Source organism: Meriones unguiculatus, chromosome 1 (genome assembly GCF_030254825.1).
Source record: "Meriones unguiculatus strain TT.TT164.6M chromosome 1, Bangor_MerUng_6.1, whole genome shotgun sequence".
In the NCBI taxonomy this organism is placed as follows: domain Eukaryota; kingdom Metazoa; phylum Chordata; class Mammalia; order Rodentia; family Muridae; genus Meriones; species Meriones unguiculatus.
Window position 1 is genome coordinate 2,081,754 of NC_083349.1, and position 119,385 is coordinate 2,201,138.

General features: G+C 44.6%; 2 protein-coding genes across 2 annotated transcripts; both read left to right on the forward strand.

The window, feature by feature from the left end:
* Positions 1 to 12,046: 12,046 nt before the first annotated feature.
* On the forward strand, positions 12,047 to 13,250 carry LOC110540158 (olfactory receptor 13C7). The gene has a single exon (XM_021626976.2). It carries the CDS (start codon positions 12,084 to 12,086, stop codon positions 13,041 to 13,043), a length of 960 nt encoding a protein of 319 aa, XP_021482651.2. The 5' UTR covers positions 12,047 to 12,083; the 3' UTR covers positions 13,044 to 13,250.
* A 17,014-nt stretch (positions 13,251 to 30,264) lies between these two features.
* On the forward strand, positions 30,265 to 100,552 carry Reck (reversion inducing cysteine rich protein with kazal motifs). The gene is made up of 21 exons (XM_060378667.1): positions 30,265 to 30,412; positions 48,019 to 48,077; positions 50,906 to 50,980; positions 52,095 to 52,131; positions 54,595 to 54,680; positions 56,583 to 56,630; positions 68,851 to 68,884; positions 71,306 to 71,503; positions 73,377 to 73,644; positions 77,959 to 78,138; positions 80,622 to 80,834; positions 82,947 to 83,083; positions 85,000 to 85,140; positions 86,305 to 86,493; positions 87,932 to 88,054; positions 89,675 to 89,846; positions 93,639 to 93,831; positions 94,983 to 95,193; positions 96,629 to 96,702; positions 98,132 to 98,287; positions 99,052 to 100,552. The coding sequence occupies exons 1-21, from the start codon at positions 30,313 to 30,315 to the stop codon at positions 99,271 to 99,273; spliced, it is 2,916 nt and encodes a 971-aa protein (XP_060234650.1). The 5' UTR covers positions 30,265 to 30,312; the 3' UTR covers positions 99,274 to 100,552.
* The last annotated feature ends 18,833 nt before the right edge of the window (positions 100,553 to 119,385 follow it).

The following is a 119,385-nucleotide window of genomic DNA, read 5'->3' on the forward strand; positions in this document are numbered from 1 at the left end:
TTCAGCCCTTCTGGAAGCAGTTCAGAGGTCAGCAGAGGTTTGAGGTTTGCATGTGTTCCTGAGGACAATGTGTTTTAGGAACTTTTTTTTTTTATTTTATTTTCCACAGTTGTCACGATAGTGTCCAGAATGGGTTACCTCAGGATATCAGCGGTTTGGAGATAGATCAGCTCTTTTTAGTATCAGAAGGCAGAACTTTAGACTGTCAGTCCAGGCACCGGAGCCTCTTTGCCAGGGATCTTCTCTTCCCCAGTGGACTCGCAACTTTGCTCAAATATTTAGAGAAGGGTAGTGGGAGGAGCAGGCAGTAATGTGGTCTGGAAGTCCAGACTGGTGGATTTCTTCGACAGTAAGTCTGCCCTGTTCTGACTTCTCGGCTTTTGCCTTGGTCCTAAGTCAGCCTCCCGGACTCACTCATACGAGCATACCTAGCTCTTCCTGGGTGAGCTGCCACCTTCAGGGCTCAGCAGGTCGCTGTCTTGTCCTCGGACTCCTATCCTAAACCATTTGGTGCACCTTTGCTGACGACCTCCCTTCCACCAGAGGTAACCCGCACTTACCCATGGCTTCGTCCAACCTGAGCTGTGCCCACTGCTCCTAGGAGCAGACGAGTGGAATGGCAAGGGGGCCAGTTTACCAAGGTCATCTGCTCGTCTGGGTGACACCGACCAGGCAAGGCACGTGTCTTAGCAGCAGCCCAGCCACGGCTGCATATGTAGGCTTGGCACGGCTGCTGTTGTCTCCCTTCCTGGTTCTCTAAATGAGCCTAAGAGGCAATCCTAGCTTCTAGCTTCATACACTCATGGCTGAGCTTAGGGCTCAGCGACATGGAGAGGGGCCCTGGTTCTCAAGCCTGAAGGTCCCTGGGAATCCCCAGCCAGAGGAGGCTTCACCTGGGCCAGCCCTGAGCCACTCTCAGCCATGAGGCCCAGCGGCTCTCTGTGTGCCACACTGCTCTCTGGGGCTCCAGGCTCTCCAGAGCTTAGGATGAGGTTGCTGTGGGCCTAAGTCCTCTCCCAGAAGCAATTTAAAATTTGGTGAGAGGCTCAGAGATGAGACTTTACCCTATAGGCCCAATTAAATAACATGTGGAAATCTACCCAGAGCCTCTTCTCACCACACAAAGTTCACCTCAAAATGTTCTCTGGTGCCAGGTTTGCAGAATTCTCCCTGGGATTTGACACCGAGAATTGATTCAAGGTGGCTCTGACACCTCAGAGAACTTACATGGAAGAAAAGCAGGCTCAGGAACCTTGATCCAGATTCCCCAGCCACCTAAATGTCTCACTTCATCCACCGACCCACTGACCCACTCTACCATCAACAACCTCCTGTATCCCCACCAGCCTTCTCATTGCCACAGTCTCTAGGCTACAGACACATTAGGGTGGATGGGAGACACAGGGACCAGAAATGGGACGATCTCTTCAGGGAAGGACTGGCAGGGCGGAGCTGTAGGTAGAATGAGATAAGACTGAGCAGGCCGTAGATAAGACTGAGCAGGCCATAGATAAGACTGAGCAGGCCATAGGTAAGACTGAGCAGGCCATAGATAAGACTGAGCAGGCCATAGATAAGACTGAACAGGCCATAGATAAGACTGAGGAGGCCATTGATAAGCTGGATACTGCAGGACGTGTGGACCTAGTCCAGAATGAAACCACAACAGCCTTGGGAAATGCTTAGATGTGAGAAAATGTAATATTCTGAGAGCTGCCTGGGGAGCAAGCACAGGGAAGAAATGAGTCAGTGAAGGCCAAAATCCTCTGCTTAGGCTCAGGACATGTTCCCTAAATATGGCATCTTGGCCTACTGAGCATTTTAAACTGAGAATAGCATTTGTAGTTTTGGATCTGAAATGTCTCCCAGAAGACACTGCTGTTAGCTTAGCCCCAGCTGGGTGCTATTGAGGGATGGTAGAAACCTGAAGAGGCAGAAATCTAGTGGGAGGTGTGCTGGCCACTGGCGCTTGAGGAGGAGATGGCAGAGCCCTTCCTCCTCCTCTCCTCCGTCCTGACCGCGGGGTGGATGGCTGTCCACCGCCACATCTTCCCATCATGGCATGCTGGCTCACCACAGGCCCAGAAGTCAAGTAACCATAGACTGAAGCCTAAGCTTGTGAGCTAAAAACACAAAACAACAAGCCCAACATGCTGGAATCCCTGGCTTCACACTCCAGTGCCCCCTAAACTGGTGTGATGATTCTCGTCTGTAATCTCAGCACTGGGAAGTGGGGGCAGCAGGATCAGAAGTTTAAAGTCACGCTTGGCCCACATAGAAAGTTCAGATTTGGCTACATGGGACCCCATCTCAGAAACAGTTTTCTCTTTATTAGTCTCCTCAGGCAGATTGTGCAGTTCACAAAGACTGATTAACACAAAAGGATGTACAAGAAAGTGTCTTTTGCCTTCTCTTACTTGTCTTTCTGTTGTGGCACAGGTCTACAGTCTTTGCACACAAGAGGGTAAGGCAGGAGGATCACCTTTCAAGGCTAGCATGAACTGAAGAAAGTGGTGGGGACCAAAAAGATGGCTCAGTTAGTAAAGGTGACTTGAATTCAAGAGCGGGGATCCACATGACAGAAGCAGAAAACCTTTACGTGAGCCCTTTGTGTGGAGAGCTCTCTCTCTCTCTCTCCCTCCCTCACTCCCTCCCTCTGTCTCTCTCTCACACAAACACACAAAGAAATAAACTTAATAAAAATGTTTTTAAAGCCATAAGGTGGACTGGGCATGATGGCTCATACCTTTGATCCCAATACTTGAGAGGCAGAGGCAGGAGGATCTCTAAGTTTGAATCTAGCCTTGAAAAAATCAGACTAACTTTGTAACCTATGTTGCTTTAATTGCCTTATAACTTATATTTTCTGGCCATACTGCCAAAAGCAATCTACAGATTCAATGCAATTCCCATCAAAATACCAACTCAATTCTTTACAGACCTTGAAAAAAAGATTCTCAGCTTCATATGGAGAAACAAAAAACCCAGAATCTCCAAAACGATCCTGTACAACAACAGATCATCTGGAGGTATCTCCATTCCTGATCTCAAGCTGTACTACAGGGCAACAGTAATAAAAACTGCATGGTATTGGCATAGAAACAGAAAGGAGGATCAATGGAACCGCATAGAAGACCCAGAAATAAATCCACACACCTATGAATACTCGATATTCGACAAAGAAGCCAATTCCATTCAATGGAAAAAAGACAGCATCTTCAAGAAATGGTGCTGGACCAACTGGATGTCTACATGCAGAAAAATGAAAATAGATCCATATTTATCACCCTGCACAAAACTAAAGTCAAAGTGGATCAAGGACCTCAACATAAAACCAGATACCCTAAATCAATTGGAAAAAAAAGTGGGGAACAGCCTAGAACTCATTGGCACAGGAGACAACTTCCTGAACAGAACACCAACAGCACAGGCTCTAAGAGCAACAATCAATAAATGGGACCTCATGAAACTGAAAAGTTTCTGTAAAGCAAAGGATACCGTCATCAAAACAAAACGACTGCCTACAGATTGGGAAAGAATCTTCACTAACCCTTTATCTGACAGAGGACTAATATCCAGTATATACAAAGAATTAAAGAAGCTGAAAAGCAGCAAACCAAGTAATCCACTTAAAAAAATGGGGAACAGAGCTAAACAGAGAATTCTCGACAGAGGAATATCGAATGGCAGAAAAACACTTAAAGAAATGCTCATCCTCATTAGCCATCAGGGAAATGCAAATCAAAACGACCCTGAGATATCACCTTACACCCATCAGAATGGCCAAGATGAAAAACTCAAGCGATAACACATGCTGGAGAGGTTGTGGAGAAAGGGGAACCCTCCTCCACTGCTGGTGGGAATGTAAACTGGTACAACCACTCTGGAAAGCTATCTGGCGCTTCCTAAGACAAATAGGAATAGTGCTTCCTCCAGACCCAGCTATACCACTGCTAGGTATATACCCAAAGTTTGTTCAAGTACACAAAAAGGACACTTGCTCAACCATGTTTATAGCAGCTCTATTTGTAATAGCCAGAACCTGGAAACAACCCAGATGTCCATCAACGGTGGAATGGGTACAGAAGTTGTGGTATTTTTACACAATGGAATACTACTCAGCAATCAAAAAGAAGGAAATCATGAAATTTGCAGGCAAATGGTGGGATCTAGAAAAGATCATTCTGAGTGAAATATCCCAGAAGGAGAAAGACAAACATGGGATATACTCACTTATATAGACCTATAAGATATGATAAACATAATGAAATCTATACACCTAAAAAAGATAATCAATTGAGCGGACATGGGGTAAGATGATCAATCCTCGTTTAGAAAGACAGATGGGATGTGCATTGAACATATGACAGGAGTCTACTGAGCGCATCTGAAAGACTCTAACTAGCAGTGTTTTCAAAGCAAAGACTCATGACCAAACCTTTGGCAGAGTACAGGGAATCATAAGAAAGAAGGGGAGTTAGTCTAATGGGGAAAGGATAGGAGCTCCACAAGGACCAAATCTATCTGGGCACAGGGTCTTTTCTGAGACTGACACTCAACCAAGGACCATGTATGGATATAACCTAGAACCTCCACTCAGATGTAGCCTGTGGTAGCTCAGTAACCAATTGGTTTCCCAAAGTGAGGGGAACAGGGACTATTTCTAACAGGAACTCAATGACTGGCTCTTTGGTCTCCCCACCCCCGAAGGGAGGAGCAGTCCTGTTAGGCCACAGAGGAGGGCTTTGCAGCCAGTCCTGAAGATACCTGATAAAACAGGATCAGATGAATGGAAAGGAGGTCCCCCCTATCAGTGGACTTGGAAAGGGGCACGGTGGAGATGAGGGAGGGAAGGAGGGACTGGGAGGGAATGAGGGATCGGGACACGGCTGGGATACAGAGTTAATAAAATGTAACTGATAAAAAAAATAAATAAATAAATAAATAAATAAATAAAAACTTATATTTTCAAGTTTTAAGCCCATGTTAATTAAAGCCTCTTAGTGCTTCTCCAGAGAGCCGAGGAATGTAAAAGTTCCTGACATTAGCCATCTGTGAGGGCAGAGATAAGGAAGAGAACAAACAGAGATCTCTACTAAATGGAGAGAAAATCACCGGCTGGAACCTGTGAGATGAGCTTTGTTTGGAAACTGGGCCAAATGGCCCCAATCCTTCTCCTGACCTTTGATCCAAAGCCTGTAACCCCGACTCCCCAGAACAGACACGGGATGAGTTAACCACTCTCCCACCTTTAACTGTGGCTATATTTCATATGGCAGGAAATTCCAAACTGACTTGAAGATCAGATATTTATGACAGGGCTGACCAGACCTAAGGGTGCCCAGAACCAACCAATTATTTTAAAAGTTAAATACCTTATCCAATCATGAATTGCCAAGAAGGCAACCCCTAGAATTCCCCGTGCCTTGTCTTAAAAACCTAAGGTCTTTGTCTCCCGGTGCCACTCCTTGCTGACCAGCAGGGGTGACCCCATTGCGCAATGGTCAGAATGAACCTCTTGTGATTTTGTATCGATGGATGATTAGTTTCCTGAGTTCTCTTCATACCTTCTTATACTTAGGCTCTTACTGGGCCTAACAGCCCGGTCTACAAAGTGAGTCCAGTACAACTAGGGCTACACAAAGAAGCCCCATCTTGAAAGCTGCCTCTAACTCCAGCTACAAGGAACTAAACACCTTTTTCTGACCTCTAAGGACACCTACATGCATTTGCATGTAGATATGGACACATCATTAAAAATAAAAGTCAAAGCTGTTTACAGTTTATTTCATGTTTTGCCTGTATGTATGTCTGTACCATGTGCAAGCCTGGTGCCCACAGAGGTCAGGAGAGGGACACAGTGCTCTTAAACTATTGAGCCACTTCTCCTATCCACAAAGGCTTTAAAAATAAAGCTTGTACATCGTGAGCAGTTATATTGAATAAATCAGTTTGTCTTTTTCTATAAGAGCTCCGGCCAATGAATATAAGAGGCTTTTTCTTTTCCCCACAAACCAGACCCTGAGTTTGAAAATCTAGCCTCAGGGACTGTCTCTGACATGAACTGATTGGCCTGCTCTTTGATCACCAACCCCTGAGGGGGCAGCAGCCTTCCCAGGCCACAGAGGAAGACAATGCAGACACTCCTGATGAGACTGAATAGACTAGCATCAGAAGGAAGGAGAGGAAGACCTCCCCTATCAATGGACTTGGGGAGGGGCATGCATGGAGAAAGAGGATGAAGGGAGGGATTGGGAGAGAAGGAGGGAGGGAACCACAGGGGGGATACAAAGTGAATAAAGTGTAATTAATAAAAAAAAATTAAAAAAAAAAAAGAAAAGCTAGCGTCAGAGCAGGTGAGGAGAAGGAGTGTCTGGGCTGGCAGGGGTCAGGAGGAGCACCTGTGTGGGCTTCGGGTGTGGCAGTTGCAGGGTTAATTTGAATACGTCAGTGTGTGATTTCTGTACTTCTCTTGTACATGCACTAGTACCTGCAAATAAATATATGACTAGTAATCATTTCTGTGTTTCAGGAGTTTACAGTATATTGTATTTGTTATGCTTTGGTATCGGTGAAGCATTGGTGCTAGTAAGGGTTACCGTTATTTGGTTTTCCAAAAATTGTGCTATCTATTGCTCCCAACAAATCTATGAAGTGAGCTTGAGGCTTGTGGTAATATGTAAACACACAGAAACAAACAATATTTAAACCAGCAAATGAAAATTTCCCTTGAGTTTTCTGAATTCCTCTAGTATACTACTGAGCCCAAAATAGGGACGTGGGAACACCATTATTGTCACAGCTGGTTAATCAAAAGCGCAGGGTGGGGGAGGGGAGAATTTTGACTAGCATCCAAAGTGGGGAGACACAGCTAACTTCAATTGTAATATCCCCGTTTGATATTTGGAAGGCTGGAGGGTTACTTGTTGAGGTCACAAGCAAACAAGTGCACATGCATGCACACACACCTGGGGGAGGGGCAGTGAGTGTCAGGAGTTCTGTGAGCAAACTAGAATAGCAGCAGATGGGAACTTGGATTGGGAGCAGGGAGGGACCCTCCTGCATGGGCTATCTGTGATATCTAGTGTCTTTGTCCTCTGCCTTCCGGATGCCAGTGGCCTCTACTTTTATGAAAGGTTGTGGGACAGTTGTGGGGTTCATGGAGGAACGTCAGGACAGCCAGGCCTCACAGCCACACTGCCATGTCAGTCAGAATCTGAGTGGCTGCTGTTGGCCCCTCTGTGACAGAGCATTCTGTCTTGGCCTTCTAGGGCCTTGCTCTTTTATAGACTCACCCCACCTTCTGGCCCGGACTTTCAGCTCTCTCCTCATGCCCCAGTCTCACTCTCATAATGCAGACGTGCCTCCTGCACTATCCTGCTCTCCTCCTTCTTCCTCCCTTAGATCAATGGCTATGCCTTGTGTTTGCAATTCCGGATCCCTAACAGACAGATTTAGGGGCTCTTTGCCACTGGCCAGCCGGTGTGCTTGCTGCCCCTGAGTCAGGTGAGTCCCTGTGGCTGACGGTCTTGCTGGCACAGAGCATGGAAACAAAATGAGGAGCTTCTCAGAAGCACATGTAGATCAGGTAAGCGAGGCTGCCTAGCATGGAGCCGAGAGTAGGGCAAGGATGGTCTGAGAGCCCAGCTTTCAGACATCCGGACTACCTAGGACCCTCACTCCTCCATCCAGCACATGCCTGCTTGTGTGGTCTCTCCACCACGAGGAGGCAGAGCTTTGCCTGCCCTCCTTATCGGGAGGGAGCCTCCTCTCTGTTCTCCCTCCTCAGAACTCTGGTTCCCCACCTCACAGTACCTGGCTCATCTTTGACCATTTCCCTCTGTGAGAGTGCGCACTGCTTCTTGCAATCCCGACAGAATCTGTAAATCCTTTGACCTGTACTGACTGAATCCTTTTCGGGAACCTTGGGAAGGTTTGTGACCTCCAAGGAGTGTGATGTCCACATTTGTCTTCAGGAAAACACAACAAATGCAACTATTTCTCTGGGAAATGCCAAGGGTCTGGGGCTCAGACCACTTATCCTTGGCAAATCACATTTACACACAGGCAAGCGCACATGTGGAATAAGGGGATGCCTGACACGTAGAGCTTTGTATGTTGAGATCTCTTGGCCTTCCCCTCTGCTGGGCTTTCCTGCAGCAGGTTGTGGCTGTGGGAGATGTGCGCCTCTGGCTCCTGTGAAATTTGGGAGGAGTCAGTGTGGAGCCTGCAGTAACCTGCTCCCCATCGCCTGCTTCTTTGTCCAGAGTGCTGAGGTTAAAGGCGTGCACCGCCTCCGCCCGGCTCAGTCTTTCTTTCTGTTCCCTTCTCTCCCCTTCCCTGCTTCACTCCTCCTCTTGTCCATTTTCCAATGCCCAGTATGAGGCAAGTGCGCTATCCTTAAGTCACCCTACATGTGCCTGCTTCCTTGCCACCAGAGGGCGCACTCTCGAAGGCCAAGCCCTGCCTTCCTGTGCTCACTTCCGTTTCATTGAGAGTACAGGCTGAGCTTGCTGAAGCCGGATATGGTGAGCCAGGCCTGGAATCCCAGCCCTTGTGAGGTGGAGGCAGGAGGATCAGGAGTTCAAGGCCAGCCGGGAGCCTGAGATACATAAGACTGTCTCAAAACTTAATTAATCGATGGCTAAAAAATAAAAAACTTGCAGAATAAAAGAATAAGCCCATTCTCTAGACTCCATCCTGGGTCACATGCTGTCAGTGCCTCCCATGAGATCAAGGGATACACACACAGAGGTAGGAAGCCAGATGGACAGCCATTTCATTAGATGCCCAGTGAGGACTGAGGGCGATCGAAGTTGCTTCACAGTGCTTAACAGGATAAAAACGTAAAGAATATAAAAATGCCACTGCCCCCAAACACTACACAGACACAGATTAGGTATCAGCATTGGGGCATGGCCATAGCATCACATAATCACTAAACACCTATGGACACCATTGATCCAATTATGTTCAGAGAGAGAGAGAGAGACGAGTGGAGGGAAAGGATGGAGAGGCAGTTGGCAAACTTCTTCTGGTGCCTTCTGTATAATTGGCTCTTAGGGATGTCATCCCAGAAGAATACAAAGTTTCCTAAGTGGAGGACAACAGACTTTCTGAGCTTTAAATGACTTTGGGGACAAAAACGGCCCCAAAGAACTAACTGGAATTTAAATTGACTTCTAAAGGTAGCATCCCAACTTTTGGAGGTTGTGCTCTGAGCACAAGAGGCAGGTGGAAGGAAGAGGTCTAGCCTGACCCTGTGAGAGTCACACATTCTAAGCTCTCATCCTGGTTCTTTAGACCCACTGCCCCTGTTTCTGACACAAGCACTTTCCACTCTTTGAGAAATCAGCTTTTCTTGGTCAACATGTTCCCAAGAAAGGTAAGTACAAGCTTTGAGCAAAGCAACGCCAAATTTTCACTAGCAGAGCAACACTTCAGCTCAGCCTGTCGTCTGCGGATGGTCGGGCCCCTGGCAGTGCGCTGACATTCTCCTAGAATCACACAGACCCATGAAGCGGCAGGGGTCCTTAAATCAGAGCTTGGGAAAGGGTTGGCCAGCACCCCTTCCCAAGCAAGCAGCCCTCTCTCACTCACATAAAACCACTGGGCATTTTCTCATTTTGTAGGCCCCACAGTCTGATGGTACCAATGAGCTGGATTCCTGGACGTAGTGCTGATGACATGAAAGGAAATGTTTTCTTTACAGAACCTGGATTTCTGGGGGAGATATTAGGGCTGGCTAAAGGAGAATGGAAAACCAAGCTGGGCGCTGCTCTGCCCAGTCCATGTATCACAAAGGCTCCGCCCCCCGGAGCTTTCTTCAGACTTGGAGACTTCTTACTAGCAGCTGTGTAGTTGATTCCTGGTTGATGTGTTGCCTCTAAGAGATACTTTAAAATTCTGAGTCCCTAGGAGAAAAAGATAGATTCTTGCTTATCGTCATGTTGACACCCAACCACTCCTGAATTTTTGGAGGGGTGCCGTATAGAAAAGGAACTGCTTTGGGGGTGGGGTTTCAGATGACAGGGCCAGACAGAGGCGACAAGAAGCACAGTTCTGTTCACTATCACCCTGTCGGTCAGGCTGGGCTCCAGGCTTCTCGGGATGTAGGAAGGAGGGATAGGTTGCTAAGTGTGTATCTAAGGCCTGTTGTGATCGCTGGGGTAACACAATGTTTTGTGTTGATAATAATTATATGATGTCTATGTAACTATTTAATTTCACAACTATTTCTCTACTAGAATTTTCAGCCCTTTAGGGTCAGGGACCGTGCCTTTTTTATTGCAATGTCCTCCAAACCTAGAATTATGTCTAGCCTACAGACAATGCCCAGTGTCTGTTAGCCCAGATTGAGTTACTGTGGTCCTGCCTTGGTGACAGTTTAAGTCTAAGTACAGAGGAATGTCTCAGCTTCACAGTAAGAAGTGAGGAAGGGAATGAGTCATTCTCCGCCTGGGAGGGATGACTGGGGAGTTCACGCCCATCTTAGTGACTGGAAAAATGAGACCATATGCTCAAAGTTACAAACAAGTCTTCACTATTCTTTGGGGGGTTCTTTGGCTTGGTTTTGTTTTTAGGCTCAGAACAAAACCTAGTGTTGACAGAAACTTGGAATTCTGGGGTGCACTTCACCCTTCTCTAGAATGACCGGAGCAGGCCAGAGCTCAGTGGATTGTCAGGAGTGAAGCAGGGGTACTGGTGTGGACAAAGAGAACCAGAAGATGAAGGAAACTTCTGTCAGCACCCTTGGCCAAGGGCTGCTCTCCCAGCCCTCCCATCCCAGTCAGTAGAATTGTCAACAGGCTGCTAAGCCTTGGCACTGAGCCAACTCCCAAAGCAGGGTCAGTGCCACGAGCTGCTGCCTCCACGGCCTCCACTGCCATGGCCCCCAGGAAGCGCTGCTGTATTTTCTGGGTAGGTTTCTGCTGGTTTTCATTTGTGTTGTCTACTAGTGGACTCTCTCTCTCTCTCTCTCTCTCTCTCTCTCTCTCTCTCTCTCGTTATGCATGTGTGTTTCACTTGTGTATGGGTGCTTGTGTGTGCAGTTGTGCATGCACATCTGTACATGTGTGTGGAGGCCAGAAGTTGACATCAGGTGTCTTCCTCAGTCACTTACTTTCTGAGTCAGGTTTTCCCAGTGAGCCTGGGACACGACCGTTTGGCTAGCCTAACCAGTCAGTTTGCCACAGGCATCCCTGATCTCTGCTCAAGCACTAGCTTTATATGCAGGCCATTATGAATATCTGGTTTTCTATGAAGGTGTTGAGTATCTGAACTTTTATCTTCATGGTTGCTCAGCAAGAACTACATCCACTGTGCAATCCCCTCTCATCCCCCGCCGCAGCTTTATTCTTTTAAAAATGTGTGTCAGCAGTTGCATTTGAAAAGTTATTCACAGGAATAGTTTCAGAACGGAGTGATGCTACCTTCAGAGAGGTCTGCATCTGCTTCTGTTGTGAAGTTGAGCACACCAAATGCCTGGGACCACTGCGGTCCAGTCCCAAGGCTCAGAAGACCTGATGGTGAAATAGCGCTCGCAAATGCCTGCATCCTCCTGATCTGCCTTAGTCCTATGGTGCTGCCTGAGGTCCCACTGCAAAGATGAGGAGCTTACTTTGGATGGGTGCCCTGCACACTGGTCCTTGTGCTTTAAACCCTGCTCTTAATCTCCACAAGGCTGCCAGGGAAGGACTAAGGCCTCTTGGTGGCCTCCAGAGCCCACAAAAACTTCAAGAACTAGGCTAACTCCACTGCACCCTCGTTTTCCCCAGAATCTTATCCATATAACTTCTCTTATTTCTCTCCAATGCTTTACAGAGATGTCTTATACATTTTGCCATTTTTCGAATTGTCCTCTGTAGGAAGGACCATCCAACTTAACTTGTTACTAAGTTAGGAAGCTAAATATCTCTCTATTGTGTATTTCCTAGAAGCAAGCATCTCCATAGAGACTGCAAGACTGTCAGTGTGTCTCCAGCTGCTTGGGGACAAGGCTTTTGATTGATTGCCCAGGAGCTTTTGGAATAAGAGAATGTTGCTGACTGCCAAGTTCCCTCAAGTTTCAAAACGGATGTACCATGGACAGATCCAATGAGACCTCCCCCGTGACAGGCTTCATTCTCTTGGGCCTCTCTGCCCACCCAAAGCTGGAGAAAACCTTCTTTGTGCTCATCCTGCTGATGTACCTGGTGATCCTGCTGGGCAATGGGGTCCTCATCCTGGTGACCATCCTCGACCCCCACCTGCACACGCCCATGTACTTCTTTCTGGGGAACCTCTCCTTCCTGGACATCTGCTACACCACCTCCTCTGTCCCCCTCATTCTGGACAGCTTCCTGACTCCCAGGAAGACCATCTCCTTCTCAGGCTGTGCTGTGCAGATGTTTCTCTCTTTTGCCATGGGAGCCACGGAGTGTGTGCTCCTGAGTATGATGGCGTTTGATCGTTATGTGGCCATCTGCAACCCCCTTAGATACCCTGTGGTCATGAGCAAGGCTGCCTATGTGCCCATGGCTGCCGGCTCCTGGGCAGGTGGTGTCACCAATTCTGTAGTGCAGACATCTCTGGCAATGCGGCTGCCCTTCTGTGGGGACAATGTCATTAATCACTTCACCTGTGAGATCCTGGCAGTCTTAAAGCTGGCCTGTGCTGACATCTCCATCAATGTCATCAGCATGGTTGTAGCCAACATGATCTTCTTGGCAATCCCAGTCCTCTTCATCTTTGTCTCCTACATCTTCATCCTTGTGACCATCCTAAAGATCCCCTCAGCTGAGGGCAGGAAGAAGGCCTTCTCCACATGCTCTGCCCACCTCACTGTGGTGGTCGTCTTCTATGGCACCATCCTCTTCATGTATGGGAAGCCCAAGTCCAAGGACCCACTGGGGGCAGACAAGCAGGACCTTGCAGACAAGCTCATCTCCCTCTTCTATGGGGTGGTAACCCCCATGTTGAACCCCATCATCTACAGCCTGAGGAACAAGGATGTGAAGGCTGCTGTGAGGAACCTCGTGGCTCAAAAACACCTAACTGAGTGACTGTCACTGAATCCATGCTGCCACAGTGCAGGACTTCCAAACTCTTCATTGTGTTTAGGAGGAAAGAGTGATACAATGAAGAGGAGGGACTTCCCCAAGGACATGACTTCCAGACCAAGACTAAAAACAAACCTGCTTATCTACCAATGTTTCATAAGCAATGATGTTTCTGTCCAACAGGCGAAAAGGAAAATCCTTCACATCTCTGGAGAGGCTGGTTGGCTGGTGGCTTTGTGCTCAACCTCAGTGGTATCACAGAACAGCTTTTTCATGTCCAGAAGAGGTGCGCATCTCTGCAGAGACAATGCCATGCACATAGGAGACATGCAGAACCTGGTTTGTGCTGTCCACTGTTTGCCCAGCATGGACCTACTGACTGTGGCATGTGCTTTGGTATTACCCAATGCTGTTTTTGACAAGAATAAACATGAAAAGGGCTGGCAGCTTGAATCAGTGGGTAGAGGTGAATGTGTGCAAGCAGGGAGATGGCTCAGTGGGTAGAGGTACATGCCTGACAACCTAAGCTTGCACCCTGGACCTCACAAGGTAACAGAAATCCAACTCCCAAGAGTTGTCCTCTGACCTCCTCAGGCATGCTGGGACATGCATGCACTTGCACACATGCATACATATTTAAAATAATTAATTAACTTTGTAGAAGAGAAGCTTGGAGAATATCACTCTTGCTATCACAGTGGTCAATGCCTCCATTGCTTTTTGAGTCTTAGCACCAGTAAAAGAAGGCTGTAACCCTGCTTGATGAGACTTGTTTGTGAGGGAACCGTGGAAAGCTTTGTGTCCTCTCTCTCCCCAGCCCTGATCCAGCAACTAAGTGCTCAGGTTGGCATAGCTGGGGCCAGCAGCTCTTATTGATTTCTTCCCCATATAATCTGCAACTCTCACAGCCTCAACATCTCCCAGTAGTCCCCCAGGTCAGCCCAGAGGATAAGGAATTTTTTTAAGTGCATAGATACATATACATATTAGCATATATATATATATATATATATATATATATATATATATATATATATAAAGCAGGAGAAAGCCAATGACTATAATAGTTCTGAGATCAGTGGCGTCAGCCCAGCACTCTCCCCGCTGGCTCCAGCACAGGTGTGGTAGGCTGTGGCCTGCAGGTCTGGACATGTACATGGTCAGTAGCAGCCTCAACAGCATTAGAGATTGGGTGTCCCGACAACCAGGGACCTTTGCAGAGAAAAAGAGTGAACTCTGCTCAAATTCATTTAAAAATAATGGGGCTTTCTCCGGAAGCTGAGCCAGACCCAGCAGCTTCATTCTCTCTTCAGTCAGGCTCATTCTCAGGTTGGCTCTTTGTGGCTGTTGTCCTATGCCAGCTTTCCTTTTCCAGATTCACTCATGGAGTAAAAACTTTTGGTTCCCACAGCCAGAGAACAAGTGCCTGGGGTGCAGGGACTAACCTGGGGGACTCCTTTACCTCACAAATCAAGCATAGTGGCACGTGAAAGCCGGATGCCCAGCGGGGCTCACCTCTGATGCTATGGATGGGGCCACCTACCCCTCAGCTGCTGTCCTAAAAGGGAACCATGGGGTGGGGCACTCAGTGAAGAGGTCAGGGGATTCTGAGAGGGTAGGGGAGGATCCAACAAGAGCTCTAGTTTCGGAAGGTCTGGGTAAATCTTCCTAACCTGTGGAGATCCCAGGAAAGACAGCCTGTTCCTGACTGAGACTGATGGTTCCTTTTAGCCTGTTCCAATAGAACCTGCTTACAGGTAATTCCATTAAAGGAAAGAAATGAATCGATTTTTTTTTTTCACAATTGAGATTTTTTTTTTTCTTGAAGCAGACTCACCACACAGCCTTGGATATCCTGGAACTCATTATGTAAACCAGGCTGGCCTTGAACTCAGAGATCTACCTGCCTCTGAGGCTGAAAGTTGGGTACCACCACACCCAACCTGGTCTTGTAATCATTGTTTTCTTTCCAGCTTCCCTTCACCACATTTTCTCCCCATCTGATTTTGCCTTGGGAGTGTGTGTGTGTGTGTCTGTGTGTATCTCAAATGTCTTAATCCTCTAAAGGATGAATTATAGAATAAATTGAAATAAGCGATTTGGGGTAGGGGAGAAGGGACCAGATGGAGAAGGGAGGCACATGTGGGAGCAGTGTTGGGGAGGGGAACAAATGAGAATGAAGTATAATTACACATATATAGGATCCAAGCTACCATGAGGAAACCTACCATGTATGCTAACCTAAAAAATTAATTTGAAAAGCAGGATGTGGTGGAGTGCACCTTTAATCCCAGTACTTAAAAAGACAAGCAGGAGGATCAGGAATCTAAGACCACTGTCAGCTACCCAGCAAGTTAGAGATCTTGCCAAAAAACAAAAACAAAATAAAAACAAACAAACAAACAAAAACAAAAAAGGAACAAATGAAGGTAGATAGGATGGTTCATGCCTGTAACCCTAGCACTGAGAGGACTGAGGCTAGAGGATTGCCATAAATGTGAGGCCAGCCTAGACTATATAATCAGTTACAGGCTATCCTGGGCTACAGTATGAGAGTGTGTCTCCCAAAATAAACAGAGAGAGAGAGAGAGAGTGAAAGAAAGAGAGAGAGAGAGAGAGAGAGAGAGAGAGAGAGAGAGAGGAGAAGAAAAGGGAGAAGAGATCCAGAGCCTTGAGCTCAGTAAACCTCTTTATAAAGCACTTGACCTGTGTAGTTCATTATAGCAATGCAAAATGGACAGAGACAGCTGGTGTGAATCCAGGGCTGGGAAAATGGGACTATGTAAAAGCTATCTTCTAGTATGATGGTCCCTAAAGCATCCCTGACCTGAGTTGCCTGCACAGTTTCTTATCCCCTGATTTATCACATGTATTCTATGTCATATATAGGAGACAACAATTACACCTATGTACAAACTTCTTTTTAATTTTTCAATTTATTATTTGCGGAGAGCTGCTTGTTTGTCTGGTTGCTTTGTTATTGAGTTCTCAGCAAAAAACATGTTTTCACCTTGGCCTTCACCTGGAGACAGGGATAGGCAGGATGTGTTGCCAAGTTCACTCCTTTTGTTTCAGACAGTAGGCAGGATGTTTTGCCAAGTTCACTTTCTTTGTTTGTGTGACTATCACCCAGCAGGTGATCGAGGTAAACAAGTTTGACCTCTCAGTGAATCCCTTCATTGTATCAAGGGGCTTTGCTCTGACTATAAGAAGGGACTGTGGAATAAACCGGTGCAGAGTTTCTACTGGCAGCCCTCTCCAACGGATCCCATGTGTAGTGTGTTGTTTTTTAAATTTTCTTTCATTCTTCACTTCCTACTCAAGAACTGTTTGACTCTGCCAGTGGGCTCCAGCGATTATTATTGTGTGCGTGCATACACATGCCATGACAGACGTGTGGAGGTCAGGGGACATTTTGTGGGACTGGTTCTCTCCTTCCATCTTTATGTGGGTTCTAGGGATCCAATATAGGTCTCCAGGTTTAGGCTTCTGTGGCAAGCACCTTCACCCACTGAGTCATCATGCTGGTCCCTGAGCACATACTTCTGTGAGAAAATCTCTGGACCTATGCCATGGACAGAGGGCAGAGGTTCTGATCATAAGGAGTTGTTCATAATACACTAACCCACAGGCAAAGACGAGGACTCCATGTGGACTCTCCAAGGGGAAGGCAAGAAAGAGAAAGCCAGGCCATACTGAAATTGTCACTTGTCTTGGATGTGGGATCTACCAGACCTTCCTTCTTGACCTGGCCTTCACTACATGGTCCAAGCAGGTACCATTCTCCTGTCTCAGTTTCCTAAGTGCTAGGATTCCAGGAGTAAGCCACCACTAAATCTGAGGGAAATTTTTTTTTCCTCCTTGAGTCAGGGTTCCCCTAGGTAGCCAAGGCTGTCTTGGAACTCTCTGTAGACCAGACTGGCCTTGAACTCACAGAGGTCCCCTTGCCTCTGCCACCATGCACAGTGTAATGTTTAAGATGAGGACTCTGCTTCTTAGCGTTTGTTGAACTAGCATCGTCCTCACCAACTCACCATGTCCATGACACAGGGCTAGAGATTTGTTCACAGAAGCGTATGCTCAAGGACCAGCACGATGACTCCACACTCCACCGTGTGGCTCCCTGAGCACATGGAGGCGTATCTTCTCTGGGCAGCTCAAAACTTACCGCTTGCCGGCTCTCTAAGTTCATCATCTATTTTGTCCCAAGTGACAGGGGTTTAGAGTTCTGCTGGGTGTATATGCCGCCTTTTCTTTTACCATTCATCACCATTGTGAATAAAGTTGCAATGAGCAGGAAGTGCTGGTTTTGTTTTCCCCAGAGATCTACTCAGCAGTAGCATTGCTGCACTCTGTGGTCCTTCTCTTTAATCTGAGGAATTGTCAAAAGTTTTGCACATTGCCGGTTCTAATTTAGCACTCCTGCTAACTGCTAACAACCGGATGGAAATGAGAAATAGAAATTTTGCTTCTCTCCCCCAAACCTTTTAAAACTTTGTAGCCTCAGCTCTAATGAAACCTATACCATCCAAATGTACTCTAAATCAAATAATGAGAGAGAGGGATCTTGTTCTTTTTCCAGTGACTGTTGTTTGTTTGTTTACTTGGTGGTTTTGTTTTTGTTTGTTTTGTTTTTGAGACAGGGTTCCTCTGTGTATCCCTGGCTGTCCCAGAACTCACTCTGTAGGCCAGGATGGGCTCAAAACTCACAAAGATCCACCTGTCTTTGCCTCCTGAGTGCTGGGATGAAAGCCTGGGCCACTATGCCCAGCTTTCAAGTGACTGTTTTCAGAGCTGAAAGGGGAAAACAAAACAGAGTGAGGGAACCTGAGCTGGTGCTAGCCACAGGCTGAGAGGACGTCAGGGTGCCGCAGCACTCCCTAGGAACCAGAGCTGGTCCTGTGTGTTCCGCATTAAGGCTCATGCTTATGGCTACATCCAGGGCCCGAGTGCTGAGCAAGGCCATTAGCGGTCCAAACTGAGTGAGCTGGGAGCTGGGAGAGATGCGCAGGCTTCCCGCCCTGCCGGGTGCTTTCAGCCAATCCTGCAGCCAGACACCTGCCCTCCAGGTCTGTCCAGCTGTATTGTTACTGCGGAGCCCTAGCCGAGCCTCCTCTCAGGCTTCAGTTTCTTTGTACAATGAGGTTGTGCGTCCACTGCTGTAACGACCCAGGGAGGGCAACCTGCCACTCTCTGATTAGCGTTTTCCGTGGGCTCTCTCCACCATCCGTTTCCCAGAATTCCAAGGTCAAGTTCACATCTTCCAACACCAATTCTCATCAAACCCCAAGGATTACAACCTTGGGTGGCTGGAGGCTCCAACTAGGGGTTGTCTGCCGCAAACCTGCCATCTGCTGGACAGCTTTTAAACTGCTGGTTGTGAATCCGTGTCTGCCGCAAACCTGCCATCTGCTGGACAGCTTTTAAACTGCCGGGTGTGAATCCGTGTCTCAAACTCGTGAAAATGCAGATTGGGTTACAGTGAACCTGAAGTGGGTGAAATCCAAGATTCTACCTCTCTAGTAACCGTCCATTCGGTGCCATCCTGCTCTACCTGAAGCACCGAAAGGGCGTTGTAGAGAGGCAGGGGTGACGCTCCATGTGCCAAGCCCCAGAGCTTCGGAGTCTCGAGACGCAGATTCTACTGTGCTAAGGGACTCCTGGGGTCCCTTACTTACATTTTGAAAAGATGTTTTATACGTTATTAAGCACCCAATTTATCATCTCTCTGCGCAGGGAATCCTCATGTCCACACAGCCAGACAGTAACTCTGACCAGCCTGCTGCAGGTTTCTCAAATCACGATGTCAGTAGCTTCTTGCTAAGTCTGTGGGTTTTGTTAATTCATGGGGCTGAAGACCCTGCTTCAAATAAAGTGTTTGTTATCTCTTAAGTGTATTAAGACACTAACACTACACTAGAGGTTTTCTGAGAGCAAAAGGGTTTTGTTGTTGATGATGATAATGTTGTTTGTATTTGTTTTATTTTGGTGGATGGGTTTTTGAGACAGGGTCTCATATGGGTGTAGGCTGCTTTCAAATTTGCTATGTAGCTGAGTCCGGCCTTGAACTACTGAGCTTCTGAATATCACCTCCCAAACATGAGGCCATGGGCCAGGCCTGAGCCATTCTCCTGTCTTGCTTTGCATTTTATGGACCACAGAAGCCCAAATGCAGGCTTGTGGTCCCCCACCCCTGCTTCTGACTCCTAACCCAGCCTTCGTGTTTCCTTGCTTCTCCCCCTACCACGGGCAGTGTGCAATGTGGTGCCCTCTTCTTGGAAACTGTGTAATAAAAACCCTCTTCCAACAGCACTGGCCTCCATGTGTCATCTCCCAGCCACTTAAATATTCCGGGTACACTCTGAGACCTGAGTACTCACCCAACAGAAATGACAACACACGCTCTGAACAAGAGCACAGAGAATCTTTGGTCATAATAGCCACAGCTGGAAAGACCAAGCACCCACAGATATGTCCAAAGGCTCTGGGCATGGCTGTACTCTCCACAGCCCAGCACCTGGGAGCTAAGATGGGAGGGTCAGGAGTTTGAAGCCAGCCTGAACTAGTGTGAGATTCCTTCTCAAAAACACTAGGCATTAGTGAAGTGGGTCAGTGGGTAGACGGCTCACTGCCAAGCCCGACAGCCAGAGTTCAATCACTGGAACCCGCACTGGAGAAAGGGAAAACCTCCTACAAGCTGTTGCTGTCATACTTCCATATGAGCTCCCCATGACACACACACACACACACACACATAAACACACAAACATACAACACATAAACACACACACTCACCTAAACACACAAACACACAACACATACACACATAAACACCCAACACACACATAAATACAAACACACACTAATTTTTTTTTTTAAGTTGACTGTTCATGCAGTGGAATGCTATCTAGCAAACAACTGACAAAATTATCAAAACAGGCCTTAAAATGAGATTCTCTCAAAAATAGTATACTCAGTGAAAGAAGCCAGACACAAAAGAGTGCCGGTGTGTGACTGGGATCTCAGAGAAGTCAAAACTAAGGGGCAGCAGCCGAAGCACAGAGCTGTCTAACGAACACGGATGCTCTGGGGGCAGCAGTGTTTTATATCCTGGTTTTGCATACTTATCTCTTAAGACCCATGGAATTACTTCCGAGAACAGTGCGCTTTCACTTTTTGAGAAAGTGCAGAGAAGGCTGTGGAGATGCCTTAGTAATTAAGAGTACTTGTTGCTCTTGCGGAGGACCAGGGTTAGATACCCGCTATCCACAAGATGCTCACAACAGTTTGTAAGTCCACTTCCGGGGGATTCCATGCTCTCTTCTGACTTCTGCAGGCACCAGGCATGCAAATGACGCACATGCACACACGAAAGTAAAACATTCACATATAAAATCAATAAATCTAAAAATATTTTAAAATAAAATGTACATGAGTGTTTTTCTTGGGTGTGTGTCTGTACACCATATGTGTGCCTAGTGCCCTCAGAGACCAAAGATTAGAGATTTGGATCGCCTGGAAATGGAGTTACAGACAGTTGTGAGCTGCCATGTAGGTCTGAGAACTGGACCTGGGTCCTCTGGAAGAGGCCAGAACTCTTAATCTCCGAGCACCTCTCTAGTTCCAGAACAGTTTTTTGTTTTCATGCAAATTATACCTCAGAAATTGATTTACAAATAAAACAAGCAACTTGACTTTTCAATTCTAATTTCTTGTCTAAGTGGTTACATACAATTGTGTGTGTGGAGCGGCAGTCCTCATCATCACAAGGATGTTCCCTTGAACTTCTGCTCCTCCCGCTGCTTCTCCTAACTGCGGAGATTGCAGGCTTGCAGGGCCGAAACTCAGGGCCTCGTGCACGCTAGGGGGCGCACTCCGCCAGCCGGGCCACATCCCCGGCGCCTGTACAATCCTTTTATTAATTTTTTAAAGACTATCTTGACTCTACCCTAATTCTTATCTCAAGTACTTCTAAAATTCAGCCAAATGCAAATAGATATAAAACATAGCCAAGCACAAAATAAGAGACAGAAATATAGCCGAGAAAGAAGCGCATTGCAACTGTGGCAGAGAACAAACACACTCCTTGGATGCTATCTTGGTTACAGTTCCTATTGCTGCGATGAAATTCTGTGACCAAAAGCAAGTTGGAGGGGAAAGGGTTTATTTGGTTCATACTTCCATACAGCTGTTCATCACTGAAGGAAGTCAGGACAGGAATTCAAGCAGGGCAGGAACCTGGAGGCAGGAGCCGATGAATAGGCGTGCTGCCTACTGGCTTGCTTAGCCCGTCTTGTTATCTCAGGGTCTGGAGAGAGAGCACCAGGACCACCGTCCTCAGAATAGCTACCCACAATGGGCTTGGCTCTACAGTATCAATCACCAACTAGGAAAATGCTCTATGGGCTGTCTACAGCCCAGTCTTAGGGAGGCATTTTCCCAACTGAGGCTCCCTCTTCACAAAAGACTCTAGCTTTTGTCAAGTTGATGTAAAAAGCAGCCAGCACAAACAGGAATAGCAGAGATAGCGATTGAGCTATCTCTCCAGACCCCCAGAGAATTTAACTGTTCATATACTAGGCTCTCCCCCTGAAAGATTTTAATTCCATGACTTGAGGAAGGAATGAGAAGAAATCATTTCACTGGCATTGATTGATTGATTGTTGATTTTTGTGACGCTGGGAGAGGAACCCAGGCCTCATGTGCACACTAGGCAGGCATTCTATTGTTGAGCTACATCTCAGTCCTATATGTTTGGCGCTTTTAAATGCCTCCTGAGACTGTGTAACTCAACAAGTTACCAGTGAGGATGGGGATGATACAATTCTTTCATTCCAACAGCTTGAATTTATTCACAAAGTAGCAATTACTGGACTAATTAAAGACAACTTGTGTTTAAATGTTTTACTTGGATTTGGGGGCACAGGCTTATAATCCCAGCACCAAAGATGTGGGGGCAGGAGGAGGCAGGGGTCAAGATCAGCCTTAGCTTCACAGTGAGTTTGAGAGCAGCCTGGGCTATGTGACATACTGTCAGAGGGGGGAAAAAAACCTAGAAAAAAAAAAAGGGTTGTGAAATCCGTGATATCAATCCCCAAAATGAACTCAAAATGTAACGATGTAATGTACATGTGACAAATCAAAATTAATGACATAAAGATGAATCACTTCTTAATATAGAAGAACAGCAACAAAAATCCAATCTGATAGTTTGCCTTTGAACTGTTTGTCACACCATATGCTGCCATAAAACTCAAATGGATTACAGCTGAACATAAACACATCATGATTTTAAAAAGCTCAAAAAGGAGCAGAATGGCATGTGTGTGCCAGCTGTGGAGGACAGTGTGCTCACTCTGTCAGAGGGGATCTCAGAGGTAAAACAGGCAGGCAAGCAGGTTGCTGAAGGACAAGAGAGACATTTTACCAGAGGGAGGTTTGTAAGGTGCTATTCACGTGTGACTTTTAAAATCTTATTTTATTTACTTGCTCATTTATCTTGGACAGGGTCACTGTGAAGCCCTAGCTGGCCTCGGGCATGTTCTGTCAGTCAGAAGCTCCATCTGCCTCTGACTGCTGCGGTCTGGGGTCTAAGGTGTAGCCTGACTAGATTTTAAACACTAGTGACGGAGGAATAGTTATTTTGCAAATAAACTCAAACCTGATAGGAAGAATCTAATGCTATCTTCAAAGGGTCTTGTTCAATTACTCTTAACTAGCAATGTATACAGTTCTGTGGTCCTTGGGGCAATTTAAAAAGTAGGGCTGTGGCCGTGGTAGAGTGCTTGCCTAGAACTCACTTAGAAATATAACTATATAGATACTATAGAGAGATACTCTCCAAAGGATGTTTACTATGTATTAAGATAGTGCACACCTGTAAACCTCTATGTTTGTTTGGTTTGGTTTGTTGTCTTTATATGAAAGACCACCATCCCATGAGGAATCATGTTGGCTCATGTTTGCAGGGACCCTGGGATAAACCATTCCCTGTCATCTCTCGGCGTTTATTTTACCTTGCTGAGCCTGTGGTTGGGAAAGATTAAGGACATTACTCACGAGCAAATCACTCAAGGCGGCACACCCTTGCACTGCTCTCAATTATGTGCTGGGAAGGCTGCAGCCGTGATACCCTTCCTCCCCCCGGGGTCAGGCCAACTGCAAAATTATAACAACTGCTTGTGTTATTGGTGGCACAAGGATAAACCCTGTTTTAGGGTTTCTATTTTTATGAAGAAATACCATGACCAAAAGCAACGTGGGGAGGAACGGCTTTCTTTGGCTTGTGCTTCCACATCATTGCTCATCACCGAAGGAAGTCAGGACAGGAACTGAAGAAGGGCAGGAACCTGGAGGCAGGAGCTGATGCAGAGGCTACAGAGGGTGCTGCTCACTGGCTTGCTTCTCATGGCTCGATCAGCCTGATTTCTTACAGAACCCAGGAGCACCAGCCCCAGGAAGCACCACACTGGTCTGGGCCCTCCCCCATCAATCACTAATTAAGAGAAAGGCCTATAGGCTTGCCTGCAGCCCCATCTTAGGGAGGCATTTTCTCAGTGGAAATGACAATTCTCCCTTTTCTCTGATGGCTCTGGCTTGGGTCAAATTGTCATGAGAACTAGCCAGAACACACCCCAAGTTTTAATTGCTACTCCTCTGACTTTACTTCTGTAATAAAGAGGTGTGGCAGTTATCAAATACTAGTATATGCTTAATAATTTTTGCTTAACTGACTTTTTATAAATAGGAAAGTTTTAGAGACCTTTTGTGCTTCTGGTAAAACTGGCATAGAGAGCATAGATGTTCCTGTCCGTGATGCTCTCACACCTGTTCCAGAATGGCCATCCATCACAGCCAATAGGCTACACTGGCACATTCTTAACAGAGCCCATGGCTCACAAAGAGCTGGCTCTGGTGGCATGCTTTCTGAGGGCTTCCACAAAGGATAGCAATGCCTTGAATACTCTAATACATTACGGAACAGTTCCGCCACCCTAAACCTACTCTATGCTCTGCCTGTTCTCTCTTCTTTCTTTTACCTTCTATAGACTGTCAGATAATTGGAGTCATACAATGTGCGTCCCTTTCAGACTGGCTTCTTACATCACCACTGTCCATTTACATTTCCTTTTCATGGCCTGGTAACTCGTTCCTTTTCGGTGCCATATTAATATTCCACACCTGAGTTCAGCCACAGTTTATTTACGTGCTCACCTACAAGTGACATCCTTTTGGTTCCAAGTTTTGCAATTATGAATAAATTTGCTCTATGTCTCTTTGCATATGCAGGGATCTGTGTGCACATACATTTTCATAAATCAGTCTTTTTGCCGTTTTTTGAAATAGGGTCTCACTTTAGTCCAGGCTGCCCTACAACTTACTGTGTAGTCCAGGGTGTCCTCAAACTTATGGTACTCCTCCTATCTCAACTTCCCAAATTTTGGTAGTATGGGTATGAATCAATCTTAGGACAAAAATTTTTCAGTGCTTTTTTTTTTTTCCATGCTGCCTTAAATAGTTGTGTGAGGTTGCAAAATAAGCTGTTAAAAACAAAGCATGACCCTTTGCAAACTATTCCTGTGTGAATCAACTAAAACAACACCAAAATGCAGGAACACACTGGAAGCTCAGCCCGTGTGGCTGCTTCTGTTTTCCGTAATTCCCAATGTCAAGTTCTCCTGTTCATCCAACTTCCTTTGTGCCTTGAAATTCTTCTTTGTTCTCTTTGAATTAAGAGGCTTGTATGTTTGAACTTTTAGATTTTGTGTTTATTTTATTTTACATATATGAATGTTTTGCCTTCATACATGCCTGGTGCCACTGTCTGGAGCTGCAGACAATTGTGATCTACCATGTGTATGCTGGGAATCAAACCCTGGTCCTCTGGAAGAGCAGCTAACGTTCTTAACTGCTGAGCCATCTCTCCAATCCCAAATCTGAAATTACAACATAAATCCAGCCAGGCATGGTGGCACATGCCTGGACTCTCAGTACTCAGGAGGCTAAGGCTGAAACCTCACGTTTCAGACCAGCCTGGGCTTCACGGTGAGACCCTGTCTCAAACCCTCACCTGTATTTGGATTTGATTGCTTATAAATAAAGTACTTTTTTTTCAGTACTGGAGATGGAATGTAGAGTTGCATGCTAGGCAAATTTTTTACCACTGAGCTACATCCTCAGTCCTAAAACAAAATCTTGATTTTAAATATTTCTAAAGGTCAGGTGTGGTGCATACCAGTTCTCAGGGGGCAGAGACAGGTTGATCTCATGAGTTTGAGGCCAGGCATGTCTACATAATGAGCGCCAGGACCTGTCTACATAATGAGTGCCAGGACAGCTAGGACCACATAGTGAGACCCTGTCTCAAAACAAACAAACAAACAACAAAAACAATAACAATAGTAAAACATTTGTGTGTGTGTGTGTGCTGGAGTTACAGGCAATTGTGAGAAGCCTGACCTTTGTGCCAGGTCCAAACTTGGGTCCTCTCCAAGAGTTGTGTATGCTCTTTGCCACTGAGCCCTTTCCTCAGGCCCTGAAATAATTTAAGTTTGAATTTTTTAGAAATGAATACGAAAAGGGAGTAGAGGACAGGGAGGACAGTTCCAGGCATGAGGGCTCATGTCCTGGGAGAGTTCTTTGGAGGCAGGAAGGTCAGTGTCCAGGCATCTCAGATCAAGGGCCTCTCGGGTTGGAGGGCGCTGCGGTAAATTTTAGACCACGTTGGTGGTGGAGGCTGTGGGGAAAGACTTTTCTTGTCTGAGACTTCACTAGGACAGTCAACAGGCGCCAGTTATGATGGTTCTGCTCCAAGACAACAGGCGGGCTTTGTTCTCCAAGGCCGCACTCCAAGTTATTAAACTAACAGTAAGCATGATGCACAAATGGAAAATGTTGTTTCTGGCTGGGACCTCGCTTCCTAGCAACAAGTTCTGACAGTGTGCTCTGATCTGTGGTAGATAAACAACTGCCTCTGCACATCCCACTCCCCTGACTACTTCAGACTTAACCTCAGTTCAGGGAAATCTTGATTTAGTCGAGGCCACTCTCAAGCATCTTCCTCGTTTTGAAAGGCGTTTACAGAGCCAAGGCCAGCAGTCGGGCCTGCGGGAAGGCAGGACATCTGGCCCTCAGCTGTCACCGGCAGCCCCTGTTGACACCTGCATTCTCATCTGGCTTCCAGTTGTACAGGCCATGAACACACAGCTCTGCGCTCCCCCCCCCCCTTGAACTGGAGGTCTCTTCAGGATCTTGGCTTGGTAAATGCTTACGTTGCCTCTTGTGAAGGGCAGAGAAAACACCTACGCACTCTTCTGTGGGAGAAACAGACACACACGGACACGGCTTCTATCCAGTGTCCTCACATCTACGTGTAGAGAGATTCCATAACATCTGTCGCTTCCTTGAGTTCCACACAGGAAATAAAGCCCAGATCTCCATCCTAGGGTCTGTGACCCACCCTGTGCCTCCTTCACAAGCAACCTCCCTTTCTCCCTTGAACTTCTCCTCCCACCCCACGAATCACATCATTTGAAGATGGGCTTCACATCATGCGAAGGGCTGTGATTGACCTATCACACCATTCTTCCATGCTATGCCCCTTGTCATATATGTGCCATCCACTAAGTCTGTAACAGTAGAACCTGGGCCCTGAAGAGTTAAACTGATCTGAGAATCCTATGCTGGAGTTGAGGAGAGCCAGGGGGACAGCCACTCCCAGGAAAGACTTTTCACAGCTCTCTACAGATCCACGTCCCTGGCTTTTGTTACAGCTTCTTTTTTTTTTAAAATAAATCAACGCATGCGTGCATGCATGCGTGTGTGCGTGTGTGTGTGTGTGTCCATGTATGAATATACTCACACAAAGGCTAAAAATGGCATCAGGTGTTCTGCGAATGGTAGAGAAGAGCCAAGACCTTTCCTCTCACTAGTTCTGGCCAAAACTGTAAATCAGTCCATTTCCTTTCACCAAGGAGAGAGAGAACTGTGCAACGAGCCCAAGCCAGAGTTGCATGGAGGAATTAAGCAGAGGCACAGAGCAGGATGTGGCTGGCATGTGTGCTAAATCAGAGGGGCAGTGAGAAATGAGGTCAGAGAGGTGAGCAGGAAGTCTTAGAGAGATATTGAAGAACTAGGATCCTTGTTTCCGGAGTGGGAATGGAAGCCTTTAGAAAGCTCTACACAATAATAAACTGAGTTGCTTAAAAAAGTCACTATAACTGCTTTTTTGAAAAGAGATTATAGGGGCCAATGAATGAAAGGCCAATTAGGAAGCTTCTTCAACAGTCCAAACAAGGCAGGATGATAGCCTTGGGTGGCTGAGCGGCTTCTGTCGTCTCTGAAGAAGTATCAGCCATATCTGTGTGATTGTTGTCTTATGATAAATAGTCATTTTATCCTTATCTCAGGGTACACTCAGCCTTCTGTGTGTTTTCCACTTTTGGGAAGTTGTCAGCTACCACTCTCTTGATCATTTTCTGTCCTTTAATTCTCTTCTCCCTCTTGGAACCCAACTGTGCACATATCAGACACTGAATGACATGCTTTCTTCTCATCTTCCTTCCAGCTCCTGTTCTTGGGACTGAATAATTTTTATTGATTTGTCTTTGAGTAACGTTATCATTTCCACTGTGCAGAATGTTAAATTCATGAATTATACTCCATGGCAAGCCATGTCCTAGGGGTGGGGGCTAGGCTTTTATGGGGCTTGTCCTGGGTCTGCTGTGAAGTAAAAATGTATTAGTCATGCAGAGATTAGAAAATACAATCAATTAGCAAGATTAAAAGCAGTCACCAGAAATCCTTGCCAGGATTACCCAGATGTTGGAATTAGTAGACTAGGACTTTAAAGCACTTGTCATACATACATTTAGTTATATAAAAGGAAAATGTGGTGACACTGATGAAACAGATGTGTGATCTCAATAGATCCTCAAGTAACTTAACTGCATGCCAGAAAAAAAGAGAGTAAATGTCCTTACAGTATACACACACACTGATCACTCCAAACACAAAATTCATGTGTAGGACATACAATCAGAATCTATCCAGCGTGTAAAGAAAAAGGAAAATATTACTCATAACTGGAAAAGTCAATATAAATAGACATAGAGATTACCAAACAAGGACATTAAGTGGCCATTATAAAATAACAAATGTTATCAAGAATATAAAAAGGAGAGGCATGAATATTATGAGGAGGGGAATAGAGACACAGGAAAACACAAAGAAATTCTATACTTGAAAAATATAAGGGGGTGGGGCACTTTGGAAGCTGAGACAGGAGGATTTCAAGTTTGATGCCAGCCTGAGCTACATAGGGAGTATCTATCTCAAAAGGAAACAGAAAGGAGAGATAGAATCATAGGGAAAATACACCACAAAGCCATTAACCAAAAGATTTGTGGAGGGGGCTGGGGACACAGTGAGGTGAGGCAGCACCTGCTTAGCACGTACGAGGCCCCTGGTTCAATTCTCAGCATTGGAGAGGAGAGGGACAGAGAGGCTTAATGAGGTTTCCTTAACTAAAACACAGTGAGATAGCTCTTTGCCTCAGAACAGTCGATCACGGACGATGAAATCTTTTTAAAAGTACTACATTGATCTCTAATCATCAATCAATTTTCAGTGAAGCATGATCACCCGAGCACGGTGGAAGAGAGCTGTAGCGTGAGCTCCAGTGAACCACATCATTTTCCTAACAGCTCCACTTTAAACAGGCAATAGCAACAATAGATAAACACTATGCATCTGTCAACACACAGACTGCACTGTCCCAGCAGGGAGGCCTGTGGCTGGGCCGGCGCTGTGCACTCACTGTCACAGATGCTGGTGGAAGACTGTTTACCTGTGTGCACAAGAGGGGCAGGAGCCATGTGCTTTCTGTGCCTTCCATTCAACCTCGCTGTGGGCCTAAAACTGTTCTAAAGAGTAAAGCTTCGGTTGAAGAGGAAAGAAAGAGGGTGGGGTAGAAATGATGCGACACAGTGCTCGTGGAATAAAATTCTCAAAACTTGTTTTTTAAAGAAGTACAGCGTAGTCGGGAAGCGTGGGAATTTAGCCCAAGCTAATCCTAAGGCCCAAGTAAGACCCTCCGATTGGGAGTGTCACTTCATCCACTGGATCAAGTACTGTCTTAGACTTTCTGAATACAGTGTGAGCTGGATGCCAGAAATTGCAGCACTTCATCAGGAAACCAAGGCCAGCCTTGGCTTAACAGTGAAGTTCAAGGTGAGCCTGAGCTGTATGAGATCCTGTCTCCAGAACACAAATATAAACAAACAAACAAACAAACAGGCACAACTGTCCGCTGAACTTATCAAGGAAGGCCAGCGTGCGGTTGGGGGGGAGTAAGAAGTACTGGGCTAATCAGGAAGAGTGTAAAATCCGGGCTCGAAGAGTGCATCAGGACCTTGCTTTTCCTCTAGAATCACTGCTACCATCTGCCTGGGAGCTTTTAGCGACCCGAGTAGAGGAATCTGTAAATAAGCAATTGGTTTCACTTGTGAACAGCAAGGTGACTCTAAAATGGTTGCGTTATCTGTTCGAGAGCGGGCAGCTGGGCAGAGGGGAGGTGTTCCTACACAATGGGTTAGCCTTGCGCCTCTAGAGCATGGTCCACAGTAGCTGCTGTGGCGCGGGGCGATCCACCTCCAAATCCTCTTGAACCAACTCTGAATTTCAAGGCTCTCCAAGTCTAGTCATCAGGCTGCCCTGCCCTTTCCTCTGAGTGGGATAGCATTAACTGTGAGTGGCCGCGGGCGGCCTCCCTGTGGCTCCGCGCCCTCACAGCCCTCTGGCTTTGCGGGAAGGCCAGGTGACACACCTTCTTTAGGTGGAGGCAGCACGGGCACGAGAGACTGAAAGTCTTCAGGGGCACGCTGCAAGGGGTGCACCCCTGCGGTTCAGACCGACCTGCAGAGATCTGGGCAGGCCAGTCGCCTCTGAGCTTCGCGGGGCGGGGGATGTGCTCCGGCCTGCCGCAGAGGCGTTCCGAAGGGGTCTCCAGCTTCTGACTTCCCGGGGGAAGACCGCTGCCCGGGAGCCCGCGGCCGAAGGCGACACACAGCTGGCGCACAACAAAGAGCAGGGTCCGGGGCGCGCTGCCGCCCGGGGGAGGTTTTGGAACTTCTGAGCGGCTGGGGCGGGGCTTCGGAGCGCCGCAGCCAATCACCGGGGAGCCAGGGCGCCGGGGGCGGGGCCTGGTGCCGGCGGCGGCTGCGGCCAGGCTGGGTCCGAGCATCCCGCGGCTTCGGACCCGCCCGGCCCGGACATGGCGAGCGTCCGGGCCTCTCCGCGAGGCGCGCTGTTGCTTCTGCTGGCCGCGGCGGGGGTGGCGGAGGCGGCGGGGGGCCTGGCCCCGGGCAGCGCGGGTGAGTAGCCGCCGGGGCCACGGTTGGGGTGGTCCTGAGCGAGCGCCTCAGCGCTCCAAGATGGCGCGGGGCCGGGGGCGGGGTGCGCGTGCCCCCAGACCCGCGGCCGACGGGGCCCCTCGCGGGTCCAGGGCGTCGTGCGGGGCCGAGACCGAGGCCGCTCCCCGCCCTCGCCTTCTCTGCCCTGAAGGTCTTCCGACCCCAGGGTTGGTGACTTGGGTTCGAGGCCTTGCTCCCTCGCCTCCCAGACAGGGACCCCATGCCCTGCCCGGGTCCCTGTCAGAAATCAGGGAGGTGCCTGGGCTCCGGATGACCCTGCCTGGCGGCGGGACTGGTAGGTGCACGTCCCTTACAGCGGCCCAGCCAGTTGTCACTTGTTAATTTGACCGACTTGGCCTGGACGGCGGCGACCGTTGTCGGGCTCCACAAGCCTGCCTGTGGGTGCACTGTCGGTCTGAGACCCTAACCTGGGGCGGCCGTGCTGGAGGAGAGGGGTGTGTTCTTAGGCTGCCTTAAAGCAGTTACACCAGAGGTGGACAGGAAGCCTGACAGCTTCTGATTGTCCTTCCTGCACTTGGTCAGCTTTCAGGCTTGACATAACTTAACTTGTGCTTCCCGGAGACCTCAGGCTGATAGGTGGCATAAGACAGGAGCTCTAATCAGTTTGAATTCAGTCAACCATGTTCAGAGTAGAGACATGGGCAGGGGTGCATGTGCACAGAGGAAGGGTGACTAGAAGAAGAGAAAAACCGACTGTCTACCAATGTTAGCCATCAAAAGATGATTGGGACTTGCATGACAAAAATATGTTGCTTACAGAGTGAGGTACTTTAAAAACACTCAGTCTCCGCGGGGACTTTAAGAAAGCCTGTAATATTAAAATTAAGTTTTGGTTGTTTTGTTTTTTAAAGGTAGTCATTTGAAGAAGGGAAAGCTTGTGTCAGGGACCTGGGATTAGTTAACTAATTAACTTATTATTCAGCTTCCCTCTCTGTGTTCTAGTTAGCCCAAAGATATCGATAGCATACTAATTGTCCCCTCTTATCCCACTGTTGTAGATCCTTTAGAAAAACTTCAGCAAGTTACTTAGCCTTAATTCTTGTACATTTTAATATTCACATTCTTAAATGTAGTGTCAGCAGTTCTCAGCCTGTGGGACGTGACCCCACTGGGGGTCCAGCAGTCCTTTCACAGGGGTTGCCTGAGGCCATCAAAAACCACAGATACATTATAATGCATAACAGTAGCAAAATTAAAGTCATGAAGTAGCAACTGAAATAATTTTATGGTTGGGATCACCATAACATGGACTATATTGAAGTTCATTCGGAAGGTTGAGAACTGTTGTTCCGGATTTTACTGTGAGGGTTAACTGAGGTCTCCATGTGCAGGATTCACCAGAGCAGACACCAAAATGGCAGCTCTTGAATGTCCGGACAAGCCAGGTGGAGTGGTTTACACCCGTAATTCCTGGAAGGGTGAGGGTATTGCCACAAGACCCAGGCCAGCCTGGGTCACAGCGTGATACCCCACCTCAAATAATAAAAAAACAAAAAATGGAAAGCAGAAACGGAAAGACAAAAGAATTAAGTGTCAAAAATGAATGTGTGAATGAAGCACACGTTGCAGCCCATCCCACAAGCTCACAATGAAAGGACCAAGGGGTCCTTTGACAAACACGCTTACTTGCTGAGCACCAGAGAACAACTGCTAGAGGTTTCTTTTTGGTGATTTCAGTGTTATATAACTGAATGTGCTGAAAATAACTGAATCAATCAATACACTTTAAAACGGTGAACTTCAAAACATGTGATTTATGTCTCAATAAAACAACTGTGTGAAGAAAAAAATTGTTTACAATTTAACTTTATTAACAGTTTGATACACACTGTGCTAGGTATTTCCAGTAGCCCTTCCATCTCTAAGACATCCGTGGCTTCTGGTAGTTTGTAATTCCTCATAAAAGAGAGTCCAAGTTTGATTGTAAATTGAGCCTCATTCCTTGTACTAAATTCTGGGAAGCATATAGTGTGGGCTTCTTATGTGAAGGACGTTGGATAATATAATGGACAAAAGCTTCCACTGTGAGTCTGAAGCAGAAATTGAGAGCACAATTAATAAATTGTGTTTCAGTGAAGGCCTGGTTTGTAGTCCTGTTCAGATGGTCTCATTTCCCCTCTCATTATCCCCATCCAAGATGGTCTCCTCTGGTCCAAAGCTTTCCGGTCACTGACCCCTCCTGCAGTATCTGCCCTGACTGTCCTGTTTGGGGTGAAGGTTGGAATGCTGTGGCTTGCTCAATGGTTAGCTCATTGGATGGTGGGACGAGAGCTCAGCTGCAGGCCCAGGGTCTGTGTCTTAGGGCACCTGAGTGCTTCTGTTTCTGTTTAAGGTGTTTTGTAAAAATACAAGAGAGAAAGACGGTAATGTTAAGGACCAAGTTTGAAGGAGTTGACATTTGAGGGATTATGTAATAGCCTAGAATCCCGAAAAAGAATGTAATGAATTTTAAGTTAGAAAAAGGAAACGCCTATCTGGAGGAAAGTAATAAAAAGCAGATTTTCTTCCCACTGACTATCTTGGCCTTGATCTGGGAAGAGTCACACTAGTGACACACCAGACCTGACAGTTTATCCTGGTATACTGTCAGGAGTTTCTCTCTTGCACCCATAGGCTTAAGCATCTTTTATTATTCTTCCTTTTCACTTTTTTTTTCTCCCTAAGACAGGGTTTCTCTGTGTAGCCTTGGCCGTCCTGGATTCCCTTTGTAGACCAGGCTGGCCTAGAGCTCACAGCTATCCCCCTGCCTCTGCCTCCCTGAGTGCTGGGATCACAGGTGTGCGCCACTGTGCCTGGCTTTGCTTTTCACCATTTAACATGCCTAGAAGAAAGTAAGAAGATGTCAAGGAGACAGGTTTTATTTATTAAAAGGCACGCGAGGCTAAGCACTGCACTCAGGGTCAGCCACTTTGGACCCAGAGAAGAGCATGTCTGATTGCATGCGGGTTGATGCCCCAGGTCCCGCCTCTGAGAAAAAGGTATCGGACGGGTCTGATGCTCTTTGGGTGGATGACACCTAAATGAACATCAGTACAAAGTCCCAATTTATTTCTAATATCAGCGATCAGACCTCTACTCTTGCCTGACGCGTCTAAAATAAAAAGGGGGAACTGTAGAGAGCTGCGTAATGCCGCGCCTTAAAGATGGAGCTGGTTTCTGCCTTCCACCTTCCCGATGGTGAGTGCTCTCTGTCACGAACAATTCCACATTTGGCTAAGGCTGAGGATCTGGCTTGCTTCCATGTATGTGGACCTATCTGCATTGCCCACGTAGCACGCTGGGGTTGGCTACCCAGAGGCTATTTAAGCTGTGGGCTGGCTTTCCCCAGGGTCTGATGATTGTTCAAGGTTCCTGAATAAACTGCATTGAAAAAAAATAAAAATAAAAAATAAAATAAAAGGCACGACAGATTGGATGGAGGATTGTTGTTCAGGAAATGCTGGCTGGTTACTGGATGTCAGGCCCTGCTGTACATGCAGAGATGGTGCCTTTAGCAGCTTACTCCTAGGAGAGGAGAAATAGATAGTAAACAGATAAGATGGTAGTGGGTCTAGGGCTGGTGTGGAGAAACTAAACCACATGGTAATGGAACTGTGTGAGGGAGAGTATTTCTTTCTGCAGAGCTGCCAAGAACAGCTTCTTGGAGAAGGTGAAGTTTAGAGTGACGAGCGGAGGCAGTGAAGGTGTGGCTTGCTCAATGGTTAGCTCATTGGATAGTGGATAACTGTAGATAACTGTAACAAACTGTAGATAGTAAACCGATGAGATGGTAGCGGGTCTAGGTAGTGAGCACCAGTGAAGGTGCTCTGAGAGGCGGCTGGCGACCAGGGAGACATAAGGACCACGAAAGCCTCTGTGGTTGGACAAAGTGAGCCCAAGTGCAGGCTGGAGCTAGAAGCTGCGGAGCTTTGCTGGAACTGCTCGGTGTAAGGGGCATGTGGCTTGATCGCACTTGCTGAAACATAAAGTAAGTGAAAATAAAACTTATTATATATAAAAGAGTAAAGGGTAACTAGAAATCCATTATAGCATTCCAAGCAGAAGCTGGGTGTGGTGGCACACACCTTTAATCTCAGCACCAGGAAAGTAGACACTGGTGGATATCTGACAGTTTGAGGCCAGCCTGATCTACATAGTCCCAGGACAGCCAGGGCTACACAGAGAGACCCTTTCTCAAAAACAACACAATACAACAATAACAACAGAACCCTAGTATTTCAAACGAGATAATGGTGACTTGAGAAAGTAGCTGTGGACGTAGAAGAAAAGAGATTTAATGTATTTTGTTGATGGATTGATATGTGAAACAAGAAAGGAAAGAATTATGGGTTACTCATTGCTTTGTTTAGTTTTGCTTTTTTCTTTTATCTTAAATGGCTTGGTAAAAGTGATGCCGTTTACTAAGGTAGGAAACATGGGCAAGCTGTACTGAGGAAAGTTAGGAGGTTAGACAGGGGCAGAGTCAAAAGTGTCATTTTGGGGGATGAGGTTGTAGCTCAGTGGTAGAGCATTTAGAATGAACAAGACCTGAGTTCAGTCCGTAGCACTGGAAAAAGGGGGAGGGGCAGAGTTAGGGGAAAAAGGAAAAGTTCAGTCTTTGTATATGTTTACGATGGATATCAGGAGTAACTGACTGCCCCAAGTCTTTGTTAAGCTGCTAAATAGTGCCAGAAACTATAGCCCAAGTTACAAAGTGGTATGCAAAAATGGACAGGTTCATTATTTGTGTTGTGTTTACAGTTTAGTGGGAAATTCAGATTCTTAACATTACCATAAATCCAAGCATAGTGGCATGTGCTGGTAACACCAGCAGTAAGGAGGTAGAGCGGCGAGGGCAAGCATGTTTGAGACCAGCCTGAGCTACTTAATGACGCCCAGTCTTGAGATGAAACACACACATCACCAAGAATTATGGAATGTGGACATTGATAATAGACGGTTTAATTAGTACATATTTATTTATAGTCCAAGTCTAAAGACTGTATTTGAGGAAAAACTGATTTCATCAAGCACGTAGTATATGACATGGCAAATGCTGCAAAATTTGGAGATAACATGAAGATTGCCAAAAGTCAGACATAGTAGTACATGCCTGTAATTCCAGCACTCAGTAGGCAGGGGTAGGAGAACTGCAAGTTTGAAGCCCAGCTGGGCATATAGCAAATTCCAAGCCATACTGGCTTTCTGTGGGAGGAACCGCCTCAAAGCAAGAGGGTGGGGGTGGCACACAACAGACAACACAGGCACCTGAATTCAGACCTCTAGCGCTCACACAAAAAGTCATGCAGCAGCGTCTGTCTGTGGCTCCAGCACTGGGTTCTGGGCGTGCGTGTGAAGAAGTGGATCCCTGAAAGTCACTGATATGGTTCAGGCTCAATGAGAGACTATCTCAAAAAAAGAAGAAGAGGAGGAGGAGGAGGAGGGATGAGGGGGGAGGAGAGAGGGAAGAAGGAGAAGAAAGGGATGGCCGAGAAAGACTCCAGACATCAGTCTCTGACCCCCACCCACATGTGCATCCAGATGTGCACACAAACATATAAATGAACTTTTTGAAAAGCCAAATGTAATGGCATACACCTGAATGCTAACACTTGGAAGGTGAAGGCAGGAAGGTCAGGAATTTAAAAGTCATTCTTTTCTATATAGTGAGTTGGAGGTTAGCATGACCTATACCTGACCCTGTGTCAAAAAGATTCATATATGTATTTCTAACCAAGAAATATTCATTGGGAACTAAACTTCATACCATTAGGCCTCTTGCTTATAATGGGAGCCCTGGAGAATGAGGAAGGGAATTATCCAAGAAGCTGACAACTGGTGTCTAGAAGAATCATCGTAAGAATCCCCTTAGTTGTTTGATGATGAGTATCCGGGTTGAGGTGCTTCTGATGCCAAGGACCAGAAACAAGATAGCTGACTGAGATCAGGAGGCACTTCCGTAGCCCCTAAGTGGAAATTGCATGCACCAGGGGTGGCACATTTCAGCACTCTCTACCTTCCAGAGGGCTAAGGAAAGTGGGAAATTGCCAAGAAGCATGACTCCGTTGGGAAGTCCTTCCTGCTCGCTGCTGTCTGCACATGTCCTAATGCTTCATCTCTGCTCCTCCAGTTTTTCTGCTCCATCAGCATCCCTAGCTCCAAGCGTCTTGACCCTACCATCAGTGGCTGCTTACCTTTTGAGTGACTCCAATATACATATTTAAAAAAATCAAGCTGCTTACTAAATTGTGAGTGTGTCACTGTAATATGGCACTGGGGTGAAGTGAGAAAAGTGTCCTTCCTGTACTTCCTTTTCTGTTAAAAGGACATTATACAGGAGTGGAAGGATGGCTCAGTGGTTAAGGTCATTTGCTGTTCTCCCACAGGATCTGAATTCTGTTCTCAGTATCCACAATAAGCATCTCAAAACCTCCTGTAACTCCAGCTCCAGGGGATCTGACACCCACTTCTGGCCACATGTATATAGCATATACATACAGACATGCACATAATAAGAAATAAAAATAAGCCTTGAAAAACAGTCTGGAGGGATGGCTCAGCAGCAAAGACTGCTGGCTGCTCTTCTAGAAGTCACTCCCAGACCCATGTGGCTGCTCACCACTATCACCTGCACTCCAGTCCCAGGCGATCAGACGCCCCTTCCTGGCGTCACTGCACGAACAAGGTACACGGACATACCAGCTGAGGAAACTCCATACACGTTACACAGGAAGTTTAAAGACATTCTGTAACAGGCTATGTCAGCAGGGCTTGTTCCGCCGAGCAGTGCTTCACAAGCTTGCAGTCAGGCTCTGATACCAGAAGAACTCACGGGAAGTAACTGGAGAAGAGCCAGGGGTCCAGGGCTCCACTTCTGCCACTTTGAATTAAGCAGAAAATCAACAACCAGATTAGAGAAGAAAGGCTTACTGCGGGTCCAGGCGGCCATGCTCACCTTCCCCGCTGAAGTCTGAGGAAGGGAAGCCCAGGAGAATATATGGAAGGTCTAGACGTGGAGCAGCAGGAACTGGGCAGCTGATGAAGAGAGACGTCGCCGTCTCTAAAGACAAGGAAAGAGTTTTAGCACGGACGTTATATTGGTTAGAACCGAGTGAGGTCATTGCCATGCTGACAAGCCGATCGAAATGGAGAAACAAAGTGTGTGTGCCTGCCTGCAGGTATGTGTAGACGGATGAGGCCGTGTGTGCTTGGCATATGGTTAAGCATTTAGTTTTGGCTCTTCCTTGGCTGATAACATATATGCATAAATGCATAGACTTACATATTTTATGTCGTTTTGGGGAGACTGGAGGAGAATTTTTTAAATTTTTATTTCTTTAATTTTTTTTTATTTTTTTATTTTTTGGCAGTCTTGCTTTGTAGCCAGGCTTGTCTTCAATTCATAATGACTACCTCCCTGAGCCTCCTGGGTGTTAAGATTTCAGGCCTACAGCACAGCGCCCAGTTTTTGTTTTTGAAGACAGAAGTGTGACAGTTTGCATAACTGTGTTTATAAGTTAAAGTTAAGTTGTCATTTAAGCGTTCTTAGTGATTATCGCTTTCTTCTTCTTTTTAATCTTCATGCTCCTTTATTGAAACACGATTCCTGGCATATACAGCTCCGTATTTACTAAGCAGTCCTGTGCAAAAATTACACATTATCCATCCAGACAGATTTTGGTTACACTTTGCCTATCGATGGAGTAGTTCCATTTATAAAGTTTTATACATCGAAAAGGTTTGAATTTGACCAGGCTGTCCATTACTCCTCTCTGAAAAAGTGGCATTTTGACAACATGGCTTCTCCTTTGGCATGTTTAAATTGTGGTTATTTAAGGGACACGCGTGTGGTTTAAGGTGACACTTTTAAAATAAAATTCTCTCATAAAGATGATGAGCCCTGCCATTCAATGGGAGAGTCAGCAGAATCTGTAGGGTTTTATTTGGATTTGACATTCTCTGTTGTAACTGTATTTTTTTAATTTTTATTTTAATTTTTCTGTTTTCACTGGAACGAAAAAGATGCTCATTTTAAATGTTAATTTGTACAAGTTGCTCTGTTACAGTAAAACCTGTGTGTACACAGAGGACCTGATGCTTTTCTCTGAGAACAGGTGCTCAATATGACCTTCCAAGTTTGACCTGCATAATGACATCCTGTCAAACTTTGTCTCCCTAACTTGTTTTTTTTTTATTATTATTACTTTCGAAGTTGTCTTAAAAGACAAACTTTATCATAAAAGTTTTCACATACTAAAAATAAGTTTTTCTTTTTAAATTTTGTCTTTTTATTTTTAATTTTAGTATTGGCGCAGATTTTTCCTCTCAATAGTGTTGGGTAGATATGAATATATTTATTTACATAAATGTTTTGTTTTAATAGTTCTTTGTGATATATTTATTAGAGGACCTATTTTCTTTATCAAAGAAAACAGGAATGGCATTGCAATAACAAAACTGAATTGCAGCTTTGGGAAGGCTTCTGTGGCAAAATCCCTTTTAACTTCAAAAAGCCTGTAATTCTGGGGGGTTATTTTTAGATTACGGTGTGTATGCGCTTCCTTAGATGCTCGCCTGCCCTAACAATTGCATTTTCCTAGTGCAGCTGGGGCGTGTGCGCTCTGCTCACTTGCCTCTGGTTTGCATGTGGTCTCCAGTGGCAGCCGGGCCTGGGTGCTTCAGATTATTGGATAATTCTGCCCTAATATTCCTAGGCTACACCAATTCCTTCTCAAAATCAGCAAGCATGGGCTTTAGCAGTTCCCTTTTGGTTTTCATTAATTTTATAATCAGAGTCTCAGACTGAGCCTACAAGATGACATCTGTATCTCTTCAATAAGGTTGATCCGATGCTTTTTATTCTCATGTCAATATCAGGTTTTATTTTCAACTCTTCTCTCCTTGTCCAGTTCCATTTTATGACAGTGAGCAGAGTTTAAACTACAACAAATTAGGTGAACAAATAGGCAAATTAGAGTCAAACTCTCAAACAAACTTCTCTGGACTGGCCTGCCTTGTAGAAGGCACTGGGCACTGCGTGGTTTGGTTTGGTTTGGTTTGCTTGCTTTTTTGTTTTGTTTTGTTTTTGTCATGCCCATTTATAGCTGACTGATGACCCAGTTAATCTACTTTAATGATTCTAAAACAGATAAAGACCTCTAATTACTGCTGTAATTGCATTCAGATTTTTCATCTCCTTTGTGATGGGATATGAATTGAGTATGTGTATACATTTATTCCTTGGAAAGGATGTAGTTAAAGACTGTTTAAAAGTAGAAAAATGCGCGCTGCTGCAGTAATGCCTGCTGTTCAGAATCAGCGGGGCAGTGTGACGGGGTGGCGGCTCCCAGGCCTGCTGTGGAAACGTGCTACTACAGAGGACTGCTCGGATGAGGGAGGGGTCAGTCCTGGGGGGCTTCAGGCTGCACTCTTTCATCCTATTTGTCACAAGTACCAGAAAAGAGCTGTGGGAAAGCTAGAAGGAAATATGCCAGCATGTCAACAGAGGTTGTGGCAGGACAGTTGGAGTAGAAATTATTTTCCTTTTCATCTTTATTTTCCAAATTTTGTGGTTTCTTCTATTTATATATATACATGTATATGTGTGTGTATATATATGTGTGTGTGTGTATACATAAACATACATATATATACATACACACACATATATATGTATATGTTAGCTTTGTGTCAACACAAAAATACATCTGTCACCTCAAAAGGATAAGTGGTAGTTTATTCTGAAGCCAGTTATAAGTGGCCATAGCGCAGGAACAGATTTAGGTTACCCCAAATTCCATGTACCAATGTTGTAACAATTTGATGAAGTTTTTATAGAAAGAGAACAAAGAAGGTCATAAATCAAGGCACTTTCAAACACATTGGTGGGCACATTAAGTAGCTGGTTGAGCAAAATGGAGTAACTTCTACAGGCCTCAGGTGCTTTCTGCTGGATTTTTAACCTTTTGGTTGGTGAAAACTATGATTTTGTTAAATTAATACATTCCAAAAAGTCATTGTGTTTAGGGGGCTAAAGATAGCCCAAGATAGATTGTAATTAGGCTCTGGACCTGCAATACTCCAGCCTCTCCACTGTCATTGACATTAAACTATTGATCAGCCTTGCACAAGGTCAGTTGAAGGTGCAGTTTCTTTCTGGAAACTTCTCATTTGGGAGTTACTCAACAATAAATTTGACCTTCATTATTAAATGTAAAATGAGAGGGGGCTTCTGTATTTGTATTTTAAATAAAACTTCCAGTTTCTGTCAGAGTTTTTTTTTTCTTTTTTTCTTTTTAATTTTATTTCAGTTTATTTACTTTACATCCCAAAAGTATCCTCTCCCCTCCTGTTCTTCCAGCCCCTCCCCTCTTACCATTCCCCTCCTTCCTCTTCCTCTCTCCCTTTTCCCCCCAGTTAAAGGCAACTTCCTTCCCTCTTATCAAACCTCCACAGCACATAAGGCCATATCAGGGCTGAATATTTCCTCATCCCCTGAGGCCAGGCAAGGCAGCCCTGGCAGGGGAATGTGATCCAAAAGCAGACAACAGAGTCCATGTTAGAAACAGCTCACCCACCCACACACACACCAGGCGACCCACATGAAGACCAAGCAGCCCATCAGCCACATGTGTGCAGGGGCCTAGGTCCAGACCATGCGTGCTCCTTAGCTGATGTCTCAGTCTCTGAGAGCCCCCATGGGACTGGGTGAGTTGTCTCTGTTGGTCTTCTTGTGAGGTTCCTGTCCCCTCCAGGTCCTTCCGTCTTTCCCCCAATACTTCAACAGGACCTCCGGAGCTCTGCCCCGTGCTTAGCTGCAAGTCCCAGCATCTGTCTTGATCAGCTGCTGGCTGGAGCCTCCCAAATGACAGAAGTTAGGCTCCTGTCTCAGAGGATTGACCTCGTACAGGAGCAAATTGATACCCTATGGCAAATGGCTCAACTTGGCTGTCAATGAAAGCATGCTGGACTTTGAGTCACTAGCGTACAACATGAGAATTATCCCTGTGCTGCAAATCTGTCTAAACAATTGTCTAGCTATATTTTAGGTAATTGGACTGGAGAATTCGATACTACGATGGAGCAGCTGAGAGTGGCCATTGTCATGGTAAATTCTGTCAGAGTTTTAATTAGAGAACATTTCGTGACCCTCTTTTAAATAGACCTTTGCTTCAAGAAACTTTTTTTTTTTTTTTTTTTTTTTTTTTTTTTTTCAAAAATTCCTAGGCCTAAATCAGACTCCTGTCTGCTTGGTTGTTTTCTTTTCGTTAAGCCCATGTTTATTGGAACCATATGTTACTCTGAGTTATCTTTGGTCCAGATCAGCTGCATTTGCTGCCCTCACATGACCTTTGTGTTAGAAGGTAGAAGAAAGTGCCAGCTTCCAGAGCACAGTAGGTCAGTCATGGGGCCTTCCTTCCAGCAGGGCTGCAGAGAGCCTGCCTTTGGAGCTGTGGTGGTGTGGGGGGTGTATCACATAGCTGCTGTGATCAGATCTATGGTGTGTGTGTGTGTGTGTGTGTGTGTGTGTGTGTGTGTGACATAGCTGCTGTGTGGGGGTCTCAGAAATGCTTGGGCAGCTCCTAGAGTTAGAGGGCTGTACAGGGCCCTAATCACCCTTAGAATGCTGGGATTGCAGCCCTGCACCATCCTCAGGCTGGATCAAATCTCTAGGTCAGACACTGAGAACTCACAGAAGCTAGTCTCTCCTGAAAATGTGCTGTCCAGTAACAGCACAGACCCCGCTGTTGCTCTGTGAAGAAACTATTTAGAGTGCTGCATTTCGGCCTTCTAAATAAAATCTAAGAAGATTTCTGTCTTACTCTTTTATTCATTTCTCCTCCAATACTAATCCTGTTTTCAACATAAAAACCAGTTTTTATCTCTCCTATGTACAAGAATGGAACATTTTATGTGAATGTACAATTATGTTGTAGATTTACTGTAGGTGCACCTACTTCTAGGTTTATACATATTAGAGCCATTGTACCAAATGTAGTTGTGTCAGATGTAACACTTTCAACTCCTCGTCTCTGACTTTGCAGTTTTGGGTGGCTCCATCAGCTTAGCAATATCTTCTGTGTGAATTCCTCTGTGCTCATTTCCTCTAGTTTGGTATTTCTCAAACTGGCATTCTGAGATGCTAGTACATGTCCTGAAAAGTGTTCTGTGTGCTTGGACATCTCTGTGGTAGATCCCTCATTAGCTGATTAACAGCACGTGTTAATGTTTAAATGTCTTCCTAAAGGCCTGCAATAAAGACACCTGGCTGGGGCTGTTGAGATGGCGCGATTTGTAAGTGGTGCTGGCTGCCAAGTCCGAGGATTTGAGTTCAATCCCCAGGGCCCACATGGTAGGAGAGAAGCCACTCCCACTACTCAGATTGCCCTCTGATCTCTACACCGGTACTGTGGCCTGCAGACAGACACACACCCACGCTCCCCACACATACACCTTCACCCCCCCACACACACACCAAAAAAACAAACAACCAAAGCAAAGCAAATAAAAAAATTAATTTTAAAAAATCCCAGCACTCAAGGAGGCAGAGGCAGGAGGATCTCTGTGAGTTCAAGGCCAGCCTGATCTACAAGTTGAGTTCAGGACAGCCAAGGCTACACAGAGAAACCCTGTCTCAAAACAAGAAGAAGGAAAAGAGGAAGAGGAGGAGGAGGAGGAGGAGGAGGAGGAGGAGGAGGAGGAGGAGGAGGAGGAGGAAACAGAGGGGGAGGATAAGGAAAGAAAGCACCTGCTGCACAAGCCTGAGGACTGGCGGTCAGATCCCCACACCGCCCACATAATGTTGGCCAATTCCAGCTTCAGTAGGTGGAGGCAGGGGATCCTCAGAACAAACTGGCTAGCAAGGTTCATTGTGTCAGCAATCTGGGGGTTTTATCAATAAATAGAATGGAAGAGCAATTGTAGATGATTCTGGTATAGCCTTTCGCCTCCATACACATTGCGCCATAGCCACACGAAACCACACAAGCTCTTGCAGATATTCACACACGCACACACACACGCACGCCTGGAAAATTTAAAAGAAGCCTGTTTAAACATAAGTTCACAAAACATGTCTATATTTGCCTCCTTTCTCAGTTCCTAAAGGGGCCAGCTCAGAGCTTGACAGTTTCAGTTCAAGCCCGCAGTAAGACACATCCCAGTCCTATGATCATACCCACTCTGTTTCACATGAACAGGTCAGCTTCACCTCTGTCTTCATCTAGTTCTGTCTTTAATTCCTTTCCTAGACACTTAGAAACTGTGTTTCATAAAAGGCATTGAACTCTCCACCCACAAGGTAACTTAAAAGCAAAAGGAAGCCTGGCATCTCACCCTTCACTCTGTGTCTCTTTCCCTCGGTTTAATTTAGGCATGTTAGTCACTCAAGGGCCATCTGTCTCCCTGATCCACTTCACTCCCTTCAAGACTGAAGTCACAGAGATAAGCCATTGTCCTAAACCTGTAGGAACAGCCAAACCTCGCAGGACACAGCACTCTTCCTGTGCCTCCTGGAACAGAAGGAATCATTGTATAGGAACCAGATGGGTCCCCTCCAGCTTATGACAGCTCTAACAAATTCTTAGGACCTGTTTGTGAAAACTGAGACAGAGGTCATCCAGACCACACCTTAGCCAGGGCTGCTTAATTATATAAACCTCTTGCCCACGACTTCAGTTCCTTCTCTATTTAAAATGAAAATGACCTATCAGTACCCTAAAGACAAACTTGGGGTCCCTGGACCCATTATTTGTTTTTCAAGCACACTTGTTAGACCTCTGGTTTTTACTGTTAGTCATCTCTTTGATTGGTGTGTTAAGTAAGATAGGTAGCCAAGCCTAACCAGTTGGTGCTGCCAGAACCTGAGCATTTTGTCCCTAAAATTCTGGTTATGCTACCACAGTACTGTAATTTACCTGAAGTTAAAGAGTACAAGTCTTTGTTCACTGTAGTGTTCATATCTGCAAGCACAGTACCCCCTCTTGAGCCCATCCCCCCATTCCTCTTTCTGCTTGACCTCCAGTTGGATATACTACAATCCAATTCTGCCGTGACCACCCTGAGTCTGCGTGGACCCTGCTGGCTAAAGTGCACAACTTTACCAAGACTGCTTTCTACACATGCCAACCTTACTTCAGGTTCTCTGAGTACAGTGGAGCCTTTCCTGGCTCATGGTGGCCATAACTGGGGAATTGAAGACACTGGACAGTCAGTCACCGAAGTCCCCCTAGCCAGGAGCTTTTGAGTATGTTGTCTCATGCCCAAGAATAAGAATCATTGACAAGGATTAACCAGGGCAAACAATCGGAGCAAAGAACCACAAGAAAAAACTCCTGGGAGTGGGAAGGGCCTGCTGGGGGAGCACGGCATGCCATCCTGTTTGGGATTTTCGTGGAGTCTGTGGAGGGGGTTGGGTAATGGGTAAGCTGATCTTGTTTGAAGGCATGGGGACTATGCCATTAAGGATTCCACAGGCCCAGCCAGTAACTTACTCGGGAAGGGTCCATGTGCTGTGACAAGCTCCGGATTCCTCCCTGTGCTCTCCCTCACTGCTTAAGGAAGCTAGCTCCTGTCTCACTAGGTTGTAAGCCATGTGTGGGTAGGTGTCTGTGGAGGCCAGAAGAGGGTGTCAGATCCCCTGGAGCTACAGTTAGAGGCAGTTTTGAGCTGCCTCATGTAGGTGCTGAGAATTGAAGTTGAAACTGGAAAAGTAGCAAGCCCTCTTAACCAGTGAGCTGTGTCTCTCCAGCCCCATCTCACAGACTTTTGATCTGAGTACAGAGCCAATGTTCCCATGACCACATTTAGTAGCTCACTGGAACAACTCAGAGCTCAGGGAAGCAATATACTTCAAATTACTCTTTGCAGAGTAGCTCCAAGAAGAGTGCCTGGAGGACCGGCCAAGTAAAACTCACGGGCCCAGGTCCAGAGGAAACACAGAGCTTTATCTTCTCGGGGAATCTGTGTGTGTGTGTGTGTGTGTGTGTGTGTGTGTGTGTGTGTCTGTTGGGCTTAAAGGCATGTCCACCAGACCCAGCACAATCAATGTACATTTACATATATAAAATTTCCCTAGCGTATCAGTGAAATCGCCAGCCAGGGAAGCTTCACTGAGCTTCTGTGTCAGTTTCCTTGTCTAGGATTAACTGAATTATTGGTCAAATGGTTAAATTCAATTTGCGTTCCCCTCCCACTACCAAAGATTGAGAGGCCAAGTTGATAAATCTCTCAAATCCCCAACCCTCTGGTTACAGTGCTAGTCCTTTAGGCCTGGCTAGCCCTGAAGCCATCCAGTTGGCTTACTTCATATCACAGCAAAGGCACTCCTGTGGTGGAGGAAATCCCAAGGACCTGCAGCCTCCCCTCTCAAGAGCTAGAACAAAAGCCACTGAGATTCTTCACTGTACAGCCTAATCCTAGGAAGAGGGTGTGTGTGTATCTTGAGCTGAGCTTTGCCCTCACTGGTGCACACTGATAACAGTGACTTTGAGATTCCTAAATACTGTGATCATTGTGAATTCCACATCAGATGACAGCAGCATCTAGCCCATGCTGCCTTCTAGAAACATGTTACTTCTTTGGTTTCTTGGTCACTGTTCCAGCAGGCAGAACAAGCTCTTGCTCTAAAAGGAATAAGAAATAGTTTATTCTGCACAAAACATGAGTGACCATGGCCCAGAAACATGGATTCTGGTTACCTAGATGACATGGTCCACTGTGGAAAAACTTCTGTAGTCAGGCAGCAGAAGTAATAAATCAATAGTTTTTAGAGTTACCAGATCTGTGGGTGGGTTGCTCTCTACTCTAGGTTCCAGCTGCTATTTGGTTACACTCTTAATTTGGGGGCTAGTGGAAGCTGGTTAATGATCTCCTGAGTTGATACCTTCCAGAGATTTTACCTGATAGTCAAAAGGATACCTTGTCTGGTACAGAGGTGGTTGATAAATGGCTCTTACTAAAGACAGCTCAAGATGATTAGGTCTACCGCAATCAGGAAGCCCATTCAGGAAGTCTGGAGAATATACAACTAAAAGTGGTTTTTTTCAGGGAATTTGTGTTCACAGTTCTTTCTCCTAGTTTCTCCCCATATGTTGACTACTCTCCTTCACTTCACACATGCAAAATAAATAAAGAAGCAAGTGAATAAACGAAAAGGAATTATCTGGGATGTTCAGTAGGTGGCTTTTTTTCTTTTCTTTTTCTTTCCTTTTCTTTTCTCTTCTTCTTCCTCCTCCTCCTCCTCTTCCTCCTCCTTCTTCTTTTTTTTTTTTTTTTTCTGAGGCAGGGTCTCATGTAGCCCAGACTGGCCTTGGATTCCTAATCTTTCTGCTTTTTCACCCCAAATCTAGGATCACAGATACAGGCTACCACTCCCAGCCAGCAGGTGGCTTTCTAAGCAAATTTGTTTTCTTTTTCAGCCTTCTATCTGTCTTCTATCTCTGTGGGCACCTGGCATTGCTTGGGTGTCACTTAGTGATTGACCCTCCTGCTGTATTTCAGCCACATTTCTTTATGTATCTCAGGTGTTGCTGTTCATTGGGGTTTGGTGCTGTATTTACTTTCCAGCAGAAACTCCCCATAGATAACGCTGTATCTCTTTACACCCTTTATACTCATGCCTTGGTATTTGGATCTTTAGGCTGGGCTCTGAGATGTACTCCAAGCTTTGACTTTGGACTTAACGGGTATTTCCATCTGAATGTCCTATAGAAATCTCAAATCCAACAAGTCCTGACAAAATTCACCATTTTAAAAACAAGTTAGTTTTCTGTTATAGTTAATAAAATATTGTCCATAGAGTAATCTTTTTATCATAAAACAGAGTTTATCTACATTGATAATATGACTAGATAAAGGTACTAAATAGTTTTCATGAGACTCTGTTACCCATCTGCAGCACGCACCTGTCTGGTTCTGAAGAGAGTCCAACTGCCCCGTCTTTGACTAAAGACAATGTAGTTTAGCAGTCATAATCCACAACCCCAATGCTAATTCTAGACAGCTTCCTGTCTAAATAGTATGAGTATTGTCTGTTTTATAGTATTTAAAGAAATTAGGGATGAAAATCATCAGAAAGTATGGAACATGTGACACATTTGCGTGTCATACTTGCTCAGGGGCCATGCCAATCTCTGTCTTTTAGTGTATGTGCTCCTGAAGTGAGCGCTCACAGAGTAATCTATAGACTAAAAAATAGAATATAACTCACTCTTAGTATAAAATGTAGAAAGTACACATTAAATAGTAACTTTTTATGTTATGACACTCTTTATTATGTGAAAGTCTTTCCTATTAGTTTCTTTAGGGTAAAGACCCTGTATCCAAACTTAGCACCTTAGTTGTAATAGATTCTCATTGAAGCTGGAGTTAAAGTGAATAGTGACAGCAGATGTGGCGGTACACATCTCAGGAACAGCCTCTAACACAGCGCGTTGGCGCTCAGCCGGGAGGACACAGGGTGTGAGGCCCGTGTTACAGATTAGGGGGGCCTGCCTCAGACACAGAAAACAACGAAGAACCGTCTGTTAACAGTGAGACGTCATGTCTCCTTTTCTCCTTTTCTCTAGGTGCTGTGTGTTGTAATCACTCAAAGGATAACCAGATGTGCCGTGATGTGTGTGAACAGGTAAGCTTGGGGATAATTGTGAGCACAGTCAGATGAGTAATTTCTAAATTTGTTTTTGCAAAAGTCTGCTGTATAATAGCCTACACTCGGTTTACACCACAAATAATGTGTTAACTGACATGAAGCACTGTAAAGAGAAACAATATCATAACCCAAAAAGTAAAGGAAACTATCAGGCCAACCCAGTCCAAGGGCTGCCACTTGAAACAATAGCCTGTACTCTTTGGACATGTCAGATATATTAAAAATACCACTGTTATAATGCAAAGAAAGGCCAAAAAATGATTCCAGATTTAACTGGAAATTAACTGACAAAACTTGACAGCCATATACAATGAATATTCCTGGAATGAAAAAGAAATTTTTAACAAAAATTGGTGAGGTGAATTGGCGAAATTTGATTATGGCCTGAATATGAACTGATAGTATCCTGTCAGTGTTGTGACCCTGAACTTGGTCATTGTACTGTGGTTAGCTGTGTTACAGTTCTCATTCTGAAGAGATACTTGTTAGGATTTAATTGGGGTATTTTTTGTTTGGGGTTTCTTACTGACAGTGTCTCGTGTATCCCAGCTTGGGATTACAGCTGTACACTACCACACCAAATTTATTCAGTGCTGGGACTAGAACCCAAGATTTTCACCATGCTAGGCAAGCGTTCTATCAATTGAGCTATGTCTGAAGCCCATGCTAGGGTGTAGGACCAAATAATCTCACTGTCTCTAATGAGCCCTAAAATAATCAATACTGAGAGTCAGAGCAAATGTGAAGTGTTGATAACTGATGGACCTGTTGGACACTGTGGATTCACTATTTTACTTTTAAATGTTTTTATAGTTTGAATTTTTCTAGTTGAGTATGCAAATTCTGCTGAAGCAATCCCTCTTCGAAAGGCCCTAGCTTCCTCTTATTGGAGGGCTGCTTTTAGCCTTAGAACTTGAAAGGTAATGTGCTCAGTACTATTCAAATTTTTATAGTAACAGACTGAAGATGATGTCATCTTCGCTTTATAGGTAAAGAAATTGAGATATAAAAAAGTAAAAAAGCATATTGAATGGAAGAATAGGTACGAGCACTCAACATCTCTGTAACCTTTCCTTAGCCACCAAGATGCAACCCCGATAGAAGGCCAAGCTGTCCCGTCACTCAGAGCATGTGCTCTCGCCACTATTCTAGCTTGTTAGGTGTGTGTGTGTGCGTGTGCGTGTGTGCGCGCGTGCCTTACAGGCTGTGGTGTGAGCAGGCCATCAATGGCTGTCTCCTGACAGAAAGGCCAAGGAGCCAGTAGTTGTTCGCTCCATGAGACTGGGAGCGCAGTAGCCCCAGTCTGGTATTGGAGCCAGGGAAGTCTGAGAGAGCTGTCAGTTTCCTGCCCACACTGGAGTCCTGCAGAAGTAGATTTTAGCCCCAGTGAAGGAGTGGCTCAGGAGAGATGAACTCAGCAGGGAGAGTGAGGGAAGGCACCCCTCCGTCTTCCATGTCCTTGTATGTGTGGCGCACCAAAGGTATGGCCCAGATTGAGGGTGGATCTTCTGGCCACAAGTGATCCTGGTTTAGGGTCAGATAATGAAACTAGAAAAGCACCCATAGGTGCTCCCGGATGCTTGGGTTGCAGTTACTTCCAAATGTAGTCAAGGTGAAAAACAAGATTTAGCCCTCACATACCTAAACTGTGACTATGGAGCCTGGAACTTCAAGTTTTTGTTTTACTTAATTATTGACTCAAATTCACTATGCACCAGGTATGGCCTCCTTTCTCTTCCCAGAGGCTAGCGTTACAGGCCTGTATCACCACATTGAGTGTGATTTTCCCCATTGTGTGTGTGTGATAACAGGTATGCGCCCCCATGCCCCGCTTCTTTATTTATTTGACTTACATTTAAATTGAATAGCCAGATTTGATTTACATCTGCCAGACGCTTGATCAGACTGGAAGGTTCTTTGCTTGCTTTGTTTGGCAAGTCTTCCTCACGAACGATAATAGATCTAGCTGTCCCTTGTTATTAGTCTAATAGCATTGCTGACAATTGCCTAAATGCACTGATCCGCTAGATATTGCAAAATGGTGATATTCTAGTTCCTGTTACTTTTTAATTAGAGTAGCAAGTTATGGAGACAAGTGACCACTGAATACACTTAACTGGAAAGAAATCTTTCTCCTTGTCCTTACCATTTATGGCCTTCACTTTGCAGGTGACTGTGAAGGTCTCTGTGTGACGTAATGATTTATATTTTACTGAGATACCAAGCTGTAATTGTACTAGTGAAATTCCGATGTGAGTGGGTCACTTAGTCACCCAACCTGGAAGTGAACCTTGCAAGCCCTCAGCATGTGCCTCCAGAGATGGCTGTCTCTATTTCAGGGCACTTTCTGTAAGTTCGGTGTTCAGCAAATTTCACCTCACTAATAGCAAGGGTAAAATAAACATGGCCTGTTTTGAAATTACCGCCAGTTGATGAAAACAACTTGTAAACAGAATTGTTATCTTTTTTCCTTTTCTCTTTCCTTCTCTCTCAGTCTTTTATTCCTACCCCCAATAGAGTGTTAGATTCCCAACTTATTATAGATTGAACTTCCTTGTTGTTTCCCAAATAATGGTATAAGAATGTTACCTCAGAAACTGGCACTCTGGAGGCCGATGCAGGAGGCTCCTGAATCCATCCAGCCTAGGCTGGTAGTGAGAGCAAGTGTGACAAATCTTCCCACAGCCTGGAGCAGGCCCTCCCAGACCGTCCTTTTGCAGAGTCAAGCACGTCCAGAGGATGACACTTTCACCCTTAGAAAACATCTCAAAGGGTTTTGCCCTTTTCTTCTTTTTGTCAAATAGATTTTCTCCTCAAAAAGTGAATCCCGGCTGAAACATCTTTTGCAGAGAGCCCCAGATTATTGCCCAGAGACGATGGTGAGTTGCCGCCGAAGCTCTGCCTGCGTGAAGTCATCGGAGTTACTCTTACATTTACTAAACTTCTTAGTGGGGTTGGAATGTGTGATCAGAATAAAATTTTAAACATAACCTTTAAAGAATCTTCTTACAAATTGCTAACTAGATTAGTGTCTTTCACCTTTTATCTTCTATTTTAGGGCCTAGGTATAGAAATAGTATTAAATATAAAATTTTTCCAGTCTTCAAATTTCACTGAAGTGTTTCATCTAGAATTTAGAATCTTATCACTGATTTGACTAATTTTATGAAACTATAATAACTAAATCTTACATTTATTTGGATTTGGAAAGTTGAATTTGAGATAAGGGAAAGTATGTGGCTTATTTCTAACTCTCCATTTTGGGCACACTGTTATTGATACTCTGAGGTCTGAATCAGGAAGAAAGCACTTTAGATCTAGTGGCATCTATTGTGTGGAAGCGGGGAGAAGCTGATGATGGTCAGTCAGTCCTGACTTCTTTTCCTTAAGCTGCTCAGCAGACTCTGTGCGCTTGGAAAAGGTAACTTTATTTTATTTTATGTGTGGGTATTTTACCTGCATATATGTGCATAGCCCTGGAACTAGAGTTATAGACAGTTGTGATCTGTGGTGTAGGTGCTGGGATTGAGCCCAGGTCCTCTAGAGGAGCAGTCAGTGTTCCCAACTGCTGAGCCATCTCTCCAGCCCCAGAAAAGGTAACTTTCATAAATAACCCGAGTACCCTGGCTCAGTCTCAGTGCTAATGAGAAAAGAGAAGAATATGCAGTAGTCCTCATTCTTGGAGTAAATTTTGGTTTACGTTTTGTGTGTGCTTACATGTATGTATGTGTACACCACAGCTAGGGCACTGAGATTAGAATGTATGCAGTGCTTCTCTCATTCCACCATGAGGGTCTGAGGGGCCTGGGCGTGGCAGCACCATCCTTTACCTACTGAACGATCGTACTGGCCCAGCTTTTATTATTATTTTTCATATGTATTAGCCTTAGGACATTGACTATATACTACCAGCCATAGTCCAATTTCTGTGGAAATTACCATGTATAAAACCTAGTTATTTGAATAAAAGCATTTTGGTCATTACAATTTCAGGTTGAAATTTGGAGTTGCATGAATTCTTCTTTGCCAGGTAAGCAAACTTATCTTATGAATGTAAAACCTACACTATAGTTCTAAACCTGGTTTGTATAAAGGATTTTAAGAATGATTTACTTGTTGCATTGTATGAGTGTATGTGTGTTTGTGTACATGTAAGTGAGCATATGTCTGGCTTTTCGTTGGTGCTCAGGACTGTGTGTTGAGCAGGTCTCTTTGCTGTTTGTTGTTCACTGGCTGTGAGGGTCAGCCTCCATCTTGCCGCAGGAGTGCCTGGACTGTGATGTGCACTCCTTGCTTCTCTCCTTCTTACAGGAGTCCAGACATCATCAGGCTTCCAAGGAAGCACTGTGACTGCTGAACTGTCTCCTAAGCCCCTGACTGTTCAGGGACTTTAGCCTCTCTTTGGCTTTAGCACCCATAGTTTCAAATGTGTAATTTATTCTCATCCTGTCAGTCCTGTGCATTATTTTTTTAATGGCAGAGTCTCATTAAGTAATTTTGGCTGGACTGGCCTGGAACTCTCCTTGTAGAACAAACAGACTGGCTTCAGGCTCATAGAGATCCTCTGCCATGCTGGGATTAAAAGTGTGTGCTCTCATGCTCAGCCCTAACTGTAACTCTTACCTCCACTTCTGCTGTTCTCCTGAAACTAGTCTTTGAAGGATCACCAGGACCTCTTGATTTCTAGACCTGTCAGGTTTTCCCAATGTTTGTGTTCTCTGATGTTGCTGTAACATGCGAGCTTAGCAACTACTCCCTCCCTATAATTTCACCCTGGCTTTAACCTTTGCTCTGTCCCTTGCTCCTCTTTTGTAGTTGTTCTGGCATGCAGAAGTCTTCCCACCCCTCCCATACTAGACAGCTAAGCTGTTACCAGTCTCCTCTAGGAAGAGCATTTGCTCTTTGTGACTGGCATACCTCACTGCCTGGGTCTCTGTGTTTGGGAAACGTCAGAAGTACAAAACCAAAATTAGCGGAAGGGGACTAGGACAGAAAGCTACAAATTTAATCCCATCATTTGGGAGGCATAGGTAGGTAGATCTCTGAATTCAAGGCTAGCCTGGTCTATAGAGAGTTCCAAGACAGCCAGGGCTCCACAGAGAAACCCTGTCTCGAAAAACCAAAAGAAAAAGAAAAGAAAACTGCAAATTACCTTTGACTGCGTTTTCTTTTTAGTTCCAGTGACATACCCTTCGCAAGCTCTTATATCTGTCTATTCCTAGCTTAAGTCTTTGTTACTACACTCTTGGGCTAGAATATTACAATAAAGTTATGATTAATTTCTAAGTGCATTGTATCTCTTTCTCATCAACTTCAGAAAGAATACGTCAGTGTATTTTTGCTTCCATTGCAGTAAAGCCTAATCTCTGTACCCTGACATTCATGGTTTTCTAGAACTGAAACTTAGTTTTGAGCCCTAAAGCCAATGCTTAGAAAAAAGGAAAATGCCTTATATTTCCTGAGCTTGTAAGGAATGTCGCACTCCCTGAAGTTTGTATTGCAGACACTTTGAGCAGTGTACTTCTGTTTGGACCAAAGTAGACTCTCCCCAAGGGGCTACCTTTTTTTTTTTTTTTTTTTTTTTTTGGTGTTTTTGAGAGACAGGATTTCTCTGTATAGCCCTGGCTGTCCTGGACTTACTTTGTAGGCCAGGCTGGCCTCAAACTCACAGAGATCCACCTGCCTCAGCTTCCCTGAGTGCTAGGATCACAGGTGTGTGCTGCTACACCCAGCTTGTGTACTTTTTACATATTTTGGTCTATTTTGTATATCCCATGTAGCATGTGATGGCTTAGCTTGCGGGCAGTAGAGATTCAAAAGGGAAAGAGCTTGTTGAATACTTTCATTTTCTAAGGTTATGGGCATATATGCATTATGAATATCAGCTCACATAGCCTATGAGCCACACAGACAGTGCTCACTATTCTCAGAGTGACAGTGTCTGACTACTAGGAAGCAAACTAAGTCATTTTGTATGATTAGGAGTGCCCATCAAAGCCAGGACTGGCTCATAGGAATTGCTCCTGTTTTCTATGTATCAGTTTTAAGCAAAGTAACGAGTTTTATGCTGTTCTACATACTTAGTATTTTAATACAAAAATTGAAGGTTTTTTTTTCTTTTTTGCCTGTTTGCTTAACCTTTATTTGTATGTGATTCACAGTAGCAAATAAAGGAAAAGGCCTTTCTCCCTGCCTTTCTGTACCTGCATGTCCTCTCATAGAGATGATGCTTACCCAAGGTTGAGAATGACAGTTCAGGGTGAGCAAAAGAGGATAGAACCAAAGGGCCTGATAGTCATGCAGTGTGCAACTCTCAGGAAACGGACGCCATTGGGAGTAAGGCCCGGGGACGTGCCTAAGTGTTGTAAGGCCCTGCTGTCTGAACTAGTTTTCTCACAGACATTACTTGACTTATAATAATATCCGTTCGTTTTATATATTGTTTGTCTTCATTGACATTATGACCAAAACATTTGGACATTTTGTTTTTCAGGTGTGTTTAAGAAGTCTGATGGCTGGGTTGGCTTAGGCTGCTGTGAGCTAGCTATTGGCTTGGAGTGTCGACAGTCGTGCAAGCAGGTAACACCTGACAACTGAGCTTTTAAGCATCATGGAGTGCAGTTTGAGTTTTATCTCTGTGGTTTTGGGGACTTATCTGCTTCGTAGCTTTGGAGAAGGACCTTCAGAAACGACAAATTCAGCATTAGGCTTGTTGTTTCTCTGTTACAGCTGCTGTGTGTAAGATCCTCAGCCTTCTCTTACTCTTTCTCTTTGTTTTCTTAGACTTGTTTATTTATTTTATGTGTGTGGGTGTTTTGCCTGTGTTAATGTCTGTGTACACACACATACCTGGTGCCTGAGTCCTGGTAGAACACTGGTGTTCTTAGCCACTAATCCCTTTTCCCTTCCTTCCATCTCTCTGCCACATAGAGAAAATTTTTGGCATCCAGGCATTTTGTCCTTTGCACAGGAAATGCTGAATCATTGCTTAGCCACTCCACATGGTCATGTAAATGTGGGGAATTGCTGGATGAGAGCAGGGATACAGTCTGCTTATTTGGTGTTCATCTTCCCTTCTCTTTTTCATCGTGGCTTTCCTCTGATTATGTGTTCCTATCCTTTCTCCGCTCTGGTACATGCGACGCTACTGGTAAGCTATGGCTTCTCTTTGATTAGGTTGTCTCTGCTCCAACTCAGCAGGCCCCTGATTTCTGCACTGCCTGTGTTTTCAGTGGCTCCTGGATTAGTAACATTGGCTTGCTGGGTTCTGTATTCCACTCGGTGGGTAGAGACCTACCTGGGAAGCCAGCTGTTTAAATGGTTGCTTAAGCTAACCCGAAAACAGCCTGAAGTGTGTTCGAGAGACCATTCTCTGGGATGTGGGAGATGCCAATGTCACCTTCCCTTCTGTTGTTGAAGTTTTGTTTGTGTTTTTATGAACGGGTCTTGATGTGGCCCTGGCTGCCTGTAACTTCCTGTGGAGATCACACAGGTCCCAATTCACAGCAATTCTCTGCCTTTTACCTCACGAGTGCTGGGATTATAGGGGTGAGCTACCACCTCCAGCCTCCCGTTCTTTTACACAGTACAGAGCACTGTACTATAGCCTGAGTTACTGCTCTCCTCCGAACGTCAGGGAAAGTTGACTTATACAGGATTTGAACTAAAAGCAGTTGCTAGGCCATTGTCTCCTTCCTTTCACCCTGCCCCCTCTCTCTACCCTTATCAACTAGTTTGTTATAAAGTGCATGGGACTAGATGACAGAACAAGAGGAAGTGAGACAAGGGACAAGATCCCTGGACTCTGGAACATCTCTAAGCTGAGACTGTCATGTAGAGAAGGAACCACGTGGCTGCAGAATTGTTCTTGCACAGAAGCACATAGTGCACTGTGAGGAGAGGCTCCTGGTTTCCTGAGATCAGTCTTCTGCCTCCTCTGTACATGTGTCGACAGCACAACAGAAGAGTGACATGTTTATTGCCGGCTGGAGTACCATATTCTTCTTCAGCCACTCTCTCCGTTATATGTGGTACTTTTCTGAGGAAACTGGCTCATTGCAGTCAGTATAAAATGTTGACTATGAAGAGTTAAAGAAAACGCAAAATCTTAAGTGTCCTGGCAGAACTTCACAAGAAAATTCACTAGAGTGGAATTTGGCCTTTTAAAAAGCCTCTGATTTATATTTTCTTCAAAGTCGTCTAGTTTCCAAAATAACAAAAGAACCATGTTGTTATGTGAAATTGAAACCACAAAAGTTAGACTGAAGCTCCAGCATGTTGAACGAGTCCTGAAGTGCTATTTGTTTTAAACAGCATGGAAGATTTGTTGTAGTTTAGGAAAATTAAATATTTGAGTATAAGTTTTCCTTGATGAAATTAAGAATATTATACCAACAGTTATATATAGTAATATATACAGATTTGTGGGTTTTATTCTGTATACAAGAAACAGCATTTTTGAAGATTTTTGTTTGCTTTTAGGCATCTTCAAAGAATGATATTTCCAAAGTGTGCAGAAAAGAATATGAGGTACGTATCTTATTTAACAAATATAGGTAGACTATTGCAATGTTCTTAGAACTGCCAAAATCATTTAAATTTAAAAATTAATTAATTTTAAACAAATTGTGTTCTAACTTAGCAGAAAATTTAGCCTTGATAAAAACATTGTTTGCTTTCTCTGAAGTGTTTTGACTTTAAGGTTTGTTGAAAATAAGTATCGATTTTAAAGAAATGCTTTAAATCTCTCATTCAGAGATTTCACCCTATAATATTTTCATAACAAAGCTGCTGGTTGTACTAAGATTCTGAAGTTATTTTCTGTATCCTCTTTTGCCCCTTTCCTACCTCTGGACCCATCTTGGTGTTCATTTTTTTTTGTATCTCTCTAACTGCTTGTATCGAAAAGAAATGTAAGCTCACAGAATCAAGCTGCCAGTGTGAGCACTTCCCCCCGGAGCAGCTTGCATTTGGGAGGTGTGGCAGACTTGAAACCCCTGTCTCTCACGGCGGGTTTCCAGCAATGTATTCCCTAGTGTGGAGATACACAGTGGAAGTGGAGGAGATATTTTGCCTTGTGCAAATGTGCAAGGCTCCTTTGGGTGTCCTTTTTCTAGAACCCATCATGAAGTGTGACACTTGTATTACTTTCAGAGTATAAGGTCATGTAACTAGGAGACTTAAATGCATATGTCTCATTGGTCACATTACTATCTAAACAGCAAGGATCCTATTAACACTCTGTGTATTTGGGAGAAATAGAGCAATTCCTGACTGCTTCTATACTACATTTCTGCTTATTTATTTTTCTTTTCTCAAAGTCTATAATGAAACCTCTTCGTTAACATTTTAGAATGAAGAGTCTTAGTTATTCTTTGTTCGTTTGTTCTGTTGCATAAGTTACATCTGGTCTCTGAAGACAAGTTTCCAAGTTAACTTCAGCCTCCCTCTGTTCTGATTTAAAAGGAGCCTGCTGTAAAGGAAGGAAGGAAAGGATCTTTAATTTTTTTTTCTTACCTCTACCTTTGAAATGACCAGTTTGGGTTTCTCTTGAACAAAGTGGCTAATTGTGATAATCCCTTCTTTTCTTCCACATGATGTCTGACCCTGTCCATCTCCTGTAGCCTGTCCTCCATTACTTTAGTGTGCTTCCTTCTCTTGTTTGGATTTCTGCATTGCCCTAGGAAGTCTGCAGTGTGTGTTGATGAAGGACGAGACAGGAAAGGTAAGGAGACAAACGCTGTCCTGCAACAGAGTTAACGGACCGTTTCCCAGTCTGCCTGCCTTTATCTGGCCTAGAAGTAATTACACAACCATTTTTTCAAAAGTCTATAGACGTGTGAGTTCTTTATTTTTGAATTAAAAGCTCAAATTATTCAACTAAATTCATAATTCAGTTTGATTTCTTACATATCATTTAGAAATAATGAGAGGCGACAGCACTTTAACCCAGAAAACCGCTCTGCAATTACCAACCCAAAGCAAATCACAGCTGAAGGCGAATCTAGGACTGTGAGCAGCTCTAAAGTAAATTCATCAATTTGTTATAGTGCCGTGTGTTTTAGCTTGCTGGTCCTCTCTTCACTCCAGAATAGTCTCACAAACTAGGCATTTCATATCTTTTCCTTAGCCTTGGTGTGACCATTCCTTTAGGGTTTGGGTTTCCTGTGTTGCATTTCCCAGAACAGATCGTGATGTGGTGTGAGCAGCAAGTCAGAGTCTGGGTGATAACATTCAGAAGAGCTTGTTATCTTTAGGGGAAAATCGGTGCTGGTTTCTTTAAGGGGATTTCCTAGGAAATTTACTTAAATGAGTAAAGTTTATGAATTGCAGTAACAGTTAAGATTCTGTTTTAAGATTCTGTTTTTAAGATTCTAACCCACCTAGGATAAGCCAGTTAGATATGAAGCTTTGTTACATCAGATTTTATAGATTCTGGCTCCTAATACATATCAGTAGTATTAATGGAATACTGAAGGCAGTTTTATCTAACTAGAAAAATCACCGACTTCAGAATCAGACCTAGGTTAAAATCCTAGTTGAGCGTGGTGACACACACCATTAATCCCAGGACTTTGGAGGCAGAGACATCTCTGTGAATTCTAAGCCAGATACATAGTTATACCCTGTCTCAAAACAAAATTAAAATTTAGTTAGACTGTTTACAGCATAATTTCATATAATAAAGGATTGTATCTAATTAAGTCAGTTAATTAAAATATATACTGGGGCTGGAGAGATGGCTCAGCAAGATAGAGCACTTATTGCTCTCTCAAAGGACTTGAGTTCAATTTCCCAGTACCCACAGGGTGCCTCACGACCGTCCATAATGCTCCCTAATGCCCTCTTCTGGCCTCCACAGGCCCAAGACATGCAGGTAGTGCCAGTAATGCATACAGGCGGAACACTTATACAGGTAAAATAAAATAAATACATCTTAAAATATTGTTTTAAATATATACTCTGTGCATGAGGACTTAGGGAAATCCGAAGTAGAGTAACTATGTTGGGATTTCCAGGAAAAACTTACAAAACAGTGAGGAATTGGCATAGTTGGTTAAGAAGACTGTGGACCAAAGACATGCTAGGAAAAATGTGTATGGCTCCTGGAAGGGGAAAAGAGAAAGACTGACCTTGACATTCTCACTGTGTGGCCCCAGCTGGCCTAGAGCTTACTATGTAGACCAGGCTGACTTGAAACTCACAGCTATCCACCTGCCTCTATCTCCCAAGTGCTGGGAATGGAAGCATCTGCCGCTATATCCTGCCCATTCTTAAATAAAAAGGTGTCTGAATGTGTGTGTGTGTGTGTGTGTGTGTGTGTGTGTGTGTGTGTGTGCCTGTATCTTTCTTTTTTGAGTCTCTATACTGTAGGTAGTTTATTTCATTAGATTGCTGAGTGGTAGAGAATTTTGTAAGTCACCTATATTTGTGTACAGTGCATAAACAAAAGTAACTTTTTTTTTGTAAGGTTCTATTATATTCCATTGCCAAAGAGACATTAAGGACTCTATATACCATATAAAAAGCAACTACCTTTTTAAAGGATCAGCATTTTAAAGAAGGTTGGAGGGGAGGAAGCCAGAGATTAAATGGAAAATCACTAGCAGGATTTGCATATAGAAGTGATGTTCAAGGGTGGAGAATAATTAATTCTAATCTTTTATGCCGTTGTTCTGGCACACTTTTACTGCTGACTGTCCTCATCTTCTGGCATTAGGGCAGACTTACAGGTGTAGACGGTTAAGATGCTGACTTGATTTTCTGGAAAGAAATCGTGGATACACAGGTCAAAAACTAAGGAGACAGAGGTCTAGAGAGATGAGGCACTGAGAGCAACGGGGTTTTGAGGACGTTGACTTTTCCTGAGTCGGTTTCCATAGATTTATAGTCTCATGTACTTGGAAGTCAAAGAATAGATTTTTGGTACCATTTAAGATGGAACACCCAATTGTGGTCTCTTCCCTCACTCACAAAAAATTAGGTCCCAAAGGGACTACACTTGCCGTATGGGATGACAAAGCAGTGTGTTCATCTCCTTCTTCTGTAGAGAAATACACTGCTTTTCTCAAACTTAAAGTCTCTCTTGATCACTGGTATTAATAACTTTTGAGTTTGAAGCTTTGCTCATATAAAGTGGATGTTTATAAAACCTCAAGCTGACAATATGTCTAAAATTGCAGTCCTTTCTGAGATGCCTATGGCAAATAACAGATTCTCTCTAGAGGAAGGGATTTTTATTCTAGACTTAAAACTCCCACAGATGAAATTCCAAGGAAAGTAAGTAATTCATAGTTAAAAAAAATTTTTCACTAGAAAGCAAGGTCATCAAACCAGCATGAACAGTAGTGAATAGAATTAGGCCTCAAGAAACTTCTTCTATAGAAATCATCACATGCAGACCATAAAATATTTAATATGGTTAAGAAACAAAGTTCTGAAAATACACAGAGCAAGTATAGTTGGGAAGGAATTTCATAAAATAAAATTGAAGAAATAAAAACCTAGTAGAAGCTGGGGTAGTGTTCCTCTCCTGTGATCTCAGGTAGAGACAGAAGGATCATGAGTTCATACTCAGCTGCATAGTCAGTTCAAATGGCTCAGACACAAGAGATCCTATCTATATATCTACATATTGTAGACATATATCATAATACTAAAAAACTTGCAATAAGAAGTTAAAAAAATAAAAACAAACATCTTTTTCAAAAGTGACCAATAGTTGATTTCTCAATAGCAGCAAAAAACAACAAAAACAAACAAAACAAAAAACCCAGAAGACAATATTTACATGGTTCCTAAAGAAAATAGCTATCAACCTAGAATTCTGTATTTTAAAAGGTCTTAGGAAATAATGCATCAGTAAGATGGCTGGAGAGGGACCAAGCATGGTGGCACGTACCTTTAATCCCAGCACTTGGGAGGCAGAGGCAGCCGGTTCTACAAAGAGAGTCCAGGACAGCCAAGGCTGCACAGAGAAACCCTGTCTCATGAAAACAAAACAGAACAAAAAAGATAGGAGGGAATGGGGTTGAGAAGAGAAACACAAGTAAAAACAAAAGATAATGGTGTGTGTGTGAGAGAGAAAGAGGGGGCGAGGGGGAGAGAGACTGTGGCCGTGAAACCATTACTTTGTATGGTAACTGAAAGTGCACTGGGGCTGAGGAGACAGATCCGTGGGCAAAGTGCGCATTGTGACAACATGAGGACCCGAGTTTGTAGATGCAGATAAAGCCAGCACAGGAGCATGCACGTCTGTAATTCCAGTACAACAATGCTGAAATGGGAGACATACAGGAGGGTCTCCAGAACCTGGCACCCTATAGCCTGACTGCAACTAGAGAAGCACCAGAGACTGTCTCAGAGGCGGAGGTTGAGAATCGACATCAGAGCTTGTCCTCACGTCTGCGTGCACTGTTCTGCACTTGCGCACGCACACACACACACACACACACACACCATATGACACACACATTATATGCATACAAAAGAAAAGTGGTTTCTTGAAGATTTTTTTGTTTGAGTTTTGAGACAAAGTCTTACTATGTAGCCCTGGATGGTCTAGAATTCACTATGTAGAGCAGGCTGGCCTCAAACTTGTAGAGATCTGCCTGCCTCTGCCCTCAAGTGCTGGGATTAAGCCTGTGTGCCCCCGGCTCTGCAGGAATTTCTGACACAGGGATTTCACCTGAGAATGAGAGCTCTGACTGATGATGTTTCTTTCAACTCTCCTTTTCTCATTTGATTGCCATAAAAAATCTGGAAAGAATACCTCCGTCAGTACTTAAAGTACTTCTGGGTTGGCAAGGTAACTTCGTGGGAAAGAGGTACTTGCTGCCAAGCCTGATTACCTGAGTGCCACTCACAGGGCCACTCCTCAAATGGTAGAAAGCTGACCTCTGACCTCTACATGCTGTGGTATGCACTTATCCAGGCACATGCATATTTACATATAAACACAAATACAAACACACAAATAAATGTAAAAAATTAGATAATGCTTCTCTGAGAATTGCATATATTTGAGTGAGATCACCAAGCTTTGTTCTAGGAGCTCCCCCAAAGCAGCCTTTAGCTTGATTATTCCAGAGTTGCATTCACATGACACGGGTGTTCTCAATTCTAGGCTCACCTGAATTGTTTTGCAAGCATGGTCCTTGAGGCACCCAGAAGGATGGGCTAGGTCAGGATGAGGCTCATGGATGTACGGTGCTAGAACCTGAAATCCTATTCAGAACACTCAAAGACTGGAGCGGCATTGGCGCCAGCCGTCAGAACACAGGCTGCAAGTCGTAACACAGCCAGTGTCGTATGTGCTGGTCAATCTGATTAAAACTTAGGTAAATATGAAGTTGTCTTCTGTGATATGAGACATAACCTGGGGTGTTGGTTTTTGGTTTGTGGTTTGGTTTCTTTTTTTCATTATCTTTGTCCATAATTTATCTGTGAACCCCTTCTTTTGGATGCCAGCTTGTTAATTTTTAGAATATTTCATTGTTGTTATTTTCTTCTTTGATTATCAGAATAAACACTGTTAAATGATGTGAGGGCAGTGAAATGTCCAGGGACCTGGTGATGGCTATAAAATTATGAGTTAAATTTTAGTTCAGGATCCCTAAATTCATGTCCTCCCTTAATGTCAGATCCCCTGACGCTGTCCTGATGTGTGGCCTTCCCATTGTCCAAGCCCCTGTGGTGCGGTGCTTCAAGCTGCCCTCACAGTTCCCTCTTCCCGCTTGCCTCCCCTCTCCACTCCTGCTCCAGGTTTCTAGGCCAGTACATCCCCAGTGCTGTCATTTTCCTGTCTCTTGCTTCCTTTCTCCAGTCTAGTTCTTTGATGGTTTTCTTTAAAGAAGGTGACAAACAGTGAAGAAAAGTCAGCATGAGATATTTCTCAGAAGATTAGCCTTTTAAAAAATGTTAAAGGGGGTTAGAGAGATGGCTCAGTGGTTAAGAGCACTGGCTCCTCCTCCAGAGAACCCAGGATCAATTCCCAGCACCCACATGGCAGCTCTCAACTGTCTGCAACTCCAGCTCCAGGGGTCTTACATTCTCACACATGTACAAATAAAAATAAATAATTCTTAAAAATTAAAAGGTTTAAGGATGGGGCTGGAGAGTTGGCTCAGTGGTTCAGAGCTCTTGCTTTTACACGGGACGTAGGTTCAATTCCAGGCACCTTCGTGGCTGCTCACAACCACCTGTAACTCCAGCCCCACAGGATCTGACACCCTCTGCTGACCTCTAGTGTCAACAGGCGTGCATGTGGTACATATGCAGACAAAACACTCAGACATATAAAGTAATAAAACATTCTTTATAAGTTTTAAGACAGAAGTTTTGGGTTAAATAATTGCTAAAATACCTAGATTATTTTGCTGCTGGCCACTGGTTCTATGAGAATGCTAAGATGAAGGTGGCACAGAGGCCCTTAGACCACAAAACCAAGGGTGAGTCTCAGCCACAGCTCCGTCTTCACCACTGCCAGCACATAGCTGTGTGTGACAAGGTGCAGGTATGTGTAAAGCGATAGTTTTTGATTATTTGCGCGGTTCACTGTTCAGAATAGTATATAATCAAGTCTTTTCATTTTACTACAGCCAAGTTCCTGAAGTTAGCAGGGATGTTTTATGCATTGAAAGGAAATGTGTATACAGCGTCCCCAAGCCACCTTCACCGGTGTGGTAGCAACATGCACCTGCCTCTGCCCCTGGGTGCCAGTGTTGAGTGTGTGTTTGCATATGCCTGTTGGGATTGGGCCATATCTTTAGCAAGCTTGTGTTTTGTTTTGTTTTGGGGTGTGTGTGTGTGTGTGTGTGTGCATGTGTGTTGAAAGCATACAGGAAGGGAGGTGGGGACAGCCTAAGGGAACAGCACAGAGTAAGAGTAAGCACAGCAGTGCTCACTGGCAGCTGGAGACCCCTAAACTGCTGCAGTGATTCTGGTGTGGCAGGTAACAGCATAGGCTTAGGACAGCTGTGCTGTTCCTCACCCAGTCAGCTTTCGACCATTTTAAGCAAATAACACAGGGTGGAGATGTGGGTCAGTGGTTCAGTGGGCATACACTTTCTCTTACACACACGGCCAAGTGGTCCTTTGCCTTCGCAAAGTCTGAATGACCTAAGTATAAAGTATTTTTTAACACTGAGGAAGTGCCAGAGCTGTTGGGGTATAGTGAGTAGAGACTGTGCTGGAAAACTTTAGGAATGGTAAATCTCTGCATGGGGGTTCCTGTCAGGTGTGAGCGTTGCCTGCAGCTGATGAGCTCCATGAAGAACGAAAGCTGTGGGTCCTGCAGTACTGGCTTGACATAAGGAGACTCGTTGGTGTGTCATTTAGTACTGTCCTAAGAGGGAGAAACTCCTCTTTACCATCCTTGTTGCTGGTTCATTTCCTTTCCAGTTCATGCATCACTGAATAAGGTTATCCCTAAGGCTCTGGTCATGTCAGGCTCGCCATGAGCTTGTCTTAAATGGTCTCCCCAGGTGTCTCATCTTTTCATGCTTTGTTGCTTGTTTTTGTGGTACTGAGAACCGAACCCAACCCAGGGTGTCATGCTCTACCCCTGAGCCGCTCCCTAGCCCAGACCCCATAGCTTAAGCTACCCTCTTGGCTGATGGTGTAAGCAAGCAGAATCTTCTCTGCTAACTTTCTTTTAGAGACAAGGTTTCACTGTGTAGCCCTGGCTGATCTGGAGCTTGCTATGTAGGCTAGCCTCAAACTAACAGAAATCCATTTAAGGCTGCACAACCATACCTGACTAACCAAATTGATTATTGATTTTCTGGTATTCGCTACTTTCCTTCTCTCTCCTTACTCCATAAAATCGCACACACAGAGACACACTGGTCGTCTTTCTTACACTTCTTGCTGAGTTGCTGAGTACAGTCTTCCCAGATGAAACCAACAGACACTATCTACCTTTCTTCTTCTCATCATCTCCCCCCAACCACTGGCTATTAAACCCTAAAGATTAGTCTCCTGCCAGGTGTGGTAGCACACACCTTTGATCCTAGGACTCAGGAGGCAAGGGCAAGCAGATGAGTGTGACGCTAAGCCCTATCTGTACAGTAAGTTCTAAGACAGGGAGAGCACTGTAGAGAAAGACCCTGTCTCAAGATGTCCCCCCAGATTTTTAAAATATATTTGTCTCCTAAATCTGTACCCTGAGTCCTTGGAACAGCTGTGGCATTGTCTTTGTGTCTCGCCTTCACTCACTCACCATTCATTGAGCGGCTGACACACACTGGGCTGATAGGCCAGAGCTGTAGTTTGCAGACTCACCTGGGGGGAGAAATCCACATAGGCTCAGAACACAGTGAGCAAGTCCACTGCCAGAAACCTGCTGGCAACACACAGGGGCCTAGAGGGAAAACTCATTCCAGCCTAAGGAGAAAGTCTGCACAACAGGGAAGACTAAGGATGAGTCAGAGCTGGGGCCTATAATGGGACGACAGTGCTTTCTTAGGCTTTATCCTTAAAATCTTTACCCTGTTGCCCATGTTTACCTGAGGCCCTGTCAGCCTCAGTACACCACCAGGTTCCTTGGGTTTCTAAGGTGTGGTACACTCTTACCTCAGTACCACTGCAGTTTTTATCTGTTCTTAAGTCAGATAGAGAGCTGTTGAACGTAAACGCTTACTTCCTGCTCTTGCCACCAGATGGCAATCAGACATTTTAAAGACTTAATTAACTAGCTAAGACCCCAGAGGGAGTGATTTAAGAATGGTAAGCTAATGCTAGAACGGGTACGGATGTCTTGAGGCCTGTCAACAACCAGCAGTAGCTCAAGCAGCTAAAAAGACTCACTGATCGGGCATGGTGACACACCCTGTAGTCCCTGCACTTGGAAACTTGAGGCAGAGGGGGTACAAGTTTGAGGACAGCCTGACTGAAAAAGGATGCAGAATTACTTATAACAGCCTAGGACTCTTTTATCAGTCTGATATGATCAGTCTATAAAATCCAGATGGGTGGAGCAGAAGATTGATTAGTTCATCTACATCTCTAAAATGACATTTTTATTTTATATTTTAAACGAATTATTTTATGTGGCTGGTGTTTTGCTTGTATGTATGACTATGTGAGGGTGTCAGATTCCCTGGAATTGGAGTTGCAGACAATTGTGACCTGCCCTGTGAATTCTGGGAATTGAACTTTGGAAGATCCCTGGAAGATCAGCCAGTGTTCTTAACCACTGAGCCATCTCTCCAGCCCCAGACAGAACATATTTTTAACATAAGTGATGAAGATTTAATGTTTAAATGAGTAAAAATGTAGATGTAGTAGTTATTAATGGTAAAAGTATGAAGTTTTCAGGGAGGGAGGGTGGGATTGGGAGGGGGAGGGGGAGGGGTCTATGGTTGGGATACAAGTGTGACCTGTGATTAAAATAAAATAATTTTAAAAAATACCAAGTTTTCAAATGAGTAAAAATGTAGAAGTAGTATTTATTAATGGTCCTTCTGTGTAAAAATATGAAATTTTCATTCAACATATCAGGAAAACCCAAGTAGGAAAGGTCTGTCGTTGGACCTTAAGAGAAATAATAGTTGCTTGGGGAATATCTTTATTCTGCAAGTGACATCAAGAAGACGGCTTTGTCCTCCTTTTTCTTCAGCAGTTGCAGAGGGCCAGTTTATTAGTCACTTTAGGCTTGTAGACCATAAGGTCTTTGTCCACACCACTCTGCCAACCACAGCATGGAGAGCTCCACACAGTATATAAGCAAATGGGTGTGGCATTGGTAAAGCTCTATAAACAAGCAGCAGCAAACTTGTTGCCGTGTTGGGGAGACTGGATTCCGAGCCCATTTCTCTCTTCTAGCCTCAGTTTGTCCTCCAGTCAAATAAGGATGTTGAATTTGACAATCTCTCACACCGGAGGCTTTATTTCCTGTGGTGGCTTTCTCTTAAGCTAAGTGATCACAAGACTGACCTAGAAGTGATATTTCTCTTACTTATGAGTTCAAATTTTAAAAATCTACAGTGAATAAATTGATAAGCCTTAAGGCAGGGTTTCAGAGAGCTGCTATGATTGACACTGGCATCTGGATCCTTAGAGACCAGGGGCATCAGGCCTGTGTTCAGCAGCGTTCATGGCCTCTACTCACTAGAAGCTAATTCATACCCACTCCACCCCACTTTCTAGAAAAGAAAATGACTGTAGGCATCCAGTGTCTCTAGGAGGCAAAATCACCCCCGATGAAAGCTATTTCTCTGTAGACTTTTAAATACTGCTTTTGATTATTTTATTTTATAAATGTTCCTGGGGCTGGTGAACCCTGGTGGAGGGCTGTCTGAAATGATAGCTGAAAAGTCACAGTGATACAAAGGAGCGTGGGTGACGAGAGCTATAGAACAGTTTGCTGAGAACACTGAGTATATTTACTTTTCCATTATCTATATTGATCTACCTGCTCTGGTAGAGATAACTCACACTGGAGGAATTCATTGTCCCTTCCTATGAGGTTCCTGGTTGGTTTATTAACTTACTTTTGCTTTACATGAATAAATCCACTGTGGCTTAGTCCTACAATGGAATATTATTAGGTAGAGAAAGTGAATGCAATGTAGCTTTGTCAACAATATAAATAGACTTTTTTTCTTTTGGGTTTTTGAACAGTCTTACACTGTTAGCCCAGACTGACCTGAAATTTACCGTGTAGTTCAAGCTGGCTTCATACTAGTGACAAAGCTCCCACCTGAGCCTCTTTAGTGCTGAGTCACAGGCAGTAGCCATCATGCCTGGAGAACCTTTGAAGCAAGATTTCCACTGTTGGTATTGCTGGGCTGTTTTTGAGACAAGTTGTCAGAGCTCACTGGATAGTTGAGGCCAACCTGAAACTCCAGATCCTCCTGCCTCAGTGCCCCAGTGCTAAGAGAACAGGCATTGCAGTGTGCCCAGTTATGGAGCTGGATTTGACAGTAACCGTGCCCGTGCATCTGATTTCCTTCCATGTTTTGTTTGCTCATTTATTTTAGTAAGTTGCTCTCTTCCAATTAGGAATGATATTCGTAGCTGACCAGCCCTGAATACCCGAATGGTTTTGGACAAGGAGGGTTTTGTTGCTGTTTTAGTTTTCTTTTTTCTTTTTCTTTTGTCTTTGCCTTATCTTCTTTCTTGTTTTCTCTTATTTTTCAGGCAATGACTTAATGCAGGGTGGGATATTCTGAACAATAGAAAAATTGGTTCTGATCTCAGGCTCTGCTTTTGGCAACTTCTGGGATCTAGTGCAAGTGTCTTTTCTCTGCCTGTGGGATGCTTTCCCTCTGTAAAATGCTAGGGAGTTTCCCGAACTCTGGCTGCAAGAAAACTATCTTTGAAACCGTGTAAAGTGTAGATTTCTGCCACCTAGGGTAGGCCTGGGAAGTGTATGTGGGTCCCGTGCTATTTGAGAACAACTAGAGGTAAAACGCAGCGACTACAGGGAGTAATATGTCTCTGACTGTAGAAATGTTTTGTATTCTACAAGAAAACAATTGGAATTGATACATCGTGATCACCTCCACACATGACCCTTCACACATTAATACATCTCGCTTGAGTGTTGCTTGCTCCTCACATGCCAGCTTATAGCTCACTCAGGGATGCCCGCCATGGTTACAGGAAGTTGCTTAAAAACTTCTGTTTTCAGCCCTGGACTTAGAAAATAATTAAAAGGATGCTATCCTGATTTCCATATAATTTTAAAATGGAATAAAACTAGAAATTCTGTTTGTTAATTTGTTTGTTTTTCTTTAATTTACAGAATGCTCTTTTCAGTTGCATTAGCAGAAATGAAAGTAAGTATATTGTCAATGATTGTGCAAGCAGTCCAGAGAGCAAGACATTACAGACATGGGCAGCAGTCAGAAGCGATTGCCTGTATCCTTAGCGTTACACCTGCTAAGCCATCTGAAGAAGCAGGCAGATGGGATTCCGTTTGGCAATTGCCTGTTCAAATTACTCATGCATCTTAGCAGTTCCTGTGTCCTGGTTGTGTATTTGTAAACCAACACTATAGGTAGGTCACTAGTGGAAGAGGACACCAAATAATAAGGGTCACTTTCTGAGGAGAAATACATCTGCAGTGTGTGACGTGTCCTTGCTAGGCACTGCTTCTCAGCCCAGTCCACGCGTATTTACTAAGCACTTGCCTGCTGTGGGACAGACACATATCTGTGTGGGGCATGACCAGAACACAAACAACTCGGAAACAGAGTAGAACCCAAGGCAGCACACCGTTAAAATACAGCCGTTCAGAGGAAGCAGGGTCCACCTGCCAGGCTATGTAGAGGAGACCTTGTGGAGTTCATAGCTTAAATGGGTCTTGAATGTAAATAATGTATTCATGGAAGGGGGATGGGAAAGAAGCAGAAAAGTAGAGATTGGAGGAGCAGACACCATGTGAAGGGAGTGTTGAGAGCAACAGTTAGAAGTGGAAAAGACAACAAGGAACAAGCAGATGATTGGATCAGCTTGGTAATGTGGTATAGTGGAGAGTAACACAGCCTTGCACATCTGCCCTTTCAAACTGGCTTAGTTTAAAACGTACCATCTAGTCGTTGGCAGGTAATTTTAGATCTTTTCACACTGGCAAGGACACTAAGCTAATGGAGGAATGAGAAGACAGGCATTTGGTCCCATTTTACTTCCCGCACTGTAACTCCCAAAGCATCACCGTTGCGGCTTAACACTAATAAATGCAGCTACAACTGCTTCATGTTGCTGGAGACACAGCACAGCAGTAGAGTGTGTCCTTAGCACGTGTGGTGTCCTTGTCATCTCCAGCACCACACGCATAGGAGGTCTGAAAAGCAGTTGTTCCCCAGTGGGCTCTGTGGCAGTAAGCTTGGGAATAGTTACAAGTCAAATCGGTACACAATACCTGTGCAGCAATGTTCTGGCCCAGGACACTGAGGTGTGTCCTATATCGCTAACGCAGCCCTCGACTAGTTAATTTGCACATGACTGAGCATTATTTCTTGAAGTCACCTGAATTCCTTGTTCTTTGGTCTGTGGGATTCACTGGGTCCCTGTTTCTGGCTCCTCTATAGCCATTTCTAGTATCAGGTAGAAATTCTTAGCCGCCTCTATAAACTTGCTGCGCTCATCTGCTCTCCCTCCTTTGGCACCCCTGCACACATACCCTTAGATGCTGTGAGGGTCGTCTGGCTTCTCCCGTGTGAGTCCCATGTGAGTGCTTGCAGACACTCATTCCTTCCCTGCATTTTGAATGGTGTCCTGTTGCATTTTCCTTTCTGTTTGTTTGTTTCTGTGTACCTAGCTCAGTCTGGTCTTGAACTCTAAGTGGCCCAGCCTGGTCTTGGATTCTCAATTTCTTGCCTCTGACTGCCAAGTGCTGGGGATTGCAAGTGGGCACCACCGCTCCTGGCTATTGGCTTTGTTGTTGTTTTGTTTCATTTCATATAGTCCAGGGTGGCATTAAATTTGTGACCATTTTGCTTTCCTCTCCCAAGTGCTGTGCGATGACAGGTGTGTGCTACCCACATGTGGCTTTGACGTATTTTACAAATACAGAATGCAGTTACCTGCCTTCAGATGACTTTGCTTTCGATTGCTCTTGAGACAGATTGTATCAGTTATGAAGTGAAGACTGCTACAGTACAGGAATGTGCACACTGGGCAGAAATTTTGATATCTCGGTTTCAGAGTGCACAGTTGTTAAATTTATTAAGTTGCTCTCTCTTAGTTTTCACTGATCCACATAATAGATGTAAAAGCCTGTCATTTTGTTTTCTTTGTTTGGCTTTGCTTTGTCTATAAATCTATAAAGACGAGAGGAGGTTGTCCTCTCGTGTCAGCATGGCCGCCTTGGACATTTGGGGATGCAGCTTTGTTTAGGTGACAGTGCTAGGCATGTTGTGCTATAGTAACAGCTATAGTAATAGGCATTAAAGACTAGATTACGCCATATTGTCCTCACGGCCAAATACACTTACATGTGCTTCTACACTCTTGCAGGGCTGTGGCAGGGCTCAGGTAGGGTGTGGTCACCTTTCGTCCTGTGTGATGAATGTGACTGTCCTTTCAGCGAGCGCTTGAGTGGCCCCATCCCTGGGCCTGTATACAGTCCTGCTGATTCGGGTGTTTATCATCCACGCCTTGGCTCACTTCTCACATTCAGAAAGGCGTGCTGTTGCTCACTGCTGGGTTAGGGTGACAAAGCTGTTTGCATCTCAGTGTCGTCTCTTTTTCCACAGTGGGCTCCCTGTGCTGCGGTTACGCAGGTCATCACACAAACTGCAGAGAATTCTGTCAAGCCATTTTTCGAACTGACTCCTCTCCTGGGCCCTCTCAGATCAAAGCAGTGGAAAATTATTGTGCATCTATTAGTCCACAGTTAATACACTGTGTGAACAATTACACCCAGTCTTATCCAATGAGAAACCCGACAGATAGTAAGTAAAGGACTGTTTTCTTCTCATCTCTCTCTTTGATACAATAATTCATTTAGAAATTGATACATTCATGTAGGTTTATGTGGTCTAGTTCATTTGAGAAACACCCAGATTTCTTTGATGTTTGCTTTTGACAGACAGAATGAACATAATTTTCAGAGCTCTAAGGTCCCAAGAAAGAAGGGAATGTGGAGACCATGAGGAAAAGGAAATACTGTTTTGAAGATGGGAGAGGTCTTTGGGATGGATATGTTGATGGGAAGCCAGATCATCAAGTTAGAACAGTAGATTATAGCTTTTGGCCTGGACTTTGTGTGTTGTTGTTTATTCAGGAAACTTACACAGATTTGCAAATATGTAAACATATACATACATACATACGTGTTATACCTATGCATAGTGCTATATGAGAAAAAATAGAAATGACCCAAAATGCATCAATAGGATATTGATTAAATTATATTTTTAGACAATAACAACACTTCACAATCAACAAAAAGGAGTATATTTATACAGAAAGTCCAGAATGTGTTAAGAAAACAAAGCAAGTTTCAGAACTGAAAGCATAGACTAAGTTGTATTTCACTGTTCCACACTATATATTTATGTAATGCTGGAACTTTTACCAACAAGAAGTTGTTATTTTCATAATGAAAGAATTGTAAAAATAAGAGAGTGATATTTTTGAAAAATCAAGGCTTCCTGATAAACCTGATAAGACCCTTTGGGATCTTCAAAGCACCTACTGTGTATACCCTAGACTCTGCTCTGCTCGTCTAGAGGTAATCAGATTTTAAAGACCTGACTGATTAACCAGCCTGATGAAAGACTGACATATAAGCCAGATGTTAGTGTTTTGCTTTATACTGGAATATTGTAAGACTTCTTTTATAATCTTGAAGCTGGTGTGCCTTGTTTGGCCATAATTGAAATCAGAATCAGAGGCTTTTGACATTCTGTGATGTGGTGGAGTGGTGAAAATCAGAGACGTGGCCTTCATTTGTTTTAAAGATCTGTGTTCTCTGACATTTTGTTCTCTGCACTGACATATTGCTGGCAGTGAGGACATAGAAGCTCCAAGAAAACCAAGGAAGAAAGAGGTTTTAAGGGTAGAGAACAATAAACTCCAGTGTCTGTCCTAACACAGGGGAATCTAGAAAAGAAGGCTTCTAATTAAGTATGCTTCTTCAAATGGGGCCACCTGACGAAGCTACTTGAGAGAACCCTTCTGAAGTCTATAGCCTGGTTGAAAGCCTTTTTTAAGTTTCTAGTTCCTTGTAGAAAATTAAAGGCTGGGTGAATGGGGACACAGTTCACAGGCAAATCATGACCCATTAGCATGTTTGAGGCCCTGGTTCAATCCCTATCATCAAAAAAGAAAAGAAAATTAAAGGCAGAGACAAACTAAGATATTGTCAGAGTTTATATTATCTAAATTACAATGTATATTAATTAGCTTCTACAGACTTAAAAAAGTCTGTGGTGTCTTCGGGTACAATTAAATGGAATGCTTTTAATGTCATGGAAATTAGTCATCAATCATGTAGTCTCCAGTAGACGCAAGAAGGAAGTAAGCTCACTTTGATTTGCAGAATCTTTTCCAAGAACATAAAGTGGTTTACAAGAGGCCTTCTTAGGTGTGGGATGACTTTCATTTTTTAAGGGTAGTTCTAGAAAGCTCATGACTGGACTGTGGTGGATTCGGGGAAGGGGAATCTTGCAAGGTTTGCACTGCAGCATGATGGAGAGAGCAGGCCCTGTGTATGCAGAGACTTGCAGAGAGGGCTCTGTTTTCTGCCTTCTGCCATGTTCTTCCCCTCTGAGCAGTATCGTGCTAAAACCTCCTAATGGCGGGCTTATATCCCACGTGCAGGTTTATATTGCTGTGACAGAGCTGAAGACCATGCTTGCCAAAACGCCTGCAAAAGAATTCTCATGTCCAAGAAAACAGAAATGGAGATTGTTGATGGTCTCATTGAGGGTTGTAAGACCCAGCCCTTGCCTCAGGATCCTCTTTGGCAGTGTTTTCTTGAAAGTTCCCAGTCGGTTCACCCTGGAGTCACTGTCCACCCCCCTCCCTCAACTGGCCTTGATGGGGCTAAGTTACATTGCTGCTCTAAAGCAAACACTTCCACATGTAGGTTAGTACCTCATTTCCCTTTATTGAAATCGATGGAAAACAGGATTTTCATTGGCGAACTTTAGCAAATGTGTTATTGTTGAGTTGTCTATGCTTAGCATTTGAGAGATATAAAATCTGACCTAGGCTTAGCATGTACAAGGCCCTGGCTTCAATTCTCAGTATAGGAGATAAATAGAAGTTATAAAATCTTAAAATTCTTAAAAAATATTTTTAGAAGGTCATATGTGAGTATTTTGTCTGTACTTGGGTACATGTGTGGTGCCCCCAGAGGCTAGAGATGGCATCAGGTCCCCTGAAGCTGGAGCTGGAGACAACTGTGAATCGCCATGCATATGCGCGGAGCTAACCCTGGCCAAGAATGTAAGTACTCTTCACACTAAACCATCTCATCCCAAAACCCATCATTTTATTCAGCAAATATTTAATAAAGACTGTTTAAATACAGTGTTTTAAGTACAATGTTTTAGGGCCAGCAAGGTCACTACTGAGCAGGTAAAGACACTTTCTAAATTCTTGGAATCCACATGGTGGAAGAAAAAAAGACTCTCTGAAATTGTCCTCTTATGGCCACACATTCGTGAATACACAGGCACACACACAAATAAATAAATGTAATTTAATTTAAAAAAATATGGGCCTGGAAAAATGGTTAATAGCACTGGCCATTCTTGCAAATATCCGGAGTTCAATTCCCAGCAACCACATAATGGTCATAACCATCTACAATGAAATCTGGTGCCCTCTTCTGCTCTTCTGGCATGCAGGCACACATGCAGGCAGAATGCTGTGTAATAAATAAATAAGTCTTTTTTAAAAAATGTACATATATCAGTATTTTCCTTACATGCATGTGTACCACATATGTGCCTGGTGCCCACAGCAGTCAGAAGAGTTCATAGGATCCCATGAAACTAAAGTTCAGCCTCTTTAATTTTTTTTTTATAAAAAAATATTGTTCAATACATTGAGTATGAAAGATTAACTATTGAAAGGGCAATAAACGTTTAAAGATGATGTGATATCAATAAGCTTACAGTATGTTGGGCCTGGAGAGGTGGCTCAGTGGTTAATAGCACTTACTATTCTTGCAGAGAACTGGAGTTTGGTTCCAGCACCCACACTGGGTGCTCACAGCTGCTTGTAGGTCCTGCTACAGGTCCTGCTGCCTCTTCCAGCCAGACCTTCCACCTAGAACCAAGCTCCTAAAGTGTCTACTGTCAAAACGAGGTCTCCAGCTAGTGACCAGTCCTTCAGTACTTCCAAATCATAGCAGCGTCAATTGGCATTATACCTAGAGAGGAAAAATGCAAATGTGAATAGAGGAAACAGGGTAGAGATGAAAGTAAGTGGAGACACCCAAGATCATGATGAATAGGCTTGCCTCAGGTCACTTTCTCTTGCTCTGATAAGACACCAGGGCCAAGGCAACTTATAGAAGAATTAGTTTATTTGGGGCTTAAAATTGTAGAAAGCTAGATTCCATGACCACCATGGCAGGGAGCATGATGGCAGGCAGGCATGGTACTTAATCAATAATTGAGACATGATCATGAAGGAGAGACGTGGTGGAGGGGAGGAGGAAGGAGAGAGGCACAGAGAGAGGAGAGAATGAGAATGGCTCTAGTCTTTTGAAACCTCAAAGCCCCTCTCCCAGTGACAGACCTCCTGAATAACACCATACCATCTAGTCCTTCCCAATTGTTCCACCAACTGAGGCCCAAGTATTTAAATACATGAGTCCACGGAGCCACTGTCATTTAGAGCACAACAAGGATGTAACAGAAATTTGCCTTATTAGAGGTAAAAGTACTGGATACCCTGAAGGGAAAGTAAGGTATGAAACATAAAATTGGGCCATTACAAAAAGAAATATACCAAGGATAATCTATCAAACTTTACCAAAGATACAAAAAGAAAAAAAATCTAAACAAACTCAATTGAAAGGTTTAATTGTAAGTAAATCTGGCCCAGTATTTAATTACACAAATGGATTCCATATAGAACTTAGTAAAGGTATTAATGAGAGGGATACTGAGTAGTTTTGAATGCCATTAAAATGAGTGAATATCTGTATTGAGTTATTGGAGCTTGGGATGGTTTTGTTGGTTTGTTTGTTGTTTGCTTTTGAGACACCACCTCTCTAAATAGACCTGGCTGCCCTGAAACTCACTCTGTAGACCAGGCTGGCCTCAAACTCAGGGTCCACTTCCTATGCCTCCCAGGTGCTGGAATTTAAAGTATGCACCACATGCCCATCTTGGTTTTGGTTTTGAAGCGGTTTATTGTTGTTTAAACATTTATTTAGGAGGATGTCTGCTATGGTGTGGACGTTAAAGGAGAAGTTGAAAGTCAGTGTCCACCACGTGAGTCCCAGCGATTGGCAGGGCAGCAGGCCCTTTTACCTGCTGAGCCATCTTAACAACCCAGGAATAGGGGCTTATGGTTTGCTGAATGCTTTCAATTTCATCAGACTTGACCTTTCTGAAACCTTTTGAGATAATTGGGGAAATTTGTATAATTTCTGTTTTAAATGTTAGAAACTAACTCTGAGATGTTGAATAATCTATTCCGGGCAAATACAGGAAGTTCAGGGCTAGAGAAAGTACTGACTTCCTCCTCCTCGAAATGTGCAAGCTTCCTTGAGAGCCTGGATCCAGTCCGTTTGGGATCCTCTATCTCCAGGGCCTTGCACAAGCACGCACATAAAACAGCACTCATGACCACAGAGAGGAAGGTCAGGCAGACTGCAAAGTTAAGATACCTTCCTTGGGGCTAGAGTGATGGCCAGTGGTTTAGAGCACCAGCTGCCCTTCCAGAGGACCCACGTTCAGTTCCCAGCACCCACACGGCAGCTCGCCACTGTCTGTGACTCCAATAGACACATTCTCTTCTGATGACCTCCATTGGCATCAAGCACACATATAATATAGTGCACAGACATAGATGCAGGCAAACATTCATACACATTTAAAAAAGAAAACTTCGCAGAGACATTTATGAGAGTCTAATAACCATAAGAACAGTGGAAAATAGTTACTTAAGATTTTGTATATTTCAGCGATATCAATTTTGTAGTGAACATGTATTACTTTTATAAATGAAAAATTAAACTAATGAATCCAATGTATAAAAGCACCGTGGAAATGGCCCGGCAGTATTGTTTTATCTGTAGGAACACTTAGGGTGCTTTGCAGCCATCAATACCGAACATCAGAATGTTCTGTATCAACTGCAATAGTATGTAGAGGTCTTGAGGATCTGAAGAAACACAAGTGGCTTAAACAAACTTTAACCTGTAAACCCCACCCCCCATTTTTCCTGGTTCTCGGGACTGAACTTGAGCACCCTGGCTCAGAGTCTCACACTGAGCTGCACCCCAACCATTAAAATGCTTCTTTAGAAAAGCGCTCTGCCTCCTATGATTAGCATAATTAAAGGAGGTTGTACCTTTGTGGGGGTAAAACCAAGTGTTTTACTTTAAATAAATATTGAAAAAGGAAGGAAGATAAGAGAGCTATGGGAGAAAAGAGTTGTACCAGAATTAAGGATGTACAAACACCTTAAGGGACTATAAAATGTAGTATTCAGCTTTTTATCAATCATGGCAGAGGGGGCCGGATGATTTTTTTTTTAATTTTTGCAAAATTATTTACTGAATTTATTTATTATTGGGGTGGAGTGTGGGATGGGTACACATACCGCAAAATCTGTGTGGAGATGAGAGAGAACTGTGTATTTCATTCTCTCTTCCTGCCTGTGTGTCGTGCTGGGGTCAAGCTCAGGTAGCAGGCTTGCATGCTGAGCTCCCTTACCCACTAAGCCATGTCTCAGTCCCAATCTGTCCTGTGGATGATTTTTTTTTTAATATATACATTGGCTTCTGTTTCTTTTAAATTTTTATTTGTATGGGTGTTTTGCCTACATGTATGTCTGTACACAACCTGCAAGTCTGATGCCCTAGGAGGCCCGAAAAGTGTATTTGGGTCCCCTGGAACTGCAGATAGTTATGAGCTGCCATGTGGGTGCAGGGATCACCCCTTAGAAGAAGTGCCGTGTGGGTGCTCGGATAAATCTGGGCCCCCTGGAAGAGCTCCTAATTGGTGAGCCACCTCTCCACCACCCGTGATGGTTTTGAAAGGCCACTTTTCATGGAGAAGATGGCTTTTCCTGGCTCAAAATTCCAGAAGCTAGTTAATGGTAGGGTTCTTTTCTTTATCTTCCTAAAGATAGAGTTAATAGAATTGGAGTTTTTCACAGATGATATCTTCATTAGGCATCTCTCTAATGCTCTGCGTTCCTTCTTCTGTTTTAGGGAACTGTGCACGAAACTTTATAGCATGAGCTGGGGGAACACACAGAGTTGGCAGGAGTTTGACCGCATCTGTGAATATAATCCGGTGGAGGTGTCCATGTTGACATGTCTAGCTGATGTCCGGGAACCTTGCCAGTTGGGCTGTACAAACCTTACTTACTGCACGAACTTTAACAATAGGTAAGAAAATTATTATACATGAAAATGGAAATATACTATCATTAACTTACCTGTTTTAAGTAAATACCACTTTCTGATGTGCCTTCTAGGGTAATCGTATTTCTTTATGATTTCATCTTGAAATGTTCTGCCCTTCTGCATGGTCCTTGGAAAGAAAGTATGATTGCAAAATCTCTTCTAATCTACAGATGGTTCAAGGTTTGGGAACCCAGAGAATATCCTACCCGGTGCCTCCAGTCACTCTCCCTGCTGCACCGGTGGAAACATTCCCTGCAGAATAGATCACTGGGAATGATGGAGTTCTGTAATTTTGTGCTCTGGATGCCCTTTTCTGTTTTGTTCAGCCACTAGCTGTGGCTATGTTCCATGCTCAGCTCTTGGCCCCTTATTTTCCTCACTATCCTTCATACCTCAGGGTACTCAGATTTGTCTTTGAATTAAGTCAGTGACTCACTGAGCAGATGCTGCTTCCGCCAGCCTGGTCTACGGAGTGAGCTCCAGGACAGATAGATGGAGCTGCATAGTGAGATCCTGTCTTGAAAAACCAACAACAAAAAAAGATGATGATTCCAGCCAATAAGTATATTGCATATGTGACATTGCTAAGAGAATAGATTTGATGTGTTTACCACAAAAACAGGGGAAAGCATTTGTGCTGGTGTGTATTAGTCAGCTTGACTTAGCCTTCCCACAGTATGCACAGATCTCGGAGCATTGTGTTGAATGCCGTAGAGTTGGCTGTTGAAAGTGCCTTTAAAAAAGAATGTGCATGAAAAGTTCCACTAGTACTAGTCCTGGCGAGTGTGAAGCGAAACCTCTGTGGATGCCTCCTCAGACCGTTAGAATAGCTAGACAGAAAGACTGGCAAGCATGTGCTGTGTGGGAGTCTCACTGTTTCCAGCTAGGTAAGTAATTTGGGTCAACTCTGTTACCCAGAAACTCTATTCAGAAGCATTTGTTTATGCAGGAGACATGAAGGCATAGTCCAAGAAGGTCTCTGTTTGCCAGCAGTATAGATACACACACACGCGCACACACACACACACACACACACACATATTATTATTATTATTATGTACTATTATTATTATTATTATGTACTATTATTATTACTATTATGTACAAAACATCCACCAAGAAAATGAGAAAAACAAAACATAACCTACCATGGCGTTTCAAAGAGTGGAGTAGTGTACAGAAAAAAGGCAAACTCCTAAGATGCCCAAATATGAATGGGCTTACATTAATCCAGAGAAGCTCAGTATTTTCTGTGCTTCCAGACACAGTCTAAGAATAAGCAAAAGTAATCTGAGGATAAGGACCAGGAAACCAGGGCATCAGGAAACATCAGCATGATAGAAATGTTATATGTCATGTGCAGGGCTCTTGTCTTCTGTGGGTGGATGTTTTGACACAGGTCTCACTATGAAGCTCTGGCTGTTCTGGAATGCACTCTATAGACCAGGCTGGCCTTGAACTCACAGCGATCTGCCTGCCTCTGCCTCCCATTTTGAGCTCCATGGGTGCTGGGAACTGAACCTGAGTTCTCTGTGAGAGCAGCCAGTTCTCACAAACACTGAGCCAACTCTCCAGCACCTCAGCTTTTTTTTTAAGTACAGAAAAAAGCATTTCACAAAAGATAACATTTATTAATAGATACTATCTAACAATAAAAAGGAATGAAATGCTTGATATTACAACAACATGGGTAAATCTCAAAAAGATTATGGTTTTTTTGTGTGTGTGTGTTTTTAGTTTTGCTGTATATATGAAGAGTGTCTGATGTGTGGTGATTCATTGGGGCACGAGGGAACTGTTTGGAGTGGTGGAAATGTTTCATTATTCATTTACATGTGTGTCTATGAGACATACACTTGTCAAATCACATTGGACTCTGTACATTGTACATTTTGTTATTTAGGTTTACCTCAGTTTGTTTGCTTGGTTTTTGTTTTGTTTGGTTTTAACCTTTTGCGGGGGGGGGGGGAATGTTTGTTTGAGATAATAGTTTCTCTCTGTGGCTTTGGCTGTCCTGGAACTCATTCTGTAGACCAGGCTGGCCTCAAACTTGGAAATCTGCCTCCTGAGTGCTGGGATCAAAGGTGCGCACCACTACTTCCTGGGTTCCTCAGTTTTAAGGACACAGACTCATTTATTTTATGAAATAAAGAGAGATGGCCTGGGGAATTAGTCATATCCAAAGCACCTTGCAGTTTTAAACTGCATCATAAGAACCTATGTTAGATGAAAACATGCAGTCAGGATCCTGATCTCGCCCACGTTGAGTCTTCAGACACTTGAAGCTGCAAGCTCATGCTGGGTCAGGTAGTCTCTTCTTTAAGAAAATCAGATTTTCTGGATATGTGAATGTATCAAGATTTTACTCATTGCTTCTTTCCAGGAGACAATTTGTCTCAATTCCTTCTACTGTGGTTTTTTGTTTGTTTGTTTGTTTGTTTGTTTGTTTTCTTTTCTTTTGTTAGGCCAACGGAGCTTTTCAGGAGCTGTAATGCTCAGTCTGACCAGGGCGCCATGAGTGACATGAAGCTGTGGGAAAAAGGGAGCATAAAGATGCCCTTCATCAGCATCCCTGTCCTCGATATTAAAAAGTGCCAGCCGGAAATGTGGAAGGCCATCGCGTGCTCCCTGCAGATTAAACCTTGCCACAGTAAATCCCGAGGAAGCATTATCTGCAAGTAAGTCATCCTCCCTGATCCCTATCTGAGCCTCTCTTTAGAATGTTCTCCCCTGGCCTGTGCCCTTCCTCCCAGCAATGCCCTCACACTTTCTCCTCCTCTGCTTGGAGTATGCTCCCCCATCTTCTTCCCGAGGCCTGCCCTTCTTGGCTCTTTTCAAATACCAGACATTCTTATGGAGTCTTCCCACATTCCTTTGGCTGATACTAATTTATCCTTAGTGCAAATTCCCGTCAAACTTCACTCAGACTTTATTATAGAATCTAGTTCAAGAAGCAGTTTCTAAATACCTTCAGTGCACAATTACATTTTTATACTGTAACATTTTATTACATTTATTTGGTGTATGTTCCTTTGTATACCAATTAGAGAGCATTTGGGCATCAGAGGACAATTTGGAGTGGCACGGGGGTGGAGACTGTTTGGTTGTCAGTGCTCACAGCAGGCACCTTTATCCAACAAGCCATCCTCCTGGCCCTGTTTTTATACTCCAAACAGACAAACGACAAAAACCACTTTTACGTTTAGAAAGGGAGAATATGGATGAGTGCATGCCTCAGTGAGTGTGTGGTATGTTCAGGGAGCCAGCTCAAGGTGTCCAGGCCTGGTGGGCAGCACTTGTCACTGGGCCGTCTCCAGCTCTTCTGTAGTTTTAACTGTGCTCTTGTCTCACGTTCTGTTTGACTTGGAATTACTTTCTATGCCATTGTCCTTTTTTGCTCTCTGCTCTTTCTCCTTTGCAGCTTCAATTATATGTCTGTTAGCATCTCAGCACACAGTCAGCATTAATCACAAATGCTTGATGAGTGAGAGAGTTGGTGACTAGTCATTAGGTCCTGTTCCTAGTAAACAGTTTTGAAAGGTTACTTAGGAAATCTAAGACAAAGCCACGGTGCTTTTTCAAGACCAAGTTGATACTAATCCCAACATGAGATGAGGCCGTGAATCCAAATGTGCATTTTTCTTTTAAGATCAGACTGTGTAGAGATTCTTAAGAAATGCGGAGACCAGAACAAATTCCCTGAAGACCACACAGCTGAAAGTATTTGTGAGTTTCTGTCCCCTGCAGATGACCTGGAGAACTGTATCAACTTGGTCTTGAAAAAGCACCGTGGCTTTGTCTTAGATTTGTCTAATCTCTGTGTGTGGCTCAGTACTGCTTAGTTTAGACGATTAACTGTTCAGATCAGTTCTGTGATTTTCTTACTTGGTTTAGTTTTGATTTTAGAGTCTCCTTGACCTCATAACAAACCTCCTGCCTCAGCCTTCTGAGCTCTGGGATTGCTTGCATGAGTTGTCATGCCTGTCTTCTAATCAGTTTTCTGACATGGCTTAAGAATGAGCTGAAGAAGGGAGAGGATGAGGTCTAACTGGGATGGTAAATCAAAGGCCATAGTTAGGAAGGATGTACCCTTAGAAAACCAACTAAGGAGACAAACTCAAGACTAAATTTAAAAACAACACAAAAGATGTATGTATCTTATCTGTATGAATGTGTTGCCTGTGTATATATGTGCCCCACATGTGTGCCTAATGCCCACAGAAGCCAGAAGAGGAAATTGGATCCCCCTAGACCTGGACTTACGGATGGTTTTGAGCCACCATGTAGGTGCTGAAAGTGAGCCCATGTCCTTAGCAAGAACAACAAGAGTCCTTAACTGCAGAGCCATCTTTCCAGCCCCTAAACTAAGAAAAAAGTTCAAGGTCGTGAACTATCTGGTTGTTATAAGCCAAACACCTTAGTGCTGATAACTAAAAAGATAGTGAGATGAGAAAGAGAGGAAAGGAAAGAACTGACACCTGGCCCTGAAAATGGGATACAGTTTGCAAGGCAGACAAGCCTAGCTCAGGTTTCTTTTAAAGGTGGTAGAAGCTATGCCATGCTTGGAGCAGTAAGTGTAAATTTGGAACAGGGCTATTGATCTCAGAGTACAGGAAGTTAGGCTTTGAATTTACTGTGCAGCTGGAGTTCACCATGACCGCCATTCAGGGGACTTACTCCAGCCAGTGTGAGAGCTTGGTAGGTGATGAGGACATCTGTGAAGCTTCAGTAGTTTTGACTAGACAACATGAGATGAGGCCGTGAATCCAAATATGCATTTTTCTTTTAAGATCAGACTGTGTAGAGATTCTTAAGAAATGCGGAGACCAGAACAAATTCCCTGAAGACCACACAGCTGAAAGTATTTGTGAGTTTCTGTCCCCTGCAGATGACCTGGAGAACTGTATACCTCTGGATACATACCTCAGTAAGTACTGTGCTGGTTGGCTTTAGAGCTCAAATGCTTCTCTCATGGCCTCTGTCCTTGCTCTTTGCCCCAGATGAGAATGTGTTGTTTGATGATGCCATCTGAATTAGCTACTTTTCTTTTTGGTGTCACCCAAATGTCAGACAATAACATTTTAAGAGAGGAAGAGTTTGTAAGACTCACGGTTCCAGAATGAGTAGGCACCGATGCCAGTGGGACTCTGAGGCAGGGACACCTGAGGTTGGGAAGCAGAAAGGCTATGTGCAGTTCACTTCTCCTTTAGCTCCAGCTACTAGAACAGTGCCATCCAACAGGGAAGGTCTCCTCTCTCACCCAGGGTCCAGACTTTGCTCTCCTAAGTGGCCAGATCATCTTAAAATTAGTTCTGTTTTATCTTTTGGAGGAAGTATGAACTATTTACCAATCGGGAATTTTAAGGATCAAAGTGGAGGATGCATTCTCAGAAATCATTGCTGTTTCTCATGAGGTGACCAGAAAATGGAATTTCCCCTAGGAAGCTGTCAGCTATTGTCATCCAAGTATCAGGACCTGAGCCAGGCCTGGCTTGGACTTACCCAGTAGAGGAGAAAGAGCTATTTTCTGGGCTTGTATACGGGAAGTGGAACTTATCTCACTTCTCCCCTTGTCAGATACTTCTGCCTAAAGCATGACAGTAGGTCAGTACCACCTTGAGGGATTCCAGAATGGTCTCCTTGATAATTGAGGCCAATGCACATGGTGTCAGGGCTGCCACCAAGGGCCATCAGAGCCATAAACTAGCCGGTCAGCAGAGACACTAGCTTTTTTTCTTTTCCCATCAGGAGTAAGCCCAACTGCCAATAACAGACACACAGAAGCACAGGGAGGCCAGAGGCAAGTAGGCCAGGGTGGTCGTGGTGGTGCTGACAGCAGGGATCTGGGCCTTTAGCTCTCCACTCTGCTCAGGGGCACTTCATGACTTACTGTCACACTCTCATTGGTAAAAGGGAAGAGGGAGGAGGAGAGACTTGTCCTTAGTCTCAGGGGACACATACACTTGAATGGAAAACTCAGGTGGCTGATCTTTTAGCTTTGGGCCCATGACCACCCAGAATAAAATTAAGGATCCGGTAACAAAGAGAGAAGGTGGTGAGCGTGTAGCTGGCAGTAGAGACCACAGGTCCTAACTTCTGTGACCGGTAGTGAAAACCCGTGCCGGGTAGGTTGGCCCTCTGTGACCTGGGGAAAATGGCTGTCAAGTTCCAGGGGAAGCTGCACGGAGTGACACTCCTACCGCTGGTCTTCCAGCCGGAGTCAGAGCGGGCCGAGGAGCCAGTGCGCACACCTGTGTGTTCCGGATCCTAGCATCTAGAGCAGTCAGGTGTGTGTAAGGCACACCTGATTCCAATAGGAGGGAAACCAAAGGGTGCTCTCATGTGGTGGGACACTCTGTTTAAATGCCACCCTTCCTTGACAGGGTCGTAGAAGGCAGATACAATTGTGTTATGGGGCTCATGTTGCCATACAGATCACCATTTATTATTCCCAAAGTGCGAAATTATGCCTCTTACACATAAGCACATACTTGATCACCAAAAATCAAATGTGTTTGATTACTACTTAAGTTATCAGAGTTTATCGTATTCTCTTCCAGATATTAACTCCATGTTAGCTTGTTTGTTTTGTCCATTACTGTATCAATAGCCAGGATCTTCCAAGGATATTGTAGGTATCCCATTAATAAATGAAAGGTTGGGTATGTTGTGATAAACTGGCAAATGATGAGGAAATCCAAGTGCGTGGTTGATAGGGCTTGTTAGAATCAGGCCTTGCTTTGTGCCTTCGCGCTCCCCACTCTATCCCAGCCATGCTGAAGCCTGTAACTTGAAGGCTTGGTACTTTAGGTTCGTTACACTGATCAGTTTTGGGTTTTCCAGGGCCGAGTGCTTTAGGTAACATGGTAGAAGAAGTGACTCATCCCTGTAACCCGAATCCCTGCCCAGCCAACGAGCTCTGTGAGGTGAACCGGAAAGGGTGTCCATCTGGAGAGCCCTGCTTTCCATACTCTTGTGTTCAAGGTAAGAGACGAAGGCTTTGAGTGTGAGCCGACCACGACCACGGGGCATGCTGCTGGCCTCTCCTAGGGGAGCTGCCGTTGTACCCAGGTGGCAGGGGCCTTTACTGTACTCTCCTGCACTGCTTAAGGGTTTCCAATAAAATGTATGTATGCAAACAAGGACACACAGAATTTCAGTTGTCATTTAAATTGTAAACCGGTGCTCTCAGCGCAAAGTTGGCTGTCGTAGTGAGTTACAGCATTCCTGACTACAGAACAAGAGGGACGCTCAAGCCAACTTTTTGTATCTTGCCTTCCATGCTGTAATGTTTGAAAACAGACTGTCCATTGTCCATGGCTTTTTTTTTCTTCTGTAGCAGGTAAAGAAATGCTATGGTTACTATGATACTATGAGCACCCTGCTGATTTACAGCGGTATGATTATATCCCACCACCAAACACTGTACTGGCAAAGATTAGTCTAAAAGTAGTCACGTTATATACTTCATTTAAGGCAGTTTGTCCTTTTCCAAATGTTTAGCCCACAGAAATAAAAAGCTGTGTTTTTATTGCTTGCTTCTTTGTTTTTTGCTAATGTCTCACCACATGGCAGCCCAAGTCGTCCTCTTGCTTCAGCTCCCCAGATTCCTGGATTACAGATGGATACTACTGTGTTTAGCCAAATCTTCACAGTATTTTTGGTACTAAACTGTAGCTAACTTTGGGGTACAAGTCCTTAATCACTTATAAAACACGGAATTTTTATTTGAGAGGATATATTTTTTGGCCAGTGAGCAAAGTCAATTCTTTAATTTTGTGTAAGTTCTATAACCTAATGTGTGTGTGTGTGTGTGTGTGTGTGTGTGTGTGTGTGTGTGTGTGTGTTTCCAGTGTCTATCTTGTGTACCATGTGAGCGCAGTACCCACAGAGGCCAGAAGAGGGTGTCTGGCCAATGGCGTTATAAAGGTTGTGAGCTACCATGTGGGTTCTGGGAATTAAACCTGGGTCCTCTGGAAGAGCAGCCAGTGCTTTTAACTGGTGAGCCATCTCTCCAGCTCTGTAACATAATCTTACAATCTCTAATAGCTACAGTGTTCTCAAAGAATTCTATAAAGTATGTTGAACGTGAAACTAGAACAATTATTGTCAGTTCACTGTTCTGGTTTTGTTTGTATTTCTATACAGGCTGCAAATTGGGAGAAGCTTCTGACTTCATTGTCCGCCAGGGGACGCTGATCCAGGTGCCATCGTCTGCAGGGGACGTTGGCTGTTATAAGATCTGTTCCTGCGGACAAAGCGGCCTCTTGGAAAACTGTATGGAAATGCACTGTGTCGACCTCCAGAAGTCTTGCATTGTTGGAGGGAAAAGAAAAAGTGAGTCTTGAACATATCGTGTTTGGTCTTACTACATCATGAGGCTGGTTGTCTTCATTTGCTGAAGAGTACAGTCTATAAATCATATATTCTAGGACAGTACTTTTTAAGCCACACAGAAAACTCAGAGAGAAGGACAGAGAGAGTTGAGTGGGTGGAAGGGGGTGGTTGTTGTTTGAAACAGGATCTTGTGATATAGCCCAGGCTAGCCTGGAGCACACTACATAGCCCAGGTTGGCTTTGAATGTGCAATAATTCTCCTGCCTCTGTCTCCGGAGTGATGGGATTACAGACAAGTACCACCACAACCAGCAGGAACTAGGACTTCTAAAAAGCCCTGTTGGAGGCCTCCCGAGTGGGCCTGGTCGTTAATCTCAGAGAAATCTGACTGTGTGCCAGTCATGGTGGCAGCCTTCCTCCACACTGTCTCCCTTAACCGTCAGAGTCCTCCTTGTGGAGGTACTGCTGTTATTGCCACCTCCATTCTGCGGAGGTGCTGCTGTATTGCCACCCCCATTCTGCGGAGGTGCTGCTGTATTGCCACCCCCATTCACAGCTGATGCTCATGACGTCTGTCCACCAGGCTCTGGGCTCACGCCTGTGATCCTGTGTGTCAGCCACTTTAGGTGACACAGTGAGCTCCAGGCCAGCCTGAATTATATAAGGAAACTGAGATGGGGAGGGAGAGTGTTTATCTGAGGACAATAAAGCTAGTTTCTGAGAATGCCTTTTAGACATGAGATCTCTGCGAGTTTAAGGTCAGCCTGGTCCACAAAGGACAGCCAGGGCTACACAGTGAGACCTTGTCTCAAAATAAATAGCTTAGATTTAAGCCCCTAGTTTATATATTCAGAAGTCCTCTTTCAAGAATTGATGTTCTGCAACTTTGTGAGGGGCTTGGGGGATGGTTGAATACTCTGAGACAACCTAAATTTGATTCCCCATAAGCCATGTAAAAATGCTGGACATGGTGTGCTTGTAAGCCGGGGCTGCTGAGGTCCCGGGAGCTTGCTTGCTGCACGGGCCTCACATCCCGAGTTTGCTTTCAGAACCTGCCCTGGAAGTGAGAACCAGTCTGCAAAGTTGTCCTCTGACCTGCACATTCACACTGCGACATGCACATGCACCCACACATGTGTGCACACACAGTAGTGTGTGGGTAGGTTTTTAAATTTTCAAACTTTAAAAATTTTAAACTTTCAAACAATTAAATTTTAATTTATGGGGTTTTTGTTTTATTTGTTTGTTTGTTTTAGTATATGTGTGTCTGTGCACAGCACATCTGTGGATGTCAGAGAAAAATGTGGGGGAGTTGGTTCTCTCCTGCGTGTACGTGTTGAGGTGCGCATGCTCGGCAGCAGGCACCTCTATCCACTGAGGCTGTCACAGCCCTGTGGTCTGTGTCTCAGTACCGGGAGTAGATGATGCTTTCTTTCAGGTCATGGAGCCTCCTTTAATATTGACTGCAACGTCTGTTCCTGTTTTGCTGGCAATCTGGTGTGTTCCACCCGCCTCTGCCTGAGTGAGCACAGCTCGGATGATGACCGGCGCGCCTTCACAGGTAGCCGCGGGCGGCCGTGTCCCCCAGGGCTGCCATTCTTTGCACTCATCTTCCATTCGAGGCTGTGCAGGCATGTTTTAACTGCACATGTGCCTGGTGCATGGATTTCAAATCTGAAAGCAAGATACCTTCCTCTCCGGATCTCTGCTTCTTCCTGTTCACAAAGGAGTCGTGTCTTAGTGCCTCAGCACCCGTGTGCTTTCCGAGTGTGTTTCTCGTCAGGCTCTTTCTCAGCCTCCCTTGCTCACTGACTTGCATAGGCCCCCAGACAGGGTCAGGCACTACTTTTTCGACTTTACCATACTGGAGGGTGCCTGGTTACACCGACACCAGCACCTGCAGATGCAAAAGCTGGTGAGGAGGTGAGGAGAGCAGCAGTTGATAGTGTCTGCAGCACTGTCCGACGGCATCTCTTCATGTCTGCTTTCCCCGGGACGAAAGAGCCTGGGTTCTCAGTAAAGTGGTATTAGGTAGCTCTGCCTGACCCCATTCTTACCAGTGCAGGGGCAGCCTGACTCCTTCTCTGCGGTGGCTAGTACGCCACAGGCGGAGAGGAACAGGGAGAGGATTTACTAACCTGTGCCAGCCCATTGGAAGAAAAGGGGAAAGAGCTGCAGACCAGTGAGGAGGACAGCAGAGCTAGGTGTGCGGTGTGCCCTCCGCTGTGAGCGCCAGTGGCCGCTGCCTCACCCTGTGGCTGGTGTCAGCAGCACTTGGCTCTCCCTTGTCTGCTGGTTTCTGATGAGGCTGGTTTACTCTGTTAGAGAAGCCGCAGAAGGATGTGGGGATGAGAGTGGACGACAGAGAGGCTGAGATGGGAGTCATAAACTGTGTATTTATAAACAGCATCTTTTAAAAGCATGCTTTTGTATGGGTCCATGTTCCCTATAGTGTGTGGTCCCTGCCGTTCTGGAGTAAATGAGGACAATACCAGGTTAGCCGGCAAACTAAAGGGTTCTGCTGGCCCAAAACTGTACCATATTTTTGGGTATTCAGTGCCTCTGTCCAAACATGACTTAGAGAGAGAGTCCTGAAAGCTGTCTTATTTTGCTTATCTTTTAACATTCAGGAAATCCCCCAAGCTATCTGATTTCCAAGTTTGATGTACCAGGTCAGGAGAAATGAGCTTTATTGTTTCTACCTATAACCCTATTTCTACCTGGGTCAGTGTCTGAAGACACCTAATAAATAACAATGAAAAGAACAAAGAGAGGGACTGGGAGGGAATGAGGGATCGGGACACAGCTGGGATATAGAGTTAATAAAATGTAACTGATAAAAAAAATAATAAAATAAAAAAAAAGAAAAGAACAAAGAATGTCATGTTGCAGAAATATAGCTTTTCAGAGCTTAACTCTCTTTAAAATCTCTGTCAGAACCAGACATGGTGGTGCACATCTGAGATCCCAGCACTTGGGAGGCTACATAGTGAGATCTTGCCTCGAAGATAGATAGATAGATAGACAGACAGACAGACAGACAGAACTATGTCAGAGAGAGATTGGTCTTTGTTTTCCCTAAGTTAATGTACAGTCCCATTTTGACATGGTTTGTTAGTTGCCTGCATCAGCACACGGGGAAGGGAGCGCATGTTCACTTGAGGCTGTTTCCTCTCCTCAGGTCTGCCCTGTAACTGTGCAGACCAGTTTGTCCCCGTGTGCGCACTGAATGGACGCACTTACCCCAGTGCCTGCATCGCTCGCTGTGTGGGTCTCCAAGACCATCAGTTTGAGTTTGGACCTTGTATCTCCAAGGATCCGTGTAATCCTAACCTCTGCCCAAAAAGCCAAAGGTAAGCCACATGCTGCTTCTGTTTTTCAGCCACAGATTATCGCTTGTAAAGTATCTACTGCGTATGTCCCACGTGAGAAAAAGACAAAAGTGGGTTGAGAAGAAGTCTGCCTGGGCTTGGTGGCTCATGGTGTGATCCCAGCACTTGGAGCACTGGAGAATTATGAGTTCAAAGACATGCTACATGTTGAGGTGTCTCAAGAAAAAAAAAGTTGTCTCTGTCCTAAATGGTGTCGAGTCTGGACAGAGAGCTTCGTAGAACTTCCCGGCTGCAGGATTAGGAGTGCATATGTAGAGGAATCAGTGCAGCTGGGTAGGGAAGGCCCAGGGCCTCAGAGGTGAAAAGCAGGACGGTTAGGGAGGAAAGCTGGCGTAGGTGAGGTCAGATGGCAGCAGGAGCAGAAGTGTGTGCCGGGAACTCAGGGGTCTATAAAACTGAAGCAAAGAGTAAGGAAAGGGCAGGGGCGGGTGGCACCGGAGATGAGAGGATGGATACCTTGTTAGTCGCTGTCCATGGCCTCTCCCAGTAGAGCACGCGTTGTCAGAGTTAGGCATGAGGAAGCTCAGAGAGTTCAGCTTTGCTGTTGTCTGATGTTACCTGGCTTTGGACTCCCTTCTCTGCAGCCTCCTCACCAAGCCAGATGACAGTAAGCTGGCCTTGATGGATCCCCATGTGGTGGCTCCCAGACAAATGTGGCTGCTGTAGCTTTCAGCCTTCCAGACCTGGAGTCTACCTCTGAGATTCGAGCATGCCTCATCCCAGAGTCACAGCTCTCTCCTGATGAAGGAGTTTGTACAGAAAGTTGCTTCTTGGTCTTGAAAACTCGGGCACAGGATAAGAAGGGAGATTTTCTCATCTAATGAAGTAGCAAAGAATCAGACACATGCCTCACAGAGGTTGAGGTTCTAGTTTCACTTCAGTTTCTGTGACAAAGCACCTGAAAAGCATGAGCACAGCTTTGAAAAGAAAGGGTGTGTTCTAGGCTACAGTCCATTATAGCAAGGGAGCAGGGCAGGAGCCTAAAGCTCAGTCCCCAAGCAGGAGCAGAGGACTAACCACCTGTCTGTACTGCCCACCTGCTGCTTCTCAGCTCCAATTACATTGTCCAGGGCCCCACACGTGAAATGGCACTGTCCACGCTTGGGACATTCAAGACAGTCTCTACAGACATGACCAAAGGCCAACATGATGTAGCTATTCCTCTTCCAGGTGATTCTTGGTTATGTCAGGCAGACAGTAAAAACCAACCAGCACATTCTTACAACAGAAACGAAACTGAGAGCTACCGGTGGATACCCTGAATAAGATTGTCTTGCTTTACATCTCCACGTAGAGAGGTCTTTTTAGATAGAATGCCCATATAAAAGAAAAGTTTGAAAATTCAGCTACATGAAAGTCTCATAGCGGGGTCGGGGGGAGCTTGGTAACTAATGACAGACTGGGAGGAACGTCACAGAGAAAGAACCCTAACCAATCCGTGTGAAGAATATAAACTTAATGTGAAAACAGGTGATGATCTAAGGGCTAAGGAAATGATACAGAAAAAGAAAGAGAATGGTTCTTAAACACCTGGGCAGGGGGATGTGTTTCTTTATTAAAGTTTAAGAAACTCTATTATATGCAGATCACCAAAATTCAGTTATTTCACATATAGAAGAAATGAAGCCCATTGGCATGTTCAGCAGGTGGCCCCCACTAGCCATCTCAGAGACTTGGGGTCGCCCTGCAGTGACTCTGCCACCTCTGCGACTCCACCCTACTTCTGGCCAGCAGATATGAGAAGGGATTTGGTGGAGGATTCTCTTGAGATGCTTTCATGAGCCAGCTGCTGAGGTGATATCATCGCCACTACTGCCAGGCACATTCCACTACCCAGAACTCAGTCAGCACTAGAGAGACCAAAGAATGCAATCTGTATATAACTCATAAGAGAGTAAGTGAATTTGAGGAATATATAGCAGTTATCACCAACCCTTAACCTTCCTCATGTTGCCAGAAATGAAAATTAAAACTGTAATTGTGTGCCACTTTGTATCTATTTTATTTGCAAAGACAAAAAAATATTATAACATAAATACAAGAGGGGCTGAAGAGGGCAAGAACCTTCTCTCTGGGGGGCTTTAAAACTTTCTGTGGGTGAGTGTTTGCCTGTGTTCGTGTCCCTGCAGTGCCCGCAGATGCCAAAGGAGGGCATCAGAACCCTGGAACTGGAATTCTGGGCAGTTGTGAGCTGCCTTGTGGGTGCTGGGATCAACCAGGCTCCTCTGGAAGAGACGTGTCTCTTTAACCACTGAGCCATCTCTCCAGCCCCTGAGCAGTTTTCAGTGGGTAAACTATCCCTGGGAGAGTAAGGAATGAGTAAGACAGCTGCCTCTGAGAAGGGAGCTTGGAGGCTGGGACGTGATGTGTGGGAGAAGGGGCTTACTTTGCACACTATGACATCACACTTTTTCATTTTCTCAGTACACCTTTTCATTTTATCCATCAATTGTGTCATCTGTTCAAAGCAGTTGTGGGCTATTTGTTTGTTTTTAAGAAAATGGTGTATTCCCTCAAATATCTACTGATATGCCAGACATTTTTCTAAACATTCAGACCTAGCAAACAAAACAGATCCCTGCTTTGATCATTTTACTAAATTTTACTTAGAGATTGTCTTTTCTTGCATCCTCTTACTTCCTTTAAAAAAATTCTGTGTGTGCATGGTTTTTATGTATGATATGTGTGTATGTGGTGTGCTTGTGAGTGTAGGTGTGATGCCACACAATGGCTCTCAGGAGCTGTGCTTTGTGTCCTGCCTTGTTTGAGGCGAGGTCTCTCGCTTGGCTTCTGCCACTGTCCTGCCCCCTGGGAAAGCCTCCTGTCTCTACCCCCGTCCGCCCGTGAGGGATTACACATGTGTGCTGCCGCATCTGCCTCGTGGGTTCTGGCCTCAAACTGGGGGAGTCAGGCGTGTGCTTCTATCTCTGAGTGTCCCGTCAGCCCAGCCCTCTTCTTCCCGCTTTCTCAACTGGATCCATTGCTTTCTCCCTAGATTACAAGTTTTCTTCAGTGCCCTTGGTCCCCATGCCTTCTTTGTCAGGTTGCTCGGAAGGACTTGCTTCTGGAGCACCCCTGCAGATCATAAGCACCCAGCATCACCGCCCCCCAAGCAGGCATAAAAGCTGATTTTTTTAAATGCTGAATTTTTTAGTATAAAAAGTGAAGCCTTTATTAAGATGGACTCATGTTAATCAAGCTAAAAATTAAGTACGTAGCTAGCCATGGTGGAGTACATCTTTAATCCTACATCCAGAAAGTAGGCAGATCATTGTCAGTTCAAGGCCAGCCGGTTCTGTATAGGAAGTTCCAGGCCAGCGTGAATAGCTGCCTAAAATAAAGCTTCTGAAAATGATGTGTGGTTACCGAGTATTGCCTCTAGTGTGGACCCCACGCTTGGTCTCACATCAGGCACTTTACTCCAACGTGAGTCCTTGGCTTGTACCTTCCCCCACCCCACATCCCAGGACATCACCTCTGGTTTGTGGCTGTTCCCGTAGCCTCTCCTGCTTGCTTTTTCTCCTTGCTCACGAGGCTCCAGTTAGAGCACACTCTTCTGTGTGTGCCCAGGCCTCACCACTCAGCCACTAATTCCCTCTGAGCAGTGTGTCTGCCATTTTCTATCCGACTGTCCTTTGTATACACTCTGTTAGCCTTGGCTCTCCTCAGAGTCCTGCTTGGCAGCCAGGGCTTTGCTGCCCCAGCACTGTTCCTTCCTGCTTATGGTTCACCTGCTACTTTCATCATTTTCAGATGTGTGCCCAAACCACAAGTTTGCCTGACAACTTTTGATAAATTTGGATGTAGCCAGTATGAGTGTGTGCCCAGACAGCTCACCTGTGACCAGGTCCGAGATCCTGTGTGTGACACAGACCACATGGAGCACAGCAATCTCTGCACTTTGTACCAACGAGGAAAAAGCCTCTCTTACAGGGGCCCCTGCCAGGTACGTTGTTTGGTTTCCAAACCCAAGGACATCAAGTCAGTTTATGATCTTCTCCAGACAAGCGGAGTGCAGCGGTCTGCTGAGAAAGGAGCAGTGTGTTAACTCTGGGGAGTGTGGCCTCTGAGAAGGATTTCACAGCCTGTATGGTCACTGCTGTTCATCTTTCCACACTTCTGTGGGCCACCGTAGAATACAAACCAGGCTGGGTTTGGGCGCACACCTTTAATCTCAGCGCTTGGAGGCAGAGGCAGGCGGATCCCTATGAGTTTGAAGCCAGCTTGGTCTACGCAGTGAGTTCCAGGAGAGCTAAGGCTACACAGAGAAACTCTGTCTTGAAAAACCAAAAAGGAAGGAAAGAGGGTGGGAGGGAGGGAAATCAGAAAGGAAAGTGCTATCCCCACTGTTCCCTCCACTTCCTGCTTCCCACCTTCTCCCACTATGCTGTGACATGAAAACCTCTCAGATTGTTTAACATAGGCCGACCTCTGTCTTTGAGGCTTATGAAGTCTTCCACATTGAATAACTTCATTGGACAGCCTCCTTGAGCTTCCCCTGACCTCCCTGATTCTGTGCCGACCCTCCTGGGAGATTCCCACCTTGGGGCCAGCGTCACCTGCCTGCAAACCACTAACATTGGACGTGCTCTTTGTCTGTGGTAGGGAAGTCCTCCAGCTTGTCTGGCTGCTGGTGTCCTGCTTGCAGGGACACTGACTGTTCTAGCTCCTCCCCTTCACCCGGTTCCCCCTAGCTCAGCTGGGGCGTTTCTCGGGTTTATCCCTAATTACCCAGTAGGTCTGGAATGTGTCTCCTCTCTCATCTCTCTGCCCATCCCTCCCCTTTCTCACACCCAGGGTGAAATGGCAAGGTCCCACCTTTTCGTGAAGAGCAATATTTTTATTCAGACCTTCGTGACCACTAGTAGTAGTCTGGGTGAAGGAGTGACAAGGGGACATTTTTATCTTGTGTCGGTTTCGGTGAAATAAGCCGAAGTTTCAAAGACTTTTCAGTTTACCCGGGGCTTTAGAGGGGCCCCAAAACTTATAGCCTGTGTCTCTTCACTTCCTGAAAATAGGGACATCGTCTCTGTGCTCAACACTTAGACAGATACTCCATAGGCGTTCCCAGGCTAAAAGTTGCTTGTTTTTCCTCAGCCCTTCTGCAGAGCCGCAGAGCCCGTCTGTGGGCACAATGGTGAGACTTACAGCAGTGTGTGTGCCGCCTACTCGGATCGCGTGGCGGTTGACTACTCGGGGCCCTGCCAGGCTGTCGGCGTCCTCTCTGAATACAGTGCCGTGGCTGAGTGTGCTGCTGTGAAGTGTCCTTCGCGCTCAGCCATAGGCTGCAAACCCATCATCCCACCAGGTGAGCTGCAGGCTCTGGTGGGCGGGGGGGGGGGGGAGATTTGCTGATCCACCCCCAGAAAATGGGCTGTTGAGAAGAGAGTTTGTGAACTCTGAAAAGTTGTGATCAGCAGAGATAGGGAGAGTGTCCATGACACAGGCGACCTGGGGTACAGTATAAGAGCCTCTCCAAAATAAAAAGTTAGAGACCTGTATGCTGATTGTTCCGAACCAACGCCAAAGCTCTGGATTGCCTTAGATAGTGTTTGTTCTGCTGACATCAAAACAGGATGGCAGGGCCTGGAGAGCCGGCCCAGAGTTAGAGCACTTGTTGCTCTTGCAGAGGATCTGGATTCAATTCCTAGCACATCCTCTGGCACCAAGCACACTGTTGGTACATGTACATACATACAGGCAAAACACTCACACATAAAACAAACTGAATAATAACTAATATAAAACTGAATAATAACTAATATAAAATAACTAATATAAATATATATAATATATAATATATATAATATATAATATAATATAAATAATATAATATAATATAAATAATATAATATAAATATAATATATAAATAATATAATATAAATAATATAAAATAACTAATATAAAACTTAAAAAGAAAACAGGATGGCAACTTTTTTCAAGCAAATTTTTACCAACAAGGCATTAATATATACGCAGGTAAAGTAGTATTTAAATTTTAAAGAACTAGGGTTACTGGATTAAACACATAGATTTTTACTTGTTTTAAACCAAATTAATTAATGGCTGAATGGATAGTTGACATGTTTTGGTGAACACAAACATTTGTAATCAAGAGTTGCCTTAGCTCAGTTGTGTAGTCACAGCACCTGGGAGCATCAGTTTGGGGGAACAGTTTGCCTTACACCCATGCTCGTCAGTGAGACAGGCCACAGAAGAGCCTCCATTCCAAGCCTGGTCAGTACAGGTTATTCTGGGTCTCCCAGCTTTCCACTGCAAGCTCATCAGGGATCCACCGAGCCTCCACTGGGTTCAGGACATCCTTCAAAGCACCCAGCAGTGAACAAAATGAAGCCTCCGCCCTCCTGGAGGCCACATTCCTAGAGAAGGGACATGAGGTTCCCTGCAGATCCAAACTGTCAAGTCAGAACTGCCTGGTGAGGCTGAACGAGGGTGGTGAGGACTTGGCGGGAGGACTGCTGCTGAACTGCACGGTGAACTCTGTTAAATGCGGCATGAGATTAGCCGCCTCAGCCGGAGCATTGCCGGAGGATGGTGTGGGGAGAAGGGATGACTTTGGTGAACACAGATGTTGGGTAGGATCCCGGGTTGGTCACTGAGCACAGCTGAAGATAAAATCACCAAGAAGGGAGGTGAAGGCTGCAGTGAAGCTGGCCACTTTACCGGTAATGCTGGGTTCTCTTTGTTTTAATTCTGAACACAAAATAATGTTCTGTTACAGGGGCTTGTTGCCCATTGTGTGCGGGGATGCTACGGGTTTTGTTTGACAAAGAAAAACTGGACACTATTGCTAAGGTAAGTTGCATTGTGTTCCAGGTGCTGTTGAAAGTACATTGCTAAACTTCTCAGGAAGCCTGGAGAGCAGCATTATGGTCCCTGTGTGTAAATAAAGAGCCTGGTCCCCAGAGCCGCCCAGAAGCAACAGAGCAGGGCCTGCCACCCAGTTGGCTGACTGCGCCTGTGCATTTTCTTGCCACACCCTTTCTTAGGAAATGTGCCTGCCAGCTCAAAGAGCAGGGCCAGGGCCAGGTGGTCTCTGCCTCCTACTCACCCCAGTACCCATCCCGGAGGAGCTGCCTGCCCTGCCGTTCATCTTTCCCTTTCCCTGCTGTTCCCTTTTGGGCAGTTAGGGCTCTAGTGATGCAACAGGCCAAACCTTGCCACTGCCCGGGGAACCCATCCTGTCTGTATTGAGAGACTGTTTCCACAGGACTGGGTTCCCTGCGCCCTCCAGGTCAGAGCACTCACTTTCTGAGAGGCACACATGGGGCTAGAGAGAGCTCAGCTGGATGTTTTCCTCAGTCACTTTCTGCCTTGTGTTTAGAGACAAGATCTCTCACTCAACCTGGATGTGTCTCATTCAGCTAGACTGCCTGGCAAGCAAGCTGGAGGGACTCCCCGGTTCTGAGATTACAGGTGGGGCCCACCATACTCCTGTGGCTCAAGCCCAGGTCAATGAAAGATGGCTCAGCGCGTAAGTGCTGCTGCTCTTACTGCTCTTTCAGAAGACTCAAATTTGATTTCCAGCACCCACATCAGACAGCTTACAACCACCCACAACTCCAGACCCCATGGCACCTGCACACACATCCATGTACGCATACAAGATACATGTGCACATAATAAAAAGAAAATAATTTTTTTTTTAAGTAGGTATCCATAGCTGCTGAGGAATGACATCCAGATTGTCCTCTGGTTGTGTATGTCTCTGTCTCTATCTCTCATAAATAAATAAATTAGTACATAGACAGATAGATAGATAGATAGATAGATAGATAGATAGATAGATAGATAGATAGATAAAGTGGAGCATGCAAGCCTATATCCTAGCTCTTGGGAGGTAGAGGTGGGAGGATGAGAAGTTCAAGGCCATATTCAGTTATCCGGGGTGCTATTTCACTAAAAAGAACTTAAATAAATAAACTGTACTTCTGAGCCAGACATGCTGGTACAGAGTTACCCTGAAGCTCTCAAGGCTGAGTTAAGAGGATCATGAATTTAAAGTTAGCCTGGTCTCTATAGCAAAACCCTGCTCAAGACAAACTACTTCCGGTGAGTGTTAATGTTGCTGTAAACCTCTGTGGGCAGCCCAAACCCCACTGCACTGGGAGACAGGACTGTGTCCAGCAGAGCCAAACCTGGTGCTGAGAGCACTGGCCTAAGAGCCTGGTCAGCTGCCGCTGAAGCAAAGTAGCCTAGAGGGGATCCTGGAAATGTCTTCCAGGTGACAAACAAGAAGCCAATAACAGTTCTGGAGATTCTTCAGAAGATCCGCATGCACGTGTCTGTGCCACAGTGTGATGTGTTCGGATACTTGAGCATCGAGTCAGAAATTGTGATCCTGATTATTCCTGTCGATCATCATCCAAAAGCTTTGCAGGTGGGGTTCAGCACACGCTGGGCAGCCATTGAGTCACTTTACAGTCTGGGGGACTTAACAGTGGGAGAGCAGGATACAGACCAGGGGTGGGAAAGGACTAAGGAGCCAGGAAATGGGAGCATTTTGGGAGTTGGAAAGGGCAGAAGAGGAAGAGCAAGGTAGCCTGTGAATGACTATTCTGGGGCTGAAGCCAGGCACACTCCATCATGGTGCTGCCAAGGCCAGGGGAGTAAGGCAGTGTCACGGGGCACAAAAGCTCCAGTCTCTCCAGGCTAAGTTAAGGGAATCGTGAATTCAAAGCTAGCCTGCTCTGTATAGCAAGACCCTGCTCAAAATGAAGTACTTCTGGTGGGTGTTAAGTACTTCTGCTGCTGCCCTAAGTCCATGAGAGGTAGCCTCTCAAGGGACTCAAGGAAGGGGTAGAGGACGCAGTTGCAGCTGCTTGTTTCTGACTTCGCCTTCACAGCAGGGGTAAAGCATCCCCGTGCTTGGGTCTGCCTGTAACAGTGACGTCCACTGAGACAGCAGTGTATGGTAGGGCGCAAAACCAAAAATGGTTGACTGCAATTTCTGATATCCATTAATGCGCTTATACGTGTGTAATTAGTTAAGACCATAGTTACCTGTACCTCTGACGAGGACAATACGGCAGAAGAGAGCAAGCTGCCTCCAGGCCAGTCTCCTTTTGACCTGTGCCTGGAGTTTGCTTGACTGGACTGTTAACGGCTCTGAGGTTTCACACTAAAAGGGTCTTTCCCTTACAGATCGAGGCCTGCAATAAGGAGGCGGAGAAGATCGAGTCCCTCATCAACTCTGACAGCCCCACACTGGCGTCCCACGTGCCCCTCTCCGCCCTCATCATCTCCCAGGTGCAAGTCTCCCGCAGCCTCCCATCGCTGGCCAGTGCAGACAGGCCTCCCCTCCACTCCCAGCTTCTGCTCCTCAGCCTGGGCCTCACCATGCACTTGCTCTGGACTCTTCCCTGACGGCGCACAAAGCTGCAAAGCATCCCTCCACCCAGCCGTCCCACCTTGTGAAAGACATTCAGGACTGCTAGCTGATGGCCAAGCAAAAGCACATGTCACCTCTTAGCACCACACAGTATTTTTTTTAATCTGCCAATATTAGGGGTTTTGCCTTGAATTTTAAAATGATAAATTAAGCTCTCCCAGTGTAATGGAAGACGGTGCCTCTCGCTGGTGGTTCCCTGGGCCACAGTTTACATTTTGCTTCCTCAAAAGAAATTTGCCATCATTGATCAGTGAGATGGTCACTTTATAGGAGGAGCCCCCTCTGCTGCTGGGCTCCTGTCCTAGCAGCTCCAGTCTTCCTGTAAGGGTTGGGAGGCCGCCGCTGTGCCTGCTCTGTGTCTAGAAGCTGAGGGCTGGTAAAAGCCGACTGTTGTGACGGCGTGGAAGGAGAGAAAACTCTGAAATCATCGCTGGCCCATCAGGCTCCCTCCACGGAGATGTCAGGCAGGACTCTAATGTCGACCGAGTGGCACTCATGTCCCTGCCTTGCACATGGCCCTCTCAGTGGTTGCCAGTTTGTGCCTGTGAACAGGCAGCCTCACTGCCTCTGAGCATCTTGTCCACAGACACTCGTGAGCCCTCACCAAGTTCAGAGAGTTTAAATACCAGACTTTAAACCGATTGCTGCTACTATATAATTGCCAAAAATTAAGATAATTAGTAGTTCATGTAAATAGTACATGATTTTTAAATTTTATTATGAAGGTGAATAGCCATATTTATAAAATGACAATCATGTGTGTTAGCTCCATACTTTCTGTTCATGAAGACACATTTTGTTTTTGTGATGTGCACAGTGTGGATAAACTGTCTGACTTCTTTTTATATAGAATTATAAAGAATGTGGTTTATATATTTAAAATGTCAGGCTAAATATTAAAATGTTTGCATGTTGTCTAAGAAATTGGATACTTTGAATGTTTCACAGTTTGAAATAAGCTATAATGTAATACCTGTTTGTATGCATCTGAACTTAGACTTTACATGAAGTATTTTTCATTGTTACATGTACCCCTGAAATATAGCAAAATGCTTGTTATACCAAAATGTTGAAACGTGGGCACTTCAAGCTCTCAGGATCTCAGTGCTGATGTTGATGTAGCCTCTGTTGCAATTGCCTGCTTCTGTCTAAATGTCTGCAAAATACTAGACTTTATTGTATGTATATCCTATATATAGTATACAGCAAAATACTAGAAAGCTTTTCTATTTTAATAAAAGTAATTTTATATGATGGCGTGTCCTTTCAGGCAATGGCACATTCAGCATGAAACCACCACTCCTCACCCTTCAGTGGGTCATGTCTGTACGGTGACAAGTTCTAGAGTGCTGTCATCCCAGGCCAAGGCCTCTGGGAGAGCAAAGCAACTGTACTGAACACCCAGGCACAGCCAGAGGGCAGGCCTGGCAGAATCAGGCCTTCCGAACCAGGAACAGACGGGCAGGTGTGTTCCTTTGGCCTCATGTTCCAGCGCAGGTGACTGTGAAGTCTGGGGGTGCAGGGCCTCCTGATGAGGACCTGATTAACCCCATCAGTTACTTAGGCTCAGTTCACCAACCCCAATGTGTTGCTCTCAGTTATCCGCTGCATTACAGACAGGAGCAAGGACACAGAACCACCGCTGCCCTGAGGTCTACTCACAGTGCCCGGCATTTCTTCCTACGCTGTAGTGGCCAAAGCAAGTCATATGGCTGCTCCTGAGCAAAACTTCTGGGTGGGGATGTGAACTATTCCTGTGCTGCTGTGTCAAGGGCATGCTGATGAGCATTTTGAATAATGCAGTTTCACACTGAGATCTTCCCTCATGAGGACAGAACGAGAGCCAGGACTGACAGGCGTTTTTATTAGAAAAGCAGGAATACTATTAAAAAAGCAGGCCTGGAAGCTGGGGGTTGGGTTTGGGTGAGGTATTCCATATGAATGGAAAGATCTAAACTTGGCCATGCTCTGGGGATATAATCACAAGTACCTCCAAAATGGTGATAGACACAGGTTAGCTTGCGGGATAATCTCTTCAAAGGCGGAGAGGAAAGCTGAGGGAGAGATTCCTGTGTCCTGGGATTTGCTGAAGCAGGGAGTGCTTTAAAGAAGAAGAGCCTTCTGCAAGAGAAGGACAGCTTGGCTGAGGTAATGGCCTGAAGCAGCGCTAGAGAAAAACCTGCCTTCTGCCTCCAACATGGGTAATGCAGCCATGTCCACAGACTTTCAGTGTTCTAAGCATGAAGGAAGGTGACAAGAGCCACAGTGACTCCATTTTTATCAGCAGTGGCTTATGGGTAAGAGCTGTTTCTCAGAAATACCTCCCAATTGTTTCTCCGTGGCCAAGATGGGATCCAACTCCCACACTAGACTAGTTACTGGCCAAGAGGAGTGAAGGCCATAGTTGGCTTCACTGGGGGCCTGTACTGCTGCTGAAACCAAGCCAGGCTCTGCAGCGTAGATAAGTTACACGGCAAAGGCCTGGTGCTTTGGCCACAGAGCAGCTTTGGCTTACTTCAGCACACTGCCTGGTTCTCTCTGTTTGTCTCTACAGTTTCTGCTTAGAAGAGGCTTGATATGCAGAACACTTATTTTTTCTAAGAAGGAAGTGACCGTTGTGGATTTGCTGTTGCGCCTCTGTCTCCAACCAAGTGGTAGAGGCCACACACCTCTCTTATTCCAGTGGAAGTATTCAATACCGTCCACCAGCATCAATTCATTCCTCCAATCTCTCCGTTTAAAAAACGCGATGGTTCACAGCCACCTGTGTAACTCCAGTTCCAGGAGTTCCGGCCAAGATCCCTCTTCTAACCTCCACGGACTCCTGCAAACATGTGGTGCACACTCAGGCACACATACACATAAAAATGTTTTTTTCAAGAAGACTTGACCTCAGGCACCTAAGGAATTCTGAGAGTGGAAAAGATAGTCTTCCCCAGAGAAGCACACACCACCTAGGGGGCCCATGCTAATGAGCACTGAAAACAGGCCTACAAATAGTTATCCAGACTGAGCAGGTTGTATTTTGAAATATATGTGTGTACACACACACACACACACACACACACACACACACGTGTACACACAATAACAGTTATTGAAAAAAGAGGCCATGACTGTGTCGTGTTATGGGCTCAGGAGAGCTGGCCGCATTGTTGGAGGACAGGAGAGCTAGCTGGATGACCAGCTTGGCTACCAGCCAGGCCCAGGCCCAGGCCCAGGGCTCTGAGTTGGCTCATACCAAGGGGCTGGTCCTGCAGATCCAAAAACTGCAGGAGCTCTACCACACAGGGCAACAACAGGATATCTGAGAGTCTCAGTGAGTCAGTGCTATGAACCTTTGCAAGGAAAGAGGTGTGGACAAAGGGTGTCTCCCATGGCAAGGCTGTTTGTTTCATGGAGGGGAGGTCGTAAGGGCGGAGGGCAAATAGGGATGTCTGGAATTGGGGCTCATGATGTCAAATTCACAAAGGATCAATAAGATTTATTTTTTAAAGAGGCCGTGAATTTGAAAGAAAGCAATGAGCAGTCTGTGGAAGGATCTTGAGGAAGGAAAGGGAAAGGAGAAATGATGTAATGGTACTATAATCTCAAAAATAAAAGGAAAAATTTAAAGGGTTGTAAACTAGTAACAATTTATCATATATAAAAGTTGGGAAAAGAAATAACTCATTGTTTTATCTTTCAAAGAATATGCATCAAATGATGTAAGAAAAACTTGAGAAATTTAACATACTAATTAAATGTACAAACCAGTGTCTTTTAAAAAGAAGACTTGACCTTCGCCATACTAATTTGGTGAGAGTCAAGGAATTGAATTCTGTATTTCCTGTCCGAGCAGATGTTTGCAGCCATGATTCTCAGAGGCTGCACAGCTGCTTAAAGCAGAGCTTTGAGCCCAAGTATAACATGAAGCTTATGTTCACATCTCCCTCTAAGTATAGCTCTGGTTACAGCCCACATTTTCTTTTCTTTTTTTCTTTATTTTTTATTATAAATTACAGTTTATTCACTTTGTATCCCAGGTGTAGCCCCCTTCTTCATCCTCTTCCCAGTCCCACCCTCCCTCTTCTCCCTTTATGCCCCTCCCCCAGTTCACTGATAGGGGAGGTCCTCCTCCCCTTCCATCTGACCCTAGCTCATCAGGTCTCATCAGGACCGGCTGCATCATCTTCCTCTGTGGCCTGGCAAGGCTGCTCCCCCCCTTTGGAGTGGGGGAGGGGTGGTCAAAGAGCCCATCACTGAGTTCATGTCAGAGACTGTCCCTGTTGCCCTTACTAGAGCACCCACTTGGACACTGAGCTGCCCTGGGCTACATCTGAGCAGGGGTTCTAGGTTATCTCCATGAATGGTCCTTGGTTGGAGTATCAGTCTCAGAAAAGACCCCTGTGCCCAGATATTTTGATTGTGTTGCTCTCCTTGTGGAGCCCCTGTCCTCTCCAGGTCCCACTATCTCTCCCTTCTTTCATAGGATTCCCTGCACTCTGCCCAAAGTCTGGTTAAGAGTCTCAGCATCTGCTTTGATACACTGCTGGGTAGAGTCCTTCAGAGGCCCTCTTTGGTAGGCTCCTGTCCTGTTTCCTGTTTTCTCCTTCTTCTGATAGCCATCCCATTTGCCGAATCCTCTGAGTGAGGACTAATCATCTTAGCCAGGGACCTCCTTCTTGCTTAGCTTCTTTAGGAGTACAGATTTTAGTATGTTTATCCTATATAATAGGTCTAATATCCACTTATAAGTGAGTATATACTATGTGTGTCTTTCTGCTTCTGGGATACCTCACTCAGATGATCTTTTCTAGATCCCACCATTTGTCTGCAAATTTCATAATTTTCTTATTTTTAATTGCTGAGTAGTATTCCATTGTGTAAATGTACCACAATTTCTGTATCCATTCCTCCATTGAGGACATTTGGGTTTTTTCCAAATTCTGGGTATTGTGAATAAAGCTGCTATGAACATGGCTGAACAAATGCCCTTGTTGTATACTTAAGCATATTTTGGGTATATGCCCAGGAATGGTATAGCTGGATCTTGAGGAAATGCTATTCCTAATTTTCTGAGAAAGCACCAGATTGGTATCCAAAGTGGTTGTACAAATTTGCATTCCCACCAGCAATGGAGGAGGGCTCCCCTTTTTCCACATCCTTTCCAGCATGTGTTGTCACTTGAGCTTCTGATCTTAGCCATTCTGATGGGTGTAAGGTGAAATCCCAGGGTCATTTTGATTTGCATTTCCCTGATGACTAAGGATGTTGAACATTTCTTTAAGTGTTTCTCTGCCATTCGATATTCCTCTATTGAGAATTCTCTGTTTAGCTCTGTACCCCATTTTTTAATTGGATTACTTGATTTGTTGCTATTTAACTTCTTTAGTTCTTTATATTATTCTGGATATTAGCCCTCTGTCAGATATAAGGTTGGTGAAGATCCTTTCCCAGTCTGTAGGCTATCATTTTGTTCTGACGACAGTGTGCTTTACTTTACAGAAGGTTTTCAGTTTTATGAGGTCCTATTTATTGATTGTTGATCTTAGAGCCTGTGCTGTTGGTGTTCTATTTAGGAAGTTGTCTCCTGTGCCAACGAGTTCAAGGCTCTTCCCCTCTTTCTTTTCTAACAGGTTTAATGTGTCTAATTTTATGTTGAGGTCTTTGACCCACTTGCACTTTAGTTTTGTGCAGGGTAATAAATGTGGATCTATTTGCATTTTTCTATATGTAGACATACAGTTAGATAAGCACCATTTGTTGAAGTTGCTGTCTTTTTTTTTCCATTGTATGGTTTCGGCTTCTTTGTTAAAAATCAAGTATCTGTAGGTGTGTGGGTTTATTTCTGTGTCTTGTATTCGATTCCATTGATCCACCATTCTGTTTCTATGCCAGTACCATGCAGTTTTTATTACTGTTGCTCTGTAGCACAGCTTGAGATCAGGGATGGCGATACCTCCAGACGATCTGTTGTTGTCTGGGGGTTTTGTTTTTCCATGTGAAATTGAGAAATTTTCTTTCAAGATCTGTGAAGAAGTGTATTGGTATTTGGATGAGAATTGCATTGAATATATAGATTGCTTTTGGCAGATTTGCTATTTTCACTATGTTAATCCTACCCATCCATGAGCATGGGAGATCTTTCCATTTTCTGATATCTTCTTCCATTTCTTTCTTCAGAGACTTGAAGTTTTTTTCAAACAGATCTTTCACTTGCTTGGTTAGAGTCACACCAAGGTATTTTATGTTGTTAGTGGCTATTGTGAAGGGTGTTGTTTCCCTGATTTCTTTCTCAGCCCTTTTGTCTTTTGGATACAGGAGGGCTTACTGTTTTTGTTTTGTTTGTTTGTTTGTTTTTGTTGTTGTTGTTTTTAGTTAATTTTGAATACAGCCACTTGGCTGAAGATATTTATCAGCTGGAGGAGTTCTCTGGTTGGATTTTTGGGGTCACTCAGGTATACTATCATATCATCTGCAAACAGTGATACTTTGACTTCTTCCTTTCCAATTTGTATCCCTTTGATTTCCTTTAGTTATCTTATTGCTCTAGCTAGGACTTCAAGCACTATGTTGAAGAGATATGGAGAGAGTGGTCAGCCTTGCCTTGTCCCTGATTTCAGTGAAACTGATTTGAGTTTCTCTTAATTTAGTTTGATGTTGGCTATAGGCTTGCTGTATATTGTCTTTACTATGTTTAAGTATGTGCCTTGTATCCCTGATCTCTACAAGACTTTAAACATGAATGCATGTTGGATTCTGTCAAATATTTTTTTGGCATCTAAGGAGATGATCATGTGGGTTTTCTCCTTCAGTTTGTTTATATGGTAGATTACATTGATGGATTTCTGTATATTGAATCACCCCTGCATGCCTGGGATGAAGCCTACTTGGTCATGGTGGATGATATCTTTTATGTGTTCTTGGATTCAGTTTGCAAGTATTTTATTGAGTATTTTTGCATCAATTTTCATAAGAGAGCTAGGTCTGAAGTTCTTTTTTTGTTGGGTCTTTGTGTGGTTTAGGTATTAAGGTGACTGTGGCTTCATAGAATGAGTTTGGTAATGTTGCTTCTGTTTCTCTTTTGTGGAACAGTTTGAAAAGAATTGGAGTTTGCACTTCTTTGAAGGTCTGGTAGAATTCTCAGTTGAAACCATTAAAGAGTTTAAATTAGCCTGAATATAACTCCATTTTGAAATAAAGATCTTGACTGGGAACTGAATTCAGGTACCAGGAAATATCACAGAATGTACACCTGGCAGAAAACAAAGTTAACTCTCCTAGCAACAGCCTCCAGGAAATATAACAGAATAAATGCTTCATAGAAAATAGAGACAAACTCCCTGGCAATAATTAATGGGAATCGGTTGAGAATCAGGTGGGAAAATTCTCCCCAATGTTTCAGATATGGTTTAGAAAAATAGCCATTGTGATTATATGCCTTAGCCAATGTGATTGTGTGCCTCAGAAAAGGTCACTCTGCCCTGTTAAACTTCATCCAATTCTGTAACGCCAAGACTTGTGCCCCCAGCTTGCTGCCATAGAAACCCCCTGCTCACAGCCTTTCCCTTTAAAAGTCCTGTTCACTCAGAGCTCGGGGTCCCACTTCCCTACTGCTGCATCAGTGAGACTTGGGTCTCAAGTTCGATCACTCTCGTAATAAAGCTCTCTTGCTATTGCATCGAGTCGTCTCCTGATGGTCTCTGAGGGTCCCGTGAACCTGGCATTATACCATCTGGCCCTGGGCTTATTTTGGAAGGGAGACTTTTGATGACTGCTTCTATTTCCTTGGGAGATATAGGATATTTAATCGATTTACCTGATCTTGATTTAATTTTGGTAAATGAAATCTATCCAGAAAATTGTCCATTTCATTTGGATTTTCAAATTTTGTGGCATGTAGGCTTTTGTAGTAAGACCTAGTGATTATTTGGATTTCCTCAGTGTTTGTAGTTATGTCCCTCTTTTCATTTCTGAATTTGCTGATTTAGATAGTTTCTCTTTTAGTCAGTTGGCTAAGGGTTTGTCTATCTTGTTGATTTTTCTCAAAGAATCAGCTCTTGGTCTCATTGATTCTTTGAATTGTTTTCTTTGTTTCTAATTCATTGATTTCAGCTCTGACTTTGACTATTTCCAATTGCCTACTCCCTCGGGTGTGTCTGCTTCTTTTTTCCCTAGGGCTTTTAGGTGAGCCATTAAGTTGCTTGTATGAAATGTCTCAAACTTCTTTCCAGAAGCACATAGTACTATGAACTTTCCTCTTAGCACTGCTTTCATTGTGTCCCATAAGTTCGGGTAAGTTGTGCCTTCATTTTCATTGAATTTTGGGAAGTCTCTAATTTCTTTTTTCATTTCTTCCCTGACCAAGCTGTCATTGAGTAGAGAGTTGTTTAGTTTCCATGTGTATGTTGGCTTTTTGTTATTTCTGTTGTTGAGGTCTACTTTTAGGCCATGGTGGTCTGATAGGATACATGAGATTATTTTAATTGTTGAGGCTTGCTTTGTGCCCAACTATATGGTCAATTTTTGAGAAGGTTCCATGAGATGCTGAAAATAAGGCACATGCTTTTGAGTTTGGGTGAAAATTTGTACAGACATCTATTAGGTCCATTTGAATTAGGACGTTTGTAAGTGCCTTTATTTCCCTATTTAGCTTCTGTCTAGATGATCTGTCCCTTGGTGAGACTGGAGTGTTGAATTCTCCCACTATTAACGTGTTGGGATCGATGTGTGATTTAAGCTTTAATAATGTTTCATTTACAAATGCAGGTGCTCTTGTACTTGGGGCATAGATATTCAGGATTGTTGATGTCCTCCTGGTGGATTTTTTCCTTTGATGAGAATGAAGTGACTCTCCTCATCTTTTTTGATTAATTTTGGTTGAAAGTCTAGTTTATTGTTAGATATTATGATAGCTACCCAAGCTTGTTTTCTGGGTCTGTTTGCTTGAAAAGCATTTTCTAGCCTTTTACTCTGAGGTAGTGTTTATCTTTGTTGCAGAGATGTGTTTCTTAGATGCAGCAGAATGTTGGGTTCTGTTTCTGCAACCATTCTGTTAGTCTGTGTCTTATTAGAGTTGAGTCCATTGATGTTGATAGATAATAGTGACCAATGAATGTTAGTTTCTTTTATTATGGAGTTGGTGGTGTTACTGTGTTTCAATGCTTGTTTTCTTTTAATTTTTTTGTCTACATCCTGTGTTTTCTTGGGTGTAGTTGATTCCATTGAATTGGAGTCTTTCTTCTGTAGGTCTGAGTTGGTGTGTAGATATTAAGTTTAGTTTGTCATGGAATGTTTTGTATTCTCCACCTATGTTGATTGAACATTTTGCTGAGTATTGTAGTCTGGGTTGGCATCTGCGGTCTCTTAGAGTCTGCATGACATCTGTCCAGGCCCTTCTGGCTTTCATAGATTTTGTTGAGAAGTCTCGTGTGATTCTGATAGGTCTACCTTTCTATGTTACTTGGCCTTTTTCCCTTGCAGCTTTTAATTTTTTTTGTTCTGTAGATTTAGTGTTTTGATTTTCTTGAAAATATTTTCTGGACCTTGGAGCCTGGAATCTTCTTTTTCATCTATTCCTATTATTCTTAGATTTTGTCTCTTCATGGCGTCTTTGATTTCTTGGATGTTTTGTGTTTGGAACAGTTCCAATTTTACTTTTTCTTTGAAAGATGTATCAATTTCTGCAACTGTATCTTCAGCACCTGAGATTCTCTCTTCTATCTCTTGTATTCTGTTGGTGATGCTTACCTTTGTGGTTTCTGCTTTTCTCTAAGTTCTCCAGTGACAGGGTTTTCTCTGCTTGTGTTTTCTTTTTTGATTGTAATTCTGTTTTCATGACTTGCACCATTTGCTTCAGCTGTTTGACTGTGGATTCCTGTCTTTCCATGATGGCCTCTATTTTTTTGTTTGTTTCCTCTCTATATGCCACTATTTGTGCTTGTATTTGGCTGTATTTGCCTATATTTCTTTGAGAGGTTTGTTCATTTCTTCTTTATGTGCCTCTAATAACTGCATAAGCATAGCTTTAAAATCATTATCCTGTGTTGCCGATGAATTAAAATATCCATTGATTTGCGGGGTTGCTGGTGAAGCCATAATGTACTGATTTCTTTTGGATGTGTTCTGTAACCTTCGCTGTTTGCTCCTAGAATCTGTACTTCAGACTGTGTCTGTCTGTCTCTGGTGTCTGGAATATTCTTCAGGAAGATGAGAGAGGTCCACTGGTTTGAGAGTGGATGTAGGTGTTTCAGCTGTAGCCTAGGGAGGAAGGTCGCAGGCGCATGTGCGCAAGCGTGGGCACGTGTGTGGCCGTGTGCCTTGGTGACAGGGCGCTAGAGCGTGTAGATGCCTGGAAGGGTGGAGTTAAGGTCAGGAAGGGGTGCTGGCTCTGTTCGGGGGTGCACTGTGCACGCACAGGTGCCCTGGATACCTCAGTGGCCTACAGCCTGTTGTACTTCTTCCTTGTATTCAGATCTGTCTGGGCTCCAGGAGTTGTTTGCCTGGACTCCACTGGTAGACCCACAGAACAGGGCCTTCAGTGTTGAGAACACTGTCCCAAGGATCCCTGTGTTGCCCACAGTGGGGGTGTGGGTGGGAGGGATCCAATGTCTGGCTGCTGGAGTGGAGAAGGCACACTCGCTCAATCTCAGGCCTAATCAGAAAGCACAAGGGATCCCCCTGTTCTCTGCTCTCAGATTTGGGCCCACAGGGGCAAATGAGAGTGTAGGAGATCCAACAGCTCAGAGGTGTCCACTATTTGCCTGCTGGGGCAGCTGCCTCTGCCATCTCAGTCACTGAGGAAGGAGGTCCTGCTTGGGTTTGCCGCCACCCGCCTACAGCTGCAGCTCTGGGAGGCGGCAGTCACCTGGGGCATCACTGCCTCCTCAGCCCAGCAGGGACGCCTGTGTTTGGGGAAGAGGAAGTGCAGGGAAGTTGAATATTCGCCACTCTCAGGCCCTGGAGATGTCCACAGGGAACCTGGATCCAAACTATCCCAGCTAACGGGTTGTCCCCTCTCGCCCAGGAACCTTTAATGTGGATGTCTGGCTTCAGCTGCCTCTCCACTCACTAATTTCTGAGTTTTAGATCCTGGTACATGCTGGTTGCTGCCATTTTGGACCCTCCTTCTTTTCTTTCTTTCTTTCTTTTTTTTTTTAAGATGTTTTTATTTATTATACAGTGCTCTGCCTGCATGTAAACATACACACCAGCAGAGGGCGCCAGATCTCATTATGGATAGTTCTGAGCCACCCTGTGGTTGCTGGGACTTGAACTCAGGACCTCTGGAAGAGCAGCCAGTGCTCTTAACTGCTGAGTCATCTCTCCAGGACCCCCCACCCCAGCCCATTTTTCTATCAACAATAAAGAGCAGATCAGGGCACAGAGCAGATCACAAAGTGGCACAGAGCATGTCCAGAATAACCAAGGCCTTGGGTTCTACCCTCAAGTGTCACAAAACAATTAGAATAATGATGATGTAGCAATATCATCAGGAAAGCCATTGCCATTTTTCTAATAGCATCACCTTCAACCTCTTGTCTATTACAGTGGATTTTTTCCTGCCCCAAACCTCAGCACATCAAGAACCAAAGCTTAAAGACATGCTAAGGGTACAGTTTATGTCATAAGCCATAGTCTGAGAGATGATTCACAAAGATACAAGAGCTTAGGCACTGGGAAGAGGATGGATGAGTTGTGTAGACTCTGGGGAAATAATCTAACATAGAAGCAGAAACCCCTCTTTTGAAAAGGGGTTATAGTGCCTACTGGCTACCCTGCTCAGCTGTAGAGGGCCAGCTTACCTGTGTACAACCCTGTGTTCTAGCCTTAATACTGAAAGAGTGTGCATGTGTGTGTGTGCGTGTGCGTGTGTGCGTGTGTGTGCGTGTGTGTGTGTGTGTGCGCGTGTGCGTGTGTGCATGTGTGTGTGTGTGTGTGTGCGTGTGTGTGTGTGTGTGTGCATGTGTGTGTGTTGCTTGGGGGTGGGTAGGGATATTGTGGAGGGATACGTGTGTTGTGTGTGGGTATGATGTGTGTGGTATGTGTGTGATGTGTGTAGGGTGTGTGCATTTTGTATGTGTGTATAATGTATAGGGTGTGTGTCTATGTATGTCATGTATATGTTTTGTGTATGTGTATGTAGGGTATTGTGTGTTTTGTTTGTGTGTGTGATGTACATGGGGTGTGTGGTGTGGGATGTTTATTTGTGTGTGTTCTATGTGTGTGTGATTTGTGAATATGTGTGGTGTGTGTAGGGTGTGTGGTGTGTTTTATCTATATGTGATGTGGGGGAGTTCTGATATGTGTATGTGTGTGATATGTCTGGGGTGTGTGTGTGGTGTGTGTGTTCTGTTTGTATATGTGTGTGTGTTGTGTATTTGTGATGAGTACGGGGTGTGTATATGATGTGTGTGTTTATGTGTGTGTGATGTTTGTATGTAGGGTGTGTGTGTGTGTAGGGTGGTGTGGGTGTGTGTGTGTGTGTGTGTGTGTGTGTGTGTGTGTGCAGCTGTGTGGTACATGTCTGTAATGCCAGCATATTAGAAGTAGGGGAAAGCGTTTCAGAAGTTCAGGGTCATCTCTAGCTCCTTGTAGAGTCCGAGGCCACTCTCGGTTACCTCACACCCTGTCTCAAAACCACAAACTGAAAGGAAGAAAGAAAAAGACAAAAAACGAAAGGGTGGTGGTGGTGTGTGTTAGCTGGATTTAGATTGTTTAGCAAGTGGAAAAGCCAGTGTAAACTGTGAAGGGAGAGGGGTGGGGTCTGTTCTCTTTCCGGGTCCGGTTTGAGGGTAGGACTCAGGCTCAGTCAACTCAGGCTCTTACTCAAGAACTAGAGGAGCTGACTCACAGGTATGTCAAGAGCTGGGAAAGGTTCTGGGTTGCCTGCATATTTTCTCCTAAGGAACTGAAGTAGATGTAACTGAGTTTCCTTGAACACACACGTTTAGATTTCATCAGCAACGTGAATCCAAGCAGCAGATTCAGTTTCTTCTGTGCAGAGAAAGTATATTTGAGCAGCAAATATCCTTGTGTGTACCTTGACCAAGATACACATTTGAAAGTGTGCATTTAAGAGCTCAGTTAGCTGTAATTAATAAAAAATTTAAAAAAAAAAGAGCTCAGCTTGTTGGTTGATTGATTTTATTTTTGTCTTTGTTTTTGAGACAGCATCACCCTGTGTCTGTCCATCAGGCTGGGTTTGAACTTGAATTCTTCTGCCTCAGCCTTAGGGTGGGATTGCAGATGTGTGAAGACAGCTCTGCAACTGGGGTTTACTAAATGTTAGGAAATGCTCTGGGGATGGGGGTGGGGCGCACATCTGTAATCCCAGCACTCAGGGAGACAGAGGCAGAAAGGCAGAGGCTGAGACTGGAGGATCTCTGTGAGTTTGAGGCCAGCCTGGTCTACAAATCAAGTCCAGGACAGTCAAGACTACAAAGAGAAATTCTGTCTCAAAAAAAAAAAAAAAAAACCCGAACAAACAAAAAAAGAAGAAGAGAGAGAAAGAAAGAAAGAAAGAAAGAAAGAAAGAAAGAAAGAAAGAAAGAAAGAAGGAAGGAAGGAAGGAAGGAAGGAAGGAAGGAAGGAAGGAAGGAAGGAAGGAAGGAAGGAAGGAAGGGAGGGAGGGAGGACGAAAGGCTCCAAGGCTGGGTGGTGGGAGTGGCTCATGCCTTTAATCCCAGCACAGAGGCAGGTGGATCAAGCCTGGTCTACAGATTGAGTTCCAGGACAGCCAAGGCTACCAGAGAAACCCTGTCTCTAAAAAAGGAAGGAGGGGGGGAGGAGAGGGAGAGGGTGAGAGAAATTGGGAGAGGGTGAGGGAGATTGGGAGAGGGAGAGGAAAATTGGGAGAAGGAGAGGGAGAGGGGGAGGGGAGGGAGGATTGAGTCTCCAAATATCACCATATCCATTCTACAGAAGAGGTAAAGGACATAATGAGATCCCAGCACCTAGGTCAGAGTTAGTGGCAGGAGATCCAAAGCTCTGTAAAGATAGATATTTATATTTTGGGGTTTCTTTTCTAATCGCCTCTCTAGCTCCCAAATAAGTGAGACAGAGACATATAAGATTTATTAATAAGCCCCATAACTGGACAGATATCCATTTACACTGATCCTCTATGCTAGCGTTGCCATTTCCCAGTCATGTGCCCTGAGTTACTTGCCTTATAGGTCCTGCCTGAGCTATTTCCACTCCTCAGGTCCTTTCTCTTCTTTCTTCTCTTCCTTTGTCTCTCCTCACTTCCTGGTCCCTACCTGAGATCCCAAGACCAAGAATGGAAGCTCTGCCTACTCCTTTCTCACCCAGCTATAGGCTGTCCAGCTTTCTTATTAATCAGAGATTACTGGGGAACAAAATTTACACAACATTGATGAATGTACATAACAAAGCCCTTGTCAGGACTGCAACCAGATCTCAGGGCCCAGAATTCAGCACTTGAATACACAGAGCACCAGACCAACCCCAGCAAAGCTCCAGTCTTGTCACCAACGTCAACCCCCCCTCAACCAACAGCCAGAGTCCAATCGTTATTCACTTGTACATATCTGGTTTAGTTTTGCATTTCAGTGTTCTAAGAGGATTTCTTTTTTCTTTTTTTTTTTTTTTTTGGATGATTTAAAACTTTCAGTTAAAAATGATGGCTGGAAGCCGGGTGTGGTGGTGCACATCTGTAAATCCTCCCTAGCACTCGGGAGGCAGAGGCAGGAGGATCCCTGTGAATTTGAGAACAGCCAAGGCTACAGAGAGAAACCTTGTTGGGGTGGGGGGATGATGGCTGGGGGCAGGGCAGCAATGGCTCAGTGGATAAAAGTGCTTTTTGTCAAGCTTGATGTCCCTGATGAAGTCGATGAACTTGATGAAGTTCAGTCATGGAATCCCTGTCCTAGGAGAAAACCAACTCCAGCAAGTCGTCCTCTGACCTTCAAACTTTTAACATAAAGTGTGATGCATGCACCTCCCAACACACACACACACACACACACACACATTAATTTGTGTGGTTTTCTTTTTCTATCTTTTTAAAAAAAGATTTATTTGTTTTATTATGTAATGTTCTGCCTGCAGGTATACCTGAACGCCAGAAGAGGGTACCAGGTCTCATTATAGATGGTTGTGAGCCACAGTATGGTTGCTGGGAATTGAACTCAGGACCTCTGGAAGAGCAAGCAGTGCTCTTAACTTCTGAGCCATCTCTCCAGCCCCACAAATTATTTGTTTTTAATTTTAATTGACAACCAGGAAGTAAGGCCTGAGTAGAGGAGCAGAGGTCACCTTCTTGTTCTTGCTCCTGTCTGCTTCCTGTGTTATGCTCTTCATGACCTCCCCACCCAATAGATTGAAGGCTTTGAAACTGTGACTGTTGTGCCCAGATCAAAAAGACCCCAAAGACCACCGGGCGACTGACCACGTATACAAGAACAAAGAGCCTTTATTTTGGCTCAGGTTTGGGCTCCCGCCCTCCAGCACAGTGGATGAGGGAGGGAGCCTTGAGCAGCTGCAGCGCTGAGTTTTTATTGCGGTTTGAGCAAGGACTTTAACTTTGTCACTTACACGACTGGTTGGAATTTAGCAAAGCAAGTTTGTCATAATCTGACTGGTTGGTGCCGATCTAGGGTGTGGGGGAGGGGCTTCATAGAGTGTCCAAGTAACAAGGTGTGCCCAGGTAACAAAGAGTGCTAATAAGAAGTGCCCAGGTAACGATATCATTTTGACAAGCTAAGCGAAGCTTTCTAACTAACCTTGATTGGTCGAGTGCTTGGGGGCTTTTCAAGGCGATTACTAGATTATACTGTTATTATGCATCATCATTCCATTTCTTTTCTTTAAAAAAAAATTGATTCATTATATATCCCGATTGAAGCCCCCCTCAATTCCTCTCAGTTGCACCCTCCCTCCCTCTTCAGCCCTGTCAACAAAGCTAAAAATCCTGAGCCCAGGAGGTCCTGCAGAGACTGATGCACCAACTAAGGACCACGCATCAGATGTAGCTGATAGGCAGCTCCGTCTCCATGTGGGTTCCTGAGTGACGGGTCAGGGGCTGCCTCTGACATGAACTCAATTGCCTGCTCTTTGATCATTTGCCCTGGTGATGCAGCCTTGCCAGGTCACAGAGGGAAAGGATCCAAGCAGTCCTGATGAGGCTTGATAAGTTATGGGCAGATGGCAGCGGAGGAGAACTCCCCTTTTAGTGGTTACTAGATCATTGTTTCTGATTTTCAGGGAGGTTATTGAGTTATTGTATCTCGTTTCCATGGACTATAGCTTCATGTTCTGAGAAACAGAAACATGATCTAAGCAACTGTGGGGACATTACCAGGAAACAGAGACTCAGGCCTACAGCATCCTATAAAGCCTGTCATGGCAGCACAGCTGCTGCAGTGCAGCTGCTTGGACTCTTCAAAATAAATAGTTCTTCTGTGTAAACTATCTTCTCAGGGATTTTGGTCATAGAGATACATAACCATCTCTTTTACAGAAGAGGAAACTGAGTCAACTTACTTGTTCCCAGTTCACACATTGGTTCCACAGAATTCTTGTTTTGATTTTTTTCCTTATTTTTATTTTAGAAATAGGGTTTTACTACGTAGCCCTGGATGAGCTGGAATTCATTTATGTAGACAAAGCTGTCCTTGAACTCACAGAGATCTGGCCTACCTCTGCCTCCCTTGTGCTGGGATTAAAGGCATGCACCACCACTGTCCAGCTACAGTACAAATAATTTTGCAGTAGAACAAGTAGCAATCCTTTGGCCTTGGTATGAAATTTTTCTCTTCATACTTCAATACAACTCAATATACCTTTGCTATGGTCTGAGCGTGGAACGTCCTTCGTGGTCTCCTGCTGGTGGCCCTGGTTGGAGAGGTTGTAGAACCTTGCTGAAGGAAGTGGGTCCTTGTGGATGTGTCTCGAGGTTTTATATTCTGGCCCACTTCCTGCCCACTCTGCCTCCTCACCCCACCACGGTTGTCTGCTGTGTGATCATCAACCTCCCACTCCGGTTGCCGTGCCTTCCTAGCCGTAATGGACTGAGGAGTTTGTATCCCCTCAAACTTAGAATAAACCCTTCTTTCCTAAGGAGCTTCTTATCAAGGATTGTGTCATGGTAATAAAGAGGAGTTGAAAATATATCAAAACCAAGCTCTGTAAAGGTCAAATTTATAAACCATAAAAGTAACAGTGGGTTTTTTTGGGGGGTTGTTGTTTTGTTTTGTTTTGTTTGTGTGTACAGTAATTGTCTTCTGAATTTATTAGGAGAGAAAAAAGTTAAACGTTACCTGAGCTAGGGAGAATTCAGCCCAGAGGTAGCTTGCCCAGCATGTGCAAGGCCCTAAGTTCTTCACCAGACTACAATAAACAAACAAGAAGGCTAGTGTGACTGTCCTAACATCAAACAGCAAACATTTCACAGGAAGAAGTCTGAACAGAGGTAGAGATGGAGAGATCTCCGGGCTGAGGTCAACTTATCAAGATGATAAAAGTCAAAAATGTTTATATATTAATAGAAGGTTCAAAGTGCGTGAAGCAAACTGATAGACTCTCTGTCTCCCACTTACGGTTTGAGATATGAGCGTCAGCTGTTCCTGCTGCCATGCTTTGGCGCTGCCAACATGGGCTCTAACCCTCTGGGACTGTCAATCCAATTAAATGCTTTCTATTGTAAGTCACTCTGGTCATGGTGTTACCACAGCAATAGAAAAGTAGCTAATTGAGATGCTGAACCAGAGGTGCACTTGTCTGGAGTTGGGGAATATTTGTAACTTGTCAGATGACCTTGGAAGGGGCTGGGCCTGAGGTAATGGTGCTGGGTGGACAAAGACTGCTTAGTTACACACACCATTCCCTTTATTCAAACCTAACCTCATGTAAAGACACCAAGATGGGCTGGGGGTAGGGAGCAGCATAGACCCCTTCCTTCCTCCCAGTGTGACCCACTGACTCTGTCTCCAACACTCTGTGTGTGTTGGAACATTGTGCTCATCTTGGTCCAGGTGCTTTGGATGCTGTTTCCCCGGAGGAGAATCGTTTTCTGCCTGCACAGTAGGAATGGGAGCCCCTCCCCAGGCACCTCTGGTGTCCGTCTCACACAAGCATGTGCTTGAGGAAGGCCACCTCAGCTGGAAAGTCCCCTTTCTGCTTGTCACAGAGAAGAGGTAGAAGAAGAGCAAAAAGGAGTGACTCCAGAGCAATGGGATAATTGTGCTAAATAAAAAACAAAAACAAAAACAAACAAAAACCAGAGAACCAAAAGGTTTCCTCTGCTTGCTATGTCATAATCAAAATGTAAGACGAAGCTTTTGTATAAGAGCCAGAAATGTCAAGCTTCAGAAGAAAATGGGAAATCTCATGTTTGCTTAGTGATGACGGGGTGCGGACAAATCCAGGGCTTCCCTATGCTGAATATACTCTACTGCGCTACAGCCCCAGGCCAGAAGTTCTTAAATGCGACAAAGCCAGCAAAAATTGATTGAATTGATTGAGAGCTGGAGTCAGAAAAATAAGGAGTTCAAGGCCATCCTCTGTTAATGGATAGGCTGAGGCCAGCCTGGGCTAGGTGACAAAACACAAATTAGGTTAATCTCCCTTCCAGGTGTCTGATCTTTGTTAGAATTTGTTTCTTGTCTCTGTCTGCTGGCCTAACCAGCCACCAACTGCCCTTAGTAGAAATCAGCTTTGGCAAGGCCTAAGTCTCTTTGGCACACTGCCAACATGCTGATGGTAAAGCCAGTTCCCAGAGCCTACAACCCACCAATCACAGACTCTACAGATGCCACAGAGGCAGGAATTTAGCCTTGCCAGCTCTCAGGCCCTCACACCTCCTGAAATTATTTCTGAACAAGGTATATGTGAGGCTGACAGCTGTTCTCTGCATTCAGGAAATGACTCTGCTGTGCGCAGCTGCTTCCTTATGGCCTTGCAATTCTGGTTTCTGTGAAATAGCTTTCTAGAGATTCTAGCTGTGATAGGGATTCCTCCTGAGTCACTTATTTCAAGGCAAATTTGTCAGCAAAATGGAGCAGAGAATTAAACAGAGGGAGTCAAAATTCTTACCCAGCACTTCAAGGCCCTTCAAGTCAGATGGACACCAGTGTCTACTCACATTTGGAAGATCTTGGAGACAGTAAGTAAATTTGCTGGACATGGGGGAGGAATAATGAGGGCAATGTGTGGCTCTGTGCTGACCTGCTGGATACATCTATTTTTGGGGAGGGAGGGGGTTCGAGACAGATTTTCTCTGTGTAGCCCTGGCTGCCCTGGACTCACTTTGTAGACCAAGCTGGCCTTGAACTCACAGAGATCTACCTGCCTCACATCTAAATGCTTGATACTGCAGGTTCTGGCCCGGTGTGGTGGCACAGATCTGACCTGCAATTTGGGTTGTACAGCGAGACTGTCTAACAAACGAACAAAAGCCTAAAAACAAAATACATTTTAGTTCAAAGACTATGCACTGCTGGGGATGCCCGTAGTCACAGCATCTGGGACGTGGAAGCAGGAAGGTCAGAACTTTCAAGTCTTTCTCAGCTACACAGGGAGCACCAGACCAGCAGAGGCTACAGTAAGAGACAATAACATAGCTGGTGAGGTGGCTTGCCAGGTAAAGGCTCTCACTGCCAGAACTCACATGTGGAAGGAAAGAAGAGATTCCCACAAGCTGTCCTCTGACCTCCACACACACCATGGCACTCAAACACCCAAACATAATATGCCACACACACACACCACACAGAAAATACACAACAAAAAAAAATGAAAATAAGACTTCACTGTGTAGATGAGACTGTTATTAAATTCACAGAGGTCTGCGGACGTCTGTTTCCCAAGCACTGAGAATAAAGGCATGTGCCACTATGTCTGGCCCAAATAACTGTATTTTTAAAATATATATAAACACACATACCTACAGCGAGAGACTGAGAATGAGAGCAAACTGTCCTTGCAATTTGTGAATCAGTTCATTTTCCACTTATTAAAATAGTCTAAAAATGTTATGGTGAGAAAATGTGTTTTTAATTGACCAGCTTGGACTCAGTTTAGATGGTGCCAAAGTGTGGGGGTGCACCGCCGCCGCCGTGTAGAGGACAACCCTCAAGAGTCAT

What these genes read in the sequence shown, in the direction of transcription:
- Reck (XM_060378667.1), top strand. Translation starts at nt 30,313, where the DNA reads ATGGCGAGCGTCCGGGCCTCTCCGCGAGGCGCGCTGTTGCTTCTGCTG. An exon ending in ATTATTGCCCAGAGACGATG is followed by an intron (nt 50,981 to 52,094) that starts GTGAGTTGCCGC and finishes TTACAATTTCAG; the next exon opens with GTTGAAATTTGGAGTTGCAT. An exon ending in TGCACGAACTTTAACAATAG is followed by an intron (nt 78,139 to 80,621) that starts GTAAGAAAATTA and finishes TTCTTTTGTTAG; the next exon opens with GCCAACGGAGCTTTTCAGGA.
- LOC110540158 (XM_021626976.2), top strand. Translation starts at nt 12,084, where the DNA reads ATGGACAGATCCAATGAGACCTCCCCCGTGACAGGCTTCATTCTCTTG.